Source organism: Lissotriton vulgaris, chromosome 6 (assembly GCF_964263255.1).
Source record: "Lissotriton vulgaris chromosome 6, aLisVul1.2, whole genome shotgun sequence".
NCBI classification, from domain to species: Eukaryota; Metazoa; Chordata; class Amphibia; order Caudata; family Salamandridae; genus Lissotriton; species Lissotriton vulgaris.
In genome coordinates, this window is record NC_141694.1 from 299810175 (window position 1) to 299954353 (window position 144179).

Sequence of the window (144179 nt, forward strand, 5' to 3'; positions counted from 1 at the left end):
TCCTCGCTTTCTCAATTTGTGGACAAAATTGGTTGGACCACCTCCATTTCTGTCTTTGGCATATATTGGAATATACCAAGGCAGTTTGAGGAAAAAGTGCCATTAATTGCTCAAAGGTGTCCTTTAAAAGCATTTCCAGACCTACCCCTGTCAAAGTGCCCAAATCATTACCTCCACAGTGCACTATTAACAGGTCAGGTTTTGGCAAATGCATAAAGGTTTTCACCAATGGTATCAATTGGTGACATTTTAATCCTCTTTGGCCCAACCACTTAATTTCCACATCTTGTAAATTGAGGTTAGGTAAATTTCTGCTCTCAGCATACCTTTGAGCCCAGTGGATGTAACTATGTCCAACAATCCAGACGTTAAACATGGTGGCTGAAGGTTGTTCTGCAGTCAGATGAAGTGTGGTAATGAAAGGGCAGTTGAAACAGTAGGAGTTTCTAAAGAAAAAAAACTGTGGATTTACAATGCTAATGATTCATTAGCAGTGATTGGTGCATTTCCATTTCTGAAAACAGAAAGTTAGGGTGCATGGATGTGTTCTTTGAAAGATGTAATTTGAATGGTCAAGTAAGAAACATTTAATGAAAGATTGCACTGGATACGCAGGTGCACTGAGAGTTCAGAGTTCAATTGAAACATTGTTGTGTGAATTTGCAAACATGAGAGGTCTTCCAGGAGGTGGTTGCTATGGATACAAGGCAGACAGGGCAGAGGGGGGAAGGATTTTGATTTGAAAAAAGTGAGGGAAGAGGTATGATTGGCTAATATGAGAGATATGTGAAAAGAATATCTGTATTTCTGTGCTTTCAATAGCTGCAGCCTTTGGAGTGCATCCTTTTTCTTCTGCTGAAGACAATTTGGTGTATTTCTGAGACTGTTTTCAAAACTCAAAAAATATTTGCTAAGGTGAGAAAAGATTTATTTAATTTAGATAGAGAATAGTATGATTTAAGGAGAAAATGATGAAGAAAGCTGTGTTTTTAAAATGTGGTTTTGTCTCTAGTGATATACTAATAGAATTAGTTTCAAAGAGAAATTATAATTGCATATTTGGTGTAACATTCTGGCATGCAGTTACACAAGATATTGTAATACATGGAGGCCATTTCATGGTCTGTTATGTAAGCTGAAACAGATATGTTGCTTTTAAAAACGATTTAAGAAATCAATTACATTTCTAGATATGTACTGCTAGAGCTTCATAGGTTGTTTTGGGCCATATTTATAAGGTATTTGAGTGTCTAAGATGTTGTGTTCGCCTTTTAAAATGTAAAGTGTTCCTCATGGGACAAGTGTCTTGTAAATACGCTCCCACTTGTGCTTGGCAAATTTAGATTTTGATTATGGGAGTTACCTAGCCATGTTAATAGTGTCCCAAAAATGGTGCTAGGGCATTCCAGAAAACACTTTCATGTGTCTCAAGGACATTTTTAGTCATTTCTTCATGAATGCAGGTATACAATTGATTTATATGCTGTGTTTAAAAACGAATTTTGAAATGAATTAAATTTCAGGATATGTACTGTTAGAGCTTCATAGGTTGTTTGGGGTCATATTTAGAAGGCATTTTAGTGTCTTTGAAGTTATTTTTCCCTTTTTAAATGGAAAGCGTTCCTCATGGGGCCCTGAGCAGTTCTTAGCCATGTTATTTAATAGGAAGTGGATAACATGGCTAAGAGCATTTGCTGGGAAATGCATGAATATCGTTGATTTTTCTGCTATATTCATGCATTGTGGCCGTTTTTTTTCACATTGCTTCATAGGTTGTTTGGGTTCATATTTAGAAGGCATTTTAGTGTCTTTGATGTTATTTTTCCCTTTTTAAATGGAAAGCGTTCATCATGGGGCCCTGAGCAGTTCTTAGCCATGTTATTTAATAGGAAGTGGATAACATGGCTAAGAGCATTTGCTGGGAAATGCATGAATATCGCTGATTTTTTTGCTATATTCATGCATTGTGGCCGTTTTTTTTCACATTGCTTCATAGGTTGTTTGGGTTCATATTTAGAAGGCATTTTAGTGTCTTTGATGTTATTTTTCCCTTTTTAAATGGAAAGCGTTCCTCATGGGGCCCTGAGCAGTTCTTAGCCATGTTATTTAATAGGAAGTGGATCACATGGCTAAGAGCATTTGCTGGAAAATGCATGAATATCGCTGATTTTTTTGCTATATTCATGCATTGTGGCCGTTTTTTTCACATTGCTTCATAGGTTGTTTGGGTTCATATTTAGAAGGCATTTTAGTGTCTTTGATGTTATTTTTCCCTTTTTAAATGGAAAGCGTTCCTCATGGGGCCCTGAGCAGTTCTTAGCCATGTTATTTAATTGGAAGTGGATAACATGGCTAAGAGCATTTGCTGGGAAATGCATGAATATCGCTGATTTTTCTGCTATATTCATGCATTGCGGCAGTTTTTTTTCACATTGCTTCATAGGTTGTTTGGGTTCATATTTAGAAGGCATTTTAGTGTCTTTGATGTTATTTTTCCCTTTTTAAATGGAAAGCGTTCCTCATGGTGCCCTGAGCAGTTCTTAGCCATGTTATTTAATAGGAAGTGGATAACATGGCTAAGAGCATTTGTTGGAAAATGCATGAATATCGCTGATTTTTCTGCGTTATTCATGCATTGCAGGCCTTTTTTTATCACATTTGCAAGCACTTCTTAGCCATGTTATCCAATGGGAGGTGGATAACATGGCTAAGAGAATTTGCTTCAAAGGTTGTTTGGGGTTATATACCATTTTTGGGAAATTATTAACATGCCTATCTAACTCCCATAATCAAAATCTAAATTTGCCAACCGCAGGTGGGAGCGTATTTACAATAAATTTGCACCATGAAGAATGTAAAATAGCATACTAGATACTCAAATAACTTATAAATATGATCCAAAACATCTTATGAAGCACTAGTAGTGCATATTTCCAGAAATGTATTGGTTTTCATTTAATGATTTACTTCATTGGTAGGCCTTCACATGTTTTTTTACCTTGGTTTTTTTTCAGTGAAAATCTTATCTGCAACCATGTGTTGGCCTCACCTCAAATAAACAAAACAGGTGATGGACTGAATGTGGATCAATGACACACATTCACCCCAGTCCAAAGATCTGGGCCTAAACAAACCTTTAGATAGGCTACATCTTATCGTCATCCTGAATTAATGATTTAAAATATTAGGGAGTGATTTATGAGTGTTGTATGCCTGTTTTGTACCATTGAGTGTCATTTTTGTGATGCAGTGCTGGTGGAAAATATTTGCTATGTTAAATAATTAGTACGGCATTAAGTTTTAGATGACTGTTATTTATTTACTGTTTGGTAATAGTGGTTAATAACATTTTATATTATATTTTTTCACAGATTCAACTGCAGATTCTTTCATAGTTTGGAAAATGCCTTCCAGAAGTCGAATACGAAAGGCTAGAAAACGTCAAAGACAGCAGGATGATGTTTTATTGCAGCAGTCCTCTTCCCCAAATACTTGTCAAAACACCAAGAAAGGTCCGGGTAAGAGCATGAAATCATTCTTAAGAAATATTTGTAGTAAAAAAAATTTTGCTCAAAAAAATGTGTCTCTTAACAAAAAGAGAAGTAATTTAAATGGAAAGGAGAGACCCATCACAAATGTTACTGGTAGAGGAAGAGATAACTCTGTGCATGATAGTAGAAGGAAACAACAGTTTAGGGACATTCGACAACGAATGTTCCGTAATAGGATATTAGTTAATTTATTGAAAAATATTAAAAAGAAAGGCCAACAGAAAGCGGCATTTTATAGGAGGAAGAAAAATGTAGAGAAAATTATTGATCATGCTTTTGAAATCAAGCGAAAGTTGTTTATTTTGGTAATCAATAGAATTAGGAAACTAAGCAAGGTAATTTCTGATTTCAAAACAAAAAGTAGATGGAAGAGAGTAGTAAATCGTACTAACTTTTGTGAAGTTTTTTCTGGAGAATGGATGCATAGTTCAAGTTCTGAGGCATTTTTTAATGAGGAGACTTATTTTCAGGATAATGATTTGGTGCATGCAGTTGACATCAGTGGTCGAGCTTATGAAGTGAAGGATGGTTGTCCAGTTGAAAAAGAACAACTTGTGACAACAGAGACAGAAGAGGCGCTAAGTGATGAGGTTTTAGGAAGACGTCCTAAGGGTCCTGTGTACATTTGGAAGTGTAGTTCTATTTGCAGTGTGCGACAGGTTTCCATCAATTTGCTATGTGATTTTATACGGACATTTAATAAGAAAAGTTTGAAGCAGAAAATGAAGTTGTTGCAAGATTTAGATCCTTGCAGAGTGAGACAAATGACAGGTTTGCGTGGTCATTCACTGGCTTGTCTTTCCAGGAGAGTATGCCAGAGTGTTTTTCATCATTTCAGGATGCTAGCAGTGCATCATAATAAAGTGAGAAAATTAGTGAGAATGTTGTATTATGCTAAGAGTCCAGCAATTATGCTTAAACAGTTATGTGCTGCTCTTTTGCATGGTTCTGAAATAGATGTGAAGAATCTTTGTGAAGAAATTGAGTTTTGTTACTTTGGTAGTAAAGATGAGAATGTTCAAATTGACCCTGAAGTAGAGGGTAATGTGGAAGATAATGTACAGGTTTCCAGTACAGATAATTTTCAGAAGGAAATTGCCACGTTTCAGATGAAATCAAGTGAGAGGCCTAATTTCACTTGTGTATGTTGTCGACGCACTTATTATAAGAATCAGACTAAGGTAGTGGATTTATATGCAAAAAGTGAAAGGGAAAATAATAGTGAATGGAAGGATTTAGCCACATACTTGATGGTAGAAAATTATTTTGATTTGGGATCGGATCAACGTGTGTGTACTTATTGTTGTAATAAATTAAACCAAAACCAGATGCCTGCTAGGGCAGTTCATAATAATCTGGAATTGGTTGAGATTCCTTCTGAATTGAAGGATTTAAATACTTATGAATCTATTTTGATTCAAAGTATCCATCCCTTTCAGGCTATTGTAAGAATGGAGCCAAAGACAGGGAAATTGCCTCCAGCAGATTTACAGAGAGGATTAAAGGGAAGAGTTGTTTATTTGCCTCTAGATTTGAACAAAAACATTAACACAATTGGAATAGAAAAAGTGGAAGAGGAACCTCTGGTTATCTTGGTTAATGGGGTTCCGACAAAGAATAAGAAAATATGGCAAGATTTAGTGGATGTTAGGAAAGTCAAAAAGGCAACAGTGTATTTGAAGAAAAATAATAAGTACTATAAGAATGTATATGTTGCAGAAGAGGAAGTAAGTGATGAAGAGGATAGCGATTTGTGTGCTGGCCAAATTGAGAAAGTAGAGGCCTCTAAAAGTGAAGAAATATATGAACATTATAGTGTTCATCCTTTGCATTCGAAGGAAGTGATGGGGAATGCTATTGAGTTGTTTCAAATGAAACAAGCCAAAGGGAGTCCCATTAGTGTTTGGGAGGAAAGTTTGGAAGCTCGGTGTTTCCCACAGCTATTTCCCACAGGTCAAGGAGGAAGATATGATGAGCGACCTCGTGAAATTCCTGCATCTGAATACCGGACTTTACGATTGTATGCAGAAGATCCTAGGTTTCGGCAATGCATTCCCTATTTGTTTCATCTCCTGTTTGAAAGCGATCTGTCTGGACTGTCATATGCAGTGAACCACATCTTAAAAAGTGGTATACAGATGCGAAACATCTCGGCAAGTGACTTTATGCATAAAGTCAATGTCCAAGACAGTATTTTGGATTCTCACTTAATTAATCTCATGGCGTGTCAGCGTGGTACTAATGAGTACTGGTACCGTCGTCATGGTGACTTAAAATGTATGCTGAGGAACTTAGGAACTCCGACATGGTTCCTCACTCTGAGCTGTGCCGAGTATGGCTGGGATGACTTACTTGAATTTCTACGAGAGGCAAATGGAAATATTGAAAACATTGAATTCAAGACACCTGGAGAACTGTGTTCTTTGGATCCTGTGAATGTATGCAGGTACTTCAATCATAGATTTGAAGCTATGATGTCTTTCATCACAAATAAAAAGAATCCACCTCTTGGAGAGGTGTTGGATTTCTTCTGGAGAAAGGAGTACCAAGCAAGAGGTGCCCCTCATATACATATGTTGCTGTGGATCAAGGATGCACCTAAATTTGGAACAGATCCGGATGACTTAGTGATGAATTTCATCGAACAGTATTCTACGTGTGCTGTTCCAAACGCAACGGAGAAGAAAAGTCTAAGAGAACAAGTTCTACGTTTCCAAAGCCATCGTTGTGGAAAGTACTGTCGTCGTAAATTCAGAAACAAGGACAAGTTCTACACCAAATGTCGTTTCAACTTTCCACGACCGGTGATTTCTAAAGGAAGAGTGAACAGTTTGATGTCTTCGCTGCGACATAATGTGATGAGGAAATCACCCAAGAATACATACAATTTGAAAAGGAACGAAGAGTCCAAGTACATCAATGACTACAACCCAGTGATTTTGTCCATGTGGAATGCCAACATGGATATACAGTTTGTGGCTGACAACTGTATGGCTGTGGCTCGGTATGTGACATCTTACATCACCAAAAAAGAAAAGACCGAACTGAAGGATATGTGGGAGGACATTTCCCATGAAAAGAGCCTCAGCAAGAAGTTGTACAGTTTCAGTCTGAAGATGTTGTCGCATCGAGAAATCGGAGCTTACGAATGTTCTGATCGATTGTCTTCAGCAAGTCTCTATGCCAAATCCAGGAGTCTCGTTTGGGCGAGTCTTGGTCTTGCTGCAACGCGAAATCGAGTTCTAAAACCTGTTCGGGAAATTGAGTATTTGGCAGAAAAGGAACCAAACAGTACCGACATTTTGAAGACCAACATGTTGGATACATATTATCCAAATCGAAGCAGTCACCTTGAGAATGTTTGTCTATATGAGGTTCTCCAAAATTATATATTCAAGAGGAACATCAAAGAAGATATTGAGAAAGGAGTGTATGCTGTAATTGGAAGTGAGGGATGCCTGGTCAAGCAAAGAAAATGCCAATTAGTAAACCATCGAAAATTAAGTGGCGAATCTCCAGAAAAAAAGGAGTTTTTCTATTTAGCACTTTTGCAACTTTTCAAGCCTTGGCGTGCAGAAGAGGAACTGCTTGGAGATTTCCTCTGTTACGAAGACTCTTTCAATGCAGCCAAGGAGTCCATAGAATGTCCTGCTTTTTCTAAATATCAAGAAATGCTAACTTTGGAAATTGAGCAGGAAGCAACGATTGCAGCCGAGATTGCCAGAGACAGTTCTCAGGACAGTCAGAGTTCTGTTTCATTGAGTCAAGATCCACTTGGAGGACCTATTATCGAAAATGAAGCTGCCACTGCTATGAATGAAGTAGAAAGAGCCATGGCACATGCTCAGGAGGATTCAGTTAACTTACAAGACTTGGAAAAACAACTCAACGTTGAGCAGAGGAAAATATATGATGAAGTTACCAAGGAAATTGAGCACGGATTAAGTCATGAGAAGAAAGAGTGCTCGTGTACGTCGTTGAAGCCTGTCCGACTGTACGTGAGTGGAGAAGCGGGAACTGGAAAAAGTTTCCTCATTAAAGCAATCTCTTGTTATTTGCAGGAAAGGACTGAGTCATCGCTGTCTTGTGTTGTCACCGCTCCTACTGGACTGGCAGCACATAATATTAAAGGTATTACTTTGCATCGTCTATTGATGCTGCCGGTGGAGCATGACAACAAATTACAATACAACAAGTTATCTGGAGATGCTTGCTGTGAAGTTTCAAGAGTCTTGAGGAAAATGAAACTACTTATCATTGACGAAGTAAGCATGGTTTCCAATGTCATGCTTGCCTTTGTGCATTTGAGAATGCAAGAAGTACTTAAAACTGAATATGATGTGTTATTTGGTGGGAAACACATCATTGTTTTCGGAGATCTTCTGCAGCTGACACCAGTAAAAGGTCAACCTGTGTTCAAAATACTCACGCATGAAGATACCAGGAAGTGCCTAGGGAGCATTGGCAACGTCAATATATGGTTAAACTTCAATTATGCAGAACTGCATCAAAATATGCGTCAGGCAAAGGATGAAGATTACAAGAATATTCTACAAGATATTAGAATTGGAAAAGTGACCGAGCATGGGAAAGAAGCTTTAAATGCACGATTACTGTCAAAATTATATCCCAAACAAGAGATTGTGCCTGAGAATATTTTTCGGAAAATTACTGAGAAGAAATCCGGGATATGTCTCATGCCAACTCTTGCAGAATGTGCCATCTTTAACAACAAAATGTTGAATTTAGAAAAGCAAGAGATTGTGAAACTTGAAGCTATCGACAAATTAGAGCATATGGGATCAACAATTATTTTGTCAGACAATTTGAAATCAAAATTGGATTCATTAGAGAAGACTATATCTAAAACAGCGGGTTTTGAAAAGACTTTGAATGTGTGTTTAAATTGCCGAATTATTTTGAGAAGGAATTTACATGTAGAAAGAGGTCTGGTAAATGGATCAATGGGTAATGTTGTTGATTTTGAGAAATACAGAAATAGAGATGGAATAGAATTTTTAAAAATTAAATTTGATGGCATTGAGGAAGTACAGCAAATTGGTCGTTGTTCTGCTAGGTTTTTGCTTGTTAAAGACTTATATGTTCGCCGTAAACAGTTTCCTGTTTGCTTGGCATATGCGGTGACAATCCATAAATCGCAAGGTTTAAGTGTAGACTGTGCATTGGTGAATATTGGCAGTTCTGTGTTCAAGGAGGGTATGGCATATGTGGCATTGTCACGAGTTAGAACTTTATCGGGATTGTACTTGATTGACTGTGATGTCACAAACATTTGTGCGGATCTAGATTGTGTTAAGGAATACAATAGGTTAAGAAGAGAGTATGCGCCACATTTGCCTCAATATCCTTTGTTTGAGAAACGTGTGGTAGGCCGCAAACGTAGAAATAGCAGTAATAGTAGGGAGGTTGTTGCAAAAAGACCAAAAGTCAATGAACCGAAAATTGTTAGCAGAAAGAAAGTGGATTCTGTTGAAGATGTTGTCGGTTTTCAATTTGAAAACAGTTCTGGTGTCAACTGCTATGCAAATGTAGTGGTTAATGTTCTCTTTTCACTAGAGAGTTTAAAAGAACAGATTCTGTTGAATTCTGAACAAATTTTATGCTGTTTGTTGAATTCTGTTTTCGAGAAATGTAGCACTGATCGAACAAAAGTAGAAAGTGTGTCTGAAGTTCGTTATCTGTTAGATGAATGTTCAGGTCAAACAGACTTCTCTGAAAATAATCAGCAAGATTGTCAGGAGTTTTTAATGTATATGCTTGATATATTGCAAGTTGAGGGTGTAGATGTAGATCACCTGTTTGGGCTTTCTTATCAATGGCAGCATGACTGCGAGAACTGTATGGTATCAAGTACTACTAGTGTAGACTCAGAAAGATTTATATATTTAACTTTGCCAGACAGTAAATCAGTCTCCTTTAATAAGCTAGTAAATGCAGCGGATCACAACATGGAGTGTAGCCAATGTAAATGTGATATGATGTCAACATTATTTATACGTAGATATGGCCAGTATGTCATTTTAATGATCCAACGTTGTAGGCCTGATGGATCAAAATTGTCAACTTTAATAAAAAATTTTGTGGCTTCTCAGCTGTCAATATCAGGGAGGACTTTTGTTACTGTAGCAATTATCTATCACGATGGTCCATCAACAACATCAGGACATTATACAGCTTACTTAAAGTCTGGAAACGGCTGGTCATTCTGTAATGATTCCGTTGTAACGTTCAAAAAAAAATTGCCGTTTGACCTTAAAAATTCTTACCTGGTGTTTTTAAAACCAAAATTTTAAGTAGAGGGAATGTAAGTCTGCAATGCTGTCTAGATTAAAAATCCAACTATATAAACCTAATGCAAGTAAGTCTGCTTCATAGTAAGCAGTATCAGTGTCATAGGAAAAGGAGAACATGAGTGACAAAGAAGAGTAAGTTATTAGTAGTCCAGGATTGTGAAAATAATCTCAAATATTTTATTTTTGAAAGTTGCGAAAATAGAAAATGTCGGGATTTGATTGGAAGAATAACAAGACTTGCGAATCGCGGCAACATGATTTGGCCTAGTGGAAACATGTGATATAATGAGAGAAGTCTTTTTTTCTATGTAACATATTTCACGTATCGATGGAGGTTTTCTTTCAGAAAGTGGCGGGCTGAAAATATTTGTAGCACAACAGAGTGGATGCTGTTCATAGGAGATCGTTCGACGTCATTGAAAGTAAGTTAATTTTAAGGAGTTTTGAAATCAGATTTCGAAGGTTGTATGGGTTTTTTAAACACAATCATTTTGATTGTGTTTTTTTTTTCCCGCTGTTACATGATGAATACCTTCAAGTCACTGATTTAAGTGAAATTTGATACATTCTGAGAACAGCAAAAATAAACCATTTAACATGTATAATTAATGTTATGATTTTTGAAATTATGATATATATTTAGAAATGTGAGGTAGATATGGAGAAGCAGAGTCTTCTGTAAGTGTCAATTTTAATGCTTACAGTGCTGTACTTCTAGGTATTGTTTTTTTTTAAAAAAAAGAAATAGGCCTCACCTCAAAGAAAGCTCTTGAAAGCACACATCTTATTTGCATCCTAAAACAATCATTTAAAATGTTTGACACAATTTTATGATGGCTTTACATCTTTTTTGCGCTGTTATTGCATCACTATTGTGAGACATAAGCAATGCAAAAGAAGCATCATGTTTCAAAATAGGCCTCATTTCATCAGCATGAAGATACTGTTTTTTTAAAATAAATATCTTTAGGATTGTGTAGGGGTCGTAGGGAAGTAGAGGTTTCTGTAAATGTCAAAGTTGTTTAAAAACTGTTTCTTCTTGAACCTTTTCCCTTCTTTTTTCTAATTTTTAAATACATGTTTTAATATTTTTGGAAATGTTTGTTCTCTCTTTTACAGATTGAATGTATGAAAAATTTGCTTGAAAAGTTAACATGAATTATAAGGTAAATGTTTTCTACTTTTTTAACCTACATTCCACTACTGATGATGTTACTGACTATGTTATGATTGATGTAATAAATGGGCATGTTTTACTGCAATGGTAGGTCTTCACATCTATTATCTCGTCTGTATTCTTCAACAAGCATAAATTTGATATGCAACCCAGAGTACGGTTCACCTTAAACAAACTTTTAGAGAGGACACACCTTATCGTCACCCTCACTCAATCATTTAATCTATCACATTTAACATCTATTAGTTCTACTGCTTCATTTCTTTAATCTTTACTTTCCTGTGTTTGCTACTTCTCTCCTTCCTTTCTCTATTACTTAATTTTTCTATTCCTTCAAGTATTTTTCTCAGTCCCTCTCTTCTCATACTTCTTCATTATTATTCACTAATTCTGTCTCTATTAATGTTACTGTTTCTGAATGATCTCCAAAAATTTTAAAAACAAGAACAGTAAGTATAAGGATAGGAAAAGACATTTATGTTACAAGAAAGACAACTATAGGAAGTAAACAGAAAAAACTGTTACTCGCAATCCACTGCTGATGATCTCACTGACCATGTAAAAAATTATGTAATATATGACATGATCAGAAGTGAATTGCGGGTAACAGTATCTTTTCTTTACTCCCTATAGCTGTCTTTTTTTGTAACATAACTGTCTGTTTCCTTTCCTTATACTTACTGTTCCTTTTTTTAAAAAAAATTTTTTGGTACGCTCAAAGTACGCGTACCGGAGTGCGAACTGGTAGCGAACTAATAGAAATAGAGCTTGGCAGAGTTCAAAGAATTCTACCAATTTTTTTAATAATGGGGAGGTAGTTCTGAAAAGAACTGTTTTTTTTTGTTTTTGTTGTTTTAAATTTTTTTTATTAGTTTTCTGAACATTTTTTATATTTTTTTGTTTTTTTCTGAACATTTTGTATTTTTTTTTATTTTTGGGGGGGAGGGGGGAAACAAAAATGATTCATCGAAGACGGCTCAACAGGAGCAACAAAAAAAAAAAGAATTTACTTTTTGGGGCGTTTTGGGCACACATGATTGGTGATGGCTCTCATTATCAGGGTAATGCTACTTTCGCGGTAGCAAAGTGTCTGGTTGCACCACACACAGACTTGCTTCACTTCTCCCATGTTGATTTGGATGTTCGGGATCACCTCCCTCGCCTCCGGTCCCGATACCTCCTGAACAACAGATCTTCTTGCCATTTCTGGCGGATTTTGTTGTTGGTCGCGAAGTTGTGCATTGCTGTAATTGTTAGGGTGCCATCGACTCATGTGCCTGTGCATTGTATGATTGCCAAAACTGTACTTTTTGTCTGTGCCCCTTGAAAGACGATCGCCGCAAATGCGACAAAAGACGTATCTGGCATTTACTTTCTTTTGGTCAGCAGGAAATTTAAAAAATTGCCAGATATAATTTTCTTTCCTATTATATCTTCTGGGCTCCTCTGGCAAAAACTCGTCATTTTCTTGCTGTTCTTCCTCTTCTTGATTTTCCTCCTCTTCTATAATTAGTGAAGCAGGTAGTCTTTTCTTCCCATGAGGAGGTGGAGGAGGTGGTGGGGGCACACTGGCAGAAGCAACCATTGAAGCCATTGCTGATGAATCAAAAAAGGTCTTTCTCTCACCAAGATGAAAGTCAGAGTGAGGAAAGAAGGAGGGGTTTTCATCATTTGGGAGAAGGAAAAATTCTAAACCAATGAAAAGTGTTAATTTTATATCACATGACCAAGTATTACATCATTAGGAAACCAAAAGTGAAATGAACCAATGAAAAGTGTTATTTTCGAGTCACATGACCTGCTGTGTTTACGTTTCGCGCTTTGCTCCGCTTTCCGGTCCACTTCCGGGTCCGCTAACTTGGCGCGTCCAACGACGTATTACGCGATAACGCAAAACGTCATGCAAACGTAACAGTTACGCTAAAGGAACGTTGACCGGTTCGCGTACTAAGCCGCGGCTTTAAATTGAGCTAACGGGAAGCAGACCGGTTCGCGGACTGGGAGCGGAACAAAAAAAAATGTTTTAAAAAAATTGTCTAAAGAACATGAAAAATATATTTCAAAATTTAAAGAACAATACATTGTACAGCTACAGATATTAGCTTTTAAAAAACCATTGAAATTCAATGAAAAAACCATAGGTTATACTCCATATATAGTTAGGAATTAGCATTTACAAAACCTTATTTTACTCGCATAAAACCATTGAAATTCCATATATAGTTAGATGCGCTAACTATATATCGCGCACCCGCAATCCACTGCTGATGATGTCACATATTACATCATTCATGACATGGTCAGTGACATCACTGATGACATCACTGATGACATCTCAAATGACATCACTGATGACATCACTGATGACATCTCAAATGACATCACTGATGACATCACTGATGACATCACTGATGACATCTCAAATGATATCACTGATGACATCTCATTTGACATCTCATTTGACATTACTGATCACATCACTGATGATATCATTTATGTGATAATACAATGAACATCTTCAGACTGTAATATAACCTTAGGTACACTCAGTGTAAACAGACAGTCACAGACTGTCACACATCCATGGAGTTACTCACACACCTAGTCAGTCATGCAAAGAATCAATCACACCTCAATTTCCTCAACTATACAGTTATACAAACTTTACTTATTCAAACATATACTAACACATATTTACTCTCTTATACAATCCCTGATACAAGTTCACAATGATCCATACAGCCACTCACACATTCACTGGCTCTTATGCACAGTTATTTATATATGTCAACTCTCACATGTACTGTGTTTTACATATGTACTTACTGTGACATGTAGCACTGAGATATCCATTCACTCACCAATACACTCATGCACACAGTCAACCGCCCATACAGCTGTTTCCACATGCACTTTTGAAATCATACATCTAGTGAATCAACTGCTCACACATCTATGCACAGAGTCATACACCTCCCAGCCACCCACACACACACTCAGTCTCCCATACAAATACTTGGGCAACCAATCAATAACCCATATAGTTACTCATATAGCTACTTATCAACACATGCAACAGTTTACAGAACAACAGACATAATGATGCACAAATTAAGACAGTTTAGTCACTAACCCATGCACTCAGTGAGACACATTTAATCACTCACTCATACAGTCACTCATGCACCTACTAAATCCTTCATCCAGACACTTATACATCCACTCATTCTTCAATATGTAAGACATATTTTAACTTTACAGAAACATACAGTCAATGGATGTTGTCATCAGTGATGTCATCAGTGATGTCACTGACCATGTCATGAATGATGTAATATGTGACATCATCAGCAGTGGATTGCGGGTGCGCGATATATAGTTAGCGCATCTAACTATATATGGAATTTCAATGGTTTTATGCGAGTAAAATAAGGTTTTGTAAATGCTAATTCCTAACTATATATGGAGTATAACCTATGGTTTTTTCATTGATATATATATATATATATTACCTACTGGCGGTCGCCAGTAGGTATATATAGTTAGGATTTTTTCCCTATGGGATTTCTGAAAATTCTATGCCTAATAACTTTTGCGTTTGTGGACGGAATTGGCTGAAATTTTCAGGAAAATGGCACATTTTGTTTCTGAGCAGCCCCTGAAAATTTGGTGGGGTTTCGTCAAGGGGGGGCTGAGAAAAAAGGGGGGTCCCAAAACGCGTTTTTTGCATTGAGTTTTCCATAGGGCGGTTGGACTCACTTTTAGCCCGAACGGCTGAATGGATTTTCACGAAACTTGGCAAAATTGTAGGGACTGTTAGCCCGATGTGCCTTTGCTAGGTCTCAATATATGTGCTTCAGTGGATTTTGAGAAATTAACGTTTAAATCAAGATATATATCTGTAACAGCGCTCCGGGCAGCGATCCGGTTAGCGAACCTTTCGCGTATCGGAACTTTGCGATGCGAAGCTGATTGGCCCTCCGGTGTCTGTCAACATTCTAAACAGTCCGGAGCGGCCGCCATCTTGTCTCTCGGTAGGATCGAGAGACAAGAGGAGGCCAAAACAAAGGGGGAAATTACCATAAGGGGGCATAGTAGATCCTCGTTGACCCCCTAGGTTTTATGTGGAGGTTTTAAAAGGGCCTAGGAGGGTCCAAAAAAAAAAAAAAAAAATTTTTTTTTTGCGTGGTAAGCGCCAAGTTCGCGAACCGGAAAGCGTTCTGGGCAGCGAACTTTATGGATAAAAGAATGAAAGACTTTTCTAATACTGTATGTTAATTATTTGTTGGTTTTGTTGATTATTTTTTAATTTTTTTATTTTTTAAGCAATTTTTTATTGTTGTGATTGTGTTTCAAAATTTAATAACATTTCTAACATTTGACTAGTTTATGAATTTCTGTTTCAGCTTACATAACAGACCATAAAATGGGCTCCATGTACCACAATAACTTGTGTTACTGCATGCCAGAATGTTACACCAAATATGCAATTACAATTTCTCTATGAAACTAATTCTATTAGTATATCACTAGAGACAAAACCACATTTTAAAAACACAGCTTTCTTCATCATTTTCTCCTTAAATCATACTATTCTCTATCTAAATTAAATAAATCTTTTCTCACCTTAGCAAATATTTTTTGAGTTTTGAAAACAGTCTAAGAAATACACCAAATTGTCTTCAGCAGAAGAAAAAGGATGCACTCCAAAGGCTGCAGCTATTGAAAGCACAGAAATACAGATATTCTTTTCACATATCTCTCATATTAGCCAATCATACCTCTTCCCTCACTTTTTTCAAATCAAAACCCTTCCCCCCTCTGCCCTGTCTGCCTTGTTTCCATAGCAACCACCTCCTGGAAGACCTCTCATGTTTGCAAATTCACACAACAATGTTTCAATTGAACTCTGAACTCTCAGTGCACCTGCGTATCCAGTGCAATCTTTCATTAAATGTTTCTTCCTTGACCATTCAAATTACATCTTTCAAAGAACACATCCATGCACCCTAACTTTCTGTTTTCAGAAATGGAAATGCACCAATCACTGCTAATGAATCATTAGCATTGTAAATCCACAGTTTTTTTTCTTTAGAAACTCCTACTGTTTCAACTGCCCTTAAATGTTTGTTCTTTGTTTTACAGATTGAAAGTATGAAAAAATATTTAAAAAAGGTAACAAGAATTATAAGGTAAATGTTTTCTACTCTTTTTACCCGCAATGCACTGCTGATGATGTCATTGACAGTATCTCTCATTTACTCTCTATAGCTGTCTTTCTTTTTACATTATTCTCTGTTTACTTCCCTTATACTAACTCTTCTTTTTTTTAAAAAAATATTTTTTTAGTTCGCTTAAAGTTCGCGAACCGGTCAGCGAACTTGAAGCGAACCAAAAGAAATAGAGCTTGCCAGAGTGATAAACATTCTAGCAATTTTGTTTGAAAGGGGAGGTAGTTCTGAAAAGAACTGTTTTTTTTGTTTTTGTTGTTTTATTTATTTATTTTTTTTTTGAACATTTTTTGATTTTTTTGTATTTTTAGAACTGTTTTATGTTTTTTTGTGTTTTTTATGGAGGGGAGACAACAAAAAACAGGCATTGAAAACGGCTCAACTGGAGCAAAAAAAAAAATTACTTCTTGGGTGCATTAGGGCATTTATGATTTTCGAACGCCATGTTCATCAGGTTGACGCTCATGTTGCCATACGACAGCATACCACCACAGTATATACAAGTTAACTTCATATGCTGGAAGTTGGGTTGAATGTTTGGCACAGTTTCTTGTGCCTCTCTTCCCGTCAAAGACATTGTGGAGGTAGATCTGGCCACAGGAGTTGTCGTGGGATTGTCTTGAAGATCCCTTAACTCAGCCCGGCTGTAGTTTAAGGGATGCCACCTGCTCATGTGTCGATGCATCGTATAGTTGCCCATACTGTATTTCTTATCTGTGCCTCTCGACAATCTGTAATCACAGATGAGGCAGGTGGCATATTTAGCATTCACCTTCTTTGATCCAGGAGGGATGGAGAAAAACTGCCAGATGAAACTTGTTTTTCGCTTTGAAACCCGGGGCAACTCTTGGACAAATTGTTGTTCCTCTCTGTCCTCTTCTTCTTCTTCCTCCTCTTCCTCCTCTCTGTTAGTGATAAATTGACTAGGTGGTCCTCTCTTCTTATGAGGAGGTGGAGGTGGTGGTGGGGTTCCACCAGCTGCAGCAAGTACAGAAGCCATTGTTCAATTCTAGCTAAATGGTCTTTCTCTCACCAAGATGAAAGTCAGAGTGAGGAAATAAGGAGGGGTTTACATGATTTGGGGAAAGCAAAAGTTCTGAACCAATGAAAAGTGTTATTTTTAGGTCACATGACCTAGTCATACATCATTTGGAAACCAAAAGTGAAATGAACCAATGAAAAGTTTGATAAACAAGTCACATGACCTGTTCCGCTTACGTTACGCGGCGCGCGCCGCGTCCCAGATCGCTTCCGGTTCGCGGTCCGGACCACTTCCGGGAGCGCTAACGCGGCGCGTCATTAGACGCATTACGCGATAACGTGATACGTCGCGCTTCCGCGACGCGTCACAGTTCCGCTAACGTAACGTTGACCGGTTCGCGGACTAGATCGCGGCATCAAGATGAGCTAACGGAAAGCTTCCCGGTTCGCGAACTAGAAGCGAAGAAAAAAAATATTAAAAAAAAAATTATCAATAAACATCTAAATATATTTTGGGATTTAAAGAAGAATACATTTTACAGCTACAGATGTTAGCTTTTAAAAAACCAATGAAATTCACAGAAAAAACCATAGGTTATAGACCATATATAGTTAGAAATTTGCATTTAAAAAACCATTGAAATTCAATGAAAAAACCATAGGTTATAGACCATATATAGTTAGGGATTTGCATTTACAAAACCTTATTTTACTCGCATAAAACCATTGAAATTCCATATATAGTTAGTTGCGCTAACTATATATCGCGCACCCGCAATCCACTGCTGATGATGTCACATATTACATCATTCATGACATGGTCAGTGACATCACTGATGACATCACTGATGACATCATCCAGTGTTTGTATGTTTCTGTAAAGTTAAAATATGTCTTACATATTGAAGAATGAGTGGATGTATAAGTGTCTGGATGAAGGATTTAGTAGGTGCATGACTGACTGTATGAGTGAGTGATTAAATGTGTCTCACTGAGTGCATGGGTTAGTGACTAAACTGTCTTAATTTGTGCATCATTATGTCTGTTGTTCTGTAAACTGCTGCATGTGTTGATCAGTAGCTATATGAGTAACTATATGGATTATTGATTGGTTGCCCAAGTATTTGTATGGGAGACTGAGTGTGTGTGTGGGTGGCTGGGAGGTGTATGACTCTGTGCATAGATGTGTGAGCAGTTGATACACTAGATGTATGGGTTCAAAAGTGCATGTGGAAACAGCTGTATGGGCGGTTGACTGTGTGCATGAGTGTATTGGTGAGTGAATGGATATCTCAGTGCTACATGTCAAAGTAAGTACATATGTAAAACACAGTACATGTGAGAGTTGACATATATAAATAACTGTGCATAAGAGCCAGTGAATGTGTGAGTGGCTGTATTGATCATTGTGAACTTGTATCAGGGATTGTATAAGAGAGTAAATATGTGTTAGTATATGTTTGAATAAGTAAGGTGTGTATAACTGTATAGTTGAGGAATTGGAGGTGTGATTGATTCTTTGCATGACTGTCTAGGTGTATGAGTAACTCCATGGATGAGTGACAATCTGTGAGTGTCTGTTTTCACTGAGTGTATCTAAGGTTATATCAGAGTCTGTAGAGGTTCATCGTATTAACACATGAATGATGTCATCTGTGATGTTGTCAGGGATGTCATTTGAGTTGTCATCAGTGATGTCATCAGTGATGTCACTGACCATGTCATGAATGATGTAATATGTGACATCATCAGCAGTGGATTGCGGGTGCGCGATATATAGTTAGCGCAACTAACTATATATGGAATTTCAATGGTTTTATGCGAGTAAAATAAGGTTTTGTAAATGCAAATCCCTAACTATATATGGTCTATAACCTATGGTTTTTTCATTGAATATATATATATATATATATATATATATATATATATATATATATATATATATATATATATATATATATATATATATATATATATATATATATATATATATATATATATATATATATATGCCATGGTGTGTTGAAGAGTAAGTGGGTGTATAAGTGTTTGAATGGATGATTTAGTAGGTGTGTGACTGTCAGTAAAAGTGAGTGATTAAACTTGTCTTAGTGAATGCATGGGTTAGTGACTAAACTGTGTAAATGTTTGTATCTATCTGTCAGTTGGTGTGTAAGCGATTGCATGGGTTGGTGAGTAGCTAAATGCGTATCTATTTGGGTTATTTATTGGTTGTGTGAGTATCTGTATGGGTGCCTCAGTGTCTGTGTGGGTTGGTACGGGGTGTGACTCTGTGTATAGATGTGTGAGTGGGTGATTTACTGGGTGTATGGCTTCAAGAGTGCATCTGTGTTTTTTTAGGGTTTTTTCGGTACATAGAACATTCCAGAATTTCTTAAGACACTTTCTGACTTCCCAAGCTTGATTACTATATGTTGTTATAAATCGTATGGGTTCTTTTATGTTGTGATCTCTATTTTTGTCTTTCAATAAATCCACTCTATCAACTAGTTAGATTTTTTTCACATGCCTGATTTTTTGTCTTGCTAGGATATCCTCTCTCTCTAAAGCATGTTGGCATAATTTCCATTTCTGCCTTGAACTCAGCATCTGAGCTACAATTTCTTCTTGCTCTTAATAGCTCACCGTAGGGTATTTTCGGATGGCAGCTGTCTGCATTTCTCATAATGTTGCCGGCAGTCGCCTTCCTGAACAGTCTACTTACCAGTTTATTGTCATTTACCTTCAACTCCACATATACAAACTCAATGTTCTCAATGCGAATAGTACTAGTAAACTTCAGATTGATGTTATTGTCATTTATGGTTTCCACATATCTTGTAGCTTCGGTTGTGGAACCCCTCCAGATACAGAATACATCATCAATGTATCTTGCCTAGAGGACGATGTGTTGGGAAAAGGCATCGATCTTACTAGCCACCTGCTCCTCTCACGAGCTGAGGTGAAGACCCGCATAACTGGGGCTAAAGCAGGTCCCCATCACTGTTCCCTGGGTTTGACGATAGATCACATGGTTGAATAAAAAAAAGTTATTGGTTAGACATGCCTGCATCATAGTTAGAAGCATTTCAGTGTGCATGAAGTATGATAATTCACGTGTTTTTGAGAAATACCGACTAGCCTCAATACCTAATTTATGCTGTATACATGTGTATAAACTATCAAAATCCAATGTCATCAACAACATATCATTCTCCCAGACAATATTTTCCACAAGTATGAGAAAATCTCCAGTGTCATGTACATATGCAGGTAAGGATTGGACATACGATCTAAAGAAAAAATCTATATACTTTAAAGTATTCTCATACAGGCTTCCCATGGTAGAAACAATAGGTCTTCCAGGCAGTTTGTGGTGGTCTTTATGAAGTTTCGGTAACATATACATTACTGGCAATTTAGGATACTGACAGTATAAAAATTGTTATTCTTCATTGGTTAAAAGCTGTTCATTCCTCCACTTAACAAAAATTCTTCTGTATTGTTCATTACTTTCCTCATAACCTATTTTGTTTTTTCTCACATAATTATTTACATCATTTAGTTGTCTGTTCCCCTCCTCCAAATACATCTGTATAGGCAAAACCACAATATTTCCACCCTTATCGAATTTCTTTTTTACTATAGACTTATTCTCTTGTAATTCTGTAATCGCCGATTGTCGTTTAAGGGTGATAATATAATGTTTATTGGGTTTACTCTTAATGAGCTTTTCTGACTCATCTTTCACCCAGTTCTCAAATATCACAATGGCATCTCAGTGTATTTGCAGTATGAATATAGATTTTGGGTTGAAACCACTATTACTACTGCGGTCTAAAATCAGATGTTCCACAGCTATATTGTCTTGTGGATTTCCACTCCAACCTCCACCACCCTCCAATTCTCTCATGGTCTGTAAAATTTCCAAATCTGCAATTTTTAAATTGGAATTCACATTTGTTGGAACCAATTCCCCTCTTTTTTTTATACTTATGCCATTTTTTACGTTTCAACTTCCTTGTAAAGTGGAACAAATCTTTTCTGCCCTCAGTGTAATCAAATCTTTTGGTAGAGCAGAATGTTAAAACATTAATCTGATTAGAGGAAAGTACAATAGCAGATATATTTACCACTGTGAATGAGTCCTTCATTTTGTGGCCAATTTGCCTTGCGTTGTCATTCCCATTAAGACATTCAGTTTGCCCTTGTTTTATTTATGCCTTGCCTTTTTCCTTCTCTGGCGCCTCAACCACAACCTTTGTTCTCCTGAGGTCCTGGACTTCCTAGAACTTGTCGTCCTCTGGCCCTCAGGTCCCTTAAAATGTTGGATATCACTCTCATCTGATCTTCTTGTCACACCTCTATATTTTCAGTCACCTTATTGATAACTTCTTCAGGAGGAGGTCTGATTGTTTTGCTGGCAGGCCCCGTTAAATCCACAGTTTCAACTCGTTTTGGGACTGCATTGATTTCCATTTTATTTAGGCTAATTTCCCTTAGGTGATCAAACCTCCTCCCAAACGTGAAGATTTGTCCTAGTTCATAATCTTGTTGGTCTCTATGGAAATTCCATTGTTACTTCTGCTTGATCTCTTCTTCTGCTTTCTCCAATCTAAGATTCAACTTTTTAATTTCCAATTCAAACTCACTTTCTGAATATTTTTTTTTCAGCAGAGTAGACAGCTTTTCAATATCGATTACCGTTCTTTGTGTGGTTATTCAGGACCCATTCCTCTATCAGATTGGGATTTGGATGTTTAAAAGTTGACATTATGAATATTCTTAAGCCTTTCTGGACCACTTCAATGTCGACATACTATTGAAGGTCTTTGCCTCCCAACATTGCACTTGTTCTAGTTTTGCTGCTTCCACAGCTTATCCCAAAGAACTTTCTTACTTTGGGACTTGTTTCTGGTATTACTGCCTGATTTGTCCCCCTCAGCTGCATTGCTAGGTTTAGGAATAAATAGAAGCTCCACTGCCTGTCTCCATGTACCCTCCCTGTTTTCCGATAACATTCTTAAATTCTTGGAAGTTTCAGAGTCCAGAAACTTCCTTTGCTAGGAGCCACTAGCAGTACCCACGCTGTACTTTGCTATAGCTTCGCAATTAGCCACACCGGTACTGCCAGCACATCGCTCACTGAGTGGTTTCAATTCCGACCGGGACATTAATATCTGATGCCCACAGGATGGTGGTTGATCGTTGCAAGTCCTCCGACCGCTCAAATCCCCACTAAACCACTAAGCACTAACTGATTCCCAAACATTGTCTTACTTGTGAAAGTCGGGTCGTGGTTGCGGGCAGAGTACTTTTTTTAAATAATCCAGTCAAGTAGTCGTGATCGCTCTGCCTCTTTGAATGGCGGCGGGCTTGGCGAGGTAGAAAACCTCCTAAACACAGTGAATTTCCCAGTGTCAAGTCAAAGTCAAGTCAAAAAATATTGTTAGGTTATTTAAAATCATTACAAATCGCAATAAGACAATAATCTATACAATTTCAAACAATTTTTAATACACATTTAATAAAATTGTCATCTGATTGCCTTGTCCAATACCATGTACTATCATCATGGAAATCATTGGGGGGTTTATTTTATACAGCGTTAAATAAGTGGGTGATTGGTCCATAAAAGGTTTTGAGATGAGTGATTTCTGAGTAATTCCACAAAAACAACCAAGCCCAAATATATAAGATTGGTTATTCAAATATTTATTTTCTCAATGGTAAAAACGCCCAGCATATATATATTTTTATATCATCCAGTGACTGAGTATTTCTAAAAAGTTCAAGAATGTCACATGTACATGTGCCTCGGCATATTGAAGAATGATTGGTTGTCTGAGAACCCTCAATGGGTGCCTGAGTGTTTCTTTGGTTGGGGGGGGATGTGACTCCCTGCATGGATGTGTAAGTGGGTGATTCACTGGGTGTAAGCGTTTTTATGAGTCCATGTGTTAGGGACTGTATGGGTGAGTGAGTGTATGTATAGCTGTGTTGGTGAGTGAATGCATGTCTTAGTGGTATATGTGTAAGTAACTGCATATGTGAAAGGCAGTATTTGTGAGTGTCGGAGTATATAAGTGAGTATATGTGACAACGAGTGATTGCGACAGTGTCTGCATGAATAAGTGTGTGCTTATGTCATTAATTGTTTAAGACAGTATGTATCTGTATGAATAAGTGACATGGTATGTGAATAACTGTATAGGTGAGTCAATGGCAGTGTAATTTATTCTTTGGGCGAATGACTAGGTTTCTGAGTAACTCTTTGGGTGAGTGGCAGTGTGTGATTGTCTATATGGGTGTATGAGTGGATATATCAGTGGCTGTATTGATGAATGACTGCTTGTATGAATGACTGTATGGTTTAGTGGGTGGATGTGTGTTTAGATGTATGAATCACTGAGCAGGTATTTACTAACTGCTATTGGTCAGTCTATGGTTTTGATATTGGTAGTCTGTATTTTAGAGTGGGTGTAAGAAAGGTTTTATTAGGGTGTGAGGAAGTGCATCAGATGATCAAGTAGATGATGTCATCAGTGATGTCATCAGCAATATCACTGACCATGTCATGAGTGGTGTAATATGTTACATCATCAGCAGAGCATTGCGGGGGCGCAAGTTATAGTTAGCGCTACTAACTATAATGGCCAAATTTCTATGGTTTTATACGAGTGAAATGTCCAACTAACTATAACATCCCTGAAACCTATGTTTTTTTCAGTGAATTTTTAAGGTTTTTTAAATGCTAATTTCTAACTATAACTACCCTGAAATCTATGTTTTTTTCAGTGAATTTCTAAGGTTTTTAAATGCTAATATCTAACTATAACATCCCTGAAACCTATGTTTTTTCAGTGAATTTCTAAGGTTTTTTAAATGCTAATTTCCAACTATAACATAGCAGTCGCATTTGCAGAGTGGTGGAGAAAGGTGAGCGTGGCCTCCGAACACCTCTTAGCAATCCCACTGTGTGAGATTTACTGTATGTAATAGGAGGGGTAGTTAGCCTCCAACGTCAACCTTGGGGGCCAACCACCCCTTCTATTACCTCCAATAAGTCCCACACAGCAGGATTGCTAACTTCGCATACCAGGCCACTCCCCCTTTATCCACCACTCTGCAGATGCACCTCCTGGTGCATTCTGAGTTGGGGGATTAAGTCCCCTTCTCTGGGAATGAAGCCCACTTGTGTTCTGAGGTCCTCAGGACAAAAGAGGACCTCATCGCCCCACCAGCAGTGTGCCAAGAGGCACGTTTGCAGAGTGTTGGAAAAAGGAGCGCAGCCTCGGACCACATTTCTGAATTCCAGTTGTGTGGTGCCTTCTGGAGATACCTGGTGGCCTAGTTGGTCCCAGGGACCCTCAGCATTCAAGGGGACTTCCCCAACTCTCAACGCACTAGGGGTGGTGCAGGGAGGGCTGGGACCTCCGGTGAGATGCTGGCTTTTTTAAAATCTTTTTTTTTTAGAAGGGGGCTGTGTGGCCCCCTTTTTTTGTATTTTTGGGGTCCTGGGGACCCCATCCCCCAGGGCCTGGCCCCTTTTTTAAAAAAAAAAAACTGGAAGGGTGCCGCGTGGACCCCTCCTGAGGCCAAATTTGTCCCAGGGACCCCACCCCCAGTGCGTTGTCTCCTTTATTAAATGTACTTATTGGGAAGGGGGCTGAATGGCCCCCCCTTCCCAAGGCCACTATTGGCCCCGGGGCTGGCCTGCTGTTTTTTTTGAAAATTTTAAATGGGAGGCGGGCCTGCCATGAAGTTGGGGACCGTGGGGGGCGCCCCAATGCCCCCACGGTCCCAGCCTGCTCTCAGCCTCCTGGGGGAGCCAGCAGTGATTTTTTCTCAGCCCCCCTTAATGAATCACCCTGCAACTTTCAAGACAGGTGCTGGCCTGAGTGAACAATTAGTTTTGAAATTTTCGTGATGATTCGTCCAAGTTATTGGCGAATGAAAAAATGATTTTCCTATGGAAACTAGGTCCTAACTATAACTAACTACCCCTTTATTTTTGTATTTTGGGGGGGCTGGGGAACCCATCCCCCAGGGTCGGGCCCCTTTTTTAAAAAAGAAACTGGAAAGGGGCCCCTGTGGCTCCCCTCCTGAGGCCAAATTTGGCCCCAGGGACCCCACCCCCCCGGCATGGACTCCTTTTTTAAATTTACTTATTGGGAAGGAGGCCACACGGGCCCCCCTTACCTAGGCCACTATTGGCCCTGGGGCTGGCCTGCTGTTTTTTTTATTTTTAAATGATGAAATGGGAGGTGGGCCTACCCTCAAGTTGGGGACCGTGGGGTGTTCCCCAATGCCCCCACGGTCCCAGCCTGCTCCCCACCTCCTGTGGGAGCCAGCAGTGCTTATTTCTCAGCCCCCCCCTTGACGAATCACCCTCAAACTTTCAAGACAGGAGCTGGCCTGAGTGAACACTTAGTTTTGAAAGTTTTGTGACGATTCGTCTGTAAGCGCCAAGGTTATCGGCAAATCACAAAATGCATATATATATATATATATATATATATATATATATATATATATATATATATATAGCTGCTTCCTTTTCACGCGGGGCCATGCACTCAGGCACGGGTGCTTGTTTGGGGGGGCGTGCCCCGCTATTATCGAAGCTACTACCTTCTTGTCTTCGAAAGAAGAGACAGCACTCTCGGGAGGAGGATCAAGGTTTTATTTCAGACCCTCTGAGCACCAGACGCGTTTCGGCTACTACCTTTGTCAGTGGTACACTGGCGCGCCATTTTTTCTTTTTTAAATACCCATCACGTGTCATACAAGGAGGTAGAGGAAGGACTAGTACATTATTATTGCGTGACATGTTGGAAAGGTTTAATCGCTTTTCACATCGTTATTTGTGATTATAATTCATTTGTTTCATTTTGCCCTGGATGGGCACCTTTGGATTACATGTTAATTCATTACATATTCTCGTTTTGGAATCACAAACATTATCCCGTTTACGTTGTTTACCCTGTATGGGTGATTGCGTTTAAGAGCATTTTTTTTTTACAATATTTAAACATTATGCATCCAGGGCTGAATAATGTTTAAAAAGCGATGAAACCTTTCCAACATGTCACACAATAATAATGTACTAGTCCTCCCTCTACCTCCTTGACTAAGTATGACACGTGATGGGTATTTAAAAAAGAAAAAATGGCGCGCCCGTGTACCACTGACAAAGGCAGTAGCCGAAACGCATCTGATGCTCAGAGGGTCTGAAATAAAACCTTGATCCTCCTCCCGAGAGTGCTGTCTTTTCTTTCAAAGACAAGAAGGTAGTAGCTTCGATATATATATATATATATATATATATATATATATATATATATATATATATATATAAATATATATATATATATATATATATATTCACTGAAAAAAACCATAGGTTTCACACCAGTTATAGTTAGGAATTAGCATTTAAAAAACCTATTAAATTCACTGAAAAAACCATAGGTTTCACACCAGTTATAGTTAGCTGGAAATTTTACTGATATAAAACCATTGAAATTCCCACGTTATAGTTAGTCGGACTCACTATAACTTGCGCGTGCAATGCACTGCTGATGACATCACATATTACATCACTCATGACATGGTCAGTGACATCACTCATGACACCATCCTTGTGACATAGTGACAGACCTCCTTTCACTATAATGTAACCCTTGAGACACATATTCAAAAATAGAAACTGAAATTTTTTAAAAAATGGAGATACCTATATCAGTTACAACAAGCAATTCAGTAATTCCACTATCTATATACACATCCACTCATTCACCAACAGTTCTATATAGTCACTCATACATATACTCACTCATCATATGAAGTGATACACCTATACATCCTGTTACACACCGACATTCATCCAAAAGTTACTCACACACATATTCACACGTGCAAATAAACTATTGGACATCCATTTATTTGAATATAGAGTTATACACACACTTCCACCTTACTTCTATTGAAAATTACACATATTTATTCTCTTAAACAATCACTTATAGAAACACATACTTATTTAAAAAGGAAATCTTACAATCTCTTACTCTCACATATACTCACTTATATACATCAATATTCATATATACTAGATTAAAACATATGTAGTTACTGATAAAGACACTAGTGAGACAGTCATTCACTCACTAACAAACACATATAGACACTCATCCACCCATACAGTCCTGTACATATGCTGTCTTCAAAACACATACAAACAAAGAGTCAGTCACTCATGCATCTATGTGCTAAGTAATACCCCCACCAAACCATATAGACACTCATACTGATACTAATAATAATATCAAATAACCCATATACATACGCATGTTGCTACTTATCAACACATGTAGCCACTTATACACAAAGTGAAACACTAATATATGTATTTAAATTTTTAAACATAACTCACTAATATTTATTTTCAGAAAGACACATATTCACTGGATGGTGTCATCAGTGATGTCATGAGTGATGTCACTGACCATGTCATGAGTGATGTAATATGTGATGTCATCAGCAGTGCATTGCACGCGCAAGTTATAGTGAGTCCGACTAACTATAACGTGGGAATTTCAATGGTTTTATATCAGTAAAATTTCCAGCTAACTATAACTGGTGTGAAACCTATGGTTTTTTCAGTGAATTTAATAGGTTTTTTAAATGCTAATTCCTAACTATAACTGGTGTGAAACCTATGGTTTTTTTCAGTGAATTTCAAAGGTTTTTTTAATGCTAATTCCTAACTATAAGTTTCACTTTATAAATAAGACTGTTAGCACTCTAGTTGTTCTTTTTAACACTCTGGTACATTCTGTCATTGGGCTACAGTTGGGCTACATCTAGTTGAATTTTGGGCTACATTTACAATTTTTGATCTCTGGTGGCCATCTTTGGGCTACATTGGGCTACTTTGGGCTACATTTGGGCTACATTTTGGCTCTAACATATATTAAGCCCAATGTAGCACAATACATATTTTTATAAAGTTAATTTTTTTACAAACCACTTCAGAATAGGACAACCTGTCCCTACAATTTTCCCATTTTTTTTTTTTTAATTTTTGGGGGGAGCGCTCCCAGAGCGCGCCCCGGAGTGCGCCCCGAAAAGCGTATTTCTGAAAAGCGCCCCCGGGCGCGCTCCGAGGAGCGTCTCGTGAGCGCCAATATCGCAAACGAAAACATGATTGTGACGTTCGCGTAGCCGCGACCGCGTGATACGCACGGCGTAAGCGCACCCGGAAGTACTCGCGCGAATACGATCGTGCAACGTAGGCGTCTGACACGCTTACGCGGCGCGCCTCTGGCCGCGCCCCGCGGCGCGTCGCGTAAGCGCGTCGGGTCATGTGACCAGAAAATAACACTTTTCATTGGTTCATAACAGTTTTGGTTTCATAATGATGAAGCCCATGGTCATGTGACCTGTATATAACACTTTTCATTGGTTCAATAATTATTTTTTTCTAAATTTAGAGAAACCCACCCATTTCTCTCACTATTGATTTTCACTTGGAGAGAGCAAGAGGTGTTTTGTGAATTCTCTACTCATTAATTTTCCTGATCTACAGCAATGGCTGCAAGGGAGTCCTCCAGCAGTGATTCAGATGGATTTGTGCAAGAGGACCCTCCTCACCAGAAAACAAAGAACCACTTCATCTGGAAATTTTATGACATCCCTGAAGGACAAAAAAAAGTTAATGCAAGTAAAGTAACTTGTAAAATATGTGGAAGTATTTTATCCAGAGGCAATCCTCTAAAAAAATACAGCTTTGGAAATGCCAATTTAATTAGGCATGTCAAAAGAAGACACCCCAACAATTACTCCAGGGAGAGTGTCAGGGAGCTGGCAGAGAAGGCACGAAGAGATGGCAGCAGCACCTCCACTGGTGGAGCAACACCTTCAGGTTCAGCACGTGCAAGAATGGTCCCTAACATCCAGCCGGTATTTGCAGGAATAAAATGTTTATGCACAAACTGTGACGAACTACTCTGTTACGGGGAGCAGAGCGTTGAACTCATTGCAATAAAGAAACAGGAACACCAATGCTCTCCCCGTCCCTAAATTTTCTCATTTTTTTTGCTCCTGTTGAGCATTTTCTGAATCCCTGTTTTTGTTTTTCCCCTGAAAAAAACCAAAAAAAATATAAAATCGTTTCAAAAAGTATAAAAAAAATATAAAATAACAAAAACAAAAAAAAAGTTCTTTTCAGAACTACCTCCAATTTATAAAAAAATGCTATTTTTTTTTTAAAAAAAAGTGCCATTCTTTTTCTCAATCGTACGCTCACCGGTGCGCGTACCAGGCGCTCCCTCGGCGCAAATTTTAAAAAAAATTTTGGGGGGCCCTGTACGGCTTTTTTATGACCCCCACATCAAACCTAGGGGGTCAGGGGGGGTGTACCCTGCCCCCTTTTGCTCATTTCCCCCTTTGATTTTTACCACCTCAATCCTACCGAGGTACAAGATGGCGGCCGCTGCGGACTGTTTCGAATGTTTACAGACACCCGAGAGCCAATCAGCTTTCCATGCGCACCTCGCGTGTCGCGCCTGGAGCGCACTCCGGTGCGCGCACCTGTGCGCTGCTATAGATATATATATTTTTTTGAACCTTAATTACTCAAAATCCACTGGAGCACATATCTTGAGACATAGCAAAGGCACATCGGGCTACCAGTCCCTACAATTTTGCCAAATTTGGTGGAAATACATTCAGCCGTTCGGGCTAAAAGTGAAATCGACCGCCCTATGGAAATTAACATGGGGAAAACGCGTTTTGGGACCCCCCTTTTATCTCGGCCCCCGCTTGACGAATCCCCCCCAAACTTTCAGGGAAGGACCGGACCGCCATGAGACCATTTTCCTGAAAATTTCAGGCAGATTCGTCAACCGGCGCCAAAGTTATTCAAAATAGAATGTTGAGATTTAACATTGAAAATTATCCTAACTATAACTACCTACTGGCGACCGCCAGTAGGTAATATATATATATATATATATATATATATATATATATATATATATATATATATATATATATATATATATATATATATATATATATATAGATATATATATATATATATGATCAAGACCACGGACGTGGTCAAAACTTGTCAAAAGAGAAGAAAATCCTTAACCTGATCAAGTGATCTCATGTATGTGCCTGCATGTGCGGCCGGGACAGGCTTATCAGGACCTCATTTGAAGGTTTTGGAATGCACCTCGAGTGCAACCAGAACGAGTTGCCACTAGCTCCCCCTACAAGTCGGGGATGACGCTGAACATCATCCCACCACCACTGATGTACTAATTCATCAGTTGCTTGCATCCTTTTCACACTGCCCGTAGCTGGTACAGTGTCAAGTTTCACACACTTTTTCTATCATTTGCTCGTGAAGAAAGCCACTGCACCTCCACAGAGGGCACCCATGCTGAAACATGTCTAACCTATGACCAGATTAAACCATGCATGGTAACATTTTCCAGGCATGGCTCACGCTCTATTTTTAATCCTGACCCCAGATGTTCCATTAAAATAGATTTTTAACATACCAGGGAATTAGTTTTAACTTCACATTCACCACCATTAGACTCTCCCTCCACACCCTGCTCATCTGAAGGTTTTAGCATATCTTGTGTCAACTACAACTACAAATATCCCTGAGCTCCTCCATCACAGTGAGGGGGTTGTAGGCCACACTGCGACCAGGTTTGCAGTGCGAGGAGGTTCCCGATGATGAAGCATGCCACCCACAGGTGGGTGAGGGATTTCGTCCTATAGAAGGGATTCCACCACACACCGATTACATTTGTCTTTGACCCAGGATGGCTTGGTTTGTGCTTCTTATTCTTTTGGACATATCCTCTTCTTCCATGTTGGCAAGAACTTGAACTAGAAATGTGCTTAGTGGCACTGAGTATAAGTTCAATGTATGGATTGTAATGATTCAAATGGCTAACGCAGTTTCAGAATTGCATATTAAAATCAGGCTTCATCATAAGTTAGGTATTTAATTTAGGATTCCAGAGACCCCAAACTTGATACAGTTAAATCTTTCGATTTTGAAATTACTCTTATAAAATGTAAGAAGGTAATCCCAATTGCAATAGTGGAAATTTAAAGTTATGAGTTTTTCTCTACCAGGATATGTAAAACTTGTAAGTACATGTCCTGCTTTTTAAATACATTGCACCCTGCCGTATGGGCTGTCCAGGGCCTACTCTAGGGATGACGTATATGCATTGAAAAGGGAGGTTTGGGCCTGGCAAAAGTTTTATTTTGCCGGGTCTGTATGGCAGTTTAAACTGCACACCAAGGCTCTGCAATGGTAGGTCTGTGACATATTACAAAAGGCTAATTAACTGGGTTGCAGAATCAGTGCTGGAGGCCCACTAGTAGCAGTTAATGTACAGGCCCCGGACACATATTGTGCACTTTACTAGGGGTTTATAAGTAAATTAAATATGCCCATTGGGTATGAGTCAATATTACCAATTTTAGAGAGGAGGGCACATGCACTTTAGCACTGCTATCAGTGGTAAAGTGTAGAAGACCTAAGGCCAGCAAAAACGAGGTCAGAAAAATGGAGGATGAAGGCAAAATGTTGGGGGTAAGACATGCCTAGGGCTGACAAGTCTAACACAGCATATCTGACTTTTTTCTCTCATGCCTGAGGAAGATATTTGAAAAGTTGTTGAACATTTTCTCATTTCAAGTTCTGGAACATTCTCATAAGAAATCATGTGGGGAAACTATTGTCTCCCAGGTATGGTTCATCAAATACCAGTAAAGGGTCAGCAGTTTTCGCAAGGTGAGATTGAGGTAGAACCCTCCACAAGTCTCAAAATTAGCATATCACTCTGTGCAATGATTTATATAGTGATTAAAGTCTGGCATGGTCATTTCTATATGTACCTTTTGGTAACCCTCAAAAAATTAATTTCAATAGAACAAAAAACATGAAGCCTCAAAAACATCCAATAGGTGTGCCTCGTTTAACCTTGCACCTAAATCGTCCCATGAACAGCACAAAATCTAACAACCTATTTTGTGATTTTTCACCTCAGGTTTCAAGGGTCTGATTTAGAATGCCAATATTATCCAATGGGGAAGGCACTCTCCGGGTAGATATTGGCCTTCAACTTTTCCTTTGGATCCTCTGGTTACACCCCATTCAACATTTACACGGGACTGCCCTCTCCTTCAGATAATATTGCCTAATTTGAACATTGGAATGCTGGGAGCTCCTTTGACGACACTGAAGTGGTTCTGGTCCAATTAAGTTAGGTTTAGACCATCCCTCCAACATTCTCATTCAAATTGTATTGTTTCTCTTACCCTCTGTTTATTTTAGAGCAGTGGTGGAAAGTTCTAATACTATTACTGTCCTACTGTCTCAGGCTAAACCAGTTGTTAAAAGCTTGTGTCCTGGGCCTATAACTTGGAAAGAGGGACTTTAATGTAGCCTTATAGCCCGCCGTAGAGGGCTAAACCGGCTATTAAAGGCCCTCTCCAGCGTTAAAGGCCCGGGCCAAAGGCGAGGGCCTTTTACAAGGGAGAGGGACTTTAATAGCCGGGATGGCCCAGCTACAAAGGGCTTTAAGGCTATTAGAGCATTCTGCCACTAGAGGGCCGAATGTTGTAACAAACCAAAAACAAAACCTAATGGGTGCGTGAGGGGATTGGAATCCCATCAGGCTTCCTGAAGCTGTGAACAAAGAAAGAATGCAATCTTGGAGCTCCAGGCTTATACCAGCCATTAGAAGCCCTGAGCACTCCATTGTTTTCAATGGAGCTACCAACATTCCAATGTTCTAATAGCTATTATGGGCCTCAGGAGTGGGGTGTAATGATATGTGTTGCATTTATACTTTAGGGAGAATAAAGTCATCAAATCATATCACCCTATAAATAAAAAATGTTATCCACTGGAAATGTAAAAATAAAAATAACACTATCAAGGGTTTGAAATGTTGCCAGAACGAGTGAAATTCTTTTTCAGGAAAGATTTCGTCAGCTTGAAAAAGTGTAGAGCACATTTCTACAAAGTCTTTCTGTTATTCCTGATAAGCAACTGTACCTTGTGCAATAAGGATATCCTGGATGGTGAGCAAGTTCAGAGGGGCAGATTTATGAAGGGCTTGCGCCACGTTTACGCCGCCGTTGCGTGACGCAACGGCACGGAAACGTGGCGCATCCCTGCGCCCTATTTACAACGTGACGCATCTAGGAGATGCGTCACGTTGTACAGCACTGCGCCATGAGGAGGCGTTCCTGCGCAGGGGGGCGTTCCTGCGCAGGAACGTCTCCTGAAAGTGGCTGAGTGAAATCTATGAGATTTCACTCAGTCACTTTCAGGGCAATGCTGCGTCAAAACCCTGCGCCTGCTTGAAGCAGGCGTAAGGCTTGAGGCAGCATTGAAAGAATAGGCCCCCCCAGAGCATTGCTGGAGCTGCGTCACGCTTGCGACGCAACTCCAGCAATGCGCCACATTTCCGGCACAGATGCGTCACGCATCTGTGCCGTTTTTGCCACATGGTGCGCCGCATCATAAATGCGGCGCACCATGGGTGGCGTAGCTGTGGCGCACTGTGGCGCATGTTAACTGGCGCATCCCTCGGGATGCGCCAGTTAACATAAATCTGCCCCAGATTGTTTAGGCAGCTTTCTTCTTATGCAACTTTTTCGCAATTATAATAGTCTTTTTCTCACAGCAGCCCTGCATTCGTATTCTTTCTGTTGGTGTCATTAATCGTGCTGCCAGGAATGCTGCATACTAAAAAGAAAATATTGTAGCTAGGGTGTTCTATTGAATATGAACTTGCTCATAATGATAATGGTGTCACAGCCATTTGAACAGCGCTTTGAGTTTCATCTAGGCATTTGGATTTAAAGACTTCTCAGTATTCCTTCCTGCTTCATAACCTCCTAGCTGTGGCTGGTTGTGACATATTTGCATGTATTTTGAAATTCACAGAATCTATGAAACCTGTCGGTGTCACTGTCATTTCGGACTGCTAACATCAGTGACAAATGCTGTTTGCACTAGTCCTTAAAAACTGTTTTTCTCTATCGTAGGATATATATTAATTACAAATTCTTTGCTAATGAGTCTTTTTTGTTTCTATGAAGATCACATACTAATCAAACCCACTAAAATTACATAACTAATCTAATTTATATAATAAAAAAATGGAATGCTAAGTAAGAAGGAAGGTAGGTTTACTATCTAAAGCCTGATAAACATTGTAGTTCATCATTTCCGATTTCAATATGTAATTATAACTCTATAAATAACTGCCAAGGATCCCAAAATTAAAATACAAATGTTTTGACAGTTAGCATTGAGAATTATACCAATTACATTTCATGTAATTCGACACTCCCCTCAGTTCTTCCATCTTTTGACTGGCTTTGCTTTCTTCACCCATAATACTTAAGAACCTGCTCTTTGGCTTTGTTTTCATTTGGAATCATACTAATTCTAAAATACCTCATGGCATTTGTTAGTAGACAATAGTTTGCACCTTTGTCCAAACAGGGACTCCCTTCTAGTCTGGATAAGGGGGATGCACAACTGAAGTAACCGCTGCTCACACCCTTGGTAGCTTGGCACGAGCAGTCATGCTTATCCCAGAGGCAGTAGGGAAAAGCATATGCACATAACCAACAAAAACACATTGAAAACATTACAAAAGGACACCACACTAGTTTAGAAAAATAACCAATATTTATCCGTGCAAACAATATCAGAGCGATAAAAAGTATAACATACAATAATGAAAATCTGTTCGCTGTTTTACCCGTTTTTGCCACTCCTGCTCCCACTGTGCCGACCACTTCAAGCTCCTCACCTGGCTGTCGAGACCCTGCTACTCCCGCCTGCCTCCCGCCGCCCTGCAGCTTCCTGACAACTAACAGCGGGGCCGCTGAGTGGAGTGTGACGAGGGGCTGCCTACAACTCCCGGCAGCCCTCGAGGTCTTCAGCGTCACAACTCTGCGCCAGGAGGCGCATAAAGGTATCTTCAGTTTCAGCGAGTGGTGCTTCGCTGTTTTGCCCGTTTTCGCCACTCCTACTCCCACTGTGCCGACCACTTCAAGCTCCTCACCTGGCTGTCGAGACCCTGCTACTCCCGCCTGTCTCCCGCCGCCCTGCTGCTTCCTGACAACTAACTAGAATAAACAGAACAAAATGGCTGGATAGGAGAAGTTTGTATCGTTAGTAACAGTCACGCAGTCGAAATGTACTACGTTACCAAGGCCTTCTGTACCAAAAACAAATTTATTTAATTTTTATCTAGTTTTAGATTCATCAAAACATATGGGCAAACCAAAGACTGTCACGACAGTGGATACATGAATACAGTATTTACATTTATACACACATACCAATATACATTATTTACAAAGTGAAAGAAACACAATTGGATGAAGACAGTTGTAAAAGACACACCAAAAGAGCAATAACATTGATCAATATTCAAACATTAATTGTATTTATATACAGTGAGAAGGTTCCTACAAACAAAAATACAACCAGTCCATGGGGATGTGAAACCAAGGGACAGGCGGGGACAGATGGAGTGGTACGCCTGCCTGCCTAACAACACTGTGGTTGATATTTATATTGGGTTGCACCACTAGGGTCCCAGGTGGTATTTTACTTTCTCTTCCTAGGTGCACCCTTTCTGAATGACCACAGGGTAGGTATGTCGACGCGTTTCGAACCGGATTGTTGACGGTTCTCTTCAGGACGGGGACTGGGAACAATACGTCTGTAACAATATACAGAGTGGGTGTCAGGATTAATTGTCATAGTTGTGTAAAAACTTTTTTTGAAAATGACTCCACAAAAAAGAGAGGAAGACTTTTACCTGCACATGGCAAAGAATGTGCCTGGGTGTCGGTAAGTCGCCGGGGTAGGGATAAATTCTGTGAAAACATACAAGATTTGACGCTTAGCACCCTGGTCCGCGGTGGAACTTATAAGGCTATACTGATACATATCACCCAATGCCATAAAGGGCAAGAGCTCGTACCTGTGGTTAGCCGGTTCGGGTTCTTTCAGGTATAGTTGTCCGCCACGCGGTACACACACGGGAGTGGGACTGCTTACATATTGACTATGTTTCAATGAGCAAGCTGAAAACACACAGAAAGCGGCGCGCGGGATTAAACAAGTGTTGCAGTGTGAAATGAATTATGTAAATTGAGAAGCCGAGTAGCAGTTCCTACCTGAACAAGTAGCTTGTGCAGCGTGTAGCTTTAGATGTAAAAAATCACTTCAGGATTGATAATGAGTAAGCCGGTACCTGCATTGCAAGAAGGCAAGGGTAATTAAATCAAGCTTTCCCGTGGGGTGGGGAGTAATGGCAATAAAGCGCTTCGCGCGTTTTGGCAGGAGACCTGCAAAATGCTTACTTTATCAGGAGGATTCAATCACTCGGTGTCTCTCGGGCTGGAACACGCACTGGAACACGCACAGTCTGTCAGTGTGTCTCAGCGCTTGCTAGAATTTTTGAAAACTCCCGGGCCGGTTGGCTTGTGGGAGTGGCTAGGGGGGGAGAGAGTGAAGGATCATGGTCCATGTAGTTCGGGCCACTTTTGGATAAATATTAGCACGTATTTATAAGGCATTATGTCCAAAGGACCTAATTCATACCGCGTGTGATCATACCGGGGCATCGGTGTTCACAATCAAATTAACTACGTGTTGGACACTATATCCACAAGACATGGTGAGATTGGGATGCTCAGTGCCTACCAACAGTTGGACCGGATGCCAAGGCAGTGCAGCAAAAATCATAGTATGTACAGACTATTATGCAGAAAATAAACAGGTTAACAACAGCAGCACAACCAAGCTCGGCCGAGGAACTAAAGAGTGGATTACAGACTGGAAATTTCAGACATTTCGTTCAGGCCAATATTGGACGTGTCGAACTTCAGAATGAGATACGCCTCTTTCTGAGCCAGGCGCAGATCGGGGTCTCCACTGCCACCCCTGATGACTGCCAGGACTGTCCATCTGATGTCTTGACTAGAATGATTTTTTTGCAGAAAGTGTGGAACAAGCGGGGCTGTCAGAATGTTATTATTGATTCTTGAACGGTGCTGGATGATACGCTGGCGAACCTCCTGAGTGGTTTTGCCGATGTATAGCATATTGCATGGGCATTGGATGGCATACACAGTATACTTGGTTTTGCAGTTAGTATGTTCATTGTGGCGCCAGAACTTCTTCCCATCTGTGAATAGTGACCCCTCCATGGTGAGTTCGCAGACGGAACAGGTCCCACACTTACGGTGCCCCGTAACAGGGTTTGCTCCAAAGATGGTATTCTGGTGATCCCTTTTAGGTTGCGGTCTGGTCGATGTTATCATTTGCCCGATGCTCCTGTTCTTTTTCAGAGCAAAGAGGGGAGCGCCTATGTCCGGAAGGATTTCCTTGACCAGATGCCAACTGCGTCTGATGATTTTTTGCAGCTGGTTAGTGTGGGGGCCGAACGTGGAAACGCATACCATCCGGTCCGTTGCGGGTTTGGTTCTTTTTTCCAGGAGGTGTTCCCTGGGTGTCCATCTCGCTCTCTTCATAGAGTGTTTCAGGAGCTTCTGGGGGTAGCCACGATCCTGTAACTTGGATGTCAGTGCTTGTCCATGTAGTTCGAATTGCTCAATGGTGGTGCAGTTACGTCGCACACGGAGGTATTGGCCATAAGGGAGATTATCCCTTAGGCTGCGCGGATGGTAGCTCTTATAATGAAGAGCATTGTTCTTATCCGTCTTCTTTTGGTACAAAGAGCATGACAGGGCATTTTCTTTTACTGAGACTTCGACATCCAGGAACGGGAGGGTTTTTTCATGATAGCACAGACTGAATTTAATGTCCGGGCTCCTGTTGTTCAGCCACACATGAAATTCTTCCAACTGTATAGATGTGCCATTCCACACACACCAGACATCATCTATAAATCGGAGCCATTGTCCGATGGAATCTCTGTACGGGTTGTTATTCAGGACATATTTTTCCTCAAATTGGCCCATAAACAGGATGGCCATTTCAGGGGCGAAAGGACAGCCCATCGCCGAGCGTTTGATCTGTAAGAACATTTCGTCCTCAAAGGTAAAGAAGTTTTTTTAAGGGCCACTGTAGCCAGAGAAATTATCAGTTCTGTGGGCACCCTATGAGGGCGCGGTCGATCCTCCAAATAGAGTTCCATGACATCCAAACCGTCTTGCTGGGGTATTTGGGTATAAAGCGAGGACACATCCATGGTAGCCAATAGCTACCATGGATGGATCAAATGTTACACCTTCGACCTTGTTGATAAAGTCCATTGTATCCCTCAGGTAGGATGGCACTTGTACAACCAGCGGTTTCAGAAATACATCCACAAATTTGGAGATGGGCTCAAGAACCGAGTCACACCCAGAAACTATAGGGCGCCCCGGTGGTACTTTTGGGTCTTTATGCACCTTGGGTAAAAAGTACAGATGTGGAGTCCGTGGATGTTGTTTGATCAGGTACTGTGATTCTTTTGGTCCCAGAATTCCTGCATCCCTGGCTGCATTTACGAGTCCTTTTATTTGGTCCTGGATTTGGGCAGTTGGATCATGACTGATCTTGCGGTACCACTCCTGATTATATACGTGTTTCCGTCCCTCTGTCCGATATAGTTCTTTGGACCAAAGGACCACCGCTCCCCCCTTGTCCGCTTGCCTGATGACAGCTTCCTTCTGGGTCTTGAGTTCAACAATGGCTTCTCTGTGTTTTTTGGAAATGTTTCTTGGAACAAACGGGCGTTGATTCTCTAATACATTGAGCGATGACATGACTGAGCGTTCGAACGCTAGAATGTTTTTGGACACATTATGATTGGCTGGGCAAAAGGAGGATTTGTTCCTCAGGCCTGAAGCTTCTGTGGTGATTTGTTCATTTGCATCCTTAAAAAACCATCGCAGACGGATCTTCCGGAAGAATTCCATCACTTCCAGTTTTATCTTGGTGAAGTCCATGGCAACCCCAGGGACAAAGGAAAGGCCCATCTCAAGAACCTCCTGTTCAGCTTTTGACAGAGTCTTTTCAGAGATGTTAATGATGGCCGACGGTCTTATGAGTTGTAATGCTTCTTGCGGGTGGTCATTTCCCATTGGGGCTTGAATCTTGTTCTCTTCGGCTGTTGGCCTTGGCCTAAAAAAGGCCTCTTGGGGGTGTTCCTGTTCTGCTGGTTTCTATTCGACGGGCCCTCTCCTGCATCGGAGTCCTCCATCGATTCAGAGGAGGATGTTTCCGAGAAGGTAGTGAATCTTCTCTTTGATCTCCCCTGGTTGGAGTTCAAATACCTAATTGAGTCCGATCTACTGTAGAATTCGTCCTTTAAGTAGGGATACACATTGTCAATATTGAAGTTCTTCTGATCTTTTTCAAACTTCGTTGTTTTAAAATTGATGGTGTTGTCTCGAAACGTGACCAATTCCTTTTCAATTTTTTCAAGAAGAGCTTTAGCCTCTATTTCCGTGTGATTGTCTCTGATGGCTTTTAGTTGTTCCTCAATTTCCTCTTCTTCTTTTTTGAGGATTCGCTGGGCAGTCTCAACAGTGTGTACCATTAGGTCCCTACTGCATTTGGTGCTGATAAAGCTGAACCCTTTGCGGTAAACCGGGTCATCGGTGAAAATGACAGGGACGTTTTTGATCTGGAGGCCCATGGGATAGTACCAGCTCTCAAATGTGCAAGTAAAAAGTGGCCATGCAATTCCGTTCGAACATGTTTTTTCCGAAGTCTGGTTAGTTTTTCGGCGTAATTGAGCTGTTTGGCTGTGCTGCTGAGTTTGACTGATGAAAAGAGTGTGGAGTCTGACATTAATTTTTTAATGTGGTCCTCACTGAACGATAACGTATCTTGTTCAGCCATATGGCTTTTTTCGGGAAGCAGAGGCCTCCCCTATTACACTTAATGGAAGAAATCGACTACACTTTTATGTCGAAAAAGAGAAAGAAACCTTGCGGGCCAGCGCCCGCACTACCAAACTGTAGAACAACAAAGGTTTTGGATCCTACGTCTACCCAGCCCGGATCTCAACAACTAGAATAAACAAAACAAAATGGCTGGATAGGAGAAGTTTGTATCGTTAGTAACAGTCACGCAGTCGAAATGTACTACGTTACCAAGGCCTTCTGTACCAAAAACAAATTTATTTAATTTTTATCTAGTTTTAGATTCATCAAAACATATGGGCAAACCAAAGACTGTCACGACAGTGGATACATGAATACAGTATTTACATTTATACACACATACCAATATACATTATTTACAAAGTGAAAGAAACACAATTGGATGAAGACAGTTGTAAAAGACACACCAAAAGAGCAATAACATTGATCAATATTCAAACATTAATTGTATTTATATACAGTGAGAAGGTTCCTACAAACAAAAATACAACCAGTCCATGGGGATGTGAAACCAAGGGACAGGCGGGGACAGATGGTGTGGTACGCCTGCCTGCCTAACAACACTGTGGTTGATATTTATATTGGGTTGCACCACTAGGGTCCCAGGTGGTATTTTACTTTCTCTTCCTAGGTGCACCCTTTCTGAATGACCACAGGGTAGGTATGTCGACGCGTTTCGAACCGGATTGTTGACGGTTCTCTTCAGGACGGGGACTGGGAACAATACGTCTGTAACAATATACAGAGTGGGTGTCAGGATTAATTGTCATAGTTGTGTAAAAACTTTTTTTGAAAATGACTCCACAAAAAAGAGAGGAAGACTTTTACCTGCACGTGGCAAAGAATGTGCCTGGGTGTCGGTAAGTCGCCGGGGTAGGGATAAATTCTGTGAAAAACATTTCCAAAAAACACAGAGAAGCCATTGTTGAACTCAAGACGCAGAAGGAAGCTGTCATCAGGCAAGCGGACAAGGGGGGAGCGGTGGTCCTTTGGTCCAAAGAACTATATCGGACAGAGGGACGGAAACACGTATATAATTAGGAGTGGTACCGCAAGATCAGTCATGATCCAACTGCCCAAATCCAGGACCAAATAAAAGGACTCGTAAATGCAGCCAGGGATGCAGGAATTCTGGGACCAAAAGAATCACAGTACCTGATCAAACAACATCCATGGACTCCACATCTGTACTTTTTACCCAAGGTGCATAAAGACCCAAAAGTACCACCGGGGCGCCCTATAGTTTCTGGGTGTGACTCGGTTCTTGAGCCCATCTCCAAATTTGTGGATGTATTTCTGAAACCGCTGGTTGTACAAGTGCCATCCTACCTGAGGGATACAATGGACTTTATCAACAAGGTCGAAGGTGTAACATTTGATCCCTCCTGTCAGCTATTGGCTACCATGGATGTGTCCTCGCTTTATACCCAAATACCCCAGCAAGACGGTTTGGATGTCATGGAACTCTATTTGGAGGATCGACCGCGCCCTCATAGGGTGCCCACAGAACTGATAATTTCTCTGGCTACAGTGGCCCTTAAAAAAAACTTCTTTACCTTTGAGGACATAATGTTCTTACAGATCAAAGGCTCGGCGATGGGCTGTCCTTTCGCCCCTGAAATGGCCATCCTGTTTATGGGCCAATTTGAGGAAAAATATGTCCTGAATAACAACCCGTACAGAGATTCCATCGGACAATGGCTCCGATTTATAGATGATGTCTGGTGTGTGTGGAATGGCACATCTATACAGTTGGAAGAATTTCATGTGTGGCTGAACAACAGGAGCCCGGACATTAAATTCAGTCTGTGCTATCATGAAAAAACCCTCCCGTTCCTGGATGTCGAAGTCTCAGTAAAAGAAAATGCCCTGTCATGCTCTTTGTACCAAAAGAAGACGGATAAGAACAATGCTCTTCATTATAAGAGCTACCATCCGCGCAGCCTAAGGGATAATCTCCCTTATGGCCAATACCTCCGTGTGCGATGTAACTGCACCACCATTGAGCAATTCGAACTACATGGACAAGCACTGACATCCAAGTTACAGGAACGTGGCTACCCCCAGAAGCTCCTGAAACACTCTATGAAGAGAGCGAGATGGACACCCAGGGAACACCTCCTGGAAAAAAGAACCAAACCCGCAACGGACCGGATGGTATGCGTTTCCACGTTCGGCCCCCACACTAACCAGCTGCAAAAAATCATCAGACGCAGTTGGCATCTGGTCAAGGAAATCCTTCCGGACATAGGCGCTCCCCTCTTTGTTCTGAAAAAGAACAGGAGCATCGGGCAAATGATAACATCGACCAGACCGCAACCTAAAAGGGATCACCAGAATACCATCTTTGGAGCAAACCCTGTTACGGGGCACCGTAAGTGTGGGACCTGTTCCGTCTGCGAACTCACCATGGAGGGGTCACTATTCACAGATGGGAAGAAGTTCTGGCGCCACAATGAACATACTAACTGCAAAACCAAGTATACTGTGTATTCCATTCAATGCCCATGCAATATGCTATACATCGGCAAAACCACTCAGGAGGTTCGCCAGCGTATCATCCAGCACCGTTCAAGAATCAATAATAAAATTCTGACAGCCCCGCTTGTTCCACACTTTCTGCAAAAAAATCATTCTAGTCAAGACATCAGATGGACAGTCCTGGCAGTCATCAGGGGTGGCAGTGGAGACCCCGATCTGCGCCTGGCTCAGAAAGAGGCGTATCTCATTCTGAAGTTCGACACGTCCAATATTGGCCTGAACGAAATGTCTGAAATTTCCAGTCTGTAATCCACTCTTTAGTTCCTCGGCCGAGCTTGGTTGTGCTGCTGTTGTTAACCCGTTTATTTTCTGCATAATAGTCTGTACATACTATGATTTTTGCTGCACTGCCTTGGCATCCGGTCCAACTGTTGGTAGGCACTGAGCATCCCAATCTCACCATGTCTTGTGGATATAGTGTCCAACACGTAGTTAATTTGATTGTGAACACCGATGCCCCGGTATGATCACACGCGGTATGAATTAGGTCCTTTGGACATAATGCCTTATAAATACGTGCTAATATTTATCCAAAAGTGGCCCGAACTACATGGACCATGATCCTTCACTCTCTCCGCCCCCTAGCCACTCCCACAAGCCAACCGGCCCGGGAGTTTTCAAAAATTCTAGCAAGCGCTGAGACACACTGACAGACTGTGCATGTTCCAGTGCGTGTTCCAGCCCGAGAGACACCGAGTGATTGAATCCTCCTGATAAAGTAAGCATTTTGCAGGTCTCCTGCCAAAACGCGCGAAGCGCTTTATCGCCATTACTCCCCACCCCACAGGAAAGCTTGATTTAATTACCCTTGCCTTCTTGCAATGCAGGTACCGGCTTACTCATTATCAATCCTGAAGTGATTTTTTACATCTAAAGCTACACGCTGCACAAGCTACTTGTTCAGGTAGGAACTGCTACTCGGCTTCTCAATTTACATAATTCATTTCACACTGCAACACTTGTTTAATCCCGCGCGCCGCTTTCTGTGTGTTTTCAGCTTGCTCATTGAAACATAGTCAATATGTAAGCAGTCCCACTCCCGTGTGTGTACCGCGTGGCGGACAACTATACCTGAAAGAACCCGAACCGGCTAACCACAGGTACGAGCTCTTGCCCTTTATGGCATTGGGTGATATGTATCAGTATAGCCTTATAAGTTCCACCGCGGACCAGGGTGCTAAGCGTCAAATCTTGTATGTTTTCACAGAATTTATCCCTACCCCGGCGACTTACCGACACCCAGGCACATTCTTTGCCACGTGCAGGTAAAAGTCTTCCTCTCTTTTTTGTGGAGTCATTTTCAAAAAAAGTTTTTACACAACTATGACAATTAATCCTGACACCCACTCTGTATATTGTTACAGACGTATTGTTCCCAGTCCCCGTCCTGAAGAGAACCGTCAACAATCCGGTTCGAAACGCGTCGACATACCTACCCTGTGGTCATTCAGAAAGGGTGCACCTAGGAAGAGAAAGTAAAATACCACCTGGGACCCTAGTGGTGCAACCCAATATAAATATCAACCACAGTGTTGTTAGGCAGGCAGGCGTACCACTCCATCTGTCCCCGCCTGTCCCTTGGTTTCACATCCCCATGGACTGGTTGTATTTTTGTTTGTAGGAACCTTCTCACTGTATATAAATACAATTAATGTTTGAATATTGATCAATGTTATTGCTCTTTTGGTGTGTCTTTTACAACTGTCTTCATCCAATTGTGTTTCTTTCACTTTGTAAATAATGTATATTGGTATGTGTGTATAAATGTAAATACTGTATTCATGTATCCACTGTCGTGACAGTCTTTGGTTTGCCCATATGTTTTGATGAATCTAAAACTAGATAAAAATTAAATAAATTTGTTTTTGGTACAGAAGGCCTTGGTAACGTAGTACATTTCGACTGCGTGACTGTTACTAACGATACAAACTTCTCCTATCCAGCCATTTTGTTCTGTTTATTCTAGTTGTTGAGATCCGGGCTGGGTAGACGTAGGATCCAAAACCTTTGTTGTTCTACAGATCCTGACAACTAACAGCGGGGCCGCCGAGTGGAGTGTGGCGAGGGGCTGCCCTCGAGGTCTCCAGCGTCAAAACTCTGCGCCAGGAGGCGCATAAAGGTATCTTCAGGTCCGTCTCGCGGGACGCCGGGCGAAGCCCGGGCCAAGGGCGGGCCCGTTTTAGCCCGTTCTAGACTGTTCTAGGCTGGGCTGGGCCATTCCCCGTGGTTCTTGCACCAGGTGTCACACTTCTCAACGAACCAGGTACTCTTATCTAGTCAACTGTTGCTCCAGCCAGTAGATCTAACGTAACCTATTAAGAAGAGTCCTAGGCCTATCCATCATGACCCGGGGGACTAGAAGCAAGACGGCCATGACCAACGCTTTGGCCACTGGCCCTATTGATCGTTTTATTTCGAGAACTAACAAAGTCATTAACCAAAGCATATCCCTCCTAGAGCGAAGGGTGTCACAAGACCTCGCAATTGCTAGAAGGTCGTCACTGGGCCCCTTAGCCTTAGCTCAATCTCCGCCCATATCGTCTTCAGACATACCAGCATTAATACAATCATCACAATCACAGCCAAATGTTCTAGCAGATATTCATTCAATCCCAAAATCCATCGATCTTTCTGTCTCAAATCTCTCACTAGACTCAGACTCCTTAGGTAATTTAGAAAACACACCAGACTTCCAGTTACTACAGTCTCAAGACCCAGGCACAGGCTCCCAGCATATGGGGGCGAAGGAGGGAGCTGTTCCTAAGCAGAAAAAAGATAAGAAAAAAGATAAACCAAGAAATACCAAAGCTGTCACAACTAACAAAGAAAGACCTAACCCCCAAACATCGCAGGGTGTTTTAAATGACCCGTCCATTCAACCTATCAATCTAATAGATTTACCTGTTAACTTAACTATTCCAGCTAACGCGGGGGAGTCCTGCAGCCTATGTAGTACAGATACCCAGCTTTTGGCACTTTTCAGGGAAATCTTAAAGCACCATCTTCAACCCCTAGAACGTAGAATAATGACTATCGAGAAACAACTTGCAAAATTGACCCAAAAAACCATCTAGTCATCACAGTGTGGGCCAATTGAATACAGGGACTAGTAAGGGAACTTCCATAAGCTCTAGCGTTCAAGGTGGCCAAGAAGTCTGTGACCCTAAACCTTTAAATACGACAATACCTCAAACTATTCAATCAAAAGCCAAGAGGCCACTCAACCCTATTCCTCCAACTCCAAGAAGTGGGACTATGGATAAGACCTCGAGTAACATTCCTACTCAGTTAGCACCCCCGCAATCCGCCCCAACACAGCCTACTTCTGGTAAGGGTCCTGCTCAGCCACTAACCCAGAGACCAATTCCACCCTTAACACCCCGGTACCCCACGTCAAACGTACTAGGTGACGGGAAAAAGGGGATTAAGCCTACACGCCCTATTCATGTTCCACGAGAAGCGTCTCCCTATACCGTCATTCTCACGGGGGTCCCGGAGCTCCCTGAAACTACAAAGGAACCATCTTGGTCCCTTCAAAATAAGGTTCTACAATGGCTTAACATTAACAGGCCAACACAATCTGCACATACTAGCAGAATTTCCACTGTACGTAGAGTTTCGTGGATAGGCCCAGAACCCAAAAGCATAGAGGGAGATTGTATCATAGTTAACTGCGAAGACCCAGCCATTGTTGATCATATTTGTTCATGGCCAGTTTTAGCCAAGAGCAGAGGGATCGACGCCTACCGTCTCTCCTTCTTTTACCCCTCAATATATAACAACCAATATTCAATGGCTCCAAATTGGGAGCATCCCCTAGAGAGGCCATGGGATTACGAGGGTTCCTGGCTTACTCAAAGAAATAGCAGCAGAGAATGGCAATCCCGGCCTTGGTATCCCAACAAAGAACAGTCTCCTTTGGTGGGATGGTAAGGATTTCCAACTAGAAACATATACGACTGCCTGGAAATGGTCGACTGACCGCTAGCCATTCCACATTCCAGTAACCAGCTCCAGAGGACACTTAGCCTTCCACCGACTTCAATGAGAGTTTCAGTGATTATATCGACAAATACCAACATGTCACTCTCGCCACCCATCTGTGTCCAACCTTCCCTATCCTTTCCACCCCCCTGTGTCCACACAGGTCACATTGTGGAGGATTTTGAAATTTCTCCTGGCCAAATGCTCCCATCGACCGAGGGATTTAAACCTCCCTCCCCAACAGAGAACCGGATTAACCCTCTCCAAACAACTATGATTGATATCGCAATTACAGCTACCCCACACAGTCAAGCACGTGACTCCCCTCCATCCAACGTGCTGACTTTATCCGTCCTATTTTGGAACATTGCTGGTCTTCGTTCCAAGATCAACCTACAATCGTGGTCGGATATGTTGAATGAGAACCACATCCTATGCCTCCAGGAGACCTGGTTAACTGTCCCTGTCCAATTATACAACTTTCTCTATCCCAGCAACACAGGATTTGTTAGGAAGACCTAAGGGTGGTCTAGCAGTCTATGTAACAAACATCCTTCCCCTTACAACAATCTCCAGCTTAAAAGAAGAGGCCTGTTACCAAATTCTAAGTATCCTTGTCGATAACAGATTTGTCTACCTTTTGGTAAACCTATATAACAACCTTTCACCTTCTGATTGTGCGCATATAATAAATGAAATCACTACTTTCTTAATGTCACAGCTGAACAAGTCATCGTCTCTCCCTGTTTATATCATCTGGGGAGGCGATTTCAATATCCCACTCTGCTCTAACTACAGAAGTGGGAATTGTGGACTGTCTGACGAGACCGACTATCCTCTGGCCCACTTTGTACATAGCACCAACGGAAACTCCATTAACGAGAGCTTATTTACGCTAGAGCTGGACTATGCAAATCACTTAGTTTACCCACAAGTTGACTTCTCCCCAACATTTCATGGTAGGGGTTTGTCAAGCACAATCGATTTTATTCTTTGCTCACAGAACCTAAAGGGCCAATTGGCAAAATTTTCCACAGGAACAGTTAGCTGTAGCGATCATTTCCCCAACAGAATCTTAATACAACTAAAATCTGTATCACTACACACAAATGTTAGAAGTCTGCTAATGCAAGAATCGTTAAAAATGGACAAAGTGAATGAGTTCTCAGTGAAATGGGCCAAAATAGATCCTGACACAGTAACAGAAAAAGTTCTTAAAAAGCCATCCTTTTTGTTAACGATTGCTTAAACCCCAGTTCATCGCCCCAAACAGTGCTGAACAGTTTTGGCAGGATTCTGGGAATAATAAAAGAGGAATTAACTCGTACTGCTGCACGAAAACCATCGGCCAAGGGTTGGTTTAACTCTGGGTGTCGGAAAGCACTTTCAAATCTCAAGGCAGCTCTCCAGATTACACCGAGGAACCCTCAAGAGATAGCAAAATTAAGAAAACTTTATAAGGCCGAAAGGGCAAAACGAACTAAAGATATTAAAGCAAATCTGTGGTTACAACTTCATGATAGCTGTCGAACAAGGGATATTGGACATTTCTGGCGAGTTGTAAAGTCTCCCTTTCTGTCAAACTCGTCGTCACCTCAACATCTTGATGTCGCCATAACAGCAGAAGAATGGGTCGCTCACTTCTCAAGAATCTTTGGTGGATCCCAACCAAATCCAACAGAGGGGAGCTCTACCACTGTCCCTGCAGTGGACCCAAAGATCTTCCCATTAAACATCCATTTTGAGCACGGATAGGTGATTAGGGCCCTAAGTATGTCAAAACCAGGCAAGGCCCCCGGTCCAGACGGGGTGCCGGTGGACATTTTTACACATAACATCGAGCTCTGGTCTCCACTCCTCACCCAGGTTCTGACCGAGGTAACAACCTTGGGCCTTATTGACTCTTGGTCTTCATCCATCCTCCTTCCCATCTTCAAAAAAGGCGACTAGAACGATCCAGTCTGCTATAGACCCATCTCCCTCCTGGACTCCCTGGGCAAGGTAGCAGGACGTCTGCTGCTGGAACGTCTCCAGGAATGGGCAGCAACAAATAACATCTTAACCAACCTCGAATATGGGTTCCAGGTGGGTCTTGGGACTGTGGAGCAGGCCCTGAATCTCGCTCCTCTGATCGGCAAATACGTGAACGCAAAAAAGGGTCACTTATTTCTTGTATACGTCGACCTCAGTGCAGCGTTCGATTGTGTACAGCATCTGAAACTTTGGGCCCTGCTCGGGGAAATGGGCGTCGATCCTGCTCTTATAGCATTCTTGCGCGAACTCTACTCAGACGCAACAGCAAGAGTCAGGTACGGGATCAGTGGAGAACTCACCCCCCCTTTCCAAAATAAAAAAGGAGTTAGACAGGGCTGTGTACTGGCTCCCTTCCTGTTCAACCTGTACACCAACGGCCTGGAGGCAGCCATGCTAGAAGGGAGCCAGTACTTTCCTCAAATTAAACACCGCCCCATACCAACGCTGTTATATACGGACGACTCTGTCATCTTCACCAGGACGCTGACCCAACTTCAAGTACAGCTCAAAAAGTATTGTTCTTATATGGACTCTCTCGGCCTTAAGGTTAATATAAAAAAGACATTTGTAATGCACCTCGGCCCAAAAATTAAGAACCCTAAATCCATCTTTGTTGAAAAGACCAAGCTTGAAAGAACCTGCGTCTATCCCTATCTGGGCATTCTGGTGGACGATTCTTTGAGCTGGCGACAGGCTGTGGCAAGCAAAAAACTGCTCTTCTTGAGAGCCACGACAGCCCTAGTTCCTTTTTCAAGGAAACTAGGGAAACCGGCTCCCCCGGAACTACTCACAATATATTACGCAAAGTGCCACAGTGTGGCAACGTACGGTGCAGGGGTCTGGGGCTATGGACCGATAAGCCCACTCCAAACGATTGAGAACGAGTTTGCTAAATACCTGTTGGCCTTACCACACAGTGCCCCAACCTATGCCTCGCTAGCTGAACTAGGTATGGATTTTATCACGGACACCATTTGTTGTCAACCCATGCTTCTGTGGCACCGTATATGGACCAAAGAGGAGTGCCTCCTAACGCGTTCCTTAATTTTGGATTGTATAGCCCTTGACAACTGGGAAAAAATACCCTGGCTAGTATACATTAGGAACTTCAGCCGGGATATGGACCACTCCAACTGTTTTACTGACCCTCCGAGCATGAGCGACATATCGAGGAAAGATCTCAAGAAGCTATGTCTGTCCCACTTAAGAGCCCTGTGATGCTCGGTAGAACTGGTGAAACCCACAAACTCCAAAATCACTGCTATACAGACCCATCTGAGCATTCAACCATATCTGACCTTCCTTTTGAACAACTACGAAAAGTATCTTCTTACAAGGTTTCGTTTCAATTCCTTTTTCTGGCTTGTAACCTTTCCAAATGTTCAAAACTGGTCCCCTACTATTATTTTCTGCCCCTGTGACGATGTTTCCCCCCAATCAACAATATATATTCTTTTCTTTTGTAAATTTTATTATTTTCCTAGGAAGGTTTGGATTTTGCCTTTACTAAGATTAATAGGCCTAAGAACCTGTCGTCCAGCATATTTATTGTTGCAATGTCTGACGTCTAGTTTTATAGCGAAGTATGTAGCTAATTTTTTAAAAGCCTGTATTAAATATCGACGTAATTACGAGTAACTCATATTTTAGCTTACGTTCTCTGAGTTTCTGTCTTTTTCGTCTTTTAATATTCTGTTTACAATGTGATTGATTTGCTCCTAAAACGTCTTTTAACAATGTATAATTTTAATGTTTTTTTTCTTGTACTTTTTATGGTTGCAATAACAAGTGGCAATCGAATAAAAGTTTATGAAATGAAATGAAAATCTGTTCTCTGCAAGAATAACCTTTAAAATGCAGCAGTTCCTTGAAATCGTTAGCTCCGTCTGGTGCTACTGCAGTGCTGATAACAACTAAATCCAACCGGGTTGGTCGACTGATCAGTGCAGACCAGGGTCAGTGTCAGAGGATGTGTAAACAGTACCTGTATTCTGGCATAGGCGCTCGTTGTGCAGGCAGTGGTTCAGTGGAGGTCTTTTAGCGGCCCTGGTGAGACCAGGGTGGTGGTGCAAAGCAGCGTGGTGCTCTTTGGGGTGCTGACGGTCACAGTGCAAGCTTAGGCGGCCGTCGAGGATTGGCGGTCGATGGGGCTAGCATCATGGGTGTGCGGCGTGGTGCTGCATGTAGCTTATGAGCTGTGCCGCTAGCCCACGTTGCTGACCATGGTGGCGATGTCAGCTGGCCACAACATCGTTGGTGATACCAGGGTGGTGGAGTGAAGTGAGGCTGTGTGGAGTGTGGTGCCGACATGTTGCAGTGCAAGCAGAGGCTTAGTGGTGATGGCAGTCATCGGTGAGACCAGGGTTGCAATGCGAAGTGCACCAGTGCCCTCTGCAATGCCTTTAGGTCATGGAACCACCAGCGGTATTCGTGTTCGCATCTGGTTGCGGTTTCCCTCTGTGGCAACAGAGACATGTGGTCCCAGAGGTGGTACCCAGAGGTAAGTGAAGCCTTTGCTGTGCCAGAGACTTTGTGAACAGGAGGCAAGCTCTATCTAAAGCCCTTGGAGATATTCAACAACAAGTGAAGAAAAGTTCAGTTCAGTCCTTTCACTGTCCAAGGCAGATGCAGCAGCTGCAGGCCAACCCAGCAAAGCAACAACACAGCAAAGGGGCAGTACTCCTTCTGGCGGCTCTTCTCTTGGGCAGGTTCCTTGATCCCTGTGATTTCTGAAATTCTAGGGTTTGGGCTCCAATATTTATACTCAGTTTTTCTTTGTTCTTTTGGGTAGAGAGTGTATGTGCTCAGCCCAAACCAATTTGGTCCTCTCTGGCCCAGCTTTCTAGCAGGAAGTGGGCAAAACATTGTTCAAGGCAGACCAGCCATGTTCAGGTGCCAGGACATCTCATCGCACGACTCTAAATGCATCCAAGGTCTATACAGTTGAGCCCTGATTCACCCAGGAATGGCAGGACACACCTTAACTCCCCACCCTCAGTGGTATTTTCAAACACAGAACACAAAAATCATCTTTACTAAAAGATGTATTTGTATATTCTGAGTTCAAGGATACTAAACTCCAATTTTCTATCTTGTCTACTACTCACTCTCTACTACTCTCTACTACTCACTCTCTACTACTCACTCTTTACTTCTCTCTCTCTACTACTCACTCTCTACTACGCACACACTACTACTCTCTACTACTCACTCTCTACTACTCTCTACTACTCACTCTCTACTACTCACTCTCTACGACTCACTCCACTACTCTCTACTACTCTCTACCACTCACTCTCTACTACTGTTCTACTCTCTTTCCACTCCTCTCTGCTACTCGCTCTCTACTACTCACTCTCTACTACTCACTCTACTACTCTCTACTACTCACTCTCTACTATTTCTCTACTACTCACTCTCTACTATTCACTCTCTACTACTCACTCTCTACTAAATAATGGTATTTCACTATCAGGACATGTCAGCCATAGTAGTGCATGTCCTATCTTTCACATACACTGCTCCCTGCCCATAGGGGTAACTTGGGCCTACTTTAGGAGCGACTTACATGTAATAAAAGGGAAGGCTAGGGCCCAAGTCAACATGACAGTAACAAATGTGCAAAGCCAATGCATTGGAAAGAATGACCTCTGTGACCTTTCACTCCATAAGTTAGGGAGTGGCCAGAAAAGTCCCTCACCCACACTCTGGTACCAGAAATAAATGTGGCATTCCACGTACCCTTCACAGAACACTCTCTTGACATGGGGAAGAACAGAAGACTACTGGACTTGCTGTCGTTGAGAAGTGTGGCTCAATGATTAGAGCGGCAGACCCTGATGCAGAGGTCTAACCCGGGACCAGGATTCAATTCCCCGCCTCGGCGGGTCTTGGGCTAAAAATTCCACGGACCTGATAATTCTCACCTCGGTGCCTATTCCAATCATGGAGTCCCACTCTGCAACTCTGGGCAATAGCTTGCTTAATCTCCACAACAGCCCCCACAACGCTAAACGATGCCTGGCCTCCACCTTGGGGGTGCCCAGGAGTGGACGCCTCACAGGGAATCCAGGATGGGTTCCACAGCAGTATTCGTACAAGCACCTTGAGACCCTTGCGGGTGAGTAGTGCGCTATACAAGTATCAATTTACATTACATTTACATCTGTAATATGAGAAGAGACTAGAAGACTGGACCTACTCTTTCTCTTCTTTTGTACCCAGATAAAGAGGTGGAATCCAGGGATCATAAGGCTGAACTCCTGTTCAAGCTACAGAGATACAACAAGAAGCCTATTCTTGCAACAGCCCAGCTGACCAGTTCCATCTGGACCTCCCTACGACTCTGCTGCTGGCCTCTGCTGGAGTTAGTTATGATCCCCAAGTGCTGTTCTCGCGGTCCTTGACCCTTGGCTAGTGTCAAAGTATGCTCCTCCTATACCTCTTGAATCCTGTGACTTAGAAATCTTCTGGCTTCAAGAACATGTAGAGGACCTGGACCAACCTGTAGGCTAGTCCATTGAAAGTGAGTGAAATATTCAGGTTTTTCTCACTCTTGGCTTTTCCACACCAGAAAATCCAATTCAGGGGACCTCACAGAAAAGGCCTCGTGAATCCCTTTTTAGGGATCACTGCCAGAATATCGACCACAAACATATAGATGTAAAAATTATTGAGGGGAAAAATATAGAATATAAAACATATTAACTCCCTTTACTTAACAAGGTAAGTACAAAATATTGAAAAAATATTGTAGTATTGTTGTATTAAATATCGATTTTAAAATATATATAATTTAAAATATAAAAATAAACAGAAATTAAATATTAACTGTAATTTATAAACAAATATAATTAAATGTATATTTTAACAAATACAACAAATAAATTCCTTTTAAAAATTTAACACAAACACATATATGTATATATTTATACATATATAAAATATATAAAATAATATTAAAATTAATATTATCCTAAGAAAATCTTAAATACTATATTATCAAAAATATATGTAAACATATTTTAATATACCAACAACATAAAATATTTAAAAAAGACAATCAATGTAATTTGAAATTAAATTAAAAGGCACACATATTTTACAATTTAATTAAAAGTAATTTACAAACAAATAGTATTGCAAATTATAATATGATTATTATAATAAATCAAACACATAATTATATATATTACAACATAAAATAAACTATTAAAAATTAAAAAAAGTACATATACATTTCCATCTCAAAAAAAGAAAACATTTTTATACTTCAAATAAATATAAAAATAATTACACCCACCTAACACAATACAACAGTAACAAAATATCATACATCACACAAAAATAAGATTTACTATTCTACCTACAATAAATATAAAAGTACATAAAATATAACATTACAAAATCCTACAATTTACTGTTCCCACTACACTTAACACAACCATAAAATGTATAATTATCAAAAAAAGCAATTCCCACTCCAGTCACTGCAATAGTAGGGAAAGTGTTGCATTGTGGAGGGGTAAAATTTACAATTTCAACTCCAGTCATTGCAACAGTAGGGAAAGCGGTGGATTGTGAAGGGGTAAAATTTACTATTCCCACTCCAGTCATTGCAACAGTAGGGAAAGTGTTGGACTGCTGAGGTGTAAAAATTACTATTCCCACCCCCAGTAAATGTAACAGTGGGGAAAGTGTTGGATAGCGGAGGGATAACATTTACTATTCTGACTCCAGTCAGTACTACAGTAGAGGAAATGTATTACAGAGCAGTAAAAATTACTATTCCCAGTCTAGTGAGTGCAACAGTAGGGAAAGTGTTCGATAGTGGAGGGATAAAATTTACTATTCCCACTCCAGTCAGTACAACAGTAGGGAAAGTGTTGGATTATGATGGGATAAAATGTACTAATCCCACTCCAATAAATGCGACAGTAGGAAAAGTGTTGGATAGTTGTGGTGTAAATTTTACTATTCCCTTTTCAGTCTGTTCAACATTAAAAACAAATAAAATATCTTCAACGAAATACAAATATTTTCAAAAACAAAGTAAATAAAAACATATGTAACTATGTTGAAAAAAAATATATATATATTTATTATCATTCACAAATGGATATTTTTTCTTTTTTTATTTGTTTATTAGGTAGCTTGCAGATAATACAGTCCTGAAGCTGGGACAAGAAATACCATCATACCATATAATGATACAAGCAACACATTTTTTCTTGTTTGGTTGGGTTCTTATCATTCCATCCAACAAACAGAGAAAGAACAAGAACAATCCCGCAAAGAACAAACCCCTGCCCCCACCCCTCCCGACACTTATGGTGATAGTACATTATTTAGTTGTTGAATCCCAAGCATCTGAGACACATATGAGTGGCAGTTTATAAAAAACAGATTCCCAATTCCAGCAGGCCCTGACAAGCCATCACAACAGTCCAATAGAACAGAAAAGAAAATACTACAAATCAGGGTGGCTCAATAAATACACTGGGGCAGATTTATGTTAACTGGCGCATCCCCAGGGATGCGCCAGTTAACATGCGCCACATTGCGCCACAGCTCCACCAGCCATGGTGCGCCGCATTTATAATGCGGCGCACCATGGTGCAAAAACGGCACAGATGCGTGACGCATCTGTGCCGGAAATGTGTCGCATTGCTGGAGTTGCGTCGCAAGCGCGACGCAGCTCCAGCAAGGCTCGGGGGTGCCCCATTTTAACAATGCTGCGTCAAGACCTATGCCTGCTTCAAGCAGGCGCAGGCTTTTGACGCAGCATTGGCTTAAAAGTGACTGAGTGAAATCTCATAGATTTCACTCAGCCACTTTTGCGAGGCGCACCTGCCCCGGAACGCCCACCCTGCGCCGGAACGCCCACAAGCGGCGCAGGGCTTTACAACGTGACGCATCTGCCTAGATGCGTCACGTAGTAAATCGTTCGTAGGGATGCGCCACGTTTACGCCGCCTTGCGTGACGCAACAGCGGCGTAAACGTGGCGCAAGGGCCTCATAAATCTGCCCCACAGTGAGCGGGCCTAAAAATCTTCATACCGCGAGGACTCAGGGAGCTCCTCCACATAAGTCCCAAACTGCTCCCTACAATAGACCAAGTTGCAAATCCATCTCTTTACAGTGGGAGTGGATTTTGATCACCAACATTGCGCTACGCCTCTTTTTAGAACAAAATTTAAAGAGCTTCAAGGCGCCGATTGCAAGGCTTAAGACTCTTCACACTGCCCTGCAGGCAAACCTCTGGGGCACATCGAACATGTTCCAGCACTACATCTGTTAGCACGCTCACCACACTGGTCCAGAAAGCATATATGCCAGCACATTGCCAGGCTAGATGCAAGAAGTCAGCATCAGCCTGACCGCACCTCACACGACACACAGTTTCACGCAAGTCAAACCTCCGCAGTATTTATTGGTGTATAGTATAACTGATGTAAACACTTAAAATGAGTAAGGTAGAGGTTACAAGTTGCTGTGATGTGACCTGTTAACTTATAGCAGAACTCCCATTGCTCGTGCAAAAGTGTGAACCCAAGCACAGTATTCCATTTGAGATATGAGGGATGTTCATCTGGTAATCCCTCTTGTAAGATCTCATTATATGGCTTAGTTATCAGACCCTTTTGCTTCCCACCTGCCAACTCCGCCTGCAGTGCCAGCAACTTTTGTGGTTCATTCGGATAGTTAGGGTAGATGGCTCGAACTGCTTGCTGCACTCTCACAAAGGGAAAATCCCAACATCTGGCTGTGATTCCAACCCCCCTGTACATCCTGTGGTAAGAGGAACTGACCCTGCTTACACAAGTCCCCTATCTGTGTAATCCTGGCAGCCTCCAACACCCGCCGAGCAAGTTGCTCCTGTGCCGCTGAGATTCCGGTTGCGCCTCTATTGGCAGCAACGGGACATATAAGTAATCCACCTGTGCCCTTCTGGCAAGGGCCTGCCAAGCCCATGCAGTGCACAGCACAGGGTTTATTTCCATTCTCTGGAGAATGCCACCACTGCCAGCAGAGCACAGGGTCCGCCTCAATGGTAGTGTGGGGCAAAAACCACTGCGGACACAACACTGTTGGAACTGGCCATTCATGCAGGGTCATCCCCAAACTTTTTGCTTCTTCCTCCCTTATTTTTCCTGACCCGTGGCTGTTGGCAATAGGACTCTGAGCACTTTACCACTGCTGACCAGTGCTAAAGTGCAAATGCTTCTGTGTAAATTGTTATTGTGATTGGATCTACATGATTGGCATATTTGTATCACCATGAAGTCCCTAGTAAAGTGCACTGAGTGTGCCAGGGCTGGTGATGACAAATGCTACTAGTGGGCCTGCAACACTGATTATTTCACCTACATGAGTAGCCCCAAAATGGTGTCTCGGGCATGCCACTGCAGTGCCTGTGTGCAGTCTAGGAACTGCCGTGTCCTCCTGGTCAGTGTCCCCCCTTTTTGTGCACATTAGTCACCCCAATGGAAGGCCCAAGGTACCCCCCTGGGCAGGGTGTAGTGTATGTGAAAGGTAGGCATGTACTGGTGCAGGGGACATGCTCTGGTAGTGAAAGGCAGCCATTTTCGTTTTTCACTATTATAAGGCTATCTTGCTCCATAGGTTAACATGGGGGATGCTGGCTACAGTGGCTCACAGCATTTCTTCCTGTAGAAACAAGATAGGGGATAAGAGTCTAGTATCCCTGAACTCAGAATTTAATAACACATCTTTTAGGAAAGGTTGTTTTTAAATCCTGTGTTTGACAACAGCACTTTTAGAAAGTTGCTGTTCTCTTGTCTGACCCTTCTGGGTGCCTTGGCCTGTTTGTGTATTGACTGTCTGGTTTGAGAGTGACAGGGGCTGGGGATTCCTCAGGAGGCTGGCTGAGTCAGCCCTAGGCTGAATGACTGCATTTGCAACCTGAGTGGTGGGAGGAGTTTGCACCTGGGCCTGATTAGGGCTGTGCCTGCCGGCCACAATGCTGGCTCCACCTCCTGCTGGGCGTCTGATGACCCTGCCCCTCACTCTGAAAGGAAAGGAGAAGCCAGGAAAACAAAGTACTCAAGAAACACCCAGAACTGGTTCAGACTGGGCTCAGGGCCCACATGCACAATGAGAACAATGACTTTAAGGGGTATAAGTACAGGACCCATGACAACAGAAAACTAGATCATCATGGAATCAAGAAGAAACCTCTGCCAAGGAAAAAGCTGAATCTGAAGAAGGAAGACTGTCCTGCTGTTGCTCTGCTGGACTGACCTGTTGCTTTGCTGCCAAGGAGAGGGGAAGGACTTTGCTGTTGTGCTGTGTACCCTGTCTTGAAGGAATCTCCAAGGCCCTGAGAAGAGCTGGCTCCCTGTTCTGAAGTCACAGGAACAAAAGGACTTCACCCCCAACTTCCCTGAACTCTGCTGGGAGAGTTCTGTCCTTCCTAGAGTGCTTGATTCAGTTGTGGGGCCTCTAGAAGTTGTACCTGTGCTGGGAAGCTGGATACTAAGCTTGAGAGACTTTTTGCAATTGAAAAGTTATCTCATCGCTTGCTGCGGAGCGCTTCCCCGACAGTGCGAGCAGTTTCCCGCCGCCACGAAGGTCGACATCGTTGCAGCGCCTGTTGCCGCTGTCAGAGCCGTTGCATCCTTCGTTTGCGGGACGCACCCGATCGTGCGGGAAGCCTAACATCACTGCGAGTGTCGTCGCCGAGCCTGTTGTCGCTGGGTGAGATCGCCGCACTGCTTGCTTGCGTATTGCATCACATTGCTGCAAGTGTCGTCGCAGAAGCCATCGTGTACAGGAGCTGCGAGAGAGAAGATCACCGCTGGTTCGCGCATTGTCGCCCTGGAGATCGTCGCAACTCCAGAGATCGCTGCATCGTGCCTTTGCAAGAACAAACTTCCTACGAAACCTACGCACTGGAATCCATACAAGTGGCCTTCCTCCCCATACAGACTGGATTCGTCACAACACGCCCGCTGCTGCAGCGGGGCTGTCGCATCGCCTCCCCAGGGTCTAAGGAGCAATGCATCGCTTTTTTTTCACCGCCCCAGCTTCTGCTTTTGGAACTTTGTCGCAACTAAAGGTACTGTGTCTGAAACGTGACGCAACTGTGAACTTTTCACACAACTGTGGATTATTTTATCACAACTTAAAGAACTTTTATTACAACCTTAAGAACTCTTTTGAAACCATATTCTTGAACTGTGTATGTTGGATTTTTGTCATTTTGGTCTTGTGCAGTTTAGATTAAATACCTTTATTTTTCTAAACTGTTGTGGAGTCAGTTTGTGGTGTTTTCACTGTGTTACTGTGAGTGTTGGTACAAATACTTTAAACATTGCCTCCTGAATAGCCTTGACTGCTCGTGCCAAGCTACATAGAGGGTGAGCAGGGGTTATCTCAGAAGGTTTCCTCCTTACCCTGACTAGAATCAAGGGTCCCTATTTGGACAGTGGTACCTACATCTGCCAATGAGAGACCCCAAGTTCTAACAAACACAGTAAAGCCACATGTCAGGGGCTTCAAACACCCCCGGTCAAGTAGTTGGACAAGTACACCCCAACTGCATCTGGGCTTCTTACCCCCCAAACAACGGATATCAAGGTTGACTGGAGCATTTTAAACAGTGCAGCGTTTAGCCAAATAGGAATGTTACCAAAAAAATTGTTTGGGCAGTATCGACATTTTGATCACCGCAATCCGATTCGCAAGTGATAGGGGCAGCCAGGTCCATCATTCCGCCTGGTCAGTAATCCGCGCAATAACGCAGCCATAATTTTCAGTGATAACTTGATCCAGGTCTTGATGTAACCATATCCCCAAGTACTTCACTGGGTCCTGAGTCCAAGTCGGCGGAAAGCCTAGTTCAACCTCCTGCGTGCCTGCTGTCAGCGGGAACACCATCAACTTTGCCCAGTTAATCCCCAGGCCGGAGTACCCTCTCAAATTTAACATACTCACAAAGCAATTCCGATAGATAAGTAGCAGGCTCTCTAACATACAGGAGCATATCATCAGTGTATAATGAGACCATAAGTGGTCTCTGGTGGAAGTACAATGCAGCTGATGCATGCCACTGGCGGAACTTACAAGCCAGTGGCTCTAGTGCCAATTTAAAAAGCATCAGCGATAAGGGGCACCACTGCTGTGTGCCTCTGCAAATGGGAAATGCCGAGGATACCCAGCCATTGACGCGCACACGAACGACGGGTTCCATGTACAGTACCTTAATCCACTGGAGGAAGAACTGGGGAAGACCGATTCTCATCGACAGAGTGAACATATAGTCCCACTGAAGGGAGTCGAATGCTTTTGCTATGTTGAGCAGCATTGCCACTGCCTGAAAGTTGGGATCAAAATTATGCAATGTAATGAAGTCCATGCACAAGTTGTGCATGGTTGACCTAGCCTGCACAAAACCGGACTGGTCAGGGAGGACCAGCAGGGGAACAAGTGGCTGGAGCCTAGTGGCAATCATCTTTGCCAAAATGTTGGTGTTGATATTAATAATCGAAAGAGCCCTATATGAATCGCAATGGATGGCATCCTTGTCTGGCTTCAGTAGTGTCACCAGGAGGGTCTCCTTCAAGGAAGGTGGGAGGCACCCCATCACTTAGGCCTCCGCATAGACCGCCAGAAGCCGGGGGGCCAAGTCGTCAATGTATGCCTTGTAGAACTCGCTGGGGAGTCCTTCGAGGCCTGCGGCCTTGCACGTGGGGAGTGACATTATGGCCAATTTCACATCCTCAACTTCAAATGGCTGTGTAAGATATTTCCTCTGTCCGAGGGACTGCCTCGCAAGTGCAACATCGTCGAGATAGGAGTGTATATCCCCTGCCTGCATCATAGCCTTGAATACCTACCATAGAACACCAGCGCCCTCAACGGTACCCTCATTTTCCCTGAAGTAGTTGTGGATTGCCTCCCCTATAGTATGCTAAAAAACCGGGTTAGTCAGGGAAGCCTGCTGAAATGCCATGTAAAGGGAGGTCTCTCACATGTGGGTACCTTCAGCTCAAGGACCACCTTGGAGTGATCAGAAAGCATTCTAGCCATGTGACTGACCTTAATTGCCCACATGCAGGTGCCCTCAGTTACAAGCCAGAAATCCAAGCATGACCACATCCCATCCACAGAGGATATAAAAGTACTCTCATGTGCACCAGGTTGTGGCAAGCATCATACATCACGCAGACTACCCGCATCCAATAGCCCCAGCAAGACCTCAGAAGCCTGCTTTGGTCACACTATTCCACTTCCCAGCTGGTCCGTATTCACATCCAAACAGACATTAAAGTTGCCGCCCTAGAGTATATCCGCTGTAGGAAATCCCTAGACGTGACGCCACACATCAACAAAAAAGGAAGTATTGTCAACATTCGGTCCATAGACATTAACCAATAAGACACTCGCTCTGCCCAGATGGCCATGAACCATCGCCACTTGGCCTTGCTCCTCTATTTCAGTTCGAACAACAGTAAATGGGAACCCCCTCTCCCCGCGAGCAAGTAGAGTAAGAGGACGCTATTCGGACCCCAGCCCAGTGCACACCTACATTCTTTTCTGAGACTGTAGTGAGGTGCGTCTCTTGTAGGAAGGCAATTTGAACGTCCATCCTGTCCAAATATGCAATACCAGCGTGAATTTTCGTGGGAGTTTTCAGACCCCGTACATTCCAGGTCAGTAACTTCACTTTACTACTAATTCAGACTGCTCTGCAATGAGAAAAAAACAAGAAAGAACCACCTACATACGCTCACCATTGCATGAAACCATTTGGATTCAAGCACACTGAAGAAAGAAAGTGCCCAAAGCCCCCATATACCACCCTCCATTCCCTTAAACACTTCAGTGTCCCCAACTCACGAAAGTCATCCTAGCTCTGTCTGACTCTTCCCCAACAATAACAAAAAACAGACATATGCATATGGAGTTTTCCATTGGGGGGCGTTAGAGCGCTACTAGCCTCCCGTGAAGCAGGAGGTGGCTAAGCAGGTCTAGTATCTGTGCCTATACAAATACACACATCTGCATTGGCACATATCACAGTATAAGCCTACCCATTGGAGAAAGCACAGAATGCCCTAACTATGGGATAGCAGATAAACAAACATAGCATAGTACAGGGTCGGAAATATCTGCATAGAAGAGCTGGGAGGATGAGCCAGCCGGAGACTTCTCCATATCACTACTGCTCCTCATCGTCCTGTATAGTCTGAGACTCACGCCATTGTCACTTCAATTGTTTGGCATGTTCCATAGCCGGCTTGGGGTTGGTGAAGATTTTGGAGTCCCCGTCAGGGCCAAACCTCAAGCGAGCGGGGTTTAACATTGCATAGGGGACCCCCTATGGCTGCAAGACCTTTTTCACAGCTCCAAACTCCCTGCATGCAGCCTGCACAGTGACCATAAAGTTAGGGAAAAATGAGAGCTAATTGCCTTGATGCTTAATATTGCCCTTATTCCTGGCCATAACCAGGATGATATTGCGTTCCCTGTAATTTAACAGTCTTGCGATGAATGTATGGGGGGGAGCCCCCGGGACAGGTGCCGCCGCCAGGGAGCGAGGGACTCGCTCGATGATAAACATGGAGGACAGCTTTCGGAGCCAAATATGTCATTAATCAAGTTTTCTACAAAAGTCTCCATCTTAACCACGATAGTGGACTCTGGCAGTTCTGTAATTCTAATACAATTTCGCCGGGAACAAGCCTCCAAGTTCTCGTTCTTGGCCTGAATGAGAGCTAGGATTTTTTTCATGTTAAGCGTTTTCCCTGCGACCTCACTCAGCACATCCTCAGCTGCAGAGACCCGTTGCTCGACCTCCCCCATGTGGGTATTTTGCTTCTCAAGCTGTGCTCACATATGGTTGAGATAGTGATCCATGTCCTCCATGGTTGGTACCCTCGATAGATTGGAGGCTTTGTTTCATTGCCAACAGCGTTGTCTCAAGTGTGGGGGGGTCGACACCATGGGCGTCAGCTTCTAAATCCAAAACTGCTTTCTGATGTGTTTTCATGGATTTGCACACTTCAAACGTGAGATGAGGTTGGGCTTTGCTGTTCTCCTTATGATAATCACAGGCAAGGAAGGGCCTAGCCCGCAGGTGAGATACGCAAGATGGACTCCTCCGGGTTCACACAACGTAGGTCTTGGTGATCCCACCCAGTGTGCAAGTAGAGTTCCGGGCCCACACTCCTGAAAGTCTCCACGCAACACACACCTCGCCTGTGGCACCAGGGGGAGGGAGGCACCTTCTCAGGCCCAAGTGATTTAACTGTTCCGCAGGATCACAGGTCACAGGCCGCTGGACCCCATCCAATTCCGTCTTAGTGAGCATCACCACCTTGCAGAAGGAAGGTGTTCAGACAGTTAGAAAGGCCCACAGACCCGTAACACACCAAGGGCAATGAACCAAAATCAGCACTGCAGCAGTAGAAATGCAGCAATTCTTAGGCGCACCCAGTCTCTGTAGCGACAAAGTTGGTGCAGTCCCCAGATCAATTCATCCGTGTGCGCCCATGTCCCCGCAGACTTAGGATGGCCTAGGAGTGCGCCCCGCTCATAGCGTAAAGTAGGCCACCATGAGCAAACATGCAGAGTTGGTGGCGGTATGTTGCGTGTGGCTGCCCTGAGATGGACGCAAATCGATCCGGTGGGAAGTTGGGATATTCCAACTGGACAGAAGGACTACCAGCCCGCTGCGCCCCACATCGGCAAAGGCGTTGTCCTTACTGCTAAATGCCCAGCCAGGGTGCCGGTCACCTCGCTCCCCTGCCCCCAGGCACCCGCCACAACTCGCAGCAGCCGTGCCCCACTTACCGCAGTCCGCACCAGGAGCGCTGTAGTTCTCATCGGGTCGCCGCCAATCCAGCGCCGGGCCCGAGATGGGCCAGCCGGGCATCGCCTCACACATCCAAGGGCTACACACCAGCACCACAGGCGTCCGGAGCTCTTCCACCCAGAGCCACCGCAACAGGGTCCCCAATGACAGCAGAGCCGCACCAGCCAATCATCCTCTGCCCTTTCACAGCCCCTGTGTATCGGTCGCTTCTCCGACGAGAGCAGCAGAAATTGCACTCCGTCACCAGGACCCCGCGTTGGCCGTCATCTTGCGCGATTACAACCATAAGCAAACAAATCAAGATTCGGATTGTTTCCTCAGTCTCCGGTGCTCCACAACCCCTTAGATGGGGGCAAGGGAGTGTTACACAGTGGATTGTGCGATTCCAGGGCTCGATGATGCAATTGAAGGTGGATATTGGTTGGATAGTGGCTCAGCCGTGAAGAGCAAGACTTGGGTGCGGCCATCTTGTCGTGCGCCCTCTAGAACTCCCCACAAACACATATTTTTATTTAGAAATTATTTAATTATTACATACATTAACTTTAGTTATTTTCCACCTTATAACACCCGAAAACTCACAACCTGCACCTTCACAGGGCAAAGGCACCAAAACTATCCAGCCTGTGAGAGACCTTCCTTTGGCGTGAAATTCAAATTTCTCTCACTCTGAGCTATATCACCAAACGTCAATGGCTTTTCTGAGGCCTTGTATGAATAAATGATTAAAGCTTATAGAGCGCTTTGTTACTCCAACTGAGTGTCCCCGCGCTAAGACATCTCAGTCCTATCTTATCCAGCAGCTATACGATGAGGTGGTGCCCTCATTGGCCACAGCCTGCAACTTTGCCCCACTAAACATTTGTGACTTTCTGTAAGAGACCTAGAAAGTAAATCTTATGACCAGGTTAAACCTGGTTTCTGTATCTGACCCGCTCACCATTGCAGTTGGCCTTAACTTGCACCTAGGTATTGGCCAAGTGCAATCAAATGACAATGGTTGGCAATTAATATTTGGCGCTATGTTGATATTTAAATTTAAAAAATCATAACTCTGATTTCCCTAATTGGATGTTTTTCATTTTGGCATCATTTTATTTATTAAAATGTTCTCTGTTTCTCTAGATTGGTTTGGATTTTTTGTTTTGTTGTGTTGTGTTCCTGCTGCATAAATGTTTTAGACATTGCCTCTAAGTTAAGCCTGTCTGCTCTGTGCCATAGCCACAAGGGGGGTGAGCTCTGGTTTATTTATTGACTTTAGTGGTACACTCTGACAGCCGTTGTGGGTATTTCTTAAGGTGTGTACTCACCTCCCTCAACTAATACCCTCATTTCTTAGAATGGGAATGCAGATAGGGGAGAAGGTATAACCCAGGATACATTTTAAAATAAGTGATCAGGACTTCTGGCAAAGGTAGACGTCAGGTTTCGCACTCCAGTCAATGCAACAGTAGGGAAAATATTGAATTGTGGAGGGGTAAGATGTACTACCCCCACTCCAGTCAGTTTCTATAAACTTCATACATGTCAATCTTACTTTACTTTAGGGCCACATGCCGATCTTACTTACTTATGTACCTTTGTGAAGTTGAAAGATGATCGGTGAGATCTCAAACCCTTGCTACATGTAGATTCACTGGAATGGAACAATGGCACAGCCCCGAGGAACCTGCACATGACACTATTGAAGGGTTTGACGCAAACCCACCCGATCCTCATAAACTGGCTGTGACTAGAACTAAAAGAGGATTTGCTCTCATGGAATTGGGAGATAAACCAGTATCGCTTTACTTCCTCCAGAAGTCCATTGAATGACAATAATGCTGTATCAGTGCCTGAATGAATGAGAATGTTTTAGATTCAACAGTTCTTTTGTCTTTTTTTCCTGGGTTTTGAAAGCCTGGTTACCAATGACTTCATGTTAAATATTGAAATTGTGAAATGTGTCAGAAGTGCGAGAGCACTGTTTCACTCACATTCAGTAGATTCACAAACAGTCGGCTGCACATCTGCAAGGAGTCTTTCACTTAACACACATGTAAGCACGTTCCTTCTACAAGCAGATCCTAGGACCTTATTTATGAAGGCCTTGCACCGCCAGTGAGTCACTTTTCAAATGGGAAAAAGTGACGCACCTCCGGCGCAAGGCCTTCTAAAATAAGGCCCCTAGGGCCTCATTTATGAGGCTGTGCGTCACTTTTACGCCACTGGTGCGTCACTTTTTGTGACGCACCAGTGGTGTAAAAAATGCGCCTTGTTGCGCCATATTTACAAAGTGACGCATCTAGGTAGATGCGTCACTTTGTAAACCCCTGCGCCACATTATACCTGCGCCAGGTATAATGTATGCAAGGGGGGCGTATTGACGCAAGGAAGGGTAGTAGAAGTGACGCAGTGAAATCTATGAGATTTCACTGCGTCACTTTTAAGACACTGTTGCGTTAAAATCTTGCGCCTGCCTCACAGCAGGCGTAAGACTGACGCAGGCCCTTTCACATGGGACTTGCCCCATGTGAAAGGGCGCATTGCTGGAGTTGCGTCACTTTTGTGACACACTCCAGCAATGCGTCACTTTTGCGCTTACAGATACGTCAGAAATACTGACGTATCTGTAACTCCATGCGACATGATTCGTCATACATTAAATATGACGCATCAGGAATGTCGCAAGGAGTGCGCACTGAGAAGTGACGCATCGCTGCTTTCACGCAGCGATGCATCATTTCTCATAAATGAGGTCCCTAGTATATAGAGGGGACTTGCCTTCAGTAAGGGTGTCTGGCTAGTTTTGCAAGCAGTGCATTCCTATAGTGGAGCTCACCATGAATATAGCAATGGAGGTAGTAATCATCCAAAGTTTAATTAACTTTGTTACACGCACCAGTAGTATTGGTGTGCTCTCAAGGCATGGTTTTCTTATATGCATGTGGTTGTGACGTCATGCAAATGAGCAATCACTTTGCCTATATGCAGATTTATAGACAAGTGCAGAGGCAAAGAGTCCATCAGGAGTTACAATGACATGGTGCGACATAGAGGTGGCGCACAGTCACTGGCCCTCGCCACCCCCCCATGGCTACCTCTTCAAATACGGTGACCCCAAAAATCACATTGCATGTGGGGGCAGTAAGTAATTGCTCGCGTGAGCAGGGGAATCTCGGCCCCAATTTCAAATGCAGTCCAGGTTGCCATCTGTTTAGCTGCTGCCAGGGCTTTAAGTGGGATGAAAAACTGGGGGGTCTCTCAAAGGGGCGTGGCCACTAATTAGGGGTGTGGCTTTTAAACACGTGCGCTAAAAATCTTTGTTTAGTATAGTGTGCCGCCCAACTTGTATTTTGCTGTTTCTGTCATTACATCCAGATATGTGATACAATAAGTAACATCATACCTACAACAAGTAAGGACTATTGGCTTTGTCAATGGTTATTAGTTGCATAAAATAAATAAGCTGCAACTATATCTTGTTACGTATAATATTGAAAAAGCTTCCAATTAAAGCCCTGGGGACCCTACCACAATGTTGCTGCTCTTGCGTTTCAGAAAGAGAAGGGATATCCAGAGAGAAAACGACTCTCTAAAGGATTTCCCTTCCCCCACAAAGCTCACCTGGCATGACTTCATGCTGTAACTTCTCCATTAGTGAGAAGTGAGCAGTGTGGGAAGCGCACATCCATGTGCTTGTCTCGAAACGGGTCTCTGTCTGGCTGTTTTGTGCCCTGGCACTTTTTCCCGGACTGCAGTGACAGTAAACTGCTGTCTCTGCAGTCTGGAAAAAACGGACCGCCTGTGCCAGGGCTCAAAACAGAGCGCGATAGAGACCCGTTTCGAGGCCTCTTTTAAAAAACTCCTGGTGCTCAGACCCCTTGAGACCCGGCCCACTTAAAGCCCTGGCTGCTGCACATATCCGGTCCACACAGTTTGCAGCTGCGCTGTGGACAACTCATTAATTGTCATAGGGCATTTTAACCCAGTCTGTGCCTGGCAAACCCAGTTAAAGAGGCGCAGTGACGCACACTGTGGCAGTGAACCCTAGCTGAAGTGTAGGGTTTACCAGCATGGGCTCCCTTATCCCACGCCAATGCAGAGATAAGGGTCTGTTTATGTCAGCCGATTCACCATTGCAGCTTTGTGGGTAATGGAGCGCATTTACTTTCATAAAACGTGTGTGGATTGATATGCAAATTATTACAATACTAAACTACACAATGTAACCCTGTACACACGCACTCATAGCCTTCACGATTGCAATGCAGGTAGGGCATATGCTTGTTTACTTATATTGTGCATTAAGGAGCCACAGAGAGGCAGTGCAAGTATTGTATAACACCCTAATCCTTACATTAAACCTTAAAATAATTAAATATAGAATGTAGAAGACTGCATGACAATCTTTTCAAGACTCCGCTCATCAAATTACAGCGTGGAGGCGATATATCTTCTTTAGAGCGTTCACTGTAAATTTACTGGAAGGGTGGCATTTCCGTTCTGCAGTAAAATTAAATGTGCATGTGTGCATTCTTTGGGGCTAATTGAAAGACAAGGAAACAGAGGATGAACATGGCGGGTGCGAAGCACAGGTATACTCAGTTCTTTTGTTGCTCTGTGTATGAACTACAAACTCAAGCACCACAGTGCTGCGAATTGGACGAGCGACTGCTGACCTATAGAATTCAAATTACCAGCAGTATTTTTCAGCTGTGCATTCGGTCTGAAATCTAATTTGTTCATTTTTGGCAGAAATAGGGGACACCGTGATTTTCAATCTGAAGAGATTTTCAATTTCTGTTAAGTAGCATTTCTCTGCAGAACGCACATAAAATGCATGAAGCATGAAATATGATCAGATGGCGCTACTTTATTACCTGTGATGTCTCTCTGGAGCATCTCCACTAATTTCATATAGCAAACAAAATGCAATGATTTGAACGAGGGTCTGTGGATATTTATAAATGTAATATATATATCAAAAGTAAGCAAACCGCCATTCAATCATTGTGGCTATGCGGTTAGTTTCGTTTGCGTTTAGCAAAAAAAGAGTAAACCAGAGAGGAGTGGTAAGAGCCCTTAGCAAAAGCTTCGAATGTTTAGCTCTACTTAAACATTATAAGAGTTAGTTGAAGAAAAGACTGCCAAACTCGTAAAGCCCTTTTCTGCTACAGCTCAAAAATTCTGAGCCACAAAAAAGTGACTAAGTCAGAAGGTAGAAATCTTCACAGCACGAAGGCAGGCGCCAAAACAATCCAGCCATTGAAACACCTTCCTTTGGCATGGAATTCAAATTTCACTCTGAGCTATCACGCCAACGGTCAATGGCTTCACTTAGACGTTACGCAGCAGCTATACAATGACGTGGAGATTTCTTTAGCCACAGCCTATAACTTTGCCCCACTGAACATTTGTGGCTTCCATTTCAGAGACTCGGAAAGTAAATCTTCCAACCAGTTTAAACCTAGTTTCTGTATCTGACCCGAGCACCATCACAGTTGGCCTTAACTTGCACCTAGGTACTGGTCAAGTGCAATCAAATGACTGTGTAATTTTTGCCGCTATGTTGGTATTTAAACTTTAAAAAATCACACATCTGATCATTTTATAGAGTCATATAGAGTCTGTTAGTAATTTATTAGGGGTGCGTAAAGTGAGTAAAACCTTTTTATTATACATGCAAAGTTTAGCGTAGATCAACAGTGTTGGCTTACCCATCACTCTCAGGGGGCCCGATTTTGAATTCAGCGTATGGGTTACTACATCACAAACGTAATGCATAACCAAACTGCTGTATTTAAGTACCATAGGTTATAATGCATTTGTAATATGCGGATGGGATATCCGTCACATTTGCAAAAGAGTAAACCATTTGTCTAACTCTAACTCAGGCCCTGAGTTTCAGATTTTTCGATAACTGTGTATTTACATACTTTTGCCACAAACTTGCCAATACTTCTGCATTAGTGCTGGCAGGCAGGACCAGCAATAGCATTGGTGGTGGTGATGGAGCAAGTATTCGCAACCTCAAATAACCTCAATAGACTAAATCAATCTGTTTGTGTTACTAATATTGCACATTGTACACTACACGGGGTGTCCCAGTGAAGCTTGCTTATGTGTTTACAAAACAGTAATACGCTTGCCTCTAAAATGGCCGCTGCTACCCAGGAATTTAGTCTGCGCATGCGTCAGTCATACCCATGTGATGTGACGCACTTGCAGTTCTGGTGGGAATTGTTGCTCATGCGCAATGCACTTAAAGATGGCCGCTTTATGTTCTCACATGCTCTATGCTTGCATTGCCGCTTTTGCAAAACTGTTTGTTCTGCACTTACCCTAATGCAATAGTTATTATAAAGTAAGGGATATAGTATAGCCATTTCATAGTATACAGTGTATTAATTTCTTCTGTATTTCTAAATTGTTTTCGCTTGTTTTTCATGTATTGTAGTCTTTGGGCCTGGGACGCGCTTGTTACTCCATGTTGGAAGCCCGTATGGTACCAGTCACGTGATGGGGGGAAAGAAAGCCATGCAGCAGTGGAACCCGGCTAGCTGGCAGCCTCGTCCAAGATGCTCCTGGGAACCGACCTGTAACCCAGCAGGATGAAGCTTAACTGTACCTCAGATCGCAACTTTTGTATTAAACTGCTGCATTGTCCTCTGTAAAACATATGCCATGGGAAACTAGAATGTAAAGGGGGGGGGGGGGTACAAAAATCAATATTAAGCCTGAGAAAGCCTAAAATTTAGGTGGTGTGATGAATTAACCTCCTCCTTTGACCAATCAGAACTTGGGGATTCTTTCACTTGCAACATTGGGGGGGTGGTACACTGACCCGAAAAACAGGATAACTAGCCTAGGTTTAGCTAGAGAAATTGTCCGACTTGTCCGAATAGCTGACCTGTCACTGACCCAACGCACTCTATAAGTGACTGATACAGAGAGCTGCGGAGCACTCTGTCCGTATTTTCCACAGACCCAGTCAGGGTTTTGGGGAAACTTAAGTGCTGGCGAAGCACTTTGCTGGGAGATTCAAGAACCCAATCGGGGTTACTGGCAGATTCCTTGCAGAGAGGGAGTAGCGCAGGCAATGCAACCGAAGCTGCGGGTGTTGGTCGTACCCTTTGGTGAACCCGGTCCTGATCCAAATCCTGGGGTTATCCTGTCCTGACTGTCCATGAGCTGTACCTACTCGCCTACTGGCAACCTAAGTCCTTGAGGGTCCTTTCCCGCCTTTTCCAACTGACCCATGGCCAGGGTTAGTCTTCAATCTATCCCAGGTAAATATAACTCTATGTGGGTGTTCGTTTTTCTAAATTCCCTTCCTAATCTCTCGAATAAAGCATAGTTGCATACATTCTTTTTCTCCTCTGTCTTTCCATGAATGGGATTTTCATGCATTATTGTCTATTAGCATGTTCCACTTTTCTACCTACCTTTAGACAAATACTGAATCATTTGCATATATAGTTTATGTTCCATTCTTACCCTCCCTATAGTTATAAGTACATCTGCATAAAGCAAATAGTTTTGTTTCCTCCGAACCGTTAGTGTATTTTGAAAGTCTACTTGATTAGTATGTTCCCTTTTTTACCCGCCTTTAGTAAAGTTGCGAAAATCTGTTAATCTAAAATAGCGTGTTCCTTATTTCTCCTTCCCTTTATTTTCCGATTTCTAAATGATTCTTACTCTCATTCATAGCAATACAATATTTCTAATTCTAGTTATAGACAGTCTGATCTGTGTCAATCTTTGGCTCATGGCACATGATGATGATGATGATTAGATAAAGGTTTTCAAAACTTCCTGAGATTGTGGTTATTATAAAGAGAACAACCATCTTTGAAATTGTATATTGTGTTGTGTTGTCTACTTCATCCACAGCTAGCTCCTTGATCCATTGTGATCTTAGGTACTTGTGACGAGGATTGGTAAGTCAGGTACACGGAAATAATCAGAAAGAAACTGAATTGCTGGTAATAGTGTGTAGGTTACCTGATTAAAGTATAATGAAAAATATTCTTATGGGCCCAAGTGTGCACTATTTGGTGATTAAAGTTAGTCGGGTGACCTGCGCGCTCTATCAGTGGCGCCCAGTGTAACAATCTTTGATGGGTCCTCCCCAATGGCCTCCTTCTTCATGGATTCCCTCACTGTCTGCCACCCTCCACTGGTAATCTAGTATAATGGGGTGACCCAGTGCCCATCGGAAACTGGGTGTATAAGAAAGTGGAGAATGTTGGTTCTGTCTGGTACAGAATTGATTCTTGGTTTACTGAATAATAGCCAATCAAAGACAATACTCAAACCTTTCAGTCATAATCATTGAAGAATCGACAAAGACCATGAATCAAATAGAACACAATAAAATTAAATCGGTCAAAAGTCTGTATTTAAGGATGAATCTATATCTTCTTTCATATTTTATGGTGTCGAGATGACATTAGGAGGCTGTCAAAGTTCATGAACATACAATTTGTTCCAACGGCGCAAGTGATATTGCAAGCATGTCGATGTGCTTGCGATATACCTGACCCTACTCTCTCCGCCCCACATGAAATAGAAATTCAAAGCTGTGCGGAGATTTATGTACCTAGGGATGGATATCCTTTGAATGACCAGTTTCAACAATTCATACAGCACTGTATATTTCTTGTTCACATTTAGCTCTTTTTTTGCAAGTTTTTTCACCATATCACTTGTGCTTTTGGAACAAATTGTATGTTTTTGAACTTTGGCAGCATTCTAAAGTCATCTGGACACCAAAAAATGTAAAAGAAGATATGGATTTATCCTTAAATACAGACTTTTGATTTATTTAATTTTGGTGTGTTTATTTTATTCATTGTCTTTGTCTTTTCTTCTCCTTCTTCTCTTTCCTTTTCATTGATTATGACTGAAAGGTTTGAGTATTGTCCTTGATTGGTTATTATTCAGTAAACCAAGAATCAATTACCCAACAGAACCAACATTTTCCACATTCAACCTCCAATAGTGCCCCCATCTCACCTTAGCCCCTCTACCATTTATTTATTTTAATGTGCCATCCCAGCATAAACTGTCAGAGCAATTTACATCACACCATGTTATACAGAGAAAATGAGTAATAGAATTGTGTAAATTAATCTTAAGAAAATGTTACTCAAGACAATGAGGACAACAAGGTGTAGGAGTCACATGGCATCCATACTGGTCGGCATTGTATGCTAAGAGTGCTTAGTCTGGAGAAACAAAGGGGGCAGATTAACTTAGTTTTTACAATGAGCAGTAACCAAAGTTGCTGCCCTGCATAAAACAGAGGGAGTACAACAGCACCATATCTATCAAGATATGGTGCTGTTTTTTTCTCTCCTCAAATGCTGGCATGTCTTAGACTGCCTCGAACCAATGCACACTCCCTGGCACCATACTGTAAGGGTGTTTACATTTTGTCAAATTTAGGATTTACACTGGAAGGATAGCCTTACAGCACAAAGTTCTATTCTTTGACTAAGTTCAACAAATTATCACTTTGTATGTGGTTTGGAGAAAACAAATATTTTCTGCAACTATATGCGTGTCTTGAGGAGGCACAGTTTTTTATGCCTATCCCTTCCTACCAAAAACAGTAAATAGAGATTCACATCAAAATCCATGGGTGAGTTTATGCGTACGTCCATGTGCGAAACCATCATATGGCAACTTGATGTAAAGTACTACATAGCGCTATTTTAGGGCTACTGTCAAATGTAATGTAGGATATACACTGGGAAGTAAGCCACAAAATAAATGTAACACAATGATTGGGGCGTCGTACTTATAAAGTTGTATTACTATCCAAAGGAACCCGTTTTAGTGACCTTAAATTAATGATCGATTTAGGTGAAAAACAATAAGGTTCTAAACCTACGCTGTTCAATTTGCATGCAGCACTTTGTTGCCATATCACACCTTATTGTGCTATTTTAGAGGGTTTTGTTACTTACGAACTTCAAGTAACAAAAGGATCTATATGAATAAAGCAATAATCCATTGAACTATTAGCATAAAATACTAGTCTGCATGGCATTAGCAGGAACTGTTACCAGCTATGCTAATAAAGCATGAGTCAAAATTGTGAGTAGACAAATCACAGAGCTTTCACTCAAGTACATTATTCCTCAACCTTATTATACTGCTGTTATATCCCTAGAAAAATTCTGTGCACACAAAGATCTATGCAGGCTGCTCTTATTTCAGTTCAGCCTCTCATGTAGAGGGCTCCCCTTCCTTCACCTTAGCACCTAGTGCAACGATACTGGGCTCACCGCACTATGGGGCATATTACCAAGCAATAGCGATATTTATCGCTATTGCTTGGTTAGAGACAAAAATTTACCGCAGCGCTGCGGCGATTTTTACCGCAAATAAACCTTGGTATTACCAAGGTTTAACGCAAATGCGGTAAAAATCGCCGCAAAGCATGAATATCGCTGAAAAGTCAGCGATATTCATGCATTAGCGAGCTAATGCTCTTAGCCATGTTATCCACCTCCCATTGGATAACATGGCTAAGAACTGCTCAGGGCAGGTGTTAGCTTTTGGAGATATTCCCGCTTAGCGCGAATATCTCCAAAAGTTGGTAATAGGAGATAGCGATGTTAGCGACTGTTTTCAGTCTCTAACATCTTGGCACGCCCACTTTGCATCTCATTAGTGATAAATATCACTGACATGCAAAGTGGGGCCCAAGATGGTCGCTATCTCCTACTAGCTGTCGCTAACTGGTGTTAGCGGCAGCTAGGTAATAGGGAGATAATTTTATCTCTGCTTTCTTGGCTTTTAAAGCCAAAAAAGCAGAGATAAACCCCCTTGATAATATGCCCCACTATCCGGTGCTGGCTGGCACTGAAAATGTGTGACCGTTTTCTCAAAAGTGAATGTTAAAACTGTATTGTACATAACTTTGGAATTGTATGGATAATGGCAGGTGCCTTTTTCTTGCAGCAATGTAAGAGGGCATGAAATCCATCAATTCAATAATATGCTGCGCTTAGTGATAATATTATAAATTTGTGGCAATGGCCAAAAGTCTGACCTTTGCAAGCTGGTGCGATGATTAGCTTTGGGTTTTTTGTTTTAGTTTTTAAATGAATGCAAGCATATCCCATGAAAACAAAAAGAATACAAACATACTGCCACCTAAATGTGGTTACCAACTCCCTGTAATAAATATTTGAAATTTAGAAACATTTTCGAGATTTGAACAACATCACAAGAACCTTGATTTTGTTGCTAAGTGCTTATGTGTCTCCAGGGCATGCAGCTTGCCTCACTTATGCTTTTACATTCCACTTACGAAATGTATGCCCTATAGCTCTTCTAATAACAAGGAAGCTGCAGACTCTAGTCATTGACTACTAAGAGAGTTTTCTAGTCGAAAAAGAAAACAAGGGGGCATATTACCAAGCAATAGCGATAGTTATCGCTATTGCTTGGTTAGAGACAAAAATTTACCGCTGAGCTGCGGCGATTTTTACAATAAATAAACCGTGGTATTACCAAGGTTTAACGCAAATGCGATAAAAATCGCCGCAAAGCATGAATATCGCTGAAAAGCCAGCGATATTCATGCATTACCCAGCTAATGCTCTTAACCATGTTATCCACCTCCCATTGGATAACATGGCTAAGAACTGCTCAGGGCAGGTGTTAGCTTTTGGAGATATTCGCGCTTAGCGCAAATATCTCCAAAAGTTGGTAATAGGAGATAGCGATGTTAGTGACTGTTTTCAGTCGCTAACATCTTGGCACGCCCACTTTGCATGTCATTAGTGATAAATATCACTGACATGCAAAGCGGGGCCCAAGATGGTCGCTATCTCCTACTAGCTGTCGCTAACTGGTGTTAGTGACAGCTAGGTAATAGGGAGATAATTTTATCTCCGCTTTCTTGGCTTTTAAAGCCAAAAAAGCAGAGATAAACCCCCTTGATAATATGCCCCAAGGTTCTGTAGCCTTTTCTTAACACTCTACTTGTTACTACATGCAATAGTGATAATGCCAATTCAAGATGGCTGGTTATTGAGACCAGTGACACTATGAAAAGATAGCTTCTGCTCTAACTTGTGCCTCAGTTTGCATTTGTGCCCAAAGAAAAGCAGGTTATCAGAAACAGCGTATCACCACTATTCGGATCTGTTGAAGGTATGTTTGTGGTCCATGAATAGCAGCACCCCGCCATAAATAGAGTATTTGTCCAGTTTTTTTTAAATTTAACTTTATTATTCAAAGACAATAATGAAGAGTAGATCTACTATTTCACATTGGGAGAGACGCATGATCATTGAAAATATTGCTCAAAAGAAAAGTGTTCACGACATTGGCACGTATGTGCATAAGTGCCAGTAAGGGGCACGGGAAGCAGTAAGAAAAGATTTTTGGTCTAATAAGTTACAGTTTGTTTTATTTACAGTATAGATGTGTCCAATGTGTTGAAAGTAAGATGCCCTGATGAGAGCCCATAGGGAACCCTTGAGGCTTGAAACGCGTCAGCAATTGCTATTAAATTAGCAGAAAGTGTATAAAGGATCAAAAAGAAATAGAATTAATTCAGGATTAAGTTTGGAATAAAATTATCAGAACGCTTAATGATGTCCAATTGAGCCATCGCTTGATTATATGTGGCACATTGGTTTTTTTTATGTAGTTATATTCGTGTAAAATTTTGTGCAAAGTATTGTGTATGTCAAAAAAGTGTTGGGTTTGTACATTGTTGTGAGTATCATGTAAATTGTTATGTATGTAAATATGTATATGGTATTTGTGTGTTCCATATGAAAGATATAAAGTCCTTCCTAAAGAAAGAGTTGATAAAAATAGAGTGCATAAATAACCCAATCACCGAAAGAATATAGTGTTGTTGTTGTAAAAAATTATAGAAGTAATTGAGGGCTAGATATAGGTAAAAAGTATTTCCCAATTCGTAAATACCGAATTTTACCGATTCGGTATTTATGAATCGGTAAATGCTATGTAGCTAAAAATTCGGAAAAAATTACCGAATCGTTAAGATTCTGCATTTACCAATTCGGTAATTGCCATTCATTCCTACGGGCCTGGAGGCCCACAGGAATGAATGTCAATTACCGAATCGGTAAATACCGATTCGGTAAAAGGGGGAAAACATTGAAGGGTGGCAGGATGTCACTTTGACACCCTGTTGCACCCCTCAATTGTTTATGGGTGCACATGTTGCAGACATACATGCCCTACGGGCATGTATGTCTGCAACATGGCACTGAAGCAATTTGCATTAAATTGCTTTTTGGTTTTTTTTCCGTTATTTACCACCAACTTGTAGTTGGTGGTAAATAACGAATCCTAACATGGGATAAGCACTCATTTAAGTGCTCCCTAGATTAGGAATTCGGTAATTTACCGAATTGGTATTTAAGAAATCGGTAATTTACCAATTCCTTAAATTACTGATTCAGTAAATTACTGAATCCTTAATTCTGGCCCCCTACATAAGAAAATCCTATTACCGGTCGGTAACGGACAAAATTCGTTAATTTGGGCTGTTACCGACCGGTAATGGGCCACCTACATCTGGCCCTAGGATACCAGGTTTTCTTCTTTTCAGTCCTTACTTAATGCATTATGCTAGTTCACTTATTGGGTTGATGTTATATCCACAAAAAGCGTCTCAGACTGAAACTAATTTAATTTGCCCAAGGTACAATATCTCTCCACTCACAGGTGGGTCTTGCTTGATCTCTGTGTTGTGGTAGGATTTCCATAAGGGGACATTGCAACTTTTTGAGGACTAAGGCTGGCACCCCACTCTCTTCACTCATCTAATTTACACTCTACACCCATTTCTTCTAACTGATCTGCCTTTCTTTTACCAACTATTGTTCTCTCCCAATCTTTCCTGTCCACTGCTTTCTCTGCCACTGTCCATAACACTGTCCTTAGGAGCAGAGCCATGTGTTCAGTCTTAGCTGAAGATACATCCTTTCTCTCTGTAATGTTCTCCTGAGCATCTTGCTCCCCTCCTACCCCAAGTGTCAGGCGTTTTACCCACATCCTAGACCCTGTTCCTTTGTGCCATACATCTTCTACCTAGGCAACGCCTGATACATTGAGACACCTTCCTTGCCCCCTGCTACCATTTTATAACAGGGCCTCAATTGCACACCTCAGCCACGTCAAGCAACTCCTTACCCCCCTCACTCATCAAAGCCTCACACAACATTCATGTATGCTTCACAACCTCAGGGCAACTAATGTCCATCATTCCAGTGCCTTTGACATTATCATCACCAATAACTTTCATCTGATATGCATCACTGAATCTTGAATTATATATCTGTTGAACCTCATTCAAGACTTCATAGTCTCTACAATGTGCAACATCTTGTGGGAGGATAGACATTCCAAAATTTGGTGAGACTCTGTGACTAACTTCCAAAGAGCCCTCAATTGTTTACAAAGTTTAAGCATTAGCCTTCTCTTCTTTTAATTGCCTCACATTTGCATTCAATATCTCCCTGTCTTCACTCACTTTCTTAACATCACCTACCATTCGCCTAAACTCAAGGGAGACTTTAAACTACACATTGAAGAATTTATTACTGCATCCCAAATGCTATCTATAGAATATCCAGCACACCATAAAGAAAAAGGAGACTCTCAGGTAAGTAAATAATGCACATTTATTCCAAACAAGTGGTTGGTACACCAACCAGGTTGTGAATGCCATAACAGTTACCATCACCATAATATATCCCCCACCCTAGGTATTTGAACCATGTCCACACACGTGTACAATACCACTAACATTCCAAGCCTTATATGAAATAGACACAAGCATGCAGAAAGCATCACGTTTGTGTCTACTTTGAACAATAGCACAAGCAGAAGAAAGCTCCCATGCACGAGCACAGGACAAGCACAGCACAAACAGGCCATGCTCATCTGTAGACCACACCTCCCCCCTTTTACAAAAATATATTTGTTTTACATTAGAACAATCCTTGAACCTCATCGATAATAGCTGTGCGCTTACATTTCTGGAGATATCGCTAGTCACCTCCCTATTATTACTACACAAAGATTCATCTAAAAAAGTGTTTCAAAACATTAGTGTGATGCTTTAGACATTTAATGCCTTATTACGATGTCCGTCGGTAATTAAACTGCCCAACTCCTTATCGGATTCAGTTCCTAACGACTCGCGGTCAGCGGTTCTGCCTGATTGATTATAATGCTTCTGAACACTGTTCGGAAGGACTCCCATCGACTGCAATGGGAGCCAGTGTTCAGACCGAAAACACAGGCTCCCATGGGGAAATTGGTGTCTACGGAAAACCATGCACCATATCGCGGGCACCCCATGGTGCCTGCCAACCTGTGCATGGTTTTATCAGGAGGTCCCTTGGGTACACCCTCGACCCCAAACCAGAGGGCTAAGGATGAAGGGGGGCCTACTAGGAGCCAAAGTCAGTTTCTGAGAGCCTCTTCGTGTCAGACAGACCAAGTCGGAAAGGCTATAGGAATCCGACATCATAATCGATCAGATGGAAATGCTGTCCATTGAGCTGTAAGAATCTGCTTCGACCGACTTGGATTCTCTGAATGCCAGTCGGAACAGATTTGCCGTGACCGAACAGTTCAACATCCGACCGCGAGCATCGTAATCGGTCGGTCGGAATTGTTTCCGACCGAGTCGGGCGGAAGGGTTCCGATGCAGTCTAGGGGAGTCTGACTGTCAGTAGGAGGCTTTCCGACTGACATTGTAATGAGGCCCTTAATATAGCACATGAATCAATATCAAAGGGGTATCTCAGTGCTGCACTGCTGAGAGAGGAGGTACTTCCTAAAACAACACTGTCTTCAAACCCTTCTTAAAGGAGATAAAGTCTGAGCTGAGCAGCAGTGGAGACTAAGAGGGAGTTTGTTTCAGTTATAGGGGGTGGTAGGAGAACAATCTTCCCCCCTGAATGGAGGTCTGAATGTGAGGGGTAGTAAGAAGAGACTTATCCAAGGAACTGATCCATCTAGTGGGCCGATATAGTTTTAAATGAATGGACAAGTAGGCAGTGAGGGATTTGTGAAGTGTGTTATGTGTCCGTCAGCAAAGTTTAAATATGACCAGTTTTCTGATTGGCAGCCAACGAAGCTTCGAAAGAGACTAGGGGGAGCAAGAAATTGCAGACTGGTCTAGTGGTGGTGTTCTGGCAATGACACTCTGTCTGTTGAGATTCCATTCCCTTCCACTATCCACACATACAGCATTTCCAACAGCTTCTATTACACATACAAGATCAGAGCAGTTGGAAAATCCTTTGATCACCATGGTATCTTTCTTTAGGCAAACCATATCACCCACTTGCACCACTTGCCTTCCTACTACACCTTTCATCTTCTGTATGTCCTCTTTCACCGTAGCTTTGTAAGCTTCCATCTTTGTCCGATGTTTTGGAAGTGGCAGAAGTTCTATAGGCTAACAGCATAGACTGCAAAGTATTTTTTCAACTCAGACCTCCATTTGCAGACAATTGAATAGCCTCTTTAACCACATGGTTAAATCTCTCAATTTATTCATTAGCTTCCAGGTGGAATACCGCAATCTTTTTATGAACACCACACTTCTCCAAATAGTTCTCCATTTGTTTTCTGACAAATTGAGACCCATTGTCAGTCACGAGTTTCTGGAGGAATTCCTTCTTTACAAAATATTTCATCCAAAAACTGTATAACCACTTCAGAGGTAACATCCTTAACCATCTTGATTTTAGGCCATTTAGATAAATAGTCTATCAATACAATTCCAAAAGCCTCATATCTCTGCAGGACAGAGAATGGATCAATAATGATCAATAATGTCACAACCTAATTTATGCCAAATCCCTGCAGAGAAAACAACAGGTTGGTGATTGGTGGTTTTTGCCACTTTGTTTTCACATCTGCCTCTGCATGATCTCATTCCTCTATACCATGGGCTTCTTAACCTTATCCCCATCCTTTGCTACATGGTACACCTCAGTTTTTTCATTGCCCCTAATTACTTGCACAAATGTTTCAGAATGCTTGATTGCCTTAGATTTCTCATAGAAGCATTAAGACACATGTCAGATGTAGTCCATAGTCTTTCCTAGTATGACGAGCTAAGCCGCCTGCTTAGCTCGTCATACTTGTTAATTCAATTTTGTGCACTGTGCGTTGTGAAATCTTTGCGCTGTACTGCCAAGCCTGCGCTTTGTTTATAGATTGGCGCTTCACTTTGTGCCCGGTTGTGCCTTCTGTTCATCCCCCAGGCTAGTTTCGATTTCTCCGTAGTTGCAGCCATTTTGTTGTTTGTGTTGATTCCCTGACCGTAGCTCCACCCCGCACCCGCCTCCCAGCTGACCCTGCCTCCCGCAGATAGTAGTGGACCTACACCACCATCCCTGCGCCGTGACTCTCCTGACCTGGTTGGAAGAGGTCGCTCCCCCACCCTCGCAAGGCTTTCTGACTCCGTGACCAGAGAGCATTCACAAGCTGTTCCTTGGTATCGTAGCGCTTCACAACTATACCCCCAGCGCGACCTTTTCCCCCGCATTACTGCCGCTGCCTGCTTAGCTCGTCATACTTGTTAATTCAATTTTGTGCACTGTGCGTTGTGAAATCTTTGTGCTGTACTGCCAAGCCTGCGCTTTGTTTATAGATTGGCGCTTCACTTTGTGCCCGGTTGTGCCTTCTGTTCATCCCCCAGGCTAGTTTCGATTTCTCCGTAGTTGCAGCCATTTTGTTGTTTGTGTTGATTCCCTGACCGTAGCTCCACCCCGCGCCCACCTCCCAGCTGACCCAGCCTCGCCCCCGCCCCCTCCACCATCCATACATGACAGATGCTCCCGCGTGCAGCGTTCACGCGCAGCGATCGCGCCGAAGGTGCGCCAAAGGTAAGCCCGTCTACGCCCGTCCGCGCCTGGACCGCGCCCAGCGCCAGACCCCCTGGTCCTCGTAATGCCCACCCCTCCCGCATTACTTACGATGCCACCACCCTCCTAGCCCTTAACCCCGGCCGTTCCCCCAACTGCATCCAAGCCGCTCCTGGACACACCCATGGACCCTTCTCTTGCAACTCCTGCAAGTTCGACGGCACCAAGAACAACTCCTCATCTACGAACACACAACAGATATCCGACCCCAACCACCTACAATGCATCCTGCTCAACACCCGCTCGGTCCACAGGCATGCCATCGACCTCTGGAATCTACTAGACACCATCTCTCCGGACGTCGCCTTCCTAACAGAAACATGGATGAACGCCACATCAGCCCCAGACATCACCATTGCCATCCCGGAAGGCTATAAGATCATTCGCAAGGACCGTACCGGCCAAACAGGAGGTGGCATCGCTATCGTCCATAAGAAATCCATCCGCATCTCAACCAGCTCAGACGTCGATCTCGCCAACACTGAACACCGTCACTTCCAGATCCACATCGACCCCAAGACCACACTCAGAGGCACCCTCCTTTACAGGCCACCAGGACCCCGCGCACAATTTAGTGAAGACATCACGGACTTCATCACTCCACACACGCTCCCCTCCGAGGATTACATCCTTTTGGGAGACCTCAACTTTCACCTTGAAAAGAACAACGACCGCAACACCACCACCCTTTTGGACAACCTCGCCAACCTCGGACTTAAACAACTTGTCACTACCCCCACCCACATCGCAGGTCACACACTCGACCCTATCTTCACCTCCAGCAAACATGTCTCCTTCAGCCACACCACAGCTCTCCTTTGGACTGACCACAGCTGCGTTCACTTTACCTACAACAAGTCCACATCCAACAACTACCCCCAACCCACTCTGCGAAGAAACTGGAACAAAATCACCATCGACCGGATCTCCTCATCGCTTCTTCAAAACCCCCCCGCCCACTCCTCATACCCCGACCAAGCAGCCACCAACCTCACCCAATGGTTATCCAACAGCGCCGACATGCTGGCACCACTGAAAAAACGACAAATCAAACTAGGCAGCAAGAAGGCCTCCTGGTTCAACGATGATCTTAAGAAATCCAAGAAACTCTGTCGCTCCCTTGAGAAGGCCTGGAAAAAAGACCCAACCACCAGCACCAAGGACCCCTTCAAAAACGCCACCCGCATACACCACCAACTGATCCGGAATGCCAAGAAAGCCGCTTTCAAGGACCGACTAGATAGCAACGCCCACAACAGCAAGGAATTATTCAACATCGTCAAGGAATTTACCAACCCCTCAGCCAACTCCAACGACATCACCCCCTCTCAAGCCCTCTGCGACTCCCTAGCCTCATTCTTCCACAACAAAATTGCAGACATCCACAACAGCTTCGACAACCGACCCGAAGACCAACCCACCCAACCTTCTGCAGGACCCCCACCCCCCTTGAACATCATCAATGAATGGAACCCAATCTCCACTGAGGACAACATCCGTCTGATGAACTCTATCCACTCAGGATCCCCCACAGACCCATGCCCTCACCACATCTTTAACAAAGCAGACTCCATTATAGCACCGCACCTCCAAGACGTCATCAACTGCTCCCTCAACTCCGCAACCTTCCCGGAAAGCTGGAAACATGCCGAACTCAGCGCCCTCCTGAAGAAACCCACAGCTGACCCCACTGAACTCAAAAACTACCGCCCTATCTCACTCCTTCCATTCCCGGCCAAAGTCATCGAGAAAGCGGTCAACAACCAGCTCGCCGCCTTCCTCGAAACCAACAAATCCCTCGACTCCTCACAATCCGGCTTCCGAGCCAAGCCCAGCACTGAAACCGCCCTCATCGCAGCAACAGACGACATTCGAACTCTACTGGACAATGGAGACACAGTCGCCCTCATCCTCCTCGACCTCTCCGCAGCCTTCGACACGGTCTGTCATAGCACCCTTTTACAGCCCCTCAGAAACGTCGGAATCCAAGGAAAAGCACTGGAATGGATCACCTCGTTCCTCACCGGAAGAACCCAGAGAGTCCGCCTTCCACCATTCAAGTCAGAGGCCACTGAAGTCATCTGCGGCGTACCACAAGGATCTTCACTCTGCCCCACCCTCTTCAACGTATACATGAGCCCCCTCGCGGTCATCGCACGCCAACACAACCTCAACATCATCTCCTACGCCGATGACACCCAACTGATCCTATCACTCACCAGAGACCCTAACACTGCCAAAACCAACCTGCATGAAGGAATGAAAGAAGTAGCCGAATGGATGAAGCACAGCCGTCTGAAACTGAACTCAGACAAAACAGAAGTCCTCCTCCTAGGCACCTCCCCCTCCGCCTGGGATGACTCTTGGTGGCCAGAGGCCCTTGGAAAAGCACCCATCCCGACGGACCACGCACGGAACCTGGGCGTCATCCTGGATTCCTCACTCTCGATGAACAGACAAGTCAACGCCGTTTCTTCATCTTGCTTCAACATTCTTCGCATGCTCAAAAAAACATTTCGCTGGATCCCCACCGAAACTAGAAAAACGGTCACCCACGCACTGGTCACGAGCCGACTGGACTACGGAAACACCCTCTACGCCGGTACCACCGCAAAACTCCAGAAAAAACTCCAACGCATCCAGAACGCTTCAGCCAGGCTCATATTAGACATCCCGCGTAAAGAACACATCTCTGGTCACCTGAAAAACCTCCACTGGCTCCCCGTCAATAAGAGGATTACTTTCCGCCTCCTAACCCACGCACACAAAGCACTCTACGAAATCGGACCCGAATGCCTCAACACACGACTGTCCTTCTACACCCCCTCCCGCCAGCTACGATCCTCCAATCAAGCCCTTGCCACTGTACCTCGCATCAACAAAACCACCATGGGAGGTAGATCCTTCTCCTACCTGGCAGCTAAAACCTGGAACTCACTTCCCACTCACCTTCGCCTTACTCAGAACCACCTAGCATTCAGAAAGCAACTTAAAACGTGGATATTTGACAAGTAATTCCCCACCCTTCTTCAAGCGCCTTGAGACCCTCTGGGTATGTAGCGCGCTATATAAATCTATTGACTTGACTTGACTTGACTTGACTTATTATTGGTTCTCATAAGGATTTTATTGCTTAAAACCTGCTCATATTTGATATGCTCAAAGTCAAGGCTAGTGATCTGAGTGTAGACACTTAACTTTCAATGGACTAATCCAACCTCTGTTTCCTAGAATAAAATATGAATTGGTCCATAAACACATTGATCTTTTTCCCATTACCGTAATGATAATTGTTGAGAAGCATATTGATAACGGTTGACATTACTAAGCCTGAGAGTAGTTGGCGGTGTTCCGCCACGCGGAACTCCGCAAAGTGCAAAAAAATCCCTGCCAGGCTACGCGGAGCTCCGAGAACAGCAAAGTTCATTAGAGCAATGCGGTTCGCTGTGATTTTCAGTGCCAGGTGCTTGTCCGCACTGTGAAATCATTGTGAACGGCACCATGCACAGCGGGCTCTGCTTCCTTTCTGCCGCTCAAGTAGAGGAAGCCTTTCTCTGCGCCAATGGACGGTTTCTAATGCGAGCGGTCACGAGCATTTGCAACTACTTGCAATGAGAAATCTGCCCGTCCACGGTGAAAAATTCGCCAGGAGGTTGATTTTCCATGCTCGCCAACTTGATGTTGACAATTGCGAATGAGGAAATATCTCACCGGAAGGTGGATTTTCCTTGGTCGCCAACTCGACGCTGACAAATGCAAGCGAGGAAGAAACTCTGCTCTGCAATGCGAAGCAGAGTTTTTTGGAACTCTGCGAGCTCCGCGTAATGTGGAGTGAGGAAAACTCTGCAAACTCCACAACAAGTGAAGTTCACTGTCCAGACTTAGATATTAGCAGGTTTCACTAAAACCAGTGAAATTCTTTAATTCCATTTAACCAATACCCCCTAGGAAATGTTTTAAAAGAGCCAATTTCCTCTTGAGGTTCACTGTTCTCCCCCTGTAAAACTTCGACATAAGCCATAATTACTGCCTCCCATGTTTCCCAATCCATGGTCGGATCCCTTGGAACTGTGAGAAACAAAGGAGGTGGGACAATATAAGACATAGTGCTACAATAAGGCAAACGTTCCTGACGAGAAATTGCAGTAAACAAAAATAATAAAAGTAGTCACCATTGTCACGTGCAGCAATAGACTCAGAATAAGGAATACATGACACACACAAGGAAGATCTTACTCAAAAGATGTGCGTATAACCATCAGATCCCAAGTTTGTGCTCAATAATGTAGCACTCGTAGGAAAATACTGTGCTCCACTCCGAATGTCTTGGACACAATAGAAGCAAATGCACACTGCTCCTTACCAGAAGCAAAACGGTGTGCAAAGTAATTCTGTGCACATCACAAAACCAGAATGTCCAGAAATAAACTGAGCGTCACACCGCCAGTCGATAACAGGACTTCCATAATTGAAGTATCGGAAAGAAACCGCCAATGACAGCACCGAAACTTCCTGCGAAGATGCAGCACAATTTGCGAATCAGCGTGAAATGCAAATCCGAAGGTCCAATGCAAGGGAGTAGAATCCCCTTCCAGCCAATAATACTGTACCATGAAAAGAGAGGCGGATCCTTGAACAATAAGGGACAAGCTCCTTCACTAAGATCCAAAAGATGAATTTCAATGAGAACTGCCATAAACCAGGGAATAACACATAGGTATATGCCCCATTTATTGCCACTGTAGGAAATCCAGCACACACATAAAGGAAACAGAGACTTGTAGCTAAGTAAATAATCTACCTTTATACTGAACAAATGAAAGCTACAGCAGCCAGGTAGCGAATGCTGCAACAGTTACCATAACCACTACATATTCTTGCACTATTTCTACACTAAAATTATTTGCATTCCTCTGCCACATTCAAGAGCCCCTCCCGCCCAGATCACTATCAAGTCTGCAAATAAGCGGAATTGTTCATACCAATCACGCAGGATGACTTCTACACTATCATCAAAAACTTCAAACCAACTTTGTACTTCAACAATTTCTCACCATATCTTTCATCAAGGTGGGCATTTACTTTGCTGAGACTTGTTGCAAAATAATCAATTACAGTAGCCAGACTCTCTAAAGTGTGCACAAGATAACCCCAATTTAAAAAAAACAATCTTGCTTTAAATCTACTGCCAACTACTTTTCCATTTTAAACCTCCCATGTTTGGGCAAGGTCATAGACATTTTAGTGTCCCTACACCCCATTGAGTACATCAACAGCAAAATCCTACTGACAGTTCCAAGCGGGTCATGGGTTTAGAACTTCTTCATTTAAAATGCTTGCTGATGTCCACCGAATACTGAATGCCAGTGATTCCTGCCTCCACCTCCTGATTATTCTTACAGCAGTGTTCAATATAGTTGAACTCAGTTGATTGTTTTTCATCCTTAAACACTGCTTTAGATTGAGCAATACTGATTTCACTGGGTTTTCCTCCTTTCTCTTGAATTATTCTCAAGTTGTTTTGGTGGGGAAAAACATCTCTGATCTGGCTCCAAGTATCTCCGGGGGTGCACAAAGCTCCATTCTATCTAGCTCATACACTCTTTACCTTGCATGTGTAACCATTCTCTGATGTTTGCACGGGAACAGGTGTGGATGTTCATCAATATGCAGATGACACACAAGTCAATTTGAAAAGCACACCATTTTTTTATCCTTCTCAACATGCGGGACAGAATGATGGAGAATTACGTTTATACTGGGGTTTCTAGCCAACAAAGCAGTCTACTCTAGATCTCTACCTTACCTGGCTAATCTATTCAAGACATGAGATGGCTCAAAAAACCTCAGTGACAAAGACAACCTTACAGAACCTCTCATGTGTTGCACAAGCTCCTCACTCCACTTTCTACTTCACCTTTTCCATCCCATCGTTTTGGTCTCCTATCATAGTACCTTCACCCTAATCTCTTTTTCTTCCTTATGCTGTCTCTTCTTTCCTTCCTCCAACCTTTTGTCCTTTTCAGCCCCTACTTACCTCGCCCCTTGCCTTTTCTTGTCCTTCCCTCCTTCCTTAACTTCCCTTCTGTTGCTCCTTCCTTCTTTTCCTCTAGATCTCTCTTGCTTTATCTTTTTTTTGGTTGAAAGCTTTTATTCGATATGCAAGATATCTTAAAAGCATACATACAAGTAAAACACATTTTTAAAACAGTGATATGTATGTCAACATTTGAGTACTAGGACAGATTAAAATGGGAATGACCCAAAATAAATTAACTAAAAGTGAATTAAATTGAAACTGACAGTCTCTTGCAGCGAATCAACCATGAATGTTTTAAAAATTTAGAAACACCACAAACTATTAAAGGGGGGGGTATCAGTCAATAAGATACGTAGTGCAACCAAGTGCCTACGTGTTCCCAGGCGTCTAAAAAGAGGTTTAAGCCAATGCCTCCTAGGTTTAGTATAGTCCGGGCACTCAAAAAATATATGTGCTATTGTTTCTGGCCTAGATGGACAAAAGGCACAGAAGGGGGATCGATGAGCACCATTCCATTTTGATACAAAGGCCCCGATCGGAAGCGTGCCTACCCTGAGTTTAAAATACAGGGCCCTATCGGCTGGCAAGGTGATTAAGTCCAGAAAGGGTTCGAAAACAGCCACATCCTTTAATTCCAAAAATGATGCAGTCAGATTACAATGGTGTTGGTTCCTGATGCTTTATCAAGCTCTCTGTTTTTCCATATCTTTATCGCTCAGCCAACTCTAGTCCTCTAATCTTTCAACCTTCCCTCCGTTATTCTTGTTATTTTTTTATTGTTTGGATTTTCCAGTTTATTGTAAGACTGTTGTAGGTTTTACTGTTACTATGCAAAGCACATCTATTCATCTATGTGCCCATGCGTTATATAAAACTGCTGAATAAATAAAAAATTGCATATATAAATAGTAACTAGGTCCCATTGATTGAAATTCAATTGTTGTTTTCCATGATTCCTAATGAGATACATGTTTGGACCTTAACTTTTCACGAACCTCTTGACCAGTGTTCTTAAGCTGTAAGATATTTTTATGGTTATTTTTATCTGGAATTCGTCTTAATCGTTTTTTTCAATATTGTTAGTTTGCATGGCCATCTATTTCTAGTCCGGGTATGTGGTGGAGGATTTGGAATAATTCTATCGATATACAGACAAGTCTCGTAACACTAACATGCTTCTTGTGCTTCTCTGCATAGTGCTCCTAGTACCCCAATCCTTTTACACCTTCCACTGCTGGGTTTGTGGATAATGAGATAATGGAAGGAGCGCTAAAACTTTTCAGACTCCCAGTGACAGATCTGAGTTGAATCCATCATCGCTCTTTAGCTCACTTCGCCACCCCAGTTCAGACCCAGCCATATGCAAATCCGTCTTGACCCTGTGCCTCATGGGAACAGTCCAGCCCAGCTGCCAATCCAGGTCTTTCCTGGACCAGAAACAAGCATCCTGGCAATGGTTTCGGCTAACACCCCTCATCAGCCCGGCTAGCTTGAATCCAGTGAGTAAGGGACCCATGTCTGGGCATACCCTGCCAACTTAGGGCGATAATGGACAGAGGGTTTTTAATACATCATACCTCAGACACATTTCTCTTGAGGTTTTCTTTCTGCTTAAGCAAAGCAATCAAGGAATTGTCACAGTGTGCAGCGTGTAAGATCAGTGACAGCTCACCACAAAACGTTCACAATTTCTAATTATAGCGTTCCAGTTCTCTACACTTGTATATCATATTATTTCTTTAATCATCTTCAGGTCTCATTATAACCTATGGAGGCGCACCATTGCCCGTTGCCCAGATTTATTAACACATTGCATCATTGCAAAGTTAAGCAAAATCATGGAAACTGGATCAAAGCGGCGGAGAGCAATATATTGTTATTTACTTTCAGCACAAAAGTATTTTGTGTTGGAGGGGTGACCGTTTTTCATCAATATGCATCAAGGGGGGGTGTTAATGGGGCATTGCAATGCAGAAAGCCATAGCGTTTGAAGCAAAACCCCATCTACTAAGATACACGGACTGGGATTTGCACAAAAACACAAACGTCTCCTTGAAGCAGACACTAAAAGGGAGAAATGTATCAATGTCTCAAAAAAGCACATGAATTGCATGTGTGCTAAAGTTCGAAGCATTAATCCACTATGGTAACCGTGCAAGTCCTGGGTAAATAAAGGTTTAGCTACTAGCTTTGCACACAGAGCAGCACAAGTCACTTTGCAGTGCTGCCCAGCATTAAAGAAAAGGGCAAGAGATAGAGTGCATTCCTGTCCTCTACCACTGCGCTAGAGCATGATTGGCTGCTTGCGCCAGCACAGGCACCCCTGCACCATGGTGAAAGTATGTTTGCATTGTAGGAATTATTGTTTTTGTGCAGGAAGGGATTACCTTCCCACACAAAAAACAATTACTGGAGGCGTTTTCCTCCTTCTATGTGTGCTGCAGAATGCCTTCATCTACACTGGGGTTGCGCAGGCTTTTTACACAGTGCCTAGTTTACAAGTTCTTGTAAATGTGGAAATGCGTCGAAATCCGCAGGAACACCCACTGCAACATCCATGGAATTAATGCCTCTTTGACGCAGAGGAAGGCAATGCAGTGATTTGCGCTGCTCTGCCATACTTCATGTCTTGAAGGACTTGAAAAGCCACGCAAAGTAGCTTTGTGTGGCCTCAGAGATATAGGTCTGCACACTGCGCTGCATGTGCATAAAAAAAGTGACGCACCGGTGACACAATGGTCTTATAAATAAGCCCCATAGTAATACTCACCTCAGCAAGGCAGTGTGTTGTGCAAGGCATCCTTTAAGGAAAGGGAAAAGAGCAGCAGCCATCCAGTCTTAATAGATATGAGTCTTCACTGGGTTTTCCCCATTCGGCAATACAGCACAGCAAATATTTTTGCTGTGCCCCATTGTTTAAAATGTGAGCAAATGTGCCATTAATCTGTTATCTGTAATCCTGTGTCAATGGTTATTGATATCACAGGGTCAAATAATGCTGAGATGATAGATTAATGCATTTCTTATAATTTATCTTTGAGGAATGGGAATAGCAGTGGGAAACTGGGAGTCTCATTTTTTAGAAGTGACGCATCGCTGCGTGAAAGCAGCGATGCGTCACTTCTCAGTGCCCCCTCCTTGCAACATAATGGATATGTCATATTTACTCTATGACGCATCATGCCACAAGGAGTTACAGATATGTCAGTATTTCTGACATATCTGCAGGCGCAAAAGTGACGCATTGCTGGAGTCTGTCACAAAAGTGACACAACTCCAGCAATGTGTCCTTTCACGTGGGGCAAGTTCCATGTGAAAGGGCCTGCATCAATCTTACACCTGCTATGAAGCAGGCAAACATTTTTGACGCATTTGTACCCTAGAAGTCACGCAGTGAAATCTCGTAGATTTCTCTGCATCATTTCTATGAAGCTTACTTATGTGGGAATCCCCCCCGCATACATTATACTTGATGCAGGTATAATGTTGCGCAGGGAATTACAAAGTGACGCATCTGTTTAGATGCATCACTTTGTAAATAGGGTGCACCAGGGGGCATGTTTTACGCCGCCGATGCATCAAGAAAAGTGACGCAATGGAAGGGCAAAACTGTTCCAAGTCCTCATAAATAAGGCCCTGTGTTTTTGCACTAGGTCCCCACTGGGGTTTCCTTCATTTCTGACCTTTTTCCCTGCACACCTTTCAGCAGGTTTTAGTTAGTGAATGCATGTTGGCGAAGGTTCCGAAAAGTGCCTTATTTCCTCATAACTTGCAATTCCAATTTGGCAGGAAAGACAGTACCATAATATAAATCCGAATGAGTGGCATAAAGGTACTCTTTTTTTATCAACTTCAGAGTAATGCGAGACTGAGTTGGAACTGTCCAGTTAAAATAGTGACCTTTAACTTACATCGAGATGTCATTGACCTATGTTCCCAGCTGTGTTTAAATAAAATATAGGCAAGCAACGTCACCAAACTTGTGCGTAGCTCCTATTCAGACTCAGGATCATAATGAAATGCATACCACTCAGAACCCTATCTGCTTCCGCAGATGGGACTACAGAGACAAGGCTTTCATCAAGGCATTAAAAAACTACTTTTTTTTCTGTAAATATCCTTAATTTCGTTACCCCTTTTCTCTGTGGTTCTTGACGTCAGCGCGTAGCGACCACCTTGATGCTGGATGAGCTTTACATTCTATTAATGCCTAAAATGATATGCATATATTCAGTTAAGACGCCTAATTCCATAACTTTCTGAGAGTGTTTTACAGGCGAAAGCAAATTGCGATTTAAAATGATGTGTATGCGTTTACATGCTGCTCCCTGGCCCACACGGAATCGCTGATAGCTTCCAATATTTCTGCGACCTGCTGTTTGCTATTTGCTAAAATCATTAATGTGTAGGTATAGCTTGTGTAGCAAATTAAAGTATCTTGTTTCAGGCTCCCTGCTGCTTTGTAGATACGTTTATAAGCTGGGTACACCTAGTAATAATGGGAGAATAATCAAGAGGAATGGGAACCTCTCTCTGTAGTTTGAATATAATAAAATAATCCTGCTTCAGGCAGAGTTTTGAACAGTGTGTTATATAAAGGTGACCTTCATGTACATCACCTCAGCTGCAATCAAGTCCTTCATGCTTTTACCCCTTTATAATGTACCTGCTTACAATGTTTTAATCGCTGCTGCACATGTGACATAGGTGCAAATGATCTAATTCAATCAGACATTGGGCAATTACAGGTAGATTCATCATTGAAAAATCGGCTCGCAAAGGGCCAGATTCTGAGAATCTGGCCCTTTGCGAGCGCAATTTTTGCATTTGGGATTCATCATCCCAAATGCAAAAATCGGTAATTGGGAATTCGCAAAATTGCGAGGAATTACATTTAAGGAATCTCTATTTGAGATTCCTTAAATGCAATTCATTAACCATTTTTAAATTGCAAAATCGCAATTTTGGGCCGCTATTTACCGTGAGGTCAAACCTCGTGGTAAATAGCGAAAACTTAGAAAAATACTTTTAAATGCATTTTTCTAAGTTGCATTTTGCACACACAGGACATGTGTCTGCGCAACACCAATGTAGTTTACATTTCAGGGGTGCTACAGGGTGTCCTTTGGACACCCCTAGCACCCTTGAAATCGCATCCTTATTTGCGATTAGCAAATTGCTAATCGCAAATAAGGAATAACTCCCCATTCCTAAAGGCCCATAGGAATGAATGTGGAGTTATTCCTTATTTGCGATTAGCAATTTGCTAATCGCAAATAAGGAATGTGTAGGAATTGCAATTTATTTAGCGATTCCTAAATGAATCCCGTTTTGCAAGTCCTTAATAGCGATTCCTTAATAATCGCTATTAAGGACTCGCAAAATGGGACTTTGATGAATCTAGGGGTTACTTTATAAGCTGCACTGCTGAGTGACTCAAAAATGAAGTCCCTGGTTTAGCGAGGAAATGAAGATGTACAAATGCTTGTGGATAAGTATATTATTTGTACAAGGAGGGTGACATAGTTTGCCCTTTGTTAGAAACCAGGTTCCTGGTTGGCTGAGATATGCACCCTGTCCAAGAAGGAACCACAATCATAGTCAGGGTAAGTCAGATACACACCATAGATAATCCAGTGCTCACCCTCTAGTGGCTTGGCACTGAGCAGGCAGGCTTAATTTAAGAGGCATGCATAAAGTATTTGTGCATCACTTCAAACAGTAAAACAGTGAAGCACCACAAAAAGACTCCACACCCGTTTAGAAACATAGACTATGATTTTACAAAAAGAATAAGACAAAAACGACAAAATTACAAACTGCAGAAGTCGAGATATTAATTTTTAAAGAATAAAAGTGTCAATAATGCTTAAAAGGCAATAGGCGCCTATGGGGTTTATCTTGTCGTGGTAGACCGTGGCACAGACAAGAGTTTAGGCTGACTGTGATAGAGCGTGAACCAGGCGCAGAAGCCATGCAAAGCCTGCTGAACAGCTACCTTGATCCTGAACCAAAAGCCCGATTCGGGATGCAGCCGAGTGATATGTCTGTGTCGACCCCACACTTAAGGTGATGCATCAGTTTTCTGCACACAACCATTGAGATGCAGCAGTTCCATAGACCAGGTGCCAGAGCTGAAAGGCATTGGTTATAAATCGGGTATGCCGATTTTCTCGGTGCAGTCGAGGGGATGCCTCAATTGTCTCTCACTGCAGCAGTGGTGATGCACTGTTTTCGATGTGTTGTTCCTGGAGGCAATGCGCTGGTTCGGAGAGCAATGTTCAGGTTCTGTTCCCACAGCGACAACAATATGTCAATTCAGCTTCATGCATCAGAGCATGCTTGTGTTCCACTGGAGCAAGCTCCTTGATCAGACACAGGAGCATGAGGTGACACTTTGATATCCCTGAGTCTCAAAACAGGAGGCAACCTAACATGCCCTTGGAGATCGCTCTGGGTTCAAGCAAGAGCCCATTTCTTCCTCAGCAGGGCAGGGGGCAGCAGGGTAGCTCAGCAGAAAAGCATTTCATCCAGAGCAGCAGTTCAGCAGAGTGCAGTCCTTGTAGCAGCACAGCAGCCCTTCTTCCTGGCAGAGTTTCTTTACAGGTCCAGCAGTGTCTGATTTGGTGGGTCAGAAGCCCAGTACTTATAACCAATTGTGCCTTGGAAGTGGAGGTGACTTCAGAGAGGGGATTTGAAATGCACAGTGGTGCTCTCTATCTAGTGCTGGCTCCAGACTCACTGCAATGGGGTATGCAACCCTTTCTGTGGGGACAGGACACTGCCCATTCAGTTGTAAGTGCCAGGAATGACCCATCAGGGTGCAGATGGCCATTCAGTCACACCTAATCTTACTTTGTATGTGGCTGTGTAGAGGAAATGCACAAAGTCCAGCTGTCACTCACCACAGGCAAGTATTGGAAACTAGCAGCAGGCATACAGAACTTTAGGTGCCTTAGAAGAAATGTCATCTTTCTAAAAGTTCAGTATACAAAGTAAGACCCCCCCATACCATTGATATAATAAATATTTATACAGAGTGCATGATTATTTTGCACCTGCTCTTACCAACAAAAAGCAGGAATTGTTTAAGCAGTCCTTTACAAGTGTCCTCACATGTCTGTACCTGCAACCTTACATGCGTACATGTGAATCAATATGTACTAATAATCATTGCCTTGATTGAGGGCGACCTTTGACCCAGTCACCAGGTAGGTCGCCCCCTCAGTCACCACACGGTCCCCCTGTGCCACCACTGCCCCGCTGCCCGCTGTGCCGCCTATAACCGCTGCAGTCCTCTCTTCTGCCTCGGACTGTTCCTTCTTCGTATTCCTTTCCTGTGCCATTTTACTGCCTTCCTTTAAACTTTCCTTGTTCTCCTCAGTCTTTTACTCCGTCACCCCTTCTGCCCGTGCCCTCCCCCTCCTGTCCCCACCCACTTCCCTCCCTCGTGCTTCCCGCCACTGCCACCCTGCAGCCCCGCCCCACTGGTGCCTCATTCGCCACCCTGCTTCCACCTCCCAGCTGCTCCTCCCTCCCACAGCCCTTCTTATGGAGGCCGCGCAGTGGTGAAGGGAGCGACCTTTGACCCTGTCACCAGGTAGGTCGCTCCCTCAGCCGCAACTTGGTCCCCCTGTGCCGCCACTGCCCCGCTGCCCGCTGTGCCGCCTGTAACCACTGCAGTGCTCTCTTCTGCCTCGGACTGTTCCTTCTTCGTATTCCTTTCCTGTGCCATTTTACTGCCTTCCTTTAAACTTTCATTGTTCTCCTCAGTCTTTTACTCTGTCACCCCTTGTGCCCGTGCCCTCCCCCCCTGCCCCCCACCGCTCCCCTCCCTCGCGTTTCCCGCCGCTGCCACCCTATGGCCCCACCCCCCTGGTGCCCCATTCACCACCCCGCTCCCACCTCCCAGCTGCTCCTCCCTCCCACAGCCCTTCTTATGGAGGCCGCGCAGCGGTCGCACCGAAGGCGCTCCAAAGGCGAGCCCGTCTGCGCCCGTCCGCGCCTGGACCGGGCCCAGTGCCAGAACCCCTGGCCACCACCAAGAAACCCGACTGAGATCCGACACCACAACCCCTCTCGCACTCAACACCGGCCGACCAGCTGCCTGCTACCAAGCCACTCCAAATCGCACCCATGGACCCTTCTCCTGCCAAACCTGCAAATTCACCTGCGTCCGAACCTACATCCCACCACCCAGACCAAGCAACAACAACAACCAACTCAAGTGCATCCTGCTCAACACCCGCTCCGTCCACAAGCACGACGTCGAACTCTGGGACCTCCTCGATACAATAGCACCAGACGTCGCCTTCCTCACGGAATCCTGGATGAACACCTCCTCAGCCCCCGACATCGCCATAGCCATCCCGGACGGCTACAAGATCACCCGAAAGGACCGCGTCAACCAAACTGGAGGAGGAATCGCTATCATCCACAGGAACACCATCAACGTCACAAACAACTCTGAAGATGCCCTCACCACTGCCGAACACCTACACTTCCAGATCCACACCGACCCCAAGACCACCCTCAGAGGAACCCTCGTCTACATACCCCCGGGCCCACGTACACAATTCAGTGAAGCCATTGCCGACTTCAGAAGTCCACATGCCCTCGCCTCATCAGACTACATCCTCCTAGGGGACCTGAACTTCCTCCTGGAGAACAACAATGACAACAACACCACCACCCTGCTTGACAACCTCCCCAACCTCGGACTGAAGCAATTGGTGAATATCCCCACCCACTACGCTGCCAAACGCTCAACTCCATCTTCTCTGCAAGCAGATATATTAATGCCCTGGAGAAGTCCTTAGGGGGGTCTTCTCGGATATCCACGTGTAGGAGACTCGGTAATCCTGGTTCTCCTATACGCGGACGACGCTGTTCTATTGGCCCGTACCGGCCTTTGTCTCCAGAGGTTGTTGGACTCCTTTGGGATTTCATTGGGTCTTTGGACTTGAAAGTAAATATTAGGAAGTCACATGTCATGGTGGTGGGGAAACATTGTAGGAAATTGATGTCAAAATCCTTTTTTTGTAACGGTTTGGAGGTAACAAAGGTGCCTGTTTTTACATATTTAGGGGTCCTCTTAGACGAAAGAGGGACCTGGGGTCCTCAGGAGAAGCATATAAAGTAATGCTGTAGCGAGGTCTACCTCAGCACTTTTGGGTTTCGCAAAGCGGCTGGGGGCAAGACCAATGGAGGCCCTCTTGAAAATCTATAAATCGAAATGCTTGGCTATAGCTATGTATGGCTCCTCTTTATGGGGCTATACACCTCAGGATAGGATCCAAGTTGAGGAAAACAAGTTTTTAAGATCTCTTCTTTCAGTACCTCAGTCTACCTCAACTTTTTCATTAAATACGGAATTAGGGTTGGGATATGTTATGGATCAGTTGAAAGATGCCTCTGTGATTTGCTGGGTAAAGACTTGGCTTACTGAAGAAATTACATTAAACCATCAGATCCTAGGTGATTGTGTATCCATGGATAAAGCTAAGAGGGTTCCCTGGGTTGTGTATGTAAGATCAATGTTCACAAGATTAGGGCACCCCGAGATTTACACCTCACCGGACTGTATTAAAAGGGAGGATGTAAGCTGGACAAAGACTAGTTTTCTAAATATGCTAGCAATGGAAAGTGAGGAGCAGGAGCTAAAGAAACCGTGTGTAACAGCCAATTATGTGTTATTAACTACTTCCTCACTTGAGCCGTATTTAAAAATAGTAACAAGACCTTTTCATCACCAGCTTTTGATTAGATTTCAATTTAATTTAATTCATTTAACCCTAGGCTTTTTTCCTACTTGGGGTAAACCTGAAAATTCAAATCCATGTCATTGTGATAATTTCTCTACACAGGACACTTTGCACTTTATTGTGTTTTGTGAGTTCTACTCTGACATCCGGAAGAAAATTTTAATGCCAATTTTACGAGAGGCGAGTTTTTTACAAGTTAGGCCCGCTGTCACTTACTTACAAATGTTAAGGAGTACTCGAGACAATTTCTGTGTTGCTAGCTTTTTGGTGGCTGCTGTTCGGAACAAAATTAAAAGATTAGCTACCCTTAATAATCCTGTCTGGTTTTATTAGTCTTTTTAAATGTAACTATGGGAATTCATTGTACATTGTATATTGATTGTTGCTGTTGATTGAACATATATGACTTGTTTGTAATCTTGTCTTTTATGATTTTAAGTAATCGGATAAAGTATTTTGACTGACTGACTGACTAAATACGCGCGTGTCAAACACGCACGTTTTTAATTGAAAGCCCGAACAGACACATAAAAATGTCAATATTCCTTTGTTCAAAATATTAAATCTCCGAAAGTTCTTCACCGATTGATTTGAAATTTTGACACAAAGTTGGATTCGATTAGGTGCATGTTTATATTAACCCTGGGCGAAGGACTGCAAAGTAGGCGTAGCGAAGTTGGCCGCCACCCGCCTCCCTCCCACCCTCCCCTACATAACTTATTTTTGTAAAATAGCCTTAGAAAAGGAAATAAAAAGCACTTACCTTGTCCGCTGCATCCGGGGCTCCCTCTTCTAATGGCGCCGCCGTCTTGGATACCAATGTGCATGCGCAGGCGGCCGCACAGGCGCATTGGTATTGGGGCTACGCGAAGTGCGTAGGTGGCCGTAGTTTCTTGCCCACTTTGCGTAGCTTCGCGTAGCCCCACTACGCATACTACGCCCAGCGTTAGTTTATATATACACAACATAGGATTAGAATACGCGTGTGTCCAATACGTGCGTGTTTTTAATCGAAAGGCTGAAAAGACCCTATTGATTTGGTTTCTACGCAAAAACTACAAGGGACGCATATAGACAATAGTCTACATATATTAGGATGGACAGTTGTTGTCAGGATTGCAGACCGGGAAGGGGGTGGAGGGAGGGGGGAGGAGTTGGTTCACTTTGCAATATTAAAAAAGGACACATAGAGATAATAGTCTACATATATTAGGATGGACAGTTGGTGTCAGGATGGCAGACCGGGAAGTGGGTGGAGGGAGGGGGAGGAGTTGGTTCTCTTTGCAACATTAGCGTGTGTTTATATATACACCAAGTTGGATTCTAATACGAGCATGTCCAATACGCGTGTGTTTTTTAATCGAAAGGCCGAACAGACCCTATCGATTTTGTTGCTGGGCAACACCTACAAGGGACGCCTAGAGACAATAGTCTACCTATATTAGGATGGACAGTTGGTGTCAGGATGGCAGACCGGGAAGTGGGTGGAGGGAGGGGGGAGGAGTTGGTTCCCTTTGCAACATTAAGAAAGGATGCATAGAGACAATAGTCTACATATATTAGGATGGACAGTTAGTGTCAGGATGGCAGACCGGGAAGGGAGTGGAGGGAGGGGGGAGGAGTTGGTTCACTTTGCAACATTAGCGCGTGTTTATATATACACAACATTGGATTAGAATACGTGCGTGTCCAATATGCGCGTGTTTTTAATCGAAAGGCCGAACAGACCCTATTGATTTGTTTGCTGCGCAAAAACTACAAGGGAAGCCTAGAGACAATAGTCTACATATATTAGGATGAACAGTTGGTGTCAGGATGGCAGACCAGGAAGTGGGTGGAGGGAGCAGGGAGGAGTTGGTTCACTTTGAAACATTAGCGCGTGTTTATATATACACAACATGACAATAGTCACAAAAACATATTGTGTGCCCACAAGCATTGTGAAATTAAACATATTAGAAACGTGCTCTTACTCTTTTTTTTTTCTTCCATTTAACCAGACTGAGACACAGCAACGCGTGGAAGGGTACAGCTAGCCATCAACAAATCTTTATTTGGCTGCAAATCAACCGTAAAAGACTACATAATAAAAACATTTTATACAATTAAAGCAATCAAATTTATGTTAAAATATTGTTTTAAGCAATATAAAATCCTTTACCAACCATGTTTCGAAGCCGCACCGCTGTAGAAATGTATTTATAAATCATGAAACAAATAAATTCATCTTTCAAGAGGAGCAAATATTGTAACGCAGCCCTGCACTTTCTTATATTTAAAAATCTTAACAGCTGTTTAAAAAAAGTGCATCAAGGAGTAGTATAGAGTCCACAGAAAAACAGGGACACAAATTCAGTTTTGCGTCATAATGTGCATCACGTGGAGAAGAAACTAATAAAAGGGCAATACCCTCCTGATTCTTATAAGATAAAACATCTTAGGGTAATTAAAATAGAAAGAGAGATAGGGTTCAGTACCTAAAGAACAAACCAGTAATGAGTGTTCAACAACTCTTTTCTTGCTACATTCTAAACGATCTCTGACTTCATAGCTATATCTCATAAACATTCTTTTCAATTTGACTCTTGGAATTTTGACTATATTACCGGGAGTGTCAATACAGTGTGGGAGCCCCAGCTTCCCTAGTAATTTGTGTATATACATAATCCAGGGAATTTTCTTGACACAGTCCAGTTTCAAACAATCAGTGATTATAGCAAGATTTAGGACAGTCTCTTCTTTTACCCAAATGCTACGCCATAACAGAAGTGGTGATAACTGGGGACGAAAACATAGTGGGGTTACATCTAATTCATTATGACAAATAGTAACAGCAGTACTTTTAGGCACTGTTAACAACCGTTTCAGAAACATATTTTCAACTCTCTGTAGACCAGCAGTATTACAAAACCCCCAGACAACAGCGCTGTACAAAGTTATGGCGCACGTCCGAGCCTTATATATATATCTTTGATGACTTTTATAGGCCGGGAGCCTAGTTTTTTTTGTGAACCTAAACATAGCCTCAACATTACGATTAAAACCTCCAATTCTTGCCTCTACTAACTGGGACCATGTGTTGTTTTGATTTAAAAAAATGCCCAAGTAGGAAATGGTGGGTAAACAAAGTAATTTTTCATTATTAATAAAACATGTTTTTGTGTTCATGGGAGTTTTGCCCACCAACAGAACATAGGATTTAGCAACATTTGTTTTCAGTCCACGATCATTAAAACTAGTTAAAAGCCTCTGCAGCCCCACACCTGTTCTGGACATTAAAACACAATCATCAGCATATGGAAGTGCTGGAAGGGGTCTACAACCTATCTGGGGTACATCCATATTCCCATTAACCAAATTACTCTCCAGGTCATTGATGTAGAAGCAGAATAAAAAAGTGACGTGGACGCAATGCTGACGGACCCCGCAATCCATCTTTATTGGGGCAATGAGCTCGCCGTTTACACCATACCGCACTCTACCCAATGGTTCTATATCCATAGAGAGCATCTTCTCCCAGAGTCTCCCCCTCTGCACCCAGTCAAAGGCGGACATCAGGACCATGAACCCCAAATAAAGGGATCCTGGCCTGGCTAAGGTGTACTTGGCGGTGACCAGGTGCAGGTTCAGACACTGTTCAACAGTGCCAAGGCCTCTCCTGAACCCATATTGAATATCTGAGAATTTCCCCATCTCATCTGCCCAAGTCTCTAGCCTCTATAATATTACCCGTCCCATGATTTTACATGTGCAATCAATCAATGATATAGGGCGGTAACATTTGGGGTCCGACCTAGTACCCCTTATGAAGATAGCGACTTTATCACAGTTCTCCGGAATTTTTGGAGACTATGGGCTGCATAACATCTCAGTAAATTGGTCAGGAGTGGCAACCAAAGGGGAATAATGGCTAAAAACAGATCTGATGGCATGCCATCAGGTCCAGAGACCTTATTCTTGACTATCTGGGATAAGGCTCTATCCACCTCTTTCAATGACGGCGGTGCCATTAAAATACCCCCAGATTGATAAGTAAGCCTCACATCAGAATTATTACAACTCCGGTACAGTCCAGAAAAATGGTCTACCCAATCCTCAGGCCTAATTGTTACATCGATATTATCATTGGTAGAAGCCTTAAAATAATCCTCTTTTAAGATACACCAAAAAAGTCTGGAATCTCTATTTTGACATGCCACGTGAAGCTGACCCCAAGCTTCTTGCTAAAGCTTGGTCTTGCATTTCTCCAATGCATGTTATAATGATGGTCTACATTTTTTATCTTCAGTGTATCTCTGGGTTTTTCTTTTTAGGCTTTAATTAATTTACTGTGATGAAAGGTGCAATTACTGTTGAACCACCGTTTATTATTCTGTGTTCTTGCACCTTGCTTCCTAGTTAATAACACATTCGTGGTCTCAGTTATTGCCATAACCGAAGATGCAATGGACTCAAAATGTATATCCTCAGCTAGACAGTCTAAAATTTCTCTTGAATTGACTTCTATGATCTGCTTAAGGACACGGTCAGGATTTAAAGCCAACCATTTCGAAAGTAACTCATTATTTCTAACAAGATTCAAAGGGGGTATTCTAACAGGATCATAGTTATCATCAAGTATGTTTACCAAATCTAGTGAAAGGGGATAATGATCACTTAGTCCATTTTTGTGTATATTAAAAATAACAGAATGCAAGCTAAAATAATCAGGTAAGCCAATAAAATCAATCAGAGTGCCCTGGCCTCTTCCTACATATGTTGCCAGATCAGGGCCCACGTCTTTTAGGAGATCAATAGTCATAAAGAGAGAATATTTCAACAAAAGGGAATTAAATATTTTCCCGTGCCTGACGGGGGCAAGATGGCGGCCGTGAGGAGCGGCTGAGCAACCATCTCAGCAGTGTGGACAGAGTTTTTAGTATGAACTCAACAACCCGTTCACTATTTTAGGAAAATAATGCCATGAGCTTGCCTAAAACATACCTTAAACATACCGGGCAGATAGGGGTCTGAGCTGCCCCGCGGAGTTTCGGGTCACGGATTGTGGCCGTACGGAGAAGGCGCCAAGACACACGGAGCGGCGGTGTCTGTTTCTCCGCATCTCGGCAACTCGGCGTCTCGGCTGTCTGGATGCTCTGGGTCGATCCTTGTTTCAGGGTGCTCCCCCCTGGCCTGCGGAGGATTGCTGCTTCGTCCTTCCTGAGATTGGGGCTGGTCTGGAGACCCGGCGGAGTTCGCAGAGCCTGGAGGCGGAGCCTTACAGGGACGGGATCGCAAGAAAGGAGCAGAGGCGACGGAGCTCGTTGCGGAGCCCGTGGATGCTGCGGCTGTGGCGCCTGTGATTCAGACAGAGGCAGCCCTGTTCCAAGAAGCTGTAAGGCTCACATGTGCAGAGACCGGATTCGAGTGAGACAACAACTGTCTCTACTTTCGGCACTTGCTTCATTAATGGCTCCCAAACCCAATACTGGAGGTAAGCCTTTGTCTAAAAAGAGAAACGCTGACAACACTGGCATAACAGGCAGCAATACAGGCAGCAATACAGACATTTCCGTGAATACTGGGCCAGTAATCAGCACAGGGATTGAGGGGGCAACATCAGAGGTGGGATCTGGGGGTCGGGTAAAGCAGCAACAGACGTCCTCAGGTCCGAGTACCCCAAAGGAGATGCGACCCCCTTCCGCTAGAACCAGACAAGCTACAGCCACAGCCACCGCCACCATGAGTGTTGTAGACATGCTGAATCGAAATGAGAGGAAGAAAAAGCAGAAAGAGTTGGAACCAGCGGCAGCGGCAGCGGTAGCCCCTGAGGTCCTCGTCTCATCATTACCAGCATTACCACCCACTCAAGAAGACGTAGAGATTGAACCTGATTCAGACATTGAGGTCACATCTCAACCAGTCTCTCATCCCCAACAGCCTCAGCCTCAACCTCAATCTCAGCTGCAGTCATATCAGCTAGGTCAGGTAGCTGGTGCAGGGGCTAACACCTTAAGCGGCACTCAGGTCCTGACTTCACAGACGACTCAGCCTATGGATATGACTATGGAGGTAGACGAGGGGATTGGTAAAGGGGCCAGTGAGTGTATGGCTCCTATAACCGCTAAGGGTACTCTAGACTCTTTACCAGAAGACATGGAAGAGTGTACTCCCATTTCCCCAACAACTAACAATGGAGGCACTCAAGAAGGCTCAACAATAGACGAGACACTGAAAGAGGATACCAGATCCACCTCAATCCAAGCTGAACCTGTCGAATCAGTAGGTAGCGGAAAGGTCATTATTTCTGGATCAGTACTTGGTGAAAAGGAGAAGGAAAAGGAGAAGACTCCCAGTGAGTGTTTCTTCTCCGTGACAGAGGAGGCTGACTGGTCAGAGGATGAGGAGCTCCATAGCTCTGATATCGATTGCAGCAACCCAGAAACGGAAAGTGACAACGAGGAAGGGATGCCATCAACTACTGTTAAAAACATGTCTTCCCAAAGGGATCACCCAGAACTAACATGGGACCACTCTCCTACAACATCTCTCCAGGGAAACTCTAATCAGGGAATGGCTCAGACACAGCATCAGGAGTCTACGCAACTCTCAATGATGTCACTAATGGCAATGATGGAATCAATTCATCAAGGAATAACAGCACATAGAGAAGAGACTCGGTCAGACAGCCTCAAGGCCCAAGCTGCAATGCGAAAGATGAAAGGAGTGGTCAGGAAGCTATCGAAAGCCTGTACAAATGTAGGTGATAGGGTCTCTAATCTGGAAGAGAGGATCGTCGCTACTGAAGCAGAGGTTGCAGCTTCCACGAGCAGGGTGGAATCTCTTGGCGCACAAGCAATAGATGTCCAGTGGAAGTTGGAGGACCTAGAAAATCGCCAAAGAAGGAACAATCTCAGGGTCTTTGGGATTCCGGAAGGAATCGAAGGGCAGGATGTTAAAGCCTTTATAGTGAAAACCTTTTAGAAAGCCTTTCCAGACATCGCTGGTTGGAATTGGACTACTGAAATTCAGAGAGCACATAGGACTCCATTTAAACCGAGACAGAATACCAGAGAAGGTGATAAGCCCAGAGCTATCTTAATCTACGTAGGGAACTTTCTTCTACACCAGTCCTTATCAGAGAAAGCGAGACCAGATGCCAAAAGAACTTTTGAGGGAGGTTCTTTCTTTGTAAGGCCGGATTTTTGTCATGCCACCGTTGAACGGCGTTGGCGGCTGAGACAATTAATCAAGCCCTTTCAGGACAAAAGAGTACAGGTCTATCTCATTAATCCTGCCCAGTTAAAAATAATCCATTCAGGCAAGACTATGTATTTCTCTTCAGAAATCAAAGCTCGGGAGTATCTGGACTCAATTTAGCACGGCTCATAACTAATATAGATTGTGTAGTGTAGGGTTATCCTACACATAATATACCAGAGTTACTAGTGAAGTATGTTTTACTATTAGTCTTTAAATGATCTATATAAGTAGGATGCAGCTTAAGGGGCATGATATCAAAGTTGTAGAGTTGTAGAGTTGTATAGTTCATGTGGGGGATGGTATGACTTGCAAGTTTAATTTCTTCTCTAAGCTCAAGGCTTATAGAGTTAATGGTGTCACGATAAGGTGGTTCATGGTTTATTGATGAGTTGAGGGTGAGTGCCAATCAGTGGTCCTTAAATTGTCCACTGCTGGGTTGCATCCATCACACGCACAGACTTAGTCTGCGCGCCTCACTGGGGGGAGGGTTGGGACCGAGGGGGTGGGGGGGGCTATGTTTGGAGTGGGGTGGGGGGGTGGGGAAAGCAAAAACCAAAAAGGAAAAAGAAAGTTCATGCAATTAATGTGTCTCTCAATATAAATGTAATGTTTAGAGTGGATATGCACAGACACGGGAAGTTCAGGAGAAAATGTAACTGGTTAGAATGTTGGCTCTGCTCCCTACAGGGCTATGTCTAGTATTAGGGTAGTCAGTCTAAATATTGGTGGGTTGAATGACTGGAAAAAGAGGGGCAGGTTTGAAGAGTATATAAAATTAATAAGGGCTGATATCTTATGTTTACAAGAGACCCACTTACCATGGAAAAAGAAACACTGGCTAAATCTAAGGGGGTATGAAGTTCTGTCCTGTTCTACACAAACATCAACGGTAAAGGGGGTGGCCATTATGGGTCGGGTAGGTCTGGGAGGAGCAAAAAATTCAAAAGCTGATGCACTGGGAAGATGGGCAATATGTGAATTAAAGTCAGGTATAACAATATGCACAGTATACGGCTCTAACATGGATGATCCAGGGGTGATGGATCATATAGAGAGGGAACTTATTAACTGGCCCTCACCCATAGTAATGTGCGGAGACCTTAATATTTCAGCAGATTTTTCAAGGGATATCCCATATATCGGTCGCAAGCCCCGAGTATTCAGGGCTGTATCTTCTATAATTCAATCTCATGGGTTGAGGGATGTGTGGGGCAGCCTAAGGAAAGACGAGCCTGGGTTCACATACTTTTCACACCCTTTTAACAAACACACAAAATTGGACTATTTCCTAATATCAGCAACGTGTCTTCCTAATGTAAAAATTGAAATGCTGCCTAGGATAATATCGGATCATAATCCCCTCATCCTTACTATGACCATGAATATACAAAGGGAGAAGAGTGGACCCTGGACTTTTGACAGAAAGCTTTTAGCGGATAGTAATTATTTAGCATACATCAAGAACTGGTCACAATCGTTCTTTGACGCGAACAGATATAGTGCATCCCGGGTTATGGTCTGGGATAGTTTTAAAGCCGCCCTGAGGGGAGAGACAATCAGCTTTTCGGGCAGGATGTGGAAAGAAGCTAGGGAAGACAGAGAACGTCTTTTGGTCAAACTGGCGGAGGCAGAGGAACAACACAGGAGAGATGTCAGTCAGGGGAATCAGGGTAGCCAGAGTTTAGAAAAGCTGAATAGTATAAAGGCAGATATCCATCGGCATTTGGCAAAAAAAGCCGCATCAGAATATCAGAGCCGCAGAACCAGTATGTATGAAACAGGGGAGAACGCTGGCAGGGCTTTAGCATTAAGGATAAGACAAGCCACATCAAAAAACACTATTACTGAAATTAAAGAAGGTGATCAGATCTATAATAAACCAACTGAAATTCTCGAAGTCTTTAGGAGGTTTTATCAGGATCTCTACAAAGAAGAAACGGATATAGACGATTTGAGTTTAAACTGGCCGGATACGGGCACTAAATTAACACCTAGCGAGATAGAAACTCTAGAGCAGAATATCACTATGGAGGAGCTCTCCCAGGCACTAAAAGATCTATCAGCAGGCAAGGCAGCAGGGCCTGATGCCATACCCCTGGAGGTCTATAAACAATTGAAGGAAGAAACGGCACGTCTTCTGTTAGATCTATTCAATGGGGTTATAAATACCGGAGTTATACCAGAATCTTGGACCAAAACCAATATAGTCGTATTTCACAAGAAAGGTAAACCCAAGGAAAGCCCGGGATCTTATAGACCAATATCATTAATAAATAGTGACAATAAACTATATGCAAAGATAATGGCTACACGGCTGGGAAGGATTATCGCGACTCTTGTCTCGCCCTGGCAGCATGGTTTTGTCCCTGGAAGGGGTACTACTGACCATATTAGAAGGGCCATAACCCTGTTCGATATCCATGCGGCTGGCAGGGGGGGGGTCGCGATGATCCTCCTCGATGCAGAAAAAGCGTTCGATCGCGTCAAATGGAGCTTTCTGTGGAAAGTGATGACGGATAGAGGTTTTGGTCCTAGATTTTTGCAGGCAATTAAAGCCATGTATTATAATCCAACAGCCAGTATCCAACTTATGGGTGAAAGCTCAAGGCAGATTCATATTACGAGAGGCACGAGACAAGGGTGTCCGTGTTCACCCATTCTTTTCGCACTATACACAGACCCCCTAATTACACTTATAAAGAATAACATCAATATAAAGCCGGTTGTCACTAATGGATTTAATACCAAAATCCTCGCGTATGCGGATGATTTAGCCATAACTACCACTAATCCAGACAGCGCAATGAGCGCAATAATCAGTATTACTTCTGACTTTGGGAGGTTATCTGGGTATCGATTAAATGTGGCAAAAACACAGGTACTATGCTCAAGAAATATTGTCAAACTAGACGCCAGATATGTAGACTCAGTGGTATACCTGGGAATAACATTTAATGCTCAGCCAAGGGAAATCATCAAAGATAATTTTCTGCCCCTACTTGAAAACATGAAACAGGATCTAAAAAGAATCGATACCCTTCATTTGTCAATTATAGGCAGGGCCAATGTCATCAAAATGACAATGTTCCCAAAGATCCTATATAAATTTAGGTGTATCCCCTTTAAAGTAGATGACATATTGATTAAGGAAATAGAGGCAGTCTTCATGAAATTTGTGTGGCAATATGGCAAGGTGAGGAGATCAATTAAATATATGTCTCTCCCTCAAGAGAAGAGTATGTTAGGAATTCCTAATCTTAAGTTTTACAATTGGTCTTGCCTTTTGACAGAAATGGCTATACTCTTTTTTCCTGGTATTACACCGCATAGCCAGGGAGATATCCCATCTATCTATCAGCTGGCTTTAGGGAGCGAAGCGCACGGGGTATTACTAAGGAAATATGATAAACGATTTTATAAGGCAACAGGCTACAAAATTTTGGAAGACGTCTGGGGGTTATGGTCCTCTGTTCAGAAGAACCAGAACATTCCAAAGTACAATAAACACACTATACTCTGGAACTCAGGACTATTCCCTCATCTAAGCAGAGATGGCCCATGGAGACACTGGGAAGCTCAGGGAATTATTACATTAGGTTAAGTGATGATAAAGGATGTTTTGAGGCCCCTTGAACTCCTGAAATCACGATATTTACTCCAAGGATCCCAAGAGTTCAAATATATACAGTTGGCCAACACAATTAAATCAAAAAGACCGAGGATAGATATATCAAAAGACTGTACAATATTAGACTATATGAAGGGAGGTGGTTGTAGAAGTAGATCAATTTACGGGCTATTCTTGGAAACGCTGCCCGATGATATGTTAAAGACAGAGGCGGCGTGGGCCGTAAAGCTGAGAGACCCTGACATTGATCTGGATAAAGCTATCCTAATGGATAAAAGGTTCCTACGCTCCTCAAACTTAAGAGCACAGCACTTTAAAACTGTATGAATGGGGAAAGAGGGAGGATAGTAACTGCCCTAGATGTGGGAATGGTCCCGCTGACGTTTTACATATGTTTTGTAGCTGCGGGAAACTAGGGATAATCAAAAATGAGATCGAAAAGTTCCTAGAGGGGCTGCTAGCAAAATAGACCTATCCCCTACACTTCTGATAATAGTACAACAACCAGAGTCAGATTTTTTTAATATAAAATATGAATAATTTGAAAGTGCGGGGACTCCAGGCAAATTTTTCCCAGTTTCCTGTTTAAGGTGGTTGAGACCAGGGTTAGAAGCCCTCCTTTATTATGTCCTCCTAGGGATACTATTACTGGTGTATGGATGGAGTAAAATCCATTTAAATGTGTAATGTCACGCATCTAAGTCTCCTGAAAACAAAATATGTTATATTTTTCAATAAAGCCAACCCATTCCTCTATCCCTGATTTATTCAGCAGCCCCACAATATTCCAAAAGAAGCTTCCGTGAGTGTTCTGGGTGATTTGCACTCTCTCAACACCACTTGGCGCTGAGACTGGACCCTCCCGGAGCACCCAATCAGTTGGTGCTTGTGCATCTAACTCAGCAGAGGCAGATGTGTCAAATTAAACTAACTTTGACTCTAAAGTTGCTAAAGAACTTGTTCTACCAATTCTGGGCTTGAGGAACAGAGATTGGTTATCTATTCCCTGTTCGAGAATTATAGATGGCCCTTCTTATGTTATATATTTGACAAGCAATGGACAATTCATTAACAAGTGGCAAGGACTGTCCAGGTCAAACTCTGTGTCGCTGGACGTACCCAGAGACTGTGTGCCCATGCCAGAGACTGTAAGGCCTGGATTTTGGAACGCAACCCTGCAGGATTCCTTGAGGTGATCCTCCAAAGGTGATCTGCAGGGGTGGGCATGGAACTAAATGGCTGCACAACTAGGGGATGATGGACAATTCGTACAAAATGGGGCAAGGGGGCTAGAACAGCATTCATGTTCGCCTGAGCGCTGGGTCATAGACAGGGTACCACCATCTCTCTGCTTTAAGTCCTTTATTTTCCATGAGACAGGTAATCTTTCCAATACCTTAGTACAATCGGGTCTGCTTGCCTGCTCTAAAGTACCCCCCTCACAGCCTGCAGCCGGCCCTCCACCCGAATCCAAATGAGTGAGGGCATTTCCAGCAAAGTGGTGGTAACCCAGCGTGGGGCGAGCGCTGGATTTGGGCTGACAGAGCGTGTCTGGCTTGGTGAGCAGTGGGTGGAATGCTTCCACCGCACTATGCCCTTCCATGCTGTGTTTGCTCTCCAGGATGGTGTGTGGGCACCTTTACTTTCATTTACCAGTGCCTACTTTTGCTGCGGCGAGAACAGCTCTGCTGCAAATCCAGAAGTCAGGCAAAACAAGCCTGACTGTGGGTGGAGCTTCCCCCAGAGAGAGGAAGTCAGGCACAGTATTATCAGTGAACCACAGTAAACACTTGTACCATGCACCTCTTGATAATCCTCATGGGTGATGTCATCTCCACAGCCTAATTTGACCCGGGACTAGCACAGGCCGTTATAACCATAGTCCACCGGGCACTAGAAAAACCACTGGCCCGGGCTACACCTTAGTGACCTTATACCCCATTGGGCTAAGTCTGCGCATGATAAGATCCCTTTATCCCTTTATTATTATTATTATTATTATTATACCCACTGTCACTGATTTCTGGAGCCCAACACCACCATGCAAGGGATGTGGGGGTGCAACTCACCCTATCTCCGTTACTGGAGAATGCCCCCGATGTTGCAGTTGCCTGCAACTCTGTGGCGCAGCTGTGATAATACCAAGCAAACTGTGTTTCTCACAGGCCCTACTCACTGGGCCTCTCCAGTCTCCTCGGGCCTCTTCAGTCTCCTTGGGGATGTTTTTGTGGGGATCGTGAGGTTCTTGACTGTTGGACTTGGCCCTTTAGGCAGGTTCACCCTGAAACTTTTTCCGTTCTCCTAGCCTTTTTCTGTAACCTGCTGTTGGTGATCTTAGGCCTCTGAGCACTTTAGCACTGTGGCTTAGTGTAAAGAGCGTGTGCCCACTGTGTATGTGTGGTGAGATTGGCCAGTTCTCCCATAGGAAAGCATAGGGGATATGTGTGTCCCTGGTAATTCCTGGTATGAGAGGAGTGCAGGGGCGAGTTTAGTATGTAAAATCTCGTGAGAATAAATGCTGCGCAATGGTGTGCGCAGATTTATGGTGACTGGTGGAGAAATGCCACTTTTAGGAGTTGGCATGTCTGTGTACTGATGTGAATTGCATGTCTGGCTTATGATTGACAGGAGCTGAGAGGGGTGGGTGGCTCCAGGAGACAGGGGGTGTCTGCCCAGTGGTGAATAGAGAGATATGCATGCAGATGGGAGGTAGAAGTTGCATCTGGGGCTGTGACACAAAGGGAAATGCAGTGTAAATATAGGGGCTGTGACCCCATGAAAATGTTCAGTTCTGCAGTTGTGTTCCTGCCAGGCGTGCTGCTGCTGGGACCCAGGGGGGGCTACCATGAGGGCTGGCCTCCCTGAGCCCTGCTTTGCCCTTTTCCTATCCAAAGATCTTTGGCTGGGACTTATTCTTTTTGATTGCTGAGGACTTGATGGGACATCCTACGCCCTGGGAGCACAAATAGCCTGATTCATGAAGCAAAATTGCGATCGCAATAGCTGCGAAAAAGCTATTGCGAGTGCAATTGTCAAAATCGGTATTCTTGATGAAAAAAGCGAATGCGCAAACACAGAATAGCGAAATCGCAATATTATTTGCAGAATCCCGGCAGTAGCCCATTAGCGAATCGGAAATTGCGAGAAACCACGGATTCTGCGAAAAAAATTGCGAAATCGCAATCGCTATTCAAGAAAAATCACAAATTGCGAAAAACCCGTAAATCGCTTTTTGCGAGGCGCAATTTAAGGACAACCCAGAGCAGGTGGTAACCATCAAAGCCTAGGAAAAAAATATTTGAAAAACCGTTTCCCAATCAGTAACAGGTGCTGGCCTGACCAAACACACTTAAGGAGATGCAGCAGCAGCATTAGGAGTCTCACAATGCCAGGACTCTACATGGTGGTCAGGCGGCGAAGGCTACAGCGAGCAGCACGGAGGAGACGTAGGATCCAGGAGAGGATATTCCGCCAGCAGGTCACCCTGCTGGGCCAAACCAGAGAGCAAATATATGCAAAGTACCGCCTGAATGGGCCAATGATCATCAAGCTGGACCTTGACCCCCTGATGCAGCACCCAACAAGGCGGACCAATGCCGTGCCCACACATGTCCAGGTATTGTGCAGCCTGCACCTTCTGGCCTCCGGGAGCTTCCACGGGGATAGTTGCCGCTGCTGGGGGGATATCCCAGCCCACCATATCCCACTGCCTAAGGAGTTTCCTAGATGCAATGCTGACCCAGCTACACCACCACATCAAATTTCCCACCAGCCAACATGAGTTGGGTGAGACCAAGCATCAATTCTACAATGTTGCGCATTTCCCACATGTGATAGGATGCATTGACTGTACCTACATCCACATCTGCCCACCAGCTGAAACAGAGTACATGTACCGCAACCGTAAGTCCTACCACTCCCTCAACATCCAGATGGTGTGCAATGCTAAGACATACATCACAGATATAGTGGCACAGTACCCGGGGAGCACACATGACTCCTTCATATTCCGGCACTGCGGCCTCAACACACGACTGGCCAGGGGAGACTTTGGTGAAGGACACCTGCTTGGTAAGTACACTTGGCCCACAATGTTACACTGTGATGAAGTAGCTGTGCTGCACAGGCACTCACCCTCTGCTCCTCTCATTCAGGTGACAGTGGCTACGCCCTCCGTGAATACCTCCTCACCCCATACCTCAACCCTGGTACACCACAGCAACGGCGTTACAATGTAGCACACATACGCACAAGGAATTGCATTGAGAGGAATTTTGGGCTACTGAAGAGCAGATTCCGCATACTGCACAAGACTGGTGGGGCCATGTACTACAGTCCTGATGTGTGCTGCCGCATTGTGGCTGGGTGTGCAATACTACACAACATTGCTACCAAGCGCCGAATACCTGTAGAGATCTCTGGCAGTGAGTCGGAAGGGGACGACCGGCCACCTGCACATGTGCGTCATGCACGCAGGGAAAATCCAGCTGAAGGACACAGACGCCGCAACCACATCACAATGAACAGTTTCTAGTGCACCCACTCCCCTCACCCAACAATTCACAAATGCATGCCAATGGAAATAATGACAGGAGGCCGATGTACGATGCTAAAAATAAATATTATTGTTGAAGGCACAATAATAATGACATTTTGCAATTCTTTACATGTGAGCGGTATTGCGCCATACTGCTCTAAATCATACACAGGACATGCTTCTAACATCAGCATGTCCCTGCCAATGGACAGTAAAGTCAAGTGCGCCTCCGGCACACGGCACCCGATCGCCTTTCAGGCTCATCCTCAGGGACGGCACGTGAACCCGCAGTGGGCCTGCTGCTGCGGCGTAGCACACCGACCTGTGAGGCAGACAGGCTGCTGACACTGGAGGTCCCCTCACTAGTGTCGTCCCCACCACCATTGGCTGGGCCAGTTGGATGTAGTGCCAGTACGGCACTGGTGACCTGGTCCAGTACTCGCGCCACATCCTCGCAGCATTGCACCATCTGCTGCTGCATAGCCAGGGACCGATGTGAGAGCTGGCATTACCAATTACATAGTTTGAGCGCGTGTAGGCAGATAGCCGCGTAAGTAGTTGGCGGTGGCGGCGGCGGGCGATGTTGCGCTGCGAGATGATGGCCGTAGTGTTAGCCTCCATGGCAGTTGTCATCCGCTCTATCTTGTCCGACACATTTGCTACATTGCGGGCAATGTTGTGGAACTGGAGTTGGATTGCCCCTTGGCGTCGTGCCTGCAATTGATGGATGCGCAGCATCCGGCACTCTATGCTGAGCCCTGGCACGCGCACAGCCATCCCCCTCCTGCCGCTGCGTGCTGTGCTCTGCTGGCGATCCCAGCCATGCCTGCTGTGCTGGCTGGCCACAGTGGGTGTGCGCACTGTCGCCGCTCTAACAGCACCAGATGTTGAGGGTCCCACTAGTGGTGGTGTTGCGGTTGCCAATGGTGCAGCGCCTGATGGAGCTGGCGCAGATGGTGGTGCTCCAGCAGCAGGGATTGGAGCAGTGCCTGATGGAGCTGGTGCAGATGGTGGTGCTCTAGCAGCAGGGATTGGAGCAGCGCCTGATGGAGCTGGCGCAGATGGTGGTGCTCTAGCAGCAGGGATTGGAGCAGCGCCTGATGGAGCTGGCGCAGATGGTGGTGCTCTAGCAGCAGGCAATGGAGCAGCGCCTGATAGTGCTGGATGTGTGGCTGTTGGCACCTCCTCTGCAACCTCTGGTGCCTCGTCTATCAGCAGCCTATCGCTGTCACTGCTGTTGTTGTCAGCGCCACCTGTGAGGGAAAGTGGACGTAGATTAATTGCATGTATCTTTCACATGTGCAGTTGCTACATGCATGCTGGCTGACATTCCCTGACTGGCTGTGGCATTGCGTACCTTGGGACATGTCTGCCTGCATTGCAGTTTTTGTACATTGTGGGCAGACTACATATCCCACAATGCTTTTGGGCATATCCTAATGTGCATGGATTGCATGACTTGGGTTGATTATGGGAGGCTATAGGGTCATGGCCATTGTTAGGGGACAGGGTCGCAGTCGCATGCCACTTACCTTGGCTGTCTTTAGTGGGTCGGGATGAGTCCAGAGTGATGACCCCTATACACGCCTCTCGCTCAAGTGTGTCCTCCATGGGGGTGTTGGGAGGGACTGTTGGTTCTCCACCTCCAGTAGCCTGGCTCTCGCCCACCCTCTATGCCACCCTCTCCTTGGCACGACCTTGGAGGTCGTACCACCCCTTTTTTAGCTCGTCGATCGACCTGTGTGTCATACCCACAGCGTTGACTCTGGCGCCGATCCCCAGCCACAGTCGGCATTTCTCCGCCTCTGGCACCCTCCTGGAGTCCTTACTAAATAGTTTTGTGTGGTTGTCAACCACTCCGTCTATTAGGTGCTCCAACTCCTGCTCAGAAAATGTAAACTTGCGCTTGCGCCCGGTGTCACTGGGCCCTGGTGCTGCATCCTCTGCCATTGCTGCAGTCACAAAAGTGAAGGATTTCAAAGTTTGGAGGTGTTCTGGAAGGTGCTCTGTGTGATGCAGCCTCGATATCTGCCTCACTGTTCTGAATGGGGGTGGGAACTGCCTGCTTCCTGGTTGTGATGTCATCACTGTGCTCGAAATGCGACTTCCCGTTTTTGCGATCTCGCTATTTGCGAGATCGCAATTACAAGATCACAATTCCTACACGGATTTTGACGGAAATTGCGATTTTTCTGCAATTTTGAAAAATCGCTATCGCATTTTGCGCCCGCTTGCGAATCGCTTTATTTTATCGCAGATTTTGATGAATGCCGTTCTGCGAATTCTAAATTGCGATTCGCTGTCAATCGCAATTTATAATTCGCAGAATTCGGTTTTCATGAATCAGGCTGTATCTTCTTAATTTGTCCCCGAGAAGGAGCACAAGGGCTCCGCAGCGCTGAGCTGCATTCCTTCCCTAAGGGAATCCTGATGGAGGGGAGAAGAAGCAGGTGCCCCCTCCCCGCATTGCACCAACGAGCGTGTGCCCATCCCGCTTATTTTCATATTTACATGCTGGGTGCCCACCCCACATGGCCGCGTGATAAATTTCCTTGGTAAACGCGGGTGCCAACCCCGCGTTTTAATTTCAAGAAGGAGATCACCGTTGCGACCTGAGTGCGGCAAGTCGGAAGTCAGGAGAAGCTGCCTGGGATGTGGGCGGGACTAGAAGTGAGGCGATGGTGCTGTGGAAGAGTTGGGGCTCCTGTGTTGAGGAGGGAGCCCCGCGTATGCCAAGAAACCAGGAGAAAACCTACCCCGCTCTGGCAAAAACCCAAGAGCCGCCGGAACCCAGGGGAAGCTGGATTGCCTACATGAAGGAGGACGGGAGCTGACCCCACCTCCACGAGTCCAGAGGAGAGGTACCCGGTAAAGAGGAGCAGGCTGAGCAATGCTCTGTCGCTGCCCAGGGCTCCTGTGAGCTGTGGGGAGCCCCAGTATCCAAATGGAGAGGAAGTCCACGAGATGCAGGGGCTCTCCGGAGAAGAGCCGGAAAAGTAGAGGAATGCCCGATCCCAGCCCCGGTGAGTGGGGCTGGGGCCGTTTGTTTCTTTTTGTTGTTGTAGGTGCTCAGGGGGCACCAGGGAAGTGGCTAAGTATCCTGAGTGGCCCCGCCTGCCAGAGGGCCGCTCTAACAAGGGGCATTCTTATTGTTTAAGGGCCCAGAGGGGCATGTGCTTCTCCGCATTGCGATGATTTCAGCTGCCCCGCTTGCAGAGGGCAGCTGCACCAATGGGGTAATTTTATTAAAAGGGCCCCAGTTGGGGTCCCCAGGCACAATGGTGCCAGTTCTTTATTTGCTTCACAGCGGCGCCGCAGTTGAGGGTCACTGCAACGAGGGGGCTATTCTATTTTTTAGCAGTCCCTGAGTGGGACTTGGGGGCCATGTTGTTTCCAGAACCAATGTGGCTCCAACGAGGGGCACAGTTGCTTCGGGCCCCAGTGGAGGTCCTGAGGGCCCTGCGGAGCCCATGCCCTGTTGGCCACAGTTGGTGATAGAGTCATAGTAAGACTGGAGAGGCACAGTGAGTGTCAGGCCTTCCTTACCACACAGCTGTGCAGCAGTTGGTGTCAGCTGCTCCGTTTAGGCCCTCATTTGACATTCGCAGCTGCCCAGCAAGTGGTGGTCGACTGCAACATTTAGGTCTTCTGCTGCATAGGCAGCAGCCCTGACATTCTGGACACAGGACGTTTGAGCCCGTTTTTGAGATGGCCAGTTGGCCAGGGGGAATGTTAGGATTGTAGGGTGCCAGGCCCTAATGTGATTATGTGGTGCTAGGAAATGTAATGTATGTACTATGTTTTATGCATCCTGTGTTATACCTCAAAATGTGGTCTGTATGATTATGAGGTTGATTGGCATATTATGGTTTATGCTACTGAGATTATTTCCTAATGTCAGTTATGTTTAGGAGATTAGGGTCTAATGTATTTAGATTTATGAGATGATTGCATAATGTGTTTATGCTGGTGAAGTTGACGCAGAATGTAAGTCGCACCTAAGGTGATACTGTGCATAATGTAGTTCATGTTACACACTGATGCTAAGTACAGTGATTACCAGTGGTTACTGGTTGTACGTTTGTGATATGTTTTACTTTTACTACATTCACTCTGTGATGGTTCTGACAGTGGTCGAGGGGGCCCTGTCAGGTGTAAATAATCCCTTGTAGATATGACCCAGTGCCAGGTGGCCCCATGTATATTATGTGTTTGCTATTCTAATGTGTTATGAGAATACAAAGGCTACTTTTAATATAACCTTGCTTGGAGTTCCGTTTGTAGTGTGCCTGGGATGTTGTTGCTGTGTGCGTGTGCAAATGCTTTACACATGGCCTCCGGGATAAGCCTGACTGCTCGTGCCAAGCTACCAAGGGGGTGAGCAGGGGTTATCTTTGTCATGTAACTCCCTTGCCCTGACTAGTGTGGTGGTCTCTACCCGGCTTTGGCGCAAGCCTTAGCCAACCAGAGATCCAATTTCTAACATTGACTCACCCCACACCTCCGGTAGCTCACTCTGGGTGGCCAAATCTCCCGGGCCTGTCGCTAGGGAGTGAGTCTTCGTCGGCCTGATTCCTCTGGTGGCCATGGGCGAGTACCCATGTGTGCAGGGATAATGATATGGTGCACTGCTACTGGTGATGGTTTATGCCTAATGTGTTCATGCTAAGTCTGCCCTTACAAGTAGTTAATGCTTGTCTTCACTAACTGTGAGTTGTGATGTTATGACAGTGGCCTGATTGGCCGTGTGGTGTATATAATCCCTGTAAAGTGATTCCAAAGCGCCAAGTGGCACAGTGTATATATGTGATTATGTTCTAATGTGTTATTTGGATAATACAAAGGCTATTTTTTACATAACCTTGTGTGGAGTTTCTTTTGTAGTGTCCCTAGTCTGTCACTGCTGTGTGAGTGTGTTTCGCAAACGCTTTACGCATTGCCTCTGAGATAAGCCTGGCTGCTCTGCTAAGCTACCAAGAGGGTGAGCAGTAGTTTTCTTCGGTGTGTAAGTTCCTTGCCCTGACTAGAGTGGTGGTTTCTGTCTGGCTTAGGCGCGTGCCCTCACCAAATAGAAATCCCATTTCTAACATGCACCCTGTAAAATGTAATTGACATTGAGTCTGGAATTTATTGGATGGACAACCTGTCCGCCTTTTCTGCTTTATGCATCGTATAAAAATGCAAGATTAGCTACAGAATGTAAAAACTTTAGTGGCTAGATATATGCAAGTTGAGAATGTCACTCCTGCGGTTTCTAGATATTTGTTAAAACCAATTGGCCGCTGGGAACCCGGCTTACTTTTTCGGCTAAGGACTGACACAATGAAATATATGTTATCATTTCCCCTGGGTTTTATTACCAACCTGGATCTCCTACCCTTCCCCTGCAATATTCAACACAAACAATCAATGCGTCACTTTCTATTTTTTTGTTCTTAATATTTACTACACCAAAAGATTCTTGATTCCTTATTTTAAAGTCTTACATGCGATTGACTATAAGGCTGCTTATGGGATGGTGCTAGCTCTAAATGATGATGAACTAACCTTTCACGTTGGTTCTTTTTTGAAAGCGGCGGTGCGTACCCGTAACTCCATGCACCCCTTCTGAATCCCATGCATTTTATTCTATGTTTTTAAACTGAATGTTTTTATCGATCGTCCAATTCTGAGTTATGTACTGTATTACTGGTGGCCTACCTCATCCCTAATGAATGTTTTTAACTATTTTTCTAGTTTGTACTTTTATGGATATGTTGTTTTTATCCGAATAAAGTTCACATTGATTGATTAATTGATTTTCTGCTTTATGTACACCAGAACATGGAATAGCTAGCTAATATGACATATTAATACCTCATCGTCACTTCTCATCCCAGTCATAAGATATAAGGCTCTGCCCCCTCACTAGTGCCTTCCCAACACCATTCTTTTCCTAAAGAGTAGTCCTTTTTCTATTAGACTCCCTACCCCAAGGCACTTCCTCCTGCTTGCTGACGCCTGGTGTAAGTCCATAATGTCAGGTTGAGGTACTGCACAACCAGATGGGCTGGTAGGGTTCCCAGCATAGTTGAGCCCGCTGCACTTCCCATTCATGTTGGGTGGAGAAAAAAGAAGACAGTGGGCTCAGTTGCAGTGTGTTAACTACTCTAGTCAGCGCCCCGCTCTAGTCCAGCGTACTGGAAAGTGCACTCCAAGAGTTATTTTCAAGGCTGGGTGAGGGGGCAATCATTTATATTAAGCAGCATGATAACGCTATATTTCGGACGCAAATCGCAGCCAACGCAGAATTTTGCCCCCATGATTTGTTCAAGATAAAGCCTCCTGCAAAATCAAGTATGCAGAAGCACGGACCTCGTGAAATCAAGTCAATGTGTGCGTAATTTCTCAGGAGTAAAAATCATAAACGGGTGAAAATTAGGCACCTGCTCTTAGGCACCTGGGCCCTTATTTATGAGGCCGTGCGTCAGTTTTGGGCCGCCGGTGCATCACTTTTTGTGAGGCACCAGCGGCGTACAAAATGCGCCTTGTTGCGCCATATTTAAAAAGTGACGCATCTAGGTAGATGCGTCACTTTTTAAACCCCTGCGCCACATTATACCTGCGTCAGGTATAATGTATGCAGAGGGGGCGTTCCCCCGCAAAAAGCCTCGTAATAGGGCCGCAGTGAAATGTATGAGATTTCACTGCATCACTTTTAGGATGCTGTTGCGTCAAAATCTTGCACCTGCCTCACAGCATGCATAAGACTGACGCAAGCCCTTTCACATGGGGCTTTCCCCATGTGAAAGGACGCATTGCTGGAGTTGCGTCACTTTTGTGACACACTCCAGCAATGCGTCACTTTTGTGCTTACAGATGCGTCAGAAATACTGACGTATCTGTAAGTCCTTGCGACATGATGGGTCATACATTTAATATGACGCATCATTGGTGTCGCAAGGAGTGCGCAGTGAAAAGTGACGCATCGCTGTTTTCACGCAGCGATGCGTCACTTTTCATAAATGAGGGCCCTGCTCTTTGTTGCACACCGTGGTAGTTGTAATCCGGCTACGTAATCTTTTATTCAAAAGGGAAAGAATTCCACTTTTATCTGAAAGTACCTGGGGGCAGATTTACAACAACTGCCTCATCCCCAGGGATGCGCCAGTTATTGTGAACAAAAGGTGGAAGGCGCACCCATTCAGGAATTACAGAGATGCTTTTAGTCCAAAAGTTTTTTCTTCTTTATTTAGGTGATTTTACCCAGTACACATACACAGCCAACGCGTTTTGTTACTTGTTGTAACTTTATCAGGGCATATGCTCTACAGTTCAGATTCAAACTGAGAGCCTGTTGTGAATAAAAGACAGACGTGATTAAGCGAACGCAATTCCACCAATCTGGGAAATGCCTGTACTCTCTTACAGAAATTGGGTCAGCGGGCCAAACGTCTAAGCAACACAGTAGCGTGAAAAAGCTTCACAGTTCCGCAAATTATAGAGAACACAAATACTCTACTTGATAAGAATCAATCGGAGAGCTGTCAATGATGAACGTAATGTTTGAAAGGGAAAGGGCAGTCCACTACCAAGGATGAGGGAAACACTGAAACAGAAACATTATGCTGGTTAGAGTAGCGAGAGACGGCCTCCGCACGATATGAAGCACCTCCTGGCCCTTCCGATGTTGGCCGAGATAAATAATTGCAAAGTGGAGTCCTGGATATATATGCAATTCCTTCTATGTATAAAAGAGGATGCTTGGCCTGCATCTAAATCCAAACAGCAGCCACGCGGACCCTCAAGGTTTCTGGTCAATGATAGTGACCTCCCGGAAAGGTAACACAGGTTGGTGGATGCGCCAGTTATTGTGTGCTGCAGCCCTGCCACCCATGGTACGCCGCATTTATAATGCAATTCAAAACAAAAAGGTGCTACAAGGGATTTGTTTGTAAAATGTTTGGTCTAAGTTCTGAGTTGTACCATAGTATCACACTCAACAGTATCCAAAGGATAATAAAATTGCTTTGAAAGGATAAATAAATTAATGGAAGGTGAGGAGAAAAACAGAGCAGAGGAATGTTATTTTTCAAAAAAATCTTTACTCAAAACAAGTTGTGGGAGATAGATGTACAAATTAATTCTAGCAAAAAATCATGAACAAAGATTGACAACAATTTATCTTCAGTTCATGACTTAACACATCAGCTCCTAATTAATAATGAAAAACAACCCAAAATGATCAATTAAATGTGGTTGTGAATTCGTGTTTAAGAAACAACATTAGAGGAGTTGATGGAGTGTCGACGTTTCGGTCTCGGGTGCAGATGTCAAGAAGACCATCATCAGGACGATGACTATTTAATTGCTGAAGCAAAGACTCCCTATATTAAAAAATAGATACATATTAATTAACAAAGTTTAAATAAATTACACACATAAAAGCTCTGTTATAATTTAAAACAACTGCATTGTTGACAGGAACATACACCTTCCAAGTATTTCCTGCATGATGTTTTACCAAAAGGGTAAAATAAAAAAAGGGGGGGGGGGTTCACATGACTCATTTGCTCATTCTAGAAACTTAATGGCATAGTCTTGTTGAGATTTAAACAATTCGATCTGTTTGCAAAGTGAGGGCAAAATAGATTAGTGAATCACTGCAAAGAGCAAATAAAATAGACACACACTTAATTATCTGATTTAACTTAAAAGAAGGGGGGTTGTCTATAAATTCAAGATAGCATCTGTATCAGCAAGGTTTCAATTGGCGCTTAGAGATCAGTTTTGATAATACTGAATGAATCTACTTTAAGGCTGGGGAGAGCAAAACGGGTGGTTGAAATGGTTCAACCTTAACATGGATCTAAATTGGCCTATATTTCGTGTCATGACATATGTAGAAAGTATAGGTACCTTAAGGTATGAAGGATGGGTCTCCTTTAGTTGGCTGTCAAATTTAGATGTAGCCTCAATAAAATTCTGGAAGAAGGGGAGTGAAATGCTACGTTATGTTTAATCTCACGAAGCAAAAAGGAGGACTTGATAGTACAGCAAATAGTGCCTACCTTAAAAGAGATGCAAAACGCCTCAGTTGGTTGCGTTTAGGTGAATGAAAAACACCAGTAGTGCGGAACGCTGTTCTATTCTGTACAGCCTATACTTTCTACATATGTCATGACACGAAATATAGGCCAATTTAGATCCATGTTAAGGTTGAACCATTTCAACCACCCGTTTTGCTCTCCCCAGCCTTAAAGTAGATTCATGATGACAAGTCAACCATGTCAACCAAAACTGTATTGCTGTAAATGTTTTCATATGTATCTTCAGTATTATCAAAACTGATCTCTAAGCGCCAATTGAAACCTTGCTGATACAGATGCTATCTTGAATTTATATACAACCCCCCTTCTTTTAAGTTAAATCAGATAATTAAGTGTGTGTCTATTTTATTTGCTCTTTGCAGTGATTCACTAATCTATTTTGCCCTCACTTTGCAAACAGATCGAATTGTTTAAATCTCAACAAGACTATGCCATTAAGTTTCTAGAATGAGCAAATGAGTCATGTGAACCCCCCCCCCTTTTTTTATTTTACCCTTTTGGTAAAACATCATGCAGGAAATACTTGGAAGGTGTATGTTCCTGTCAACAATGCAGTTGTTTTAAATTATAACAGAGCTTTTATGTGTGTAATTTATTTAAACTTTGTTAATTAATATGTATCTATTTTTTAATATAGGGAGTCTTTGCTTCAGCAATTAAATAGTCATCGTCCTGATGATGGTCTTCTTGACATCTGCACCCGAGACCGAAACGTCGACACTCCATCAACTCCTCTAATGTTGTTTCTTAAACACGAATTCACAACCACATTTAATTGATCATTTTGGGTTGTTTTTCATTATTAATTAGGAGCTGATGTGTTAAGTCATGAACTGAAGATAAATTGTTGTCAATCTTTGTTCATGATTTTTTGCTAGAATTAATTTGTACATCTATCTCCCACAACTTGTTTTGAGTAAAGATTTTTTTGAAAAATAACATTCCTCTGCTCTGTTTTTCTCCTCACCTTCCATTAATTTATTTATCCTTTCAAAGCAATTTTATTATCCTTTGGATACTGTTGAGTGTGATACTATGGTACAACTCAGAACTTAGACCAAACATTTTACAAACAAATCCCTTGTAGCACCTTTTTGTTTTGAATTGCACTTTGCCCAAGCCTACAAGGGTTTATTGGGTTTCCCCTGCCTACAACTGCATTTATAATGCGGCGCAACATGGGGCAAAAACGGCACAGATGTGTGACGCATCTGTGCCGTAAAGGCGGCGCATTGCTGGAGTTGCATCGCAAGCGCGACGCAGCTCCAGCAATGCTCTGGGGGGCCCCATCTGTCCAATGCCGCGTCAAGCCTTACGCCTGCTTCAAGCAGGCGCAGGGTTTTGACGCAGCATTGACCTAAAAGTGACTGAGTGAAATCTTGTAGATTTCACTCAGCCACTTTTAGGAGGCTTTCCGGCGCAGGAACGACCCCCCTGCGTCGGGACGCCTCCTTATGGCGCAGGGCTTTACAACGTGACGCATCTCCTAGATGCGTCACCTTCTAAATACCCCACACCATGGCGCATCTTTTGTGCCGCCGCTGCGTCACAAAAGTGACGCAACAGCAGCGTAAAAGAGGCGCAAAGGGCTTGTAAATCTGCCCCCTGGTTTGATGCAGCTCACTGATTAAGTCACTTTTCTTCAGGAGACCTGGTCTACCGTCTTTGAACCCCTTTTTTAAACCATGACATTAATCACTTTCATAAACAAATGTCCTTTATTATTTCTGGTCTAAAACTGTAATAAATAAGTTTAGATTTGCAAAACGTACCCTGTGTAATTACTTTTTTATTGCTGTTTGAATTAAATTACCAACATGCCATGCTTTTAATGGATGTGCAGGCAGGGCCACGCTAAGTAAAACTTGTCACAGTGCTCGTGAGGTCCACCGTATAACTAAGGTGTCTAACATCCATTGCAAAGCGATTTGTTTCTGTCTTTCTCTTTAAGGCCAAGACGTCCCCACTGAAATGAAAGATTTAATTTCGAAGAATGTCCCGAGGATATCACAGGAAGCTGTAGCTTTTTATAATTTGCATAATGTAATGAACACCAGATAAACCCAGTTAATTGAGATGAAGAAATACTGTGGAATAAACAAGTTCCCACATAAGTGTATGTTAATTTCTTTTAATGCACACAGCAAAATTAAATTTCGAAGTCCGGGCAATGTCAAATGAATCACAATATATTTGAAATCCATTTCGAGAGCGGCTAATTAGACATGCACTCTAGAAGGCCCCGGGCTTTCACAATTCTGCCCCTTTGAATACAACCTCGAAGAAGAGATGCTGCACTCTCAGCCCTTTGTATTCATTAACCTAGGGTCCACCTGCATTAGAAACGTATGCAAGTCTTTTGTGTGTATATGTTGCTTCTGCGGCATTAAAACCTGTGTAGGACTAAAGGCTTTTTGCTGAAACATCAACGTACGTCTGTTCGTCCGTTTAGTAGAGGACCTAAGAACGTACAAACAAACAGGCCTGATACCCACACCTTTTTTCTGAGGGAGTAGCCTAGTCTGTCTTAGTGTAGTATAATTATGTGTTGACCATGGACCAGTGGCGTCGCTAAAGGTTTTGCTGTCCGTGGCGTTCCCTTAGTGTGCCGCTCGGTTACGACTGTGCAGGTAAGAGCAGAGGGTGGTATAGGGTGGGGGGGGGGGGGGGGCGCACAGACCACGACGACGAATGGGGGCAGGCAATAGACAACGACGAGGGAGAGAAACCTGGCCTACACCACTAGCATGGACCAACACTTAGAAGGGTATACTGACACACTAGGGCAGATGTACAATGAAAGTGACTCATTACATTCCGCAAGCCATTCGGCTGCACCACACTGAGTCACTTTCAAAGCACAGATATGCAACATATTTACAACAATATGTCGCATCTCTGTGCTTCGCCCTGTGCTGGCGCACAAACTGCAGCCATGCGCTGGCGCAGGCACCCTTGCACCATGTTGCAAGGATGCCTGCGTCGTGGGGAGATTGTTTTTATGCAGGAAGGGGCACCTCTTTCAATGTGTGCTGTAGAATGCAGCATGCATTGAAAGAGGAAAAAAATGCGGAGAAATTAAATAATTTCTCCTCGTTGCGCCTCCCTACGCATCTCCTGGAGAGGCATAGCATTCCACGCATATCCAGATTTACGATGCCTCGTAAATCTGGAAGTGTGTCTTGTTCCATGGTTGTTGCGTGGGAACACCCATAGCATGACCCATGGAACACCCCTTTCATACAAAGTGCTGTGTGTAAAGGGGCCATATTTACAAGGACAGGAAAAGACACGCAGGGTGGCTTTTCCTGTCCTTGTAAATATGGAGCAGTAACATGTGCCACCAATACGCCGCAAAAAGTGATGTACTGGTGGCGCAGGGGCTTGTAAATCTGCGCCTAAGAGATTACTGGCAGACAAGGTAACAGCCTCAAGCATGTTTTCAAGGTCTGGTCGAATGAATGATGATAGTAAATAAAACATAGGACAAATGGGTTGCTTTGCATTGCTTAACAGCCAAACAGGAAACTGAACATCCATTAAAAACTAGCACGACCCTAGCGAGGAGTGGACAGGAGCCTGGTGACAGCAGATCTGAGTGAGGGATCGATAAGCTGATGAATGGAGTTTGGACCGAAGGAAAACAGGTACGATTGTGTAGAACCTTAAAGATTATCCATTTACATATGGGCAGCTATTGTAAAGAGACATGAAATTGGGAAACAAGAGATCGATGCGGGACTTGCATATGAGGTGCTCAGCAGCATTCTTGGTTCGTTGAAGTAAGGGAAGTAGAGGGGGCGTGGCTTGCGCGCCGCTGCAGTATGGCGGATCGCGCTTGAGCTCCGTGGCAAGTCTGGCCCGTGGAGCTGCTTTCTCCGTGTTCAGCTGCCCTTAACGGCGGAAAATCCATCATTCGGCACCGGAACATGAGGAGCGCTGCCTGAAGGTGCTTTTATGTGCGTCTGGTTCCCGGCTGCATGAATTCTGCTAATTGCCTCAGAGGCGCTCGTTTACCTCACGAGCGGCCGCCATCTTCCCGCTCTTCGCGCTAATCTCTCTTCTCCTCAGAAGCGCCGCCTGGGCTACAAACTTGCAATTTGTAACGGATGTTCCTTTCATCTTCACAATGATGCCTGCAATTGGTAACGCTTTTACTTTTTTTCTGCTGAATCTTTGCTGCTTGGCTGGTGATTAAGCAAGCTGTCCATGCGTTGTTTCTCTCAGGGCAGTTCTCTCATGTGGGTATGAATCTTTTTCCCACAAGCTCATTATTGTGCTCCCCTGCGTTTTTGTAGCTGTGTTATTGCTTGCTACTTGTCTGCCTTGCATATAAGTCCGCCGCTGGTCATATTTTAGCGCCCATTGAGTTTAGTGTGCTATATCTATACTTTTTATGGTATAGTCTGTGCAATTTTTCCTCTCTCTTTTTCCTCAAGTGGTTGTGTATTTTTTCTGGAGGCTGCTTCTTTATGGCTGCCAATATGGGGCGTTCTTCGACCAATAAAGACTCAAAGGATGTTGGCACGTCGTTGAAAAGACTTAAGTCACTGTCTCCTACGCCTGACCCTCCTCAGTCAGAAGCCGCTTCAACGCTGGACACAATCTTAGCGCGCCTCAATGAAGTACATGATATTGCGCAGTCCACGAAAACAAACACGGATTTATTACAAGTGGAGGTGGCTGCTATCAGGAATGACTTTAAGGCCCTCTCTCTTCGTGTATCCGCGACTGAATCACGAATCAGTTCTGCAGAGGATGGGTTACAAAAACACTCCAGATCCCTCAACCACTTGGAGCGCTCCATGGCGGCATTGCGCAGAGACTTAACTGAGCAGGAGGATCGTAATCGTAGATCTAACCTACGCATTTTTGGTCTGCCGGAAGATTCAGAGAAGTCATCTTCATCTATGATAGAGTTCTTATCTCATTGGATTCCGGATACCTTACAAATTTCTTTCCACAGAGACTTTGAAATGGAAAGAGCACACCGTGTTCCTACGTTTCGATCTAAGACAGCTACCCAGCCGAGAGCAATCATTTTTAAACCATTGCGGCATCAGCATACTGAACTGATTCTATCTCATATGCGGAAAGCTAAACAAGTCTTTTGGGAAGGTCATAGGATATCCACTTCTCAGGACTTTGCCAGGGATACGGTTATCAGGAGAAAAGGTTTCCTGAATCTTCGAAAGCGTCTCTCTGAAATGGGTATTCCCTTCTCGTTTTCTGGTCCATCGAAATTCCGCATCACTTATAAGGGGCGTTCTAGAATTTTCGATGAGCCGGCTGATCTAACTACCTTCTTGGACAACCAGCTGGAGATCGAGATGGAGATTCAAAAAGCGACTTCACAGGCTCCTGGTGCCTCGGGCACTTGAACTGTCTCCTTTTTTTCTCTGGATGTATTTTTCTGTAGTATTGGTCTCCTCTTCTCTCCTGGTCAGCTTCTTGGCCGACCTTAACTCCCATGGATCTTCATGATATTTTTCTGTTTTTCTTGTGTTCCCACTCATGTTTGTTCTATTCTTCTTTCTGGCTTCCATAATTGTTCGTTCCTTTTATAGCTCTCTTTCTCTTGGTACCTCTTAGTATCTTTTTACTGCTTTTCTTCTTCTTTTATCTTCTTCCACTTTCTCCTGCTTGTTGTTCTTTTTTCTTTCTCTTTTAATCAACGTATTCTGTATCTCTCATTTGTCTTCAACCATTCTTGTTCCAACTAATTTACATATCGGTTTACCCTTCTGACAATGTTCGTCCTAACGTTGCACATCTTTCGTCCATACTGATATCGTTTTTCTCATTCTTCCTTATATTCAACCTACCTATATGTTCATCCTGTTTATCCTACGTTAACACTTTTTTCTTATCCTTTCATTCTTTCTCTTCTTACTTCCTATCTGCCGTCCTTTTCTCAATTCCTCCTGATTATTTCTTCAACACTGTCATTCCTCTTTTTTTCCGAGTCTTTTCCATTCTCTTTTTTCATCCAAGTTCCCTTTCCTCTCTTTTTTCTTACTTCGACGATTTAGCTTCATATTCTTCTCTATTAATGTCAAAATTTGTTTTTACTTATGATGTTATTGTTCTAATTATGCATTTTACCTGCCTTACATTTATCTACCGTTTAAGATTTTTCGTATATAATTAGCGTATTTTTACTTATTTCACTTGCATTTTTACTCACATATATCTCCTGCTAGGATGTTCTTATATTATAATTGATGTACAATTCTCTTCTTTATTTGCTCTGCGATTTACTATACTTGTTTTCTTCCTTTTATTCTCTCCCTCTTTCTTATCTACAATACTCTTTTTCTATTCTCTCACGCTCCTCTTTTTCTTATTTCTGTTAGTCGACTCCATAGTGTTAATCAAATGCAGGTATACGTTATTCTTTAACTATGTTGTAACTTTTTATAATATGTATTATATTCACTTAATGCTATATGCTGGTTAGCTTTTTCGTACACAATTACACTGTTATTATTTTTTCTACTATTGTTGCTTAGTATAGATATTACTCTCGTTAGTATATTATTACTCCATTCTGCATTGATGTAATCTCTTCTTTATCAGTTCAGGTATTGCATTACACTAATATTTTTCCGGGTTATTTGCTCCTTGCTTTTCTTATTATCAGTCGTTGTATTTTAGTATTGGGCTATTCTTTTTTACCCACTTATGCTCCAATACGGGTCCCTTCCTTGCCTCTTCCACGTTCTCCCTTGCATGATATGGGTCTTTTTTAGACCTCCCCTCCTGCCTCTTCTCTCTCTCCTTCCTATTCTATTTTCATCTCTTCTTTTTCTTTCTTTCTCCTGGTTCTCCCACATGGATGCTCCCGCAGAATCTCTTTTGATTAAAAGTTGGTCCCTTATATTTTTCACGTGCGATCTTTTTCTGTTATCAGTGTTGTCTTCTTTGATCCCTACTTTTCTACATGCCAGGTTTAAATGTGTTATCCCTTAATGTTAAAGGTTTGAATCACCCGGTGAAAAGGTCTAAAATCTTGGATTACTGTAAGTCCCTCTCTGCAGATTTAGTTCTTTTTCAAGAATCCAAGATCTCTAGCAGAGAAGCGCTGTTTTTGAAGAAGGAATGGGTGTCGGATGTTTCATGTTCCGATGCCTCTGGCAAACGGAATGGAGTTGTTACGTTAATTTCAAGGAATTCCGGTCTATCAATTCTCTCTTCTCAGCATGATTCTGAGGGTCGTTGGCTCTTATCTAAAGTATCAGATGGACAGCATGATTTGTATGCTATGAATATTTACGCTCCGAATGTTGATGATCCAGCGTTTTGGAAATCCATTACTAATATTTTACATAATACCCCACATGCTGGCAATCTCATTGTTGGTGGCGATTTTAATTTACCAATGGACCCTCTTTTGGACAGGAATTCTGCATTTCAGTTTCGTCATCCTAAGGCACACAAACAAATGCTTAACATGTGTTCCATTTCTCATCTTCACGATATCTGGCGTCTTCATAATCCCACTGGTAGTGATTTCTCTTTCTTCTCCTCGCCGCATTCCTCCTTTTCTCGTATTGATTATCTCCTAGTTCATTCTTCTCTTGTCTCCTCTTCTTCTTCTCCGCTTATACACCCCATTGTCATCTCTGATCATGCCGCGGTCACTTTTACGCTATCTTCCTTTACTCCTAAACCACGTGGTCGTTCATGGAGATTAAATACTGAAGTGTTACATGACTCCTCTCAGGTGGCGGAATTTTCTACGGATATAGATACTTTTTTCCGTGAAAACGAGAACTCTGTTTCTTCCCCAATAACTCTTTGGGATTCTTTTAAATGTACTTTTCGGGGTCAAGTCATTAAATGTATGTCCAAACGTAATTCGGCTATTAAAAAAGAGCTTACTGACTTATCATCTGAAATCAAAACTCTAGAAGCTTCCTTTCGACACACCAAAGATCCGACTAGTCTACAGCAAATAAAGCTCCTAAAATACAAATATAATACCATTGTTACTAAAAGGGCTCATATTGGTGTCCAAGCACAAAAGTCCAAGAAGTTACTTTTGAAGAATCGAGCTGGGAAACTTTTGGCTGCTACCCTAAAATTTCAAGATTTCTCTTTTAAGTCCTCACAAATTTCTTCTATTACAGATCACACTGGCTCTAAAAAGTTTCAAACGGAGGAGATTCTTGAAGTTTTTCGTGATTTTTATAACAAACTATATACCCCCTCTAACCAATCCTCTTTTGACAAGTGTCAAGACTTTTTAAAATCGATTCCGATTCAGTCAGTCTCTGAGGAAGATCGCTCCATCCTGAACGAACCTATTTCTCCCGAGGAAATTGTCGCGGCGATCAAGGCCACCCGTTCTGGGAAAGCCCCTGGCCCGGATGGATATCCAATATTATTTTATAAAACCTTTCTTTCGTTGCTTGTCCCTAGGTTACACTCTGTCTTTAATTCCTTTGTTCAGGATGGCTCTGTTTCTGGTACGGCTACTGAAGCCACCATAGTTGTGATCCCGAAAGAAGGGAAGGACCATTCGGATCCTAAAAACTTCCAGCCTATTTCGCTCCTAAACATGGAAGCAAAGATTTTTGCTAAAATCCTGGCTAAGCGTTTAGAATCTTTTATTCCCCTCCTTGTACATCCCTCCCAAACTGGCTTTGTTAAGGGTCGTCTGGCAAGGGACAATATCCGCACTTTCTGCCATATTATCGGCGCTGCCAAACGGTCCCAACTTCCGGCCGCGGCCTTGGCCCTTGATGCAGAAAAGGCCTTCGATAAGGTTTCTTGGCCATTCCTTCGAGCTGTCCTCTGTGCACATAACCTTGGAGATTCTTTCATTAATATGGTAATGTCTTTATATCCCCAACCTAAGGCTAACATTAGAGTCAATGGCGCTACGTCTTCATTTTTTAATCTTTGCCAGGGCACAAGACAGGGTTGTCCCCTATCCCCACTCTTATTTTTATTATCTATTGATCCTCTTCTTCGGTTGATTGATCTACATCCTAATATTAAAGGTTTCTCTTTTGGTTCTCACTGTCTCAAGACTGCCGCATACGCTGACGATGTTCTCATTTTTTCAGATGATATCGCCTTGGCCATCCCTGCTATTTCTGACACCATCTCCTTGTTTTCAACAGTATCGGGATATACTCTAAACAAAGATAAGACGGAGATGTTCCCTTTAAATGCCTATTGCTTTCCTGCTCATATGGGTTTGGCTGGTTTTAAATGGCAGTCTTCACATCTCAAATATCTGGGAATTTATTTCTGTTCTACTCTGCATGCCACCGTTGCTTATAATGAATCTCAGACTATTACCAAAGTACGTCATCTTCTGGATACATGGTCTCCAAAACATATTTCATGGTGGGGTCGTTTACAAACCCTTAAAATGATGATCACGCCAATTATCAATTTCGTCTCATCCATGTTGCCACTTAAATTGTCTGATTCCTTTTTTCGAGAAATTGATGCTCTCACTTCTAAGTTTCTATGGAATGGTAAACGGGCTCGATTAGCATATAAATATTTACGTCGACCTTGTGATTTGGGTGGATGTAACTTTCCGGACTGGGAGAAGTACCAGACTGCTTTCTTGGCCTCTCAAGGTGCTTTTTGGTTCTCTCCTCCAACTCGTCATGTCCCCTCTTGGATACTCATAGAACAGGATTTAGCATCACCTTTACCACTTGCCTCTTTCTGTACTACGTCCACTTTGCATATTCTGTTTTCCCGCTCTATCATTATTGATACAATTACTGCGATTAAGAAAGTAGATAGAAAGATGGCAATTCCTTTACATAAAACTAGGTGGTCTTCTATCTGGAGAAACTCCAAAATCAAGATTACTATTTCGCCCGCCCTCATGTCTTACTGGGCTGCAAAGGGAATCTCTCTTGTCCAACATTTATATAGTGATTCTGGTGATCCGTTACCTTTCTTTACCTTGGCACATGAACACTCTTTAACAAATCTTGACTTCTATACCTTTCTTAAAATCAAGGTTGCTGTTTCTAAAACTCGTCTTCACCCCTCCTCCTCCACCACTTCGCTTTTCCACATTTGGCTCAAAGCTGGTCATGTTGCTTCCAAAATCTATAAGTTTTTGTCTTCCACTTCGCTTCCTGATCAGACGGTGGCACAACAAAAATGGTTGCGCCATTTTGATCACAACATCACAGATCATATCTCATCCGAAGCTTGGCAATCCATTGGTAAATTGGCTCTCCGGAATAAAATAGCTCCTTCCCTAATGCAATCTAAATTTTTTTCGATCAATCTCCTCCATTGGACGCCTGCGCGTCTTCACTCGCTCAACCTTAAAGACGACGACCTTTGTTGAAGTTGCGGCTTGGTGAGTGGTGATTTTCCACATATGTTTTATCATTGCTCCTTACTTAAACCTTTCTGGGACCTTATTCAGCAACATTTATCCCTTATTTTTAATATTGAGCTCCAACTTTCCTTTCCTATAGTCTTACTAGGCCCCTTGGCTGCTCCTACTCCTCTTCCTTTAGACCCGATAGAACTACAACTGTTAGATCTTCTCTTCACTGTAGCGGTTAAAATCATTCTTATGGAATGGAAATCCTTTTCGTCTGTCTCTTACCATACGTGGTGGGCGTGGGTATCCTTCCTACGCAGTGCCCACACCTCAGTAGATCTAGCACACCTATCGCCTTTCATCTCTAAAGGGGTTTGGAAATCCTTGGATGACTATATGGAACTCTCCTCGAAAGGGTTAGTACCTCAATTTCCTGTTGATTCGTCTGTCTAATTGTTGTTTGTTCTTTCTGTTACAATGGGTCGCTCATATGGGAATCCTTCTTTTTTCTCTTCTTTCAGCTTTCCTGTCCTCTCATCCAGTTCTTTCTTTCTGCTGGGTCTTTCTCCCGTCTTTCCTTTTTTTTCTTTCTTTTCTTCTACTTCCTCCCTTGTCCCCATCCTCAATTTTAGAGAGTGATGCGTTTTGCTTTTGATCACTGACAGCCTATATTGGTTCATATTCTCAACTTTGCATTGATTGTCTTTTTTTAATTTATTTACATCTATTTTACTTACTTCTTGAGTGATGTATATTCTCTCTTTTTTTACTTATGTCAGATTGTATCACCTCTATTGTACTTGGTTTTTATTACTTGGATCATTATCTCTCTCAATAAAATCTTCTTGAAATCAAAAAAGTAAGGGAAGTAGAAATTTAGCAAGATCTAGATAAAGGGAATTGCAGATGTCTTGGCCAGACAGAATCACTGTCTGGACCAATGTGCAACAAGGAAGTAAAGGTATGATCTTATGCATTGGGCTAAATTTATGTAAACAATGCAGAAAGAACATGCACATTAGGGGCCAGATTTAGGTAGCCCAATACCGGTCGGTAAAGGCCAAAATTACCGAATATCGGCCGTTACCGACCGGTATTGGGCATTTGAGATGTAGGAGGCATGTTTAAGGATTCAGTAATTTACCGAACGGTAATTTAAGGAATCAGTAAATTACCGAATTCTTAAATACCAATTCGGTAAATTACTGAATCCTTAATGTAGGGAGCACTCAAGTGAGTGGTAAAACCTTTGAGAAAGCACATTTGTGCTTTTCCAACAGTGCTATGTGGCAGACATACATGCCCATAGGGCATGTATGTGTGCCACATGTGCACCCATGCACTATTCAGGAGTGCAATAGGGTGTCAATGTGATACCCTGCCACCCTTGAAAATGTTCCCCCTATTACCGATTCGGTATTTACCGAATCGGTAATACTGAATGGCTTCCCAATCATTGCTATGGGCCTCCAGGCCCACAGGAATGAATGGGAATTACCGAATCGGTAATTACCGAATTTTCCCCACATAGCATTTACCGATTTTTAAATACCGAATCGGTAAAATTCGGTATTTTAGAATTGGTAAATGTTGAATACCTACATATGGCCCTAGATTCTTTAATTTCCGATATCTGCCACGGAGATCAGGCCATGCTCAATCCAGAGGGACATCATTCTAGGGATAATGCAGAGTAATAGTTACCAGTCACCAAAATCTCTGTTTTGCCCACATTGAGTTTCAGAAATGTACCACAAATCCATAATACTATTGCCACAAGAGAGTTGTGAAAGCTCTTACGAGAACCTAATGAGCCATCAGTAAGCTGAAAAACAAGTTGGATGTGGTCATGGGAGCCAATGAGCGGGTCCAAAGGAGGCCCATACAATGTTGAAACGATTGGTGCTGAAAGAAGTTACTTGACAAACTCCTTGAGATAATTGAAAAACACAGACCAATGAGAGAGAAGATGAGCTGTCTGACAACATTTCTATACACAGCAAGAAAATGTGTGTGTTACCCTTGTCTATATTGTCAGTTATACAATAATATCCAGGCCTAATTCACCATACCATTTCTTTGAGTAGTGTGAGATAGTTATCTTTTTGGGCATGTTCACTCCCATTGTTTGACTGATACTGATGGTAACATACTCTGACTGAGCCCTGGGCTCTGCTAAACAGGCTCAGGACCAGTGCTCTGATGAAAAAGTTATATGGTAATTAGGTATAATTACAATTGGAAATGAAAGACACTGTAAGTTCCTAATATGTAATAGGGCAAGGGAGTTTAGAGGCCCAGTAGATTTTCTGCACAGTAGTGTGCACTGCTGTGTGCCTGATTTCATTTTTTGGTTAAGCGCGAGTCAGTGCGCAAGCGCTGCTCTGCGAAGAGCTGGGGTAGTTCAGTACGGAGAGAAGTTTCGCCCAGTCCCCTGCCCTTATTTTTCATTGTCTCATGTGTTTGTCCTTTGTAAATGCTACCTTCGGATTCGTTACAATACTTGTTAGTCCCTTCTTTTTATGGCCATGTGGTAATTTCTATCCTCCAATGGCTACTGGCCCATTTACTTCAGTACCTACACCAGTTCGGCAGAGCTGTCTGAAACACTTACCAAGCTAAACTTGGTCCAACATATCTTGGCCCCTACACACATAAAAGGCAATATCCTAGACCAATTATGGTCGCATAATGTTGAACTGTCATCCCTGTTGATCTCTCCGTGCATTTGGTCGGATCACCATTTAATTGAATTCACATTTACCTTCAATGGGAGGGCTAAGCTATCAAAGATTGCAGGAGGTAAGACCAGAAATTGGAAATCGCTTGCCATCCAGGATTTCATGGCCACTTTAACCAGCTCCCTCCCCTCTGCTAACATTAATAATAATGTTGACTCCATGGAAAAGGGCATCTCTAATTGGCTATTAGCGGCTAGTGACATCCATGCCCCTCTCGTCAATTTTCCCCGGGCGAGACAGGCCGTAGCCCACAAATGGTTTACTGCAGACCTAAAATCGAAAAAATTATTTCTACGCCAGTCAGAAAGGAAGTGGAGGCGCAGTTATGCCAGTGACGAAAGATTACTTTATCTCACTGCCCGCAGGGATTATAAGAATGCCCTACTGGCTGCAAAGACCTCCTATTTCTCCACAAAGGTACTCGCTGCTTCGAACAAATCCAGAGAAATCTTTAGGATTGTTAATGACCTTAGTAGCGAAGACAGAATTACTCCCTGTTTGGTTCCTACACAAGAGCGGTGTAACGCACTGAACAGCTCTTTTGTGGAGAAAATAGAGACCATTAGGGCTAGTATCCCTCTGGAAGCCCAGGAGGAACCCCCCGGGGCCAACTCTGACAATCCATTTGTCTTAGATCAACTCACGGAAATTGACTTTGTCACTCTACTCGAACTAATGTTTCGAGTTAAGTCGGGATCCCCCAATGACTGCTGTCCCCCCACTATTTTGAAAGAAGTCTTTTTGGCCTTACCATACAGTCTCTTACCCCTTCTCAATGAATCTCTAAGCAAAGGGGAAGTGCCTATTGCTTTTAAAAAGGCCATGTTAGTTCCCCTGCTCAAGAAACCAGGAGTAGATCCCTCTGTCGCTGCTAATTACCGCCCGATCTCACTCCTCCCCTATCTTTCAAAGATATCGGAGGCCCATGTGGCTTAGGTGCTTGTCAAAGTTCATTGAAAATTCCAACTATCTTGAACCAAACCAAGCTGGCTTCCGGCCCGCCCATTCCACAGAATCGGTAATTCTGGCGGTGATGGGCACACTAAGAGCCAACGCTGATAAGGGCATCCCGCAGGCACTTGTACTGCTTGATCTGTCGGCTGCGTTCGACACGGTCAACCATAACATCTTAATGCACCGTGTCGAACAAGCGGGGATTCGGGGAATAGCCTATAGGTGGTTAGAATCCTTTTTGACAGGTAGAACCCAGGCGGTACATCTCGGGAGCTATACGGCCCCTAACCTGGCTACCTCATTTTTTTTTTTTTTTTAACATCATTTTTATTGCATCTCCAATATAATTGTACAGACAAGACAATCAAAATTATAACTATTCTGTGTACAAGAAATAGCATTGTCCATTGTGTTCTTGTCCGGGAGGTCCGCCCCTTCCTCGGGTACGGTTAGCCCCTGTCCATGAGTATTTCACGTACCATCTTACATTGTCCGACACAAGTGGTACTTAGGTATTGCTGGGTTGCTTTTTTGGTTTTCACCCCTCCCCCGCCCCATAATTTCGTTCCCCCAACAGCCCGCCAATTCCAGCTTCCTTCCCTCCCTCCCCCGTGGTCGCGCTGCGCTGATTCATCGTTGTAAGAACGTCTGTTGTGATGCAGGGAGTACATACATTCGCTAAGGTGTGCCCCCCGGCATGATGACAGGGTCTGCTACATCCAGCTCCCCCTCGCCCTCCTGCTCCTCATCATCTATGTCACGGAGCGCCTGCACCATCATTTCCCACGCAGTCGCCCTCTCCAGAGCCTTCTCGTCATTTGTCCTCCAGGCCATCTGGTACCTCAAGTTGCTTTCACACGCCGCCCACCTCAAGCATTCCCCATACCATCTCTTATACGCGGGCCCCACTCTCGATTTCCAATTCCTCGTTATCTCCCGCTTAGCTAGAATGAGCCCCAAGTCTATAAATTTGCTGGTAGTCTTGTTTCTAGGCGTGTGCGGGAACCAAAGGAGGATGCCCACCGCTTTCGTGTATTGAATGTCCCTGTCTGTTGCACTGTTGAGGGCTCGCCCCACTTCCTGCCAGTAGTCTCCCAGAGAGGGGCAATCCCATAACATGTGACCTAGGTCCGCCCCAACCGTATTGCATCTGGGGCAAGCAGCGTTTTCTATCCCAAAGTATTGTTGTATTTTCCCCGGTGTGAGGTATGCCCTGTGAATGATGTAGAAGTGGATTAACTGAAACCTGGCATTTCTCGAGCTCTTCCGTGCCCGCCTCAGTAGCTGGCCCCAGGTCGTGTCAGGGATCTCTAATTGGAGGTCCAGCTCCCACTTGGCCTTCAGAGCCGTCAGAGGCTGTAAGGCCTCCCTCTGTATCTTGGAGTACAAGCAGGTGACAGCCTTAAAGGTCCCCGCAGCCATCATCGTGTATTGACATGCCATGGAGGTGCCCGGCTCCTGCAATCCTTCCCCCCAGTGAGCCTGCATAGCGCCCGTGACCGCTGCGTGCAACAAGTAGTCGCCCCTCGGTAGGTCGAACCGCTCCTGCAATTCCTGAAACTGCAGTAGTACCCCATCCTCATACAGATCACCCAACATTTGTATCCCCGCCTCCTCCCAACCCAACAAGCGCGACCAGTCTCCTCCATGTGGGAGGGGCGTAACCATTCCTAACGGGATTTCAGGGGCATACATAAGGCGGACTCCCGCCCGCTTACGGGCCCGGTTCCAGCAGAGCCGGAATGTCTGCTCCTCGACCGTCAGATCTCCTAGCCGGAGTTTCTGGTGTAGCGTGATGTACGCCAGCACATGTCGCGGGGTGCCTTCTACTCTCGCGCCCTCAGGGCCTCTATATACTTTCGCGACCTCCTGAGTAAAAATCTGCAGCTGCGCGGCCAGATAATATCCCTCAAAATCAGGTACCGCCAACCCTCCTTCATCCTTGGGGCGCAGCAGAGTGTCGAGCGCTATGCGCCTCCGACCCGTGCCCCATAGGAACGCTATGACCAGAGATCTCAGGCGCTTGAAAATAGAACTCGGGACCCACACCGGGAGCGTCCTAAAATAATACAATAGCCTGGGCAGGGCCACCATCTTGAGCAGGGAGATCCTACCAGCCAGGGATAGCGGCAGGGTAGACCAGAAGTCCATGTTCCCCCGCAGGGTAGTAATACAGCGGGTGACGTTACCTTCCAGCAAATCAGCCGGGGTATGATAGACATAGACTCCCAGATAATGCAGACAGCGCGGTTCCCACCGGAGTTCTTGCGCGGTGAGTGGACACGGTTCTCCTGACCTCAGGGGGAATAAGCAGGATTTAGGCCAGTTGACCCTCAGGCCTGATAGCCGGCCGAACCGCCCCAGTAACCGCCGTGCCCCCTCTAGCTCGGGGCCCGCGTCAGCCAAAAACATCAGCAGATCATCTGCGTATAAAGAAATGTAATGCGGCCTGCCCCTAAATGATAAACCGGCGTAGTGGCGGCCCAGCCTGGCCTCCACAGCGAAGGGTTCCATCGCCAGGGCGAACAGGAGCGGAGATAGGGAACACCCCTGTCTGGTGCCACGCCTGACCGGGTATTGCCCCGAGATCAGAGCGCCCACTCGGACTCTCGCTACCGCATCAGTATACAGGACCTTGGTCCAGTTTATGTATTTGTCCCCCAGCCCGAAGCGTCGCATCACCTCATACAAGTACCCCCATTCAAGGCTGTCGAAGGCCTTCTCTATGTCAATAGAAAGGACAAATGGAGAGACGGCGCCCGGCCAGTCCGCCCCCTTCAGTCTCGTAAGTCTGCGAATATTGTGGGTAGTGTTGCGCGTCGGGATAAAACCGCATTGGTCCTTATGAACAAGGCTAGTCATGTGCCCCAGCAGTCTGTTGGCAAGAATCTTACTCAGGATCTTGTAGTCCGTCGTCAACATGGACAATGGACGGTACGAGGATAAAGCCGCTCCTTCCCTGCCCGGTTTTAACAGCGGGATCATGAGGGCTTCACACATGGAGCCCGGGAGCCGACCCCTCGATTGCGCTTCATTGTAGACCTCTCGCAGCCGGGGAGCAAGGCACTCCAGATATTTACTATAAAACTCTATCGGGAGTCCGTCGAGTCCCGGGGTCTTATTTCTAGCCATTTGTTTCACTGCACACCCTATCTCTCCGAGCGTAATGGGCCGACCCAGCTCCTCTGCCTCCGAATCTTCCACCCTCGGCAGTCGTAAGCCGTCCAAGAACTCTCCTAGCTCATCTGTCCCCCCTGTCCCACCACTCTCATAGAGACCCTCATAATAAGTCAGAAACTTATTCAGGATCCCGGGTTGGGTGTGGCAGGGTTCCTCCCCTGTCTCTTGGATCATCATGATCGGCATACCCCTCCTGACTGGGTTAGCGAGCCACGCCAACATAGACCCTGCCTTATCGCCTTCCGCGTGCGCCCTCGTCACGTACGCCTTGTGATCAAAGCTGCGCAGCCGTTCCAGTTCCACAGCCAGCCCCTCCCTGGCCCCACTAAGCCCCTCCTGTAGCTCAGGGTGATTTGGGCGACCCTTCTCCAGTTCTCTCAACCGCGTCTCAGCCTTATCCAAGTCATCCAACAAAGTCTTGCGAGCCCCAGCCGTGTGTCCAATACAGTGTCCCCGCACCACCACCTTAAACGCATCCCACTCTACCGCCCTCGTGGAGGCCGAGCCGTTATTCTCCTCAACGTAGCACTCAATGCGTTCTCCCAGGGCCTCCCTGAACAACAAGTCATCCAGGGTGTCGGGTTGCAGGCGCCATGTTGGCACGCAGTTAGCAGTCATCATCCAGTTCAGGGATAGCAGCAAAGGGTTGTGGTCCGATATCGTTCGGGCCAAATATTCCGCCCCTCCCACCGCAGAAAGTACGCATGATGAACACAGAAACGCGTCCAGCCTGACGTGTAGATCATGTAGGTGCGAGTGAAAGGAGTAGTCCCTAGTAGTGGGGTGTAACGCCCTCCATGCATCCGTGAGGGCCCAGCTCTCCTGCCACTCCAACCTACGCTTGGCTACTCTATTCACTGGGGACGCGCGCAGTGGGGGATGGGACCTATCCAATATCACATCCTCGACCGAGTTGAAATCCCCCCCCAGGAGTACCGGCCCCGCCAAATAACCCGCCAGTTTACCCGAGAGTGTAGACAGAAATGCGGGCAGATCCACATTGGGAGCGTACACACTGCAGAGAGACACCACCCTGCCTTTCAGCCTCCCCTCCACTGCCACATACCTGCCCTCAGGGTCCACCAATGTTTTTGTAACCTGGAAGGGAACCCCCGCCCGTATCCAGATCAGTGCCCCCCTCGCAAAAGCTGAGAACGTCGTGTTAAACAGCTGCCCCCTCCAACGCCTCTGCAGTGCAATCCCTTCTTGCTTATTAAGATGTGTTTCTTGCAGGAACGCTATGTGAACCCCCCTACGCTTGAGGTATGCCTGAACTTTATGCCTGCGTGTCATGGACTGCATACCCCGCACATTCCAGGACACACATTTCAACGCCCCGGTACTAGCCATTCCCCTTCATACAAACAGATCGAACAATATAGCTCATTGACCTCGCTCGCTCCGCGACCACGGACCAACCCACCCTCCCTCTCCAAACAGGAAGCCAAACCCCCCCAACAACAACTACCCCCCGAGCAACCCCAACTGCTCTCAACTCCCACCCCCCCAGGACAGGCCCCCCCGCAACTGGAAGTACCCCCATCCAAACCAACACTCCCAACCACCCCTCAAAGAAAGGCAGTAATGGTCGCAGTCTCCACTGCGATGACCTTAAGGGCCAGTAGGGCGTGGTACGATGCGAAAGGTTCGTGAAAGCAAATCAACCCCGCGCGCTCCACCCCACAATCCCCACATCATAGCGCCCCGAAACCTCAAGTAACAGTGTTCCACTGCCACGGGCCCAGCGCCCCGGTGTCCAACCAGCGAGTCCACTCCACTAGTCCAGATCAACACGCCTCAAGTATCTCCTCCGAAGTCTGCGGCGTCACGATAGGGCCCCTGGCTCCACCATATTCCGAGAGTCCCGTCTCCGAGCCCGTGCCCGGGCCCTCCGAGTCCGTGCCCTTCCCGGACTGACTTCTGGTAGTTTTGGATAAGTCCGCCACTGCCTGTAGGGCCGCCTGTCTCTCCGTCTCCGTCTGTGACACCGAAGGTCTGCCGGTCCTCCTGCGGTTCTTCCTGATCCGTTGAGACTTCCTGATCGGCTGTGCCACCTTAGCCTCCTCCTCCCTGGCCTTGGCACCATCCGTTCCCGCTTTATAAGTGTCCCACCAGGCCCAAGCGTCTGCCGAGGACGTGAAGAAGAGTGTCTGTTCATCTATCACCACTCTCAGCTTCGCTGGGAACAACAGGGAGTACTTGATGCCTTCATCACGGAGCTCCCGCTTAAGGGACAGGAAGTTCGCCCTGAGCCTCTGCGTCTCAAACGTATAGTCCGGGAACATAGTGACCCTGTTGTTGTCCACTTGAAAGGGCCCTGCCTCTCTCGCCCTTTGCAAAAGCCAGTCTCTGTCCCGGTAATGGAGCAACTTGAATACCACTGGGCGAGGCGGGAGGCCCGGGGCCGGCGGGCGCGCCGGAACCCTATGCGCTCGCTCAAGGGAGAAGAAGGGGGACAGTCCCTCCGGTGCCACCTCCGTTCGCAACCAATTATCGAGATAGCCCACCATATCGTCGCCTTCGATTTTTTCCGGCAGGCCTACTAGGCGTACGTTGTTGCGCCTATTCCGGTTTTCCGCGTCCTCGGCCCTCCAGCACCTTCAGACGATCCATCACCTCCGTCATCTGCGCCTTCACCGCTGCATGGCTCGGGGCCAATTCCTGGACCGTGACCTCCACGGATTTCACTCTGTCCTTGAGCTTATCGTGGTCAGCTTTTAGGAGGCCCAAGCCCGTCGCCACCTGGGCTATATCCTGCTGCAAGGCGTCCTTTGTGGTGGCGATGGCCTCCAGGATACGGTCCTGCATCCTTTGTAGCGCCGACTGGTCTCGATCCGCTCCTTCCGCGGCTTCTGTATCGGTCGCACCATCTCCCTTCCCTTTCGGCTTCCCCATCTGGGCCGGCACGAGCGGTGGCCTCCAAAGCTGTCTCTGCCCCCGCTCCGCACGTCGCCGGGCTTCGCCCTCAGGAAGGTCCCCTTGCAGCAGTAGCGAAAAAGGCCCGCCGCGTTCCGCGCCTGGGGCACTGCTCTAGTCTCCGGATTCAAGGCTGCCTCTAGGGAGCAGGGTGCTCGATCGGCCGCTAATCCGGCTGGCGCCAGTCGTACTCAGTGGCCTGGGGCCATCGTCACTGGGCTGTCGCCGTGTCGTCGCCGCCACTATCAAGAGTTCGGATCCCAACCACCGCCGGTGGCGCGCTAGAGGTCCACTCCAACACCCCGAGAGGGGCGCGATGCAGCCGTCAACACCTCCTATCTGTGGAAGTAGCAGCCCTTAATGTGACTCCGGGCCAGCGCCTTCGTTGTCTCTGTGCCTCATGCCACCGCCGCCATTTTAGGTCGAGGTCTTCGCGCCTGGGTGCAGCTTCCGAAGTCAGATATCGGGCTTGGAATGGCCCCGAGTCGTCTGCCGTCGGCGCCGGACCCTCCGTGGTACCGTCCAGTGTCGGATTATGCCGATTTCATCGGGGTACGATCAGAAATTCAGGATATTTTCCGGGATCGGGCGCGGAGCTCCGAGCTCACGCTGCCTATCTCCTCGGCATCCAAGCCACGCCCCCCAACCTGGCTACCTCATGTGGAGTCCCCCAGGGCTCATCCCTGTCTCCACTGCTGTTCAATCTGTACATCCGCCCCCTGATCCATTCACTCAAGGCCAGGAACGCAATTGTATTCAACTACGCTGACGATCTTCAGCTGGTCTTCAAGTTGGACTCCTAAAATGCAGCTGCTGAATTCCAGGACACATTGCTGCATATCCAAGGTTGGATGGACCAGAACCAATTAAAGCTCAACCCAGGGAAAACCGAATTGGTTCTGCCTGGGAAGAGTCTCACTAGTTGGGGACCTCACTTCTGGCCAGCTGCCTTAGGTCCCCCCCCCCCCCGTCCCGTCCCTATCAGTGAAAAGCCTGGGAGTACCAACAGACTCCGAGCTTGCCTTGAAGGGCCATGTGGGCACGGTTATCTCCTCTTCTTTGTTCCAACTTCGAAAGATAAGAAAGATTTCACATCTGTTATCTCACCAAGCCTTGATTCAGGTGGTGATTGCGCTGGTACTCTCCCGCCTTGATTTCTCCAACTCTCTTTATATTGGCCTTCCTCTTGGTCTGAAAAATCACCTACAAATAATTCAAAACCAAGCGGCAAGATTGATTTATAATCAGCCAAGATGGCAGTCTGCCAGGATGTTGCTGAGCACTTTACACTGGCTACCTATGGCGCAACACTCTGCTTTCAAATCGGGCTGTATAATCTTTAAGGCTTTACATTGCACTAGTCCCAGATTTCTCAACGGCCTAATCTCGAAATATGTCCCTACTCGCAATCTTCGTTCCGCCCATCTTCATCTTCTGTCCACTCCGTCGATCAAATTAAGATGTCTAGGTGGGCGTAGGTTCGCCTACTTGGCCCCCAGACTCTGGAATTCATTTCCTCTATCGGTCAGGAATTGTGATAGCCTCTTAGCATTCAGGAAAGCGTTAAAAACCTGGCTTTTCGGACAAACTGTTTAATCCGGCCCCCGCAGCAGCTCATGTAGGAACAGCGCCAAGAGACCTATGGTGTAATTGCGCTTTACAAATCCCCTAACATAAAACATAACATAAGCACTATATTTTGAGTTTGTCCTACTTGAGGCAGGAGGACGTACTTTGTTTACATTCACTTGTGACCGCTTGTTTAAAAAAATCACATCTGTTTTTGCTATCTGTGAATTAAAACGTGAAACAAGTTGATTTTGCCTCGAACACCTACCCATACTTGCGTGTAAAGTGGATAAAACCCATGTTGTTTACTTCTTATTATGGGAACAGCAAACATAGTGTGAAATCAGATTGGTCCATGTGCAAATGCTACTCGCTGTTTTGTATTACACTGCCTGAAAACAAACAATGCAAATTTTTGCATCAGTGCATGTCTAGGATATGGGACCGGCTAACGGTTATGGATTATTAACTGCATGGCTGTAAATTGAAATGAATATATTTGGGTTTATTTATAATCGACTTGCGCCACTTTTGCATCATTTTTAACATGGAAAAAAGTGACGTATGTGTGGTGCAAAAGGCTTGTAAATAAGGCCCATTATGCTTAATGTGCTCAAGGACTGCACC